This window comes from Alligator mississippiensis, chromosome 2, assembly GCF_030867095.1.
Source record: "Alligator mississippiensis isolate rAllMis1 chromosome 2, rAllMis1, whole genome shotgun sequence".
Classification (NCBI taxonomy): Eukaryota; Metazoa; Chordata; order Crocodylia; family Alligatoridae; genus Alligator; species Alligator mississippiensis.
Genome location: NC_081825.1, coordinates 217,196,678 through 217,318,573, shown reverse-complemented (window position 1 = coordinate 217,318,573; position 121,896 = coordinate 217,196,678). Strand labels below are relative to the sequence as shown.

Genomic DNA, 121,896 nt, shown 5'->3' with positions numbered 1-121,896 from the left:
AGGACCGTGCTGATTTTATGAGAAACACTGTGCCAAGGTGACATCTAGAGCTGAACAGGCACAACAAGATACAAAGCAGCAGGAATAGCTTCCCATGTTCACAACAAGCTTATAGAGTAAGGAAATAATAGGCCTACCAACATGAGGCAGGAAAGAGAGACAACCAAGTGTAGAAGGGGCTTGAAAGCAGCAATGAAAGAAGCTGAGGAACCTTGTGTAGCGCTATGGAGAGCTGTGAGCACAATCTGTAGGCATTTTTTTAAAACAAAAAGATTTATTGTACAGTGCAAGCTTCTTTGGACAAAAACTGTGGCCATTTATCAGTGCTAATCATGTGGCTGATGATTAACGAACAGCCCAGCCCCAAGTGAAGCTCACTGTGAGCACTGCCAAGCTGCAGAGCAACATCCCCGACACTGAAGAAGTACAGCAAATAACTAAGCACATTAAGATGTGTTAAAATGTTGCAATGCAGCACCACAATCTCACCTCCCCTGGGTCTCCTAAAAGGGGGAAAAAAATTAAAAACACACCAGGCACTAAGATGCAGCAAAGTTGTTTACAGATGCCTCAGCCATGTGTGAATTGAAGCTTCCCAGCTGTTGAGCCTCTCTAATCCCTCAGTATAAAAATCCCAAAAGGAGAGAGCCTCTCAGCAATGTCACTGCACTTTTCCTTTTTTATGAACTGTAAAAATGCCTCCAAGGCTTTTCCTTCCAGTCACTGCTTCTTCAGAAGAAAATATCCTTTGCTTTGGAAGGAAATGGGATGTCCTGAACAGGAGCTGGTTTAGTACTAGTTCATTGATTAGATTTAATGTCATTTCTTCCACTTCTGCTTCATATCTTTGTTCTTCTTAAATTTCTTCTGTTGCTTTGGTCCTTTTTCCGTTTCTACTTTTCTCTTCTTTGCACTGAGAAACAGGAACAAACACCGGTTAAAGAGACACTGGATTCCTATTCAGCCGGGAATGTTTGTTACCGAAGTGGAGGTTTGCACAGAAACCTTTCTATGCAAAGCCTGAAGCAAAGGGGCTAGGATGAAACCCGCTCTCATTTGTGTCATTTAAAGCAGAATTACAGAATGCACTAACAATACAACCTATATTTTCCAGCATCCTGTGACTCTGGCCCCCAGTTTGAATTGCCATAAAGAGCCCACTCTTTAGAGGGTACATACTATACAGCTTTTTAAAGGCAGGATCCAGAAAGACACCTCAAACTGGGGCACTCAGACTTAATTTTTTAAAAATTGCATGGCTAGGTTTTCAAGTACCTAGCAAGCAATCCAAGCACTCAGGTCAGTCTGGGAATGGATGGGCCAAACATGACCCACCCAATTATTCCAACAGCTTTTGGGACCATTTCCTATTTCCATAGAATGGGCAGGGACTCATTCACAGCTGCCAGTATTTAGAGAAACAATGTGTGTGGGCACAAAAGGCAGAAGACAAATGCAAGAAGGGACAAATAATTAATTCTGCCTGGAGGAATTGAGGCGAGTGGGGAGGAAGGGTGGGGAAAGCTGCATTTATGGAAGTCCCCATCCATAAATCCACAGGGGAAGAGATCCAGAAGGGGACCGTGTTGAGATGCATGGGAGCTGAAAGGAAGAAAGTGGATGAAAGTCATCATAAAGGGAAACTGATGTTTTCAACTAAGAACTTGATTGAGGGAGTCCCAAGAGTTCCAGAAGGATTAGACTCAGAGACACGAGATTCATTCACTCGTCCTGGGGATGCATTTTTCCTGTGGGAATTTTCATAGGTTCCTACTTGTGTCAAGGGGGAAGACAGACAAAATAGAACAAGGATTTTAATCCTAGCAGAATTACCCACAAAGGGGAAATCAGGGGACAAATTACATGCATGACCAGACTGAAAAACCTGTTGTATTAACTAATTAAAGGGTTGAATTATGAGCCAAGGGACAGTCCTATCTTCCCCACTGCAGAGAGATAAAAAGTGGGGAAAAATGATCTTCAAGCCAGTTATCCTCCCAGATCTTTGCTAGAAACCCACTAAGAGCAACAAGATATGCAATTCCTTTGCTTTTAACTCCTCAGTTTCACTGCATATAATAAGGCCTACGGGAAGGCCTGGATCTGTTGGATTTTTATTTCCCTAACCTTTTCAGGCTGACGATGGATGTGTCTTTTCCAGCTTTAGTCAGCACCTCATCCCATTCTTCATCATCACCTCGGATTACATATCTGAACAAGGGAGATAAAAAACAATCAAAAATGACCTATTCAAAGGAGAGGAAATACAGTTAATCACACTTCTGTCAGACAACAGCTACCCTGCAAACAAAGCCAAAGCTTGTGTTAGCATTCAAACAGAGATGCATTCAGACACAGTGCAAGCGAGCAAGAGCTGGTTCAAAGCAGGATGAGCATGGGCAACAAGGCACAGTCTGCCATGGCCGTGTCAGTCATTTGAATGCAAATTAGGTCAGCAGTAATCAAAAATTCCCACCACCCAAAACCCTTCAGTGACAAATGTAGTTCTTTTATCTCCCCTTAAAATGGACGTTATCACCCAACTGCTCCAATATGGTAGCCTCGTCACAAAGGCTGGTAGCTGAAAGGGCAGCAGGCACAGATATACTTATCCCCTTCCAGCATCTGGTCAAGGCTACAATGACCCTTGCAAGTCTCCTGTGTGCATTTCACCATGCTCCACCTTCAACCTTTCTAAGGATACAGAAAGTCAGTCTCCTTGGCTTTCAATCTGGCAACAACCAGATCAATATTCTCTATTCTGAAAGAGTACAACGGCACAGACAAAACATAAGAGGAGAGTCCAACATGGTACAGCCTTTCTGCCAGTGGCAACGTGTAGGGGGTGCTGAGAGCGCCAGTACACCCCGATTGGCTGTGTTTGCCAGTTAGGTGATGGGCGGGCAGGGGCAGGCAGGAGCACCAGTGCCAGCTGGGAAGTGGTGCTCCTGGAAGCCCCCCCCCCATCAATGAGATTGGCCACAGGGGAACCCCCGCCCCAGCTGCTGACTGCTTGCTGGGGGGGCATGTGCCCCACCGACTGAAATGGCACCAGTCGCCCATGCTTTCTGCACTATTTCAAGAAAACCCAATGGCTTCAATGTTTCTATTGATCACAGAGGCAAATTCTGTTTGATTCAGGCTCGTGTACTGTCCCCCTCATCATAGTATCCAAGTAACTCAGATATAACAGGCAGCTTAACTAAGCAAAGTAACTGCAGAGCAAAAATTGGAGTAGCTGCTCTTTCTTGCCAGGCGCTTCTAGAGTCTCAGTGTAGAACAGTCTCTACTAGTAAGGCCAAGTGACACCGGATAAAGCCATTACATTTCAAATAACTTTGTCTCCTCCACAAGAGTTCTGTAACTGGCCTTCAAAAATATCCAATAAGGATATTCAATAGGAAAGTGGGCTAAGGATATCCAATAGGAAGTAATTTAGCAAATACACATGCCCATGCGTCACATGGAAACAAAGTAGCCAGAGCATTTTAAAATGTTTTACTTCTCTTAGATTTGGTAGAGGTTGCCAAAGCAGACATTACTATGCCAATATTATCAAAAGCCTTTTTTGTTTTGGCAGAATGGAGGAAAGAGCAGGGAGGAAAGCAAAGCAGTTCATGGAGTGCCTGTTAAAGCTCCAGCAGATGTTTCTTCATCCTGAGTAACCTGCTGCTTCAGCAGTTCAGTAACCTCTGAGTTGACTAGCTCTGCAATGATCTAAGAGTGTCCATGTTGAACTGACACCTTCAACAGGAAATTTCAAGCAACTTGAGGTATGACCCAACAGTTAACCAGCACAAATCAGACAAATAACAACTGAGCTTGTTAGACAAGAATGCTCTCATTCTAGTGTCTGCTTTGAAATAAGAGACTAGTTGAGCAGGAGATGGGAGCCTTAAGTTGGTTCGAGTAGCACTAGGACCATTTCTATAGTTTAAGGAAAGCTAATGATTGCTCTTTGAAGCATGGGAAGCCTCCAGGAATTAAGAATGGCCCGAAGGCAGAGATAGCTCAAGGCATTATCTGTACTACACAACATTCTGAGGAAGCCCAAACCAAGATCGAGGCGAGACACGCAGCAAGAGCAGTCTACCCTGAAGAGGTTATTATCTAAACAGAAGGAACCAGTAAGTAAAAAACAAAGAGAATGAGGATGGCTCAAGTTTACACAAGCAGAACTTGGACCAGCAAATAAATAACACAAAACTGAAGATTGAAACCAGCACATTCATTCTTATGACACACTGCTCAAAGATGGTTAATGCCAGCGAGCAGACATTTTACTACTGAAACCAACATTTATAATTGCAATTTGGCTAGAGTATAAAATAAACCAGTTGCCAGCAGAGCCAATAAAGACTAAGAATGGTTGGTGATTAACAGTCTCAGGAAACAGAAATTGCTAGCTGCATTTATTAGATATTGCAGAATAAGTCTGTTCACAATGACTTCATTCACTTGGGCTCCAAGGTGCACAAGGCTCAAGTTTCAGCCTGACAATACGGCTCAGACATCCGCTATGCTGAGTACAACCTATTGAATATTCCCACCCCAAACCCCCATTCACTGCACAGATGTGCTGCTCCTAGACAGTGTGTTCAAACCAGATGCCTGAAAACATTTGCTGTGCAAGTCACGTGGAAAAATTCTTACTGTGAAAGGTCCATTTCCTTCAGCTTCCCCATTTCTTGTTTGTGTTTTTCCTGAAATTCCCGCGCTGCTTCTTCCTGCAAGCAACACATCCCAGAGAAATGTTAACTTTTAAGCAGAGCAGTAGCAAAACATCACACGACATGTCTACTAGGTCAGAAATTACAATGCCTTATTCTTTTTCTATCCCCCAAAGGCAGTTCGCCTTACAAAGAAGCCTTCCACACTTTGAACTGGGTGTGAAAGACATCTGCACTTTTAATATAAATATTAAAGATGACTGTGGGAGGATCTTTACACTACATTAGCACAATATTAATGCACTGTTAAAGCTTGCAAAGTTCCATAATTACCATAAAAGAACAAAATAGGACACACAGGACTTCCTACACAAGCACAGACACCATTCAAACAGCTCTTAAGTTAGAGAAAAACCCGTTGGAGGGGTTTGACACACATATTTGAAGTTTTAATGGTAGGATCAACATTACCAAGTCATCGTTTAAAGACTTCAGAGTTGGCTCCATTACAATGTCCTTCGTTGCTGCCATCTGCTCCTCTACAGCTTTCTCCTGGATAGTGCTGTACATCTGAAAATAAAGGAGTAAATTAGCATGCGACAGGCTTATTGCTGTTTTATCAGCTAGGTGCTTTAAAAGCAAATTAAAAATATGTTGGCTACCCCAGTGAAACTTCTGCAGCCCTTAGACTGCAGAAACCATGAAGGTCAGAGACCCATCTCCTGGCAAAGAAAGTAAAGACATCTTAATGACTCATTCAGGAGTTATTGCTTGCATATAAAAAGGAGTTCTTCACTGACACAACCCCAGGCAAGTCATTTACTTTTACAGGTAAAAACCTACAGATTTCCTTTCTTTTATATTATTTCTATCTAGTCACCAAAATACGATTCCATGCTGGGCAAAACATCTGAACAGTGGGTGACTTGTAATTAAAGATAAAGAAGTTCTGCCTATGAAGTCATCAGAGGCTAACTTTGAGAACTAGGAGAGAACAGACTGGTTACAGGACTGGAATGAACAGGGGAGTCTTATTTCTGTGTCAGTCTGTTCTTTACCTCATAATAGCATGAGACAAATTCACAGCCATCTGAGAAGTGATCTGTGAAATGAGCACTAAAAAGTCAGGTTCCTTGTAGCACCATCCACCACAACTAGCACCCTCACTCAGTCTCACCAGCAATGCCAGGGAGACTGAAGGCCTGAACCAAAGCCTTTCTATTGGCTGCAAGTCTGCCCCTATGTGACCCTCTCTGGAGAGGGCCATTCTAAGGCAAGGTGCAACACTAACACAGCGGAGAAGAAGCCTGTATAACTTGCTGCAATTAAAGGACACTAGAGAACGCACCCCTCTGGTCAGCACCATTCATCATTATAAGCCATCCAAACTGTATGAAAGATCTATACAGCTAACACCACTGCTAGTCACCTCCTTTTTTCACCAAGACATTTCTGCTGCTTACAGACATAACCCCCCCTTCCCCCCCCCCCCAAACCAGCACTTTACTTTAAACTTGGGGTACCCCTGTGCTAAGTCCAGTGCATGCCCAAAAGAGGCACTGCATTAGTTAGACTTGGCTCACCCAATGTCTGTATAGATCTGGTGCTTCAGTAGGGCTTTCTTTGCACTTTTATCTGCTAGTTTATTGAATCAGCTAGTAGATAAAGCACCAAAAAGCCCTTCTGAAGCGTGCAATCTAGACAGATACCGTGGAGCCAGATTGAAATAATGCAGTGCTTTTTCTGGTAAAATGTGTTTTGTTTTTTTCTGTCTGTCAGCAGCCTCCATTCACAAAGAGCCTATACATTCCTCAAGGGAGACTGAGGTTACAGAATACTGAGCTAGATTCTTAACACTGCAAAGCTTAGGCCTAGAACTGAGTCTGACAACTCCATAAGCCAAAGCTGGACGAAGATGCAATTACCTGGACCACTTTGCGGATAATCCTGTTGAAGAGACCCATCAGTTGACTGCTGGGTAGTTCTAGCTCCTTTTCCAGCTGGTCCAAAGATTTGTGTTGTAGACCAATCCCTAGGAGAAGGGCCTACATGGCAAGATTTTTTAAATGCAATATGTATATGTACATGTATGTACACACACACACACACACACACACACTCTGCCCCACCCCTCTACAAAGCATACAGGTTTGAGTTTTGTTCAAAACTATTACGACTCTGCCAAACTGCTCTACCTTTGATAGTCAGAGCTCACTACTGAAAACAGAAATGCTTCCTGATGCAAGAGGCTTTGGCTACTGTTTGCATAGTACTAGATGGGCACATGATGTTCTGCAGAACATGCAAGAGAAGAGGATCTGAATTACTAGATGCAGAAACAAATATGAAGCATGAGAAGACAGCACAGACAAGGGAAAACACAGAAGGGAATACTGAGGAGGCAAATCATCTGAAACTGTAGGTCTTAGAACTGGAGATTTGACAGATGTGGTGCATGAAATGGGAGATTATTTCAAATAAAAGACAGCATAAAAGTAGAATAGGAGGCAAGATGATCAGCTCCCAGTTACAACACTACATTGAAGTGGGAAATTGAAGCCATAAGCAGGGGCTGAATCTTTAAGAGATACTCAGTAGATGGAAAAATACGAAAGGGCTAGGAAAAGAAGGAGGGGGTAATTAAAGGCAGGTGGTCCATACCGATTGTACAGCAGAGAGAGAGATGTCTCCTAGCTGGTTAAGAAAGTACATCCTGGAGATAGTGGGAATCATGTCCATGATGAGGTGATAGTCCACCATGTTTCGAGAGTACATCTCTAACCGCTTGAGGTCATATGGAATGAAGACGGTGTCTAGTTCAGCACGGCCGATGACTGAGCAAGCCAAAAAGAATAGGAAAATTGCATTCTGTAGTTCTTCAGGATTCTGGCAATTAACAGCTCACTTTTAACATGTGCCAGCAGCTGCCCCACACAATTGCTTCCCAAATGAATTTATAAATAAAAAATGCCAGGATTAAAACTGTAACTAATTAATTTGGGGTTTCAAATCTCTCCATGGAACAAGAATTCCTTTACCAAGACTCACACCCATAGATACAATCAAATGGGTCAAGGGAGTCTGGCATTTTCCTAACCCTAGTAAAAGGGTTAAAGAACGAGAGCCAGCAGAAGAAAGCCTGAAATGGCTCTTCCTACACTGCACCAGTCCTGCTGGCAGAAATTTTTGTTATCCAGTGCTGGCAGCCTGGCACCTTTCACCCACTATTTAGGGAAAGTCACAAAAAACAAACTGAAACAGAGCAATTACTGAGCTCTCAAGAGGTTTCTTTGGAGCTCGCTACATTCAAGAAACAGCAGTGTGCTTTCAATAGATTTTAAGATCAAAGGAGATTATTATACTAATCTAGTCTGACTTCCTGTATAAAACAGGTCACGGCTACATCAAAACAAATAACTCACGCTTCAACTACAGCCTCTTTTTTAGATAGGCATCCCATTCTGATTTACAAATTCCAAGTGGCAGGGTTCCCACCATAGCCTAAGGTAAGCTGTTCTGGTTGTTTAGGACCTGCACTGCTGAGAGGAAGCGTCTTCATCCCACAGTTTGAATGTGTCCAGCTTCAGCTTCCAGCCCTGGATCTTGCTATGTTTGTCTCTGCTACATTAGAGAGCTCTTTTGTATCTGATTTCCAAAAACTCTGATTAAACAGAACCTCTGAACTAAGCAAGGACAAAGTTTTCACTTGGGAACACAAGCCTATTTTTGGATATAGGAGGCAAACACTATTCACAGTCTACTACCAATTCTGCATCGTGCCTGGAGTTTTAAAGAATCCTGTGATAAGCCATGCAAAGAGTTTAAATCCCCAAAGTCAGCACTAGAAGCCTGAGCACTCACGGGGTTGCAACAGCTGCTTGATATTCTTGTTCTGTAGAATGTTCAATGCTAACGAAGGGGAAAAAGTGCTGAATTGATATGAGAGCAGAGACAGGAACCGCCTCCTGAAATCTGCAGAAGACAAGACAATAATGGTTACTCCACTGCTGTTACAAAGGGGACACTGAGGCTTCCTCTTGCCCGACTACAACCAGTCCAGTTACCTTTCCAGAAAGCAGAGAGCCAGTGCTCCTGCTCACTCTCCTCTTCACTCAGGGTCTTCAGCATGATACACGAGTGCTCACCAGTCAGGTCATTCTAGGAACATAGACAGATTCTCATCACCCCTATCACCACCCTCTGCTTTATGCATTCAACTGGTAAGGACAAAGACAGATAGTGAAACAGGAAACATGTTTGGGTTCTTTTTACCTAGGGTAAAATCCAAAAGTCTCTCTTACTCAGTCTTTTGTGTTGACTTTTAATACAGCTTGTGTCAATGACTACTGTTACTGAATTGTCAACCTATCAGCTTTAGGCATTTGATCAACTCCACAAAGGGGTGAAGCACTGTTATTACTGATGAGCTACCTAATTAAACCAATAGTCCTTGAAATCCTAGCTATACTAAAGGAAAACAAATGGAAGATGCTGCAGTGACACTCAAAGCACAACTGCTAGACAAGCAGCTTGACTGGGGGGAACAGCCTGCTGCAGAATCCAGGGTTCTCAGGCCCCAGCGAACATGGCAATTGGCAGTAGGAGGGAGAGTAAGGGCCGACAGCTCCGGCAGCTCTCTGGCCACTTTGCCCATCCACACCTTCCTGACTGCTAGCCCCTGCCGCATACCCTATGCTGAAGTATGTGGCATGCAACAACAGCTCCAGTTTTAGCATGCAGACAGCCAGAGCCCACAGTTCGGGTAGGAGTTGTTGCTGTGCGCTCCAGGAACTGTTGCTACAGCTTCGTGTTGCAATCCAGATCCAGCCCACAAGGGGCCCCCACAGTCCAGATCCAGCCTGGGTCAAAAAGGGACCTTGAAACTGGATTAGATCATTTGCATTCCACGACACCAGTTACACATACTGACCTAAGCACTTGCAGCTAAGGCCCACGGTTTTTGAATCTAAACATACTAGAACACACTAATGATCATCACTACAACTCTTCTGATCCCTAAGACAGGCTAGTCCTGTTACTGGAAACTATAAACCCAATGAACAACAAACTCCTGACATCCTCAAAAAAACAAACAAACAAAAAACTTATTGCCCAAGTCAGATCCCATCAAGAGTTAACAAAGCCTTCCACTGACTTGAACAGGAGATGGATCAGGTTCCTGAAACAGTACGATACTTACTGGAGTCTGCCTTAGATAAACCGGTACAAATCCAGCACGCTTCCAAAATCTGGGGGAAAGAAAATAAGAAAAATGTAGCAGAAACTACATAACCATAATGTTATGGTTGAAATTGTGAGATTTGGTGATTAGCAGATGCCACTGACTGCCAAGTAGATTAAAAAGGCCCTAAAATATCATAGTGACTTGTAACAATGACCACTGACAGACAGGATACACCTACGACTCTCAGACATACTGAGATGATAACCAAACAAAAAGATTAGGTCATAAGAAGATGTACACAATGTGTATGTCAGGAATAACTGGTGCATGTGGTAGTAAGAGGATGGCCTGCCACAGGCCATACTTTCAGGACCTTATAAAAATAGATTTTGATGAGCAAAAGCACGGACTTCTGAAGGATTCCCTCAGGAAAGCCCTAAAGGCTCCTGCTTTATTTCAGAGGGTCCATCTTTCATTAGCACAACTTCAGGATCCCTTGGCTCAATGACATCTAGGCCTCAGTGCATCAGCAACAGCACCTGCTGGACCAGAGAGAATCCCAAATTGATCTGCACAAGATCCTGCCCTGTTCTCCCTTTGAGTTGCTCTGCTCTCTCCTGACCAGAGCCTGTGATTGACTGCACCATATAATTTGAGCGTAACCAGATGAGTGAAAGCGAGACCTGCTGAGACCAACCAGATGGTGTTCTGGACTAGGGAGTTAAACCAGCCCCCACAGCAACACCTGTCATGGGAACCTGCCTCCCTAAAGCATAGGATGACAACTTGCAGCTACATTGGAAATGGTGAATTTCAACAGGAAGCTAGGTTTCCGTTGCTTTTCAATAACCCATTTCTTTTCCTTCCCCTATTTGTCCTGTTTAAAGCAGGAATAATCACAAAAAGCAGCAGCCAAGTTAAAGATAGAAGAGACATTAACAAATACCTTGACTTTAAAAAGGGAACATACCTAAGTTTTTACCAAAATTCAAGAATATTTTGTGCATGTGAACAGTCAGGTGTGATTTGACTGATTAAATATTTTTCATTCTCTTTCATACACCCAAGCAGTAGCTGCCAAACTGTGTATGGATTTACATGGGAACTAAACAAGCCACAGCTAAGCACCTTGAGCTTCCTGGACCCATGCGTTACACCATACACATCAAACGGGACACTCCTGGCATGAAGAGCTCTCCAGATCCTTTATACCAGCGTTTCTCAACCTGTGGGTCACGACCCAAAAGTGGGTTGCAAGAATATATGAAAGGGTCACGAACAAACTTTAAAACAATGGATCAACGAACTTTAAAAATGGATTCTCTTTCAAAAGGAGAAGAGTATGGGAAACTGTGGCTTTTCCCTTGCAGGCTGGTAAGGTTCCAGCCTGCAAGGGGCTGCTGGGAGCCACCCCTGCCCTATACACTACACTGGGGGGCTGGGGTGAGGGGCACTGGGTTGGGACTAGCCATTGATGTTTACAAGTGGGTCCTGGTACAAAAAATGTTGAGAGCCACTGGTTTATACAGTAAGCGTGGACCATCCTGATAGCTGTGCCATTCAAGGAGCACACTTGGATAGTTTGTTCCTGGGCTAGCAATGGAAGGGCTGTCTATTATTCTGGACAGAGCCCACCTGAATTGCAAGGAGAGTGCACATGAGTGGGAACTTGCAACTGCTGCCAGATTTATCAAAGATAAACAAGAAGAATTTATGAAAGAATAATGGAAGCCTGAATAGAGAAGAGAGATTAGGACCAAAGCGAAACAAACACATTCATTTGTAGCAACTCCCTCAATCTCTATTTAGTAGAGTAGACCATGGTGGATAAAAATGAACAATTTTTAAGCAAAATTAAAAAAAAAAAAATTTAAATCAGATTTAATTGTTCTTTTGTATTTTTTTAAGATGCTTTTAAAAATAAACATATATAATTTTACTTTAACATATTTTAAAGCTCAAAGATATCATCATGGAATATGGATTATAACTTCTAATTATATCCTATTTGAGACAATATATTCATGTAACCTTTTCAGAAGTTTTATAAATAGGTCAAACAGGCTGTGGACTATATTAGGGGCCCAATCTTATGGGGTTCCCAGAGGCTCCTCTATAGATTAGTAAAGATTAAAGAAAACCACTCTACCCAATGGGACTCAGTGCTCAGTCTAGAAGATCCCATTAAGCATCTCTGTGATACTTAGTTTCAGTGTCTCCAGAGATCATAGACACAAGGTTCTTTGGGTAGATGCGATATCTTATATTAGACCAACTAAACAGTTGGAAAAATTGTTCTCTGTAGGCTTTCAGGCACAAAACACCCATCTTCAGGCACAGGGAGAGTTTGTTTTATGAATGAAGGATATCTAACAACAAGAATGTACTTTTTGTAGAAAACAATGATTAAACCACAGCTTCCTGACCAGCGATTTAAATCAATGTGATTTAAATCAAATCCACCCTGGAGTAGACAAACATGGTTAAAACTTACTTGAGCAGCCGTGGTGTCAAACCATAGGATACTCCTAGATAATCCAGGTTCTCAGCTTGTCTCTCACTCAGTTTGAGAAGTAAAGGAGGCAAATCTTTCCGAGGGGTCAAAACCTCTTCTAACAAACTAACTGCCTGGGGGAGAAGAGCAGACGAGTTAATAGAAAAAGGTTCTTTTTCACTGTGATCTGCAGGCTTATTCACAAGTAAGGGGACATATATTTTTATATTTACATTAAATGTTCACTTACACACACCCCCACACACTTATGTGCAAAGCTGCATGAGACCAACACTAAGTTTCAGCCATACATCCTAAGGCAAATTTAATAGCCTAATACAACAGGAAAACACCAGACATGTAGAGCTTCATACCTCACTGCTTATGGTGGCAATTTCTTTGGGTTTTGGAGTAACTTTTTCTTCCAGACAAGGGAATTTACCCTCATAATACATTTGCAACAAGCTCAGAGCTCTGCTGCCATAACCCATCTGTGAAGAAGGAAGGAAGTTTATGAACAGTGAAGCAGCAATATACAATTCTTAAAATTGAAAAAAAAAAAAATCACCACCACCACCACACCTTCCTTCTGAGAAGGACCAAAGCAATTTCTGAGAAGGACCAAAGCAATTTACAGATTTCTATAATGGTATCACACAGCCACAATACAAGTGCTATACAAGCTACATGACAGTTTGTAGGAAGGAGAGTGACACTACAGAAGAGACTCAGGGCTCTGTCCTACAGCTAACATGTTAGTGACCTCGCTGAAATCACCATACAAAAGCAATGCCCACCAGACCAATTCACCTACACTTGCTGCAGCACCTGACCTTTCCTTAGTGTCTCCCACCCAAATACTGATCCGGCTCCCTTCTGCTCATCGTGCAAGAGCAGCTGAGATGGTATAAGTTGCCAGCAATGATAAATCACATCACCAGACGCTGCATACATTACCCCTTGATAATCAGGATGGACTGCAATACGAACAACACGCCCACCAGAAAGGCTCCCAAAGTCTGGATCCTGGAACTACGTACAAGACACACACCGATTAAAGAACATAGTTAAGCATTCTCCATATGAAACATTATATATTATCCTGAAGAAAAGCAAACACCCAAAATTATTTACCTGCTCTGAGACAGTCCACGGAATAAGGTCTCCAGAAGCCTTCTTCCCCCTAGACAGACTGTTCAGGATAGATTGGCGAGAGATCTCTCCCTCCAGACACACCTGCCAGGAAAAGAAGAGGCTGGGAACAGAGAAAACTTTTTGATCTTGTACTATCACCACCCACAGCAGAGGTAGATAGAAAAGACCTATTCGGCCATATAACCTATCATCCATCTTTTATACTGTGGTAGCTACTAAAAGTCCATTTAAAAGTCTCATGCACATCAGAGCTGCATTTGTTCAATGCTGTACAACCATTAAGTACTACAAATAACAGAATCTGGTCCCAAAAGAACTGCTTCCTACAAAAACAATCATCTTAAGCAGATAAGCATAGGAGAATGGTCTAATAACAATTTTGGGATGTTCCAGCCCTGTAACTGTCTGCAGCAGTAAGCAGGAGCAACCACAACTTGCTACCTATTTTTTCCCCTCAGCAGGCCTTGTAACAAAAAGGGGGTTCCTTAGAAAACAAGCTCAGCGAGAAAGGTGTCCTTGTGTAGCTGCACAGCACCTAGGACAAAAGGGTCCTGGTTAAGACCTGTTGGATTAATGTAACACCTGGGTGCATGTGCAGAACGGTAATCTTATACATCATGGTTAAACATCCTGTCACCTGTTCCTTAACAAGCAGCTTTATAACTTCATTTCATACATTCAGCTTTGTCACCTACCTGAACAATGGCAAGTACTTCTGGCAGAGAATTCTGGGTAGGTGGAACAGGGGGTAAAAGGCAAAACAGATGATGGGCAGGAGCATCTGAAAGCATCTGGAGGTCATTGGGGGAATTCTGGAGCAACATAAACAACAAGTTATAGAATCAATTCTTACTTTGAGGAGAGTTTCAAAGTTCTTCCATCACGACTATGTTCAATTCTAAGTTATCAGTCCTCTAAATCCTGCCTCTCTCCTGTGATTCAGTTTTAGTTAAGCATATGCAATTGGAACACATCAATGGCAATCAAGACAATTCAAGGATGTTATTCCCAGACTACAGGCAGTCCTCCACTTACAACGATTCGCACTTAAAACCTTTATAAATTGACACCCTGTTTCAACTTCACAACGCCAGTTTCGACTTGCAACGCTTGATCCAATGCAATGCCATGCCAGCGAACAAGTTTGTTGTGTTGCTCATCTCCCTGGAGAACATCTGTCCAAACTTCCTTGCACATTTTCTTTAAGAAAGCAGACAAGACTCCAGAAAAACCTGCAGCCAAGACTCCTGAGAAGACTCCAGCCAAGAGCCCTTCAAGAAGACCAAAGTCACCTCAAAGAAGTCTTTTTAAATCAATATGATTGCTATTTACAATATAAATATATTAATGTAGCTATATTACTCATCTATAATCGATCAAGTACAAAATTCTGGGGTATTTTTGGTGAAAACAGGGTATCCGGCCTTGGTTCAGGAACCAATCCCTCATTTATAAAATTGTTTCTTACGAGAAAATTGGTTCCAAGTTGCAACGTTTCGACTTAAGACACAGTTTTCAGGAACCAATTGTGCCGTAAGTCCGAGGACTGCCTGTACATTATTTTGCATGCTTTCTCCCCAGTATATATAAAAAAACCATTAAGAAACGCTGTGCATAATACTGTTTTGCTATGATACTTTGACTTTGGAAAACAAATCAACTACTAATGAGTACCGAATTCAACACCTCCCCCTCAAATTGTAACATCTTTTGTGGGTTACCACTATGACTCTCAACATTAACAGAAAGCTGTTCAAAAATCCAGTTCTTATTTACCGCAATAACACCTACTGAAAAGAGCTCATCAGCTACATCCAATTTGGCCATCAAGCTCTGTGCAAGGGTAATGACCATATCTAACATTATACTAAGTATGGGGAGTGAACCCAGGATCGCCTGCAAGAAATAAACCTCAGGCCTTGACACGTCCAAGTTAGAATTCATAGAAGGCTCTAGAGTAGGGCTGAATAGCTCAAGCAGCGGCCCCGAGCCCACAGCCCTAGCACTGCATCTAGACTTCCTAGATACAGAGTCAGGCCAACAGCTCAGACACCTTCTAAACCCAAAATACTGCTTAATTTGCAATTGCAGGCAGAAGAGAGGAGACAGTGGACCTGGGCTTGCTTTAATCTAGAAGCTGCACAGACTTAATTAGTCTTGGAGATTTCACAACCAGGAAGGCTTACTCCAGAACCTTATGTTTTTATGGGCAAAGAATGAATGTAAGCTGTAAGAGGACAGAACAAAAACAGTACTGTAAAAAGCAGAAAGCAGGGAATGGAGATAACTTTTTCGTACCTTAACAACCTATGGTAACAGCATACTCAAGACAACTAGACCTTTCTAAAAACCACAGAGATTTCGACAGTGCTGACCAACATGGCAACAATACTACCTTGTAATGTGAAGCTACGTAGAGGGCCATCAGCCTCTGAAGAAAAATTTCTGATGCCTTGTGGTAACAGAAGAGTGTGTCTCTATTTACATAATATCTATGTATACTGGTCAAGAAAGGAAACAGCCAGAGATTTTTTTATGGATTTATCAGAGCCTGCAAGCAATTCTCCCTATGCTTTTACAATATGAGCTAAGTGCCCTCATATGCTGTCAGCATCTTCCCAGCAGGAAGGGCAGATGCCTTATTCTTTAGGTTTAAGCCTCCTTGTGCTCACTAAACCCACACAGCACAGTCAGCACTAAGTGAGAACTTCAATTTTTGGTTAAATGTATGAAAAAAGTTAAAGTAGTTAAATGCATGCTCCTCTCTACTTAGAGAATACTGACTAAAAGAATGGCATTATGGTTAATAGAAAAAAGCCTTCCACTCACTACAATGAACTTTTTCATCAGGTCTCTATCACCTAGACTAGGGTATGGTTAGCTCTTATTCTGGTATAAAAAGGAGAGAGAGTCAACTGTGCCACACACCAGTACAAAGAAGCTGAAGTATAAACTGCACTGGGGGGAAACAAGAATCCAGAGGGACCCAACCTCTCAGCAACAGTCTGGTCAGCCACTGTTAACCTCTTGCTCACCCTGCCATAATTAGGAATGAACCATTTAATAACAAAGGGCATTGGTTTCAGCAAGGATACAGGTCACAGGTTTCAGGTAATGGACAGCCAGAAATGATCCTGGTGATATTGAGACAATCCAAACATAGCAAGTCATTGAGCCATTTTTCCACAGGGTCTCCAGGGGCATATCTGATTGACTCATGCAGCGAGACCTCATGCAATGTACGAGCTGCAAAGAGAGATTTAAAAGACAAAAAACAAGCAGTTTTGAAGTTGAAGTGATGGCTGATAAAGGAATCAGACACAATCAAGACCCTTCAATGCCTGGAGCTGGAAGAGATCAGAAGCAACACCTGCTCAGGAAAAAAAAAAAAGAAAAGAAAAGAAGAGGAAAAGAAACCATGACAGTCTCTGCAGAGACAACCAAACACTTTTTTCTCAAAAGGAAGCTGCTTAGCCTACTTCCACATTAGATTTAATAGGGGTGGAGTGTAGCTGCAGCCACGACTGCGCAGGAAATATGCAGGCAGCAAGGTGTTTTGGTGAGGTTAGCCCAAAGGCCCAGTTACAGAACAAGTCTCTTGCTATTCCCCACCCTCTCCCAGCCTGTAACTGCAAAAGTTCAAATATACAGGCAGGGAGTAATCTTTTACAAGATGTATTAATAGAAGAGGTGCTGGTATTTTGAGTTAAATATCGGTCCTCAGAGATGTCAGCCTTGCATGGTACCTGAGGCAAGTTTAGTTGTAGCTGTTGATTTGTTCTCTGCTGTCATGCTGACTTGGGCTTGTGCACTCTGCTGCCGCAGCTGCTGAATCAGCTTCAGGGATAATGATCGACCAGTGCCTTCATACCTAAGCAATTACATCAACAAGCAGCAGGTGAGAGGAGTGCGAACCAAACCCCCAGCTACAACCCTCCTGCCTCACTCCCTCCCCTCCGAACTGTGGGGGGAAAGGCTCCAATCCAAAAACTAATGGCATTATCTCTGTTCTGGTGTTATTACTACGTTTCTTGTGGCCTTGCTCTACCCATGAGATGCACACAAAGGCACCAAAATGCAGTAACAAGGGGGAGGAAAGCCCAGGCAAGACCTTTTATGCTGTTATATACCTACTAACCAACTGCCTGTCAAGAATGACATGGGAGGTGGAGGGGAGAGCGCCCCGTGTCCGTGTCCCATCCCCACCTCCCACAGTCCAGGCCCACTCCCCTCTTCCCTCCTGCTGCTTGTGGTCCAGGCCTGCTCCCCGCTTCCCCGTGGCAGCGGCGCGGGGGGGGGGGGGGGGGGGGGAAGAGTGCCCAAGGGTGGGGAGAAGTCAGCTTGCTGTGGTGGTGGGGGGGAAGCAGCAGGCCCAGGCTGACGCAGCGGTGGTGGTATGAAAGGAGAGAGGGAGGCCCACTCCTCCCCCTCCCACACCATGTCAGGCTGGGCCCGCTGCTTCCCGCCCTGCCATGGCAGGCCAGGTTCTCCCCACCTCGGGCCCACTCCACTCCTCCTCCCCACCCCATCCGCTCCTCCCCACCCCTGGGCCCACTCTTTGCCTCCCGATGCTGCGGTGCACCCGCTGCTTCCCCCCACCGCTGCCACATCAGCCAGGCAGGCAGTGATGACGGAAGGCGGGAGGGGCAGGCCGAGGCTAGTGCCGGTGGCCTCGCAACCCCTGCAGCATCTCGACCCCGCTCTCCCCTTGCGCTGCTGCCACCTCCAAGGAGCAAGGGGGGGATGGGGAAGGGCAAGGCCAACTCTGGTGGCCTTGCCCCACCCCATCATTGCTGCCTGCAGGGAGCAGGACTGCTGGCCCTGCCGGTTGCTGCTGGCACCGCCTCCGTCCCGTGTCCCTGCCATCGTGGCAGCGCTCCGCTGTGCTGCCACCTCCTGTCCCAACACTGTATTTGCACTCTGATTGGTTGTTTCAGTCAGCTGACCAGAGTGCAAATAAAGCATGACAGACAGACAGACAGACAGTTGTATAATGTTAGAGTACTGATGATTGCTCAAGGACTTTCCTTTATGCCCGCACAAACCACCTCACCCACTACTGAAGGGCAGACATTGGCAGAGCAAGAGAGCAGCTTTTCTACAGCAGTGCCCGTAGCTCAGCAGGAAGGGAGGGTACAGTGCCCAGAAGAAAGAGAGGGGGACTTCTGGCAGGCAGACGGTAATAGCCTGTGCTGGAAAGGTCAGTCCTCCCCTACAGCAAAGGAAGACTGCAGTTCTCCACCAGCAGCATATATGCCCTCCCTTGAAAAAGGTTTCAGCATTTCTCTTATATATGCTCCTTGAGCAAGGACAGGACAGAGCATTTCCGCATGCCAGACACAGACAATATATGCAAGTCCATACCAATAAATGATACATGAAAGAGAATTAAAGTGACAGTTTCAAAAGGGGCCATCAGGCATAAGAAGGAGTTACACAAGCAGGTAACGACAAGGAGTCTCCCCATGAATCTCTTACCCATTAATCGTGGAAGCCATGAAAATGAGGTAAGGGCCCAGCAGGTTTTTTACCAGAGGGAGGGGGATGGCAGCAGCTTCATCAATCACCACGAGTTCAGCCTGGCCCAGTTTCACGGCATCAGCAGGGTGTATGTACTGCAAGGAGCGAAGCAGCATTTTACTGAAGGTAATCGCTGACCCAGCAGCTGTCTGGGAACTGAGGCAACTCCAAAAAGATAGAGAGTTGCAGCCCTACATGAGCAGTTATCTTCCAAAGTCCCTGTCTTTGTTTAAAGGGAAATGGAGTACAAACACTGTCAGAGAGTGGCTGAGAAGGTTTCATCGAAGTAAATCAAGTGCATGCCTGACTACATCAGATTAATTTTCCTTTATTTTTCTTGACTGCTATAAATCCGTTCTCCTTCATGACCTTTATCTGGACATTTGTGCCCAAGAGAAAGAAAAACGACATGCAAGACCCAGCTAAGGGTCCTCAACAGACAGGACCTCCATAGAAACTGGCAAATTTCTTTTGTGGAAGCTACTGATCAGGAAAACACTAGTCTAAAGGTAAAAATTCCTTGTACGGACAGTGATGAGTAATACTGTTACGCTTTAGGTAGAACGAACACACTTAAGATTAAAACGCTGGTACTGTAGCATAATGCCCAAGGCCACAAGCAAGAAACAAAGACGGGAGACTAATTACCTGGATGGTCTGTCTGTGTTCCTTGAACACATTCACTCTGACAACTGCTTTGTTAAACTCGGGGTTCAAAGACTGAATAATTTCATAGTCCAAATGTTCCTGAAAAAGACATAACATGAACTGCCATGAGGCAACAGAACAACAAGTCAGCAAAGCGGGGTGGGAGAGGCCAGGGAAGTGTTGCATTCCCCCTCCATGCACACCTTGCCCATTCATATTTATAAACCTTTCCAATTCAGAATCTGTCACAAATCATGAGCCTGTGTATAAATCTGTAATGAAGATCTCAGTCTGAAACAGAGGGCCCACAATTGGAAAGCTTGTGGTAAAATCAGGATCTATTTTCACACACCAAGAAATCTAATTTCTGAGATTTACAAATGTTAAATGTAAAACATCAGGTCACAGTGATACCCTACAGATCTCTACAGAGTATAATAAAAGATTCTTAGGAACAAACATCCCAAAGCTAAAAAGCATCACCTCTAGATAGCCACGTAATACCCAAATTACAGATCCAATTCTAAATCTCTACTGAAAAGTGATGCTATTCTTGCAATAAATAATCTGCCCTCCTCACCTGGTACCGCAGTGCATCAAAGCCTTTAAACACAAACTCAAACAGTGTGTGAAGGTTATCTGGACTAGGAGACGTGACAAAGATATTAGAGTACCTGGAAAGGAAAGCAAACATGGCTTTAAACCCCTCCATAGGAAGAAACATGAATAGCTTCCTATATACCATACATAGCATGTTAAACATTGCAGGATATATGGTCTTTATAGAGAAAGTATATCTAAAATTATATAAAATGTATTATACCAAGAACAGTTTATGAAAGGCAGATTTGCAAGTGTGATAGAAAGCAACAATTAAGTTGACCCACCCCTCTAATTAAAGACAAGACACTTCTACTGTAGACACTACTATACCACAACATTCAGCACCCCAAACTTATTTTCACATTCAACAATCACTAGCCCCAAGTTGCCTACAAGCAGTAATCCTACAAAGAAGTTTTCCTGTGGAATTTCCCTTGAAGGCCCTCCCACGACATCCTATATGTACCAGCCCAAAAATGTTAACTGGAACTTTGAGCCCTCCGTTTTCTGGACACAATATCAAATAATAGGTATACTGTCTTCCTACTTGAATTTGGATTCTGCAAACATGTAGGCTGTGCACACACTTCAAATGACCTGGGATAATTCTCCCAAATGTGTTCTCCTGGTAGAAAAACATACCTGAAGACACCTGAATAGACATTTGAATGCTGAACCCCAGAGAACATGCAGTGTTGTGCAGCCAAGGGGCCCAGTGCACACATCTCAACATGCTCTGCAGACTCCCCCAGTCCAGCCAGAGACAGAACAGCAGCAATGCAAAGGGCAGCCCTGATCAGCAAAGCATCCTGGGATGCTGGAAGACTATGCTGTATCTTCTCTCAGAAAAGTATACAGACATTCACTCTCTCAGGAGAAACTCTCATAGGAGTCATTTAACCCTGGTTCCTTCCACGTTATTTGTCTCCCAGAATGGCCGTTTTCGTTTTTGGAGAAAAACCCTGAACATCCATACACTCATGGTTTCTCCTGGGAGAGGTCTGACAGCCTGGAGCCAGGACAGCTCCCGTCCATTCCCCAAAGCTGACCCCTGTGCCCCTGCCAGCCTGGGACTGGCACCTAGGGGAGCCTGGAGCTCCCCTTGGCTGCTGCAGGGGGGCACAACAGGGCAGGAGCAATCCTGGACTAGGCTACACCTGTTGGGCTCAATTTGCTGCCAATACAGGTACATGTGTAGATGTGTACCTAGGAACAGTTTAATATACTTGAATTTACTGTACATCAAATTCAGGCACATTAACTGCATGTGTACATGCACCCACTGTTATCCTCAGCTAATACTGGCCATTGGATCTACTACAGGATGACCATATTTACTCGATTCCAAGATGAGCACTCTCTTTCCCCCCACAACATAGGGGAGATAATGCCTCGTCTTAGAATCAAGTATGGGACTACTCCGGACAGGAACTGTGGGGAACACTGGTGTCCCTACCTAATATGGGTGCAGGGGGAGCCCCAGAGCTGCTCTTGATCCACTCTTACCCTGCACTGCATGGAGCAGCTCTGCAGGTGACTCAGCTCAGGCAGGGATAGCAACAGCAGTGTGCAAGCTCCTCCTTTCAGTGCCTGCTCCTAGCCACAGGGAAAGACAAGGGGATTCCCTGCAGGATGGACCTGGAGCTCCACTTGAACCTAGATCAGTTGGGGATAGCAGCACAAGGGAGTGGAAAAGGGTGGGGGGCAGGTGCCAGGGTAGGAAGCAGGAACGCAGGCGTGGGAGAGCAAGGGGAGGCATGGTATGGTCAAGCCACTTGCTCCCCTGCCATTGCTTTCCTGTCCCAGCACTGGGGGGAGTGGGGAAGGAGTATGAATTTAAGACAATCCTTCAGTAATTAGATTTAGAGTTTTTAATTTTCCATGTACAGAATCCAAGGTCATCTTAGCTTCAAAGTCATCTTGGATTTGGGTAAATGTGGTAATTGCTAAATTCTTGTTACTTACTCAATTTTTTTTTAATATGAAGTTATTCTACATTTTAAAGATTTAGCATTTTCTGTTACACTATGACATTACAAAAATTCGGAAGTCAGCATAAACATGCATCAAAATAAATAAAAAGCCTCCACAGGAAGAGGGACATAGGACTGGAAGGGACTAAACACCATAAACCCTTCACAGCCTCCTTACAGTTGACAGTTACAAATAAAGCCTGGAAAGCTAGAAGCGAAACTCACCCAAAGGCCACAGCTCCACCTATAGCCAATCCCAAGGCAGCAGATTTACCACGCCCCCGGGCAGCAGTTAAGGCCACAGTGCTCCTCAGGGTCTTCTCAGAAATGGCTTCAATAAATTTCAAAACTGCTTTTGCCTGTGGAACCAGAAGCACACACAGAAGTTGGGTCTATCACAGTATTAAAGCCATGTGCAGAATCATTTTATTGCTAGTGGCCTACTCCTTTTTTGGATGTAGGAAAGTAAGGAATGAGTGGCAGAGGCTGAAAACAGCCAAACAACTTAGTTTTGCTGCCTGACACTGAGCTTACCAGAACCCTGGGCAGGGCCAGGGCAGGACAGAGTACAATAACAATGGTGATATTGGATACTACTACAAGACCTTTTACTACATAACTTCAAGAAATTTTGCAGAGGAAGATTTTCAAAGGAATAAATGACAATTAGATACATAACTCCTATGCATGTGCCCAACACCACCATGAGGTAGTGTGACATTTGACCCATTGTACAGATGCTGTTGTACAGAGCCACGGCAAGGTTTAGGGAGTAACAGAGCAGGTCATACAACCGCAAAGACATACAGCAGGGCAAGAGGAAGAGTTGCAAGTCCCAGGCTCAATTCTACCCACTAATGCTCACTTCCTGACAAAAGCCGTGAAAAGGACATGCCAAGGAAGTAGTCCACATAAGCTACTTTCTGTTTAGATGGGCCAAAGAAGTGCCCTGTTTTAACTCAACAAGCCTATGAAATGAGTATGCAGAGCTACTTCTCAGAGTCAACCATCTGCACCGAGAGCTCTGCATAACAAAGGGAGCAGAAAGGCTTTGGCATTAGAACAAAGCCTTGCTCAAACAAGCCTTGGTAACCTGGACCTGTCATCTGAATTATTGTATGTGGGTCTTGCATTTAGCAAGTCCTCTTTTTCCATCCTATAAGGAAGATCAGTCAGTCAAACTTCTGTCTGAATTGCCAAGCTACTGGAACACCTAACGCTTAAAGGGCACTGAGCCATTCCCTCCATGTCAGTCCTTCATGTGGACTTGCTCGCACAAATTTCCTGCCTCTCGCCATCTAATTCTTCCTTCCATTAATAAAATCACTTGAAATGGCTTCCCAGGGCTCTCAAGTCAGGCAGCCCAAGACAGACCTTATCTCCTGTTGGAGGCAGCAGTGGTGCACAGGCTTTTAAAAATCACCAGTGAATGATGTGCATCTGTCACCACAGCACCCCCAATTTAACTACGTGCTCACCTGATCCAGAGTTTTACAGCTCTCGACCAGCACGCCAACAGGTTGGGTATCCTGCAAGTTGTCCTTCAACTCCCTCAGCTCCAGCTCCTGAGGGCTGAGGCTATCCTCCTGAGAGAAAGAGATATTATCACAATAAGATTAATAAGGACCTAGTCAACATACTTGCGCCTTCTCCAGGCATCATGCATTTCTCTGCCAGGTAAAGAAAACTGAAAGGAAGTGCTATTGCAAACTGAATCAATGGCACAGGATTCAGATTTGTATACGATAAATACAAATTTGGGTCTTCCATCTGTCAAAATAAGGGACAAATAAGGGATGGGGAGCCTGTCACCTCTGTACTTAGAACATTTTCCATCCTCACTTCTAGGTTACAGAAAACTAATACTAATGTATTAACCTGGAAGGTGATATTATGGCCATATCTGCGTCATGGAAGCATATTTTTTAAAGACATCTTTAGACTACTGAAAGAAAAATAAACTACAGATTACAGGAAAGTAAAACTGCAAGTAAGGCATACCTACCAAGGCACGTAAAGAATCATGCTGACACCGCATTTTAGACCAACCCAGACCACTACGTATTATTGCAGTCTGGAGGGCACACCAAACAATAGACAGTTTGCCCCTAGACACAACTGGGTTAGTGCAAGAGGTTGTAAATCCTTAGCATTCTACTTTACTCAGAATACAAAATACTGCCACCCACTTCACAAATACTAGTCAAGCCAGACGATACCTCATGAAGTGATAAACACTGCATATTTGAGAGAGGAAAACTGAAATAAGGATAGAGGTGAAGCAATCTGCCAGGCATCAGGAATGGGATTCAGGGTCCTGATTTTCCAGCCCCTGCTCTAATCCAAAAGTCAGACATTTAGCATTATCTGATCATACTCTGAAACTGTTTCACAAGAAATCTGAATAATGAAAGGACAACTAATGGTGTTAGAGGTACACTGATATATTGTGCCATATCATATTGGCACCAATAAGAGCAAAAATTGACATTATTGGCAATTGGCTTTTTTTTGGCCGATGTGCCCGATAATGTCACTGATGTCATATGCCATGTGCATGTGCGCAGATGCAGTATGCATGTGGACAGAAATGCATCTTGGGAGCTTGGAAAGCAGTGTCTCGCTGGTAAGTCTATGGGGGGGGAGGGGGGAAGGCATGTTGCGGGGGAAGGGGCATGGGGGCACAGATTGAGGACCCCATGCTGAGGGACAGAATGGGGAAGAGGCAGGACCTGAGGCAGGAGCAGGAGCTGCCCAGCCGGGGTGAGGTGGGTCATAGTATGGAGCTGCAAGTGGCTTGTCCAGGAGTCGGCTCCCGCACCCCTGGGAGAGGCATGGGGGGCATGTGCCCCCTGGATTTGTGTGCAGGGCAAAGGCGAGCTGCCCGCTGTGGGCTTGGGGCCAAGGGCTGCCCCGGTCTCTTCCTGGCACAGGGGCTCAGCTGGAGCTGCAATCAGGGCAGGCAGCGGTGACAGTGCTGGGACAGGGGCTATAGCCCACCCCATAGCTCCCTCACCAGTGCTGCCGCTGCCCACCCCACTCCCGCCTGCAGCCCCAGCCCCCCACATCAGGAAGAGGCCGGCGCAGTCCCAGGCCCCAAGCCTACAGCAGGCAGCCTGTCCTCACCCTATGCACAAATCCAGGGGGCATATGCCCCACATGCCCGAGATGCTCCCTCCCCCCCACACACTGCTTTGTCCCGTGCCCTGCCCCGGCAACATCTGCCCCTGCCTCCCTCACCGCAGGGGCCTTGATCTGTTCCCCCCCCACACCACTTCCCCCACTCCAGTCTTACCAGCTGGATGCTGCTCTCTAAGCTCCTGGGCTGCATCTCAGCTATCAGATCGGTATTGGCCGATATGGCTGGTTAATAAATCAGCCATTGGTATCAGACAAAAAAGTCTTTATCAGTGCTCCTCTAAATGGTGTACACCTAATCTTCAAAGGTGCTTGTGCAAAGAAAGTGACTGCTGCTAGCTGATGCACACAAAAACATTTCACCCTGTATAGCATGAGGGTAACTTAATTATCCTGACTCCCTTCATTTCATGCATATATATGGTACTGGGGAAATGGATTCAGTACTAATCAATCATCTACTGCTTACTACTCAAATAGGAAACAAAATAGGCAATCATATTGCACAGAGTTCCCCTACTGCCAATAACTATTTGCCTAGCATTCAAGCACAGGTCCTTACAAGAGTTACTGCCTTGCTTGAGGAAGGCACGTTTCCCACGATCTAGGATAGAGCATCCAACTCGGGAGATCTCTTCCTGGCTACACCTTGTAATGTTTACTGTTCAGAACATATGCTACCATTTCTGTCTTGCAGGCAAGTTGCTATTAAATCTTAATTTCTCTTGGGTGCCCGTCTACATACACAATTACTGTGGCACTTCTTTAGGAAACTGCATATTATCTTTCTCTCCCCCTGTTAAAGAAACTTATCACACCTCTGAGCTATTGAGGTCAACAACTCCACAAAACAGTAAATCTTGCTATTGATGCAGCAAGCCCAATTATAAAAGCAAGTCAAACCATTATATTAGGCTGCAATATGCAAGGAAATTCAAAGCTAAAACTCTCAGCCCCCTCCTGCTCCACCTCCCATGATTAGATACTGCAATTCAAAGGATGTAGGAATCACCCACTGTTGAGACATCTGCACGGTCAACAATACTCAATTACAGAGGCAGAGGCACTGTTTTCAGTGACATAATCACCTCTTTCTGTAGCTACATTTTCTTGTTCCCACTGAAGTTGAGATTTTTCAAAGCTGAGTGCATTTGCATACACAATTCACACTAAGCCTTAAATAGGAAATGCATCTATATTTCCTGGTTGTTTCTGAATATCTCAGACACCACACCCATTTCAATATGTGCCTTCAATCCTTTAATCTCCAACTCACAGCATAACTTCAGGTGCACTGAAGGCAGAACCACTGCTTGGAACAAAAATGGTTAGACGGTTGGGTAGAGAACGAAAATGGTTAGAGGGCTGAGGAACATGACTTGTGCGGAGAAGCTGAGGGAACTGGGCTTATTTAGTCTAGAGAAGAGAAGATTGAGGGAGGATTTAATAACAAAGAGGATGGAGCTTAGTGGTGGCAGATGACAAAACAAGGAGCAACTGTCTCAAGTTGCAGCAAGGGAAATTTATATTAGATATTAGGAAAAACTTCCTCACTGGGAGGGTAGTGAAGCACTCAAACAGGTTACCCAGAGAGGTTGTGGACTCTCCATCCTTGGAGGTTCTTAAGACCCAACTAGACAAAGCCTTGGCTGGGATGATCTAGTTGGGGTTGGTCCTGCTCTGAGCAGGGTTTGGACTAGATGACCTCCTCAGGTCCCTTCAAGCCCTAATTTTCTATGATTGCAACAGCACAACTACTGGTGTAAGTAAGAGCATGACCAACTTAATAGAATTGGCAAGCAGGCAAGATAAAGTAAAGCTATTTCCAAACATGGAAAAGGAACCAAGAGACAAAAAGTCAAGCCAGTTATGCTGGACACTCATTTATACAGAGCACAGGGCAGTGACATTGTCACTGAGGCAATGCTGGCCCTGCAAACTTCACTGTTAAAGATAAAGAACAAGAGAAGCAATTCCTGCAGCTTGGCATATTCGCCAGCATTATGGTATCACTTAATCCCATGGATCAAACTTCTTGGAACCCAACCAACAACTCACTTGAGGTGTCAACAGCAATGTCCATACTTAAAGTGCTGTCCATTTCACAGGATCCCAAGAACTGCAGATTATACAGAGATGCATTATTCATCAGTGAAATGCAGCAAGGGCATAGCAGCAATACTGGACTGCCCTGTTTAAGACAGACACTAAGCAAAAACATCCAGCATGCTGCCATGAACTCTGGTCAGCAGAATACAGTTATACTATCCAGGAGTATTTCAGTCTGTGAACTAACCCATCATGCTTTTGAAAAGCACACCAAAAGATGCTTAGCTGTCAGAACGAATCCACAGTTCTTCAGACTGAAAGCACTAACAGCAGCACAATACTTCCTATAGTGGTTTTTCCAGTGCACGATTTTTTCAAAGAGCAGCCCACCCAGCGGAATTACTTGCATCACCTCCTACAGAATCCAAATGGGTAACTCTTGCCAGATACAAACAGCTGAATCCAAGAGACCACCATTTGAATTTGGCTTCTTCTCTCTTAATGCTCATCTTTATCCAACTTTAAGAACAGCAAACATTCTTTCCCAAGAACAGGTGCAAATAGGCAAGATGCACTTACTTGAGATTGTGGTGGCACAGGCATTATGTTTGCTATGTGACTAGAGACCGGCAGGATATTGAGCTGATCATCAATTACTATGCAGTTCTTGCAAGAAGCCAGAGACAGAAGGAACCTGCACAATCAAACAAAGCCAATTCAGTAACAGCACTGATGACACCAAAGCACGAGGATAACTTACATATCCTGACTCCCTTCCAGATGGAATAGCACTGGGGGTGGGGAATGAAGGGGAGAAATGCTTGTTCCCAGTTTTACAGCTTGGCTCTGTCCCAGGGTCATTGACTCAGCATACATATACTTAGTATCGCTAAGCTGTTCTATGAAGCAGATATATCCACATTCTATGATTCCTCCAAAGAGAGGTCTCCTCTCCTTCAAGCTGCAACTACCAAATTATAAACTGATTTCCAAAAAGCCTCACAGTGATTTCTGATCATTAATTTCAAAATGCCTACTTACATTTGACAAGCCTTGAAGCCAAGAGGGCCTTTTTTTGGTTTTTATGCACCCACCACTGAAGAGTCTAGCTACAGCTGGTCCTTTGTTCTGCTTCACCCACTAGACTACACAACCACCATTTTCTGGCTACATTCTTCCCATGGAGAAAGCCAGTATGTACCATAAGAGCAACGAAGTTCACACAGCCCAGAAGAAGTCTGCATTACAAGGAACTGATCTGATGCCACAACAGGGAGCTGAATGCCGGAAGTTTCATGATCTGAGCCATTAACATCCAATTCTTATCAACCCAACATTAGTCTGGGGAAACATCACTCTAATATTTGTACATCTACAGGGTCCTTCAACCAATGACTTCAAAACACTTCAGAAGCATTTACCCAAGTGACTTCACAATGCCCCACATACAGCATGCATGAGTTTTATCTACATGATTTCTCCACCACAAAAACTAGCCAGTTTTACTACAGTACGTAACATCTTGCCAAGGCTGTGCAGAAACATGATTCAAATGTGTTAATATTTTAGCAGAACACACGGCACCAAGCTTAAGTCAAACATTATTGGAAGCCTTTCTTCCACATACAGACTCATCAGTGAAGGTTTTCAAACTGTTAGTAACCCACCTCTCATTAAACCTTCCTACTACATCCTGGTGTGCCTCTGTTCTGTAGCGGGAATGTACATCCTGAAAAAGCAAAGCAAAGAGCATATTTAAAGCCTCTCAAGGCTTCCTTCTCAATGTGAAGGCATTGCAGCACATTCAAACCTTGCAGCATAGTTGGCATGAATATTATTCACAGGGACCACTGACTCTCCCTCAGTTCCCTTCTCCTGTCTGCGCCATCCCTTCCTGTACTCGAGACCCAGAACTAGAGGTGCACTAATATATTGGTCCAAATTGAATAGGTACCTATAACAGGAAAATGGACACTATCGGCAACTGACTTTTTTTAGCCAGTGTAGCCAATAACGTCACCGATAAATGCTGTGTGTATGCGTGCAGCCACGGCTCCTGCCACCGCATACACCCCTGGGAGAGGCATGGGGGGCACATGCCCCCCGAATCCGTGTGTGGAGCAAGGGTGGGCTGCCTGCTGTGGCCTCAGGGCCAGGGGCTACACTGGCCTCTTCCTGGTAGGGAGATTGGGTCAGGGCAGGCAGTGACACTGGGAAAGGGGTCTATGGGGTGGGCTATAGCCACCCCAAAATTCACCATAGGACCCCCCCACCCCCAGTAACCCTCTCTCCCACCCCTGCTGCCCTGAGCACAGCCCCGGCCCAGCCCCACTGTGGGAAGAGGCCAGCGCAGCCCCGGCCCTGAGCCTGCAGTTGACAGCCCACCCTAGCCCTACACACAAATACAGGGGTCACGTGCCCCACCATGCCTTCCTGTGCATGTGCACAGCAGCAGGAGCCAACACTCCCCCGGCCGCCCCCACAGTTTTATCCTGTGTTCCACCCTGCCCAGGCTGGGCAGCATCTGCCCCCATCCATGCTCCAGCCCCACTCCCTCCATCACCTGGGGGGGGGGAGGGACCTTGATCTGCCCCTCACACCCTTTCCCTCCCTGCACAGACTTACCAGTCAGATGCTGGTCTCCAAGCTGCCAGGCTATATATTATTGGCTATCAGACTGATATCGGCAGATATGGCTGGTTAATAAATCAGCCATTGATAACAGCCAAAAAAAAAAAAAAATATTTATTGGTGCACCCCTACCTAAAACTTTCCCTTGCAGCAATGCAAACTCTCCATATTCTATGTATTCCTTTTAAAACTCAATAACCATTTACTCTTCCCAGCACACCAGCCCTAGCCAACTTATAGCACAAGTTATATAACACTGAGGTCAGAAAAAAAAAGGGTTACTGAATTTTTTTTTAGTAAGAAACCTTTATTATTTAGAAGGAATTCAAATTCATAGTTGAACAGAACTGCTTAATGGTAAATGCACATGTAATGGCATAAAAATAAAAATACAGAAAAGCACGTTGTGGGAGAGAAGGCTTATATGAAGATCCCAACACATTACATAAGCTTAAGAGAAATGCACTGGATCCCAGCTGTTTGAGGAAAAAAGAAGGTTCCATTAACATAAGCCAGACATACTGAATCAAACATACCATGGTCATTGTATAAAGCTGCTTCAGTGAGTTCATAGTTCTCAGGAGAATTGCCACTATTCCACCCCCTTCCACTGTTTCAACTGTTCTAGCCAGCAGGTTTGGAGTTAAGGCCTCAAAATCCTAGGAGTAGAAGATAGCAATAAGCAGAATTTCTGGGTCACTGCAACTCTGTGAAACCAACTGGCATCTACTACCAGGAACAGAATCGCTTAAAACAGTTAATTCTCAAAGACAAACTTTATGCAACATTCACATTATTCTGCTTTCAAACAGAATTTTATCAGCAAGTCCACTTCTTGCATAGCTGTATGTAGGTAACACTTACAGCCATCCTCAATGAAGTGCATGTAAATTAGAAATATTTCTCTTTAGGCGTTTAAAGTACTGGAAGGGTAGCACCTGGTCCACTGGAATAAGAACTGTATTCTTGGGAAGTCTCCTTGTTATTTTAAAAGGTAAAAAAATTAATTTGTTACCTGGAGTACACACATGCCAAAAGTGTTGCCAAGAATTTTGTGGGTTTCGTTGTAATAGCAGTAGCGAATGTTTGTAGCTGCTACAAACAACTCAAAAGGGTCATCATCTTTTAGGTTTAAAGTTCCACTTTTAATCTTCTTCTGTAGTTGTCGCATTCTCTTCTTACGATGGCTGGAAGAAACCAAGATAGGAATATTTGGAAATAATAATGCAAAGACAGCTGAGGACCTGGTGTTCAGATCTGGGTTCAACTTATATGGAGGTTATGAATTCAGGCTCAAATATAAATCAAGGAAAAAGTCTGGATTACACATGCTCCCATTGTTAATGTGTCCTATGAAATACCATCTCCAAGCAGCAGAAAAAAAACAAACAAAAAAACCCCATTCAGATCTGAGTTTGTTCAGGAAAAATACGTTCCCTTCTGATTTTGAACCAGTACTGAGCACATGGATTCAGATTCAAATACTGAAATCTTAGACAGCTCGGTAAGCCCAGAAATTTCTGCCATTAGGGCCTGCTCTCTATTGAGGTCTGTTCATTAGCAAAGCCATAAATAAGTAAGGAAATGCAGGGAGATATGGAGCCTGGCCTAAGACCATGGAGTCAGTGTTAAAGCCGCTGCTGGAAATCAGGAGCCCCTGGTTCCCAAAGCTGCGTTCTGGCTGCATTATTCATGTTAAAATGGATGATTCCATTATACTGAATCTTCTGCAGTCTAGGATTTAATCTAGTTTCGCTAAAAAAAATTAAGGCACAGCATGACCAGCATACAACTGGGAAAAAGTTTATAGACCTGAGACCATCCAGTGCAGTTTGCCTCCCACCAAACAGTAAAGAACAGTATTTGGTTCACCTGCTAAAGCCCAGCTCCTTTTTGTAACACCACAAGACTGAGGGTCTGGCTTTTACAGTTGCTTTAGATAACATGTGATGGAGTATAACCACCTGCCAAAACAAAGACACATTAACAGGTTGTATTTACAGGAGATGATTAGGAGCGAGTGAGAAAAAATATGCTCCCTTTGGTTCTGAATTCAAACATCCTGAAACATTTTTAGATCTCAGATGAAAAATATCAGATTTTAGAATTACATTACACTGAACACATTACACTAAACTGCAGTGCGATGCAGCTGCACAAACGGCCAATGCAGTTTTGGGCTGAATCAACAGAAGCATTAGATGCAAAACAAGGAAGGCGACAGCACCTCTCTACTTGGCACTGGTTAGGCCTCATCTGGAGTAGTGTGCACAGTTCTGGGCTCTACGCTTTAAAAAGAACATGGAGGAATTAAAAGAGGGTCCAGAGGTGGGCAAGAGACAATCATGGACTTGGAAGGCAAGGGCTTGGCAAGGCTGAAGGAGCTAGGCGTGTTCAGCTTGCAGAAAAGGTACTTAAGAGGGGGCATGATAGCAGTCTTCAAATACTTGAAGGGTTGCCATCAAGAAGAGGGAAAGCACTTTTTCTCTCTTTTTCTCTGCTGCACAGAGGAGGACACAGACCAACTGCTTGAGGTTGCAGTAAAGTAAGTTTAGATTGGATATCCGGAAAAACTTCTTCACTGTTAGAACAGTGAGGCAGTGGAACAGACCACCCAGGGAAGCTGTGGATTCTCCATCACTGGAGGTGTTCAAGAAGAGGTTGGACAGGCATGGTCAGGGATGATCTAGACATACCCATGCCTATTTTCTACCAGAGGTATTTCTCAAGCTTCTGGGCTTTGCTTGTTGCTCCTGCTCCTGTTCCTCCCCACCACCTCGCCTTTTTTCTGCCATGTGTGTCAGGGTGTTTTTAAGCCCCATCAGAGACATTGGGTGTTGGCTACAATAAGGCTGGGGACTTCAGCTGGGGTGCACCAATTCTCCTGCTGGGACCACAGCCAGATAGACAGTCTTGCCCCTCCACTCAGGGTCAGACCAATTGCCATATTTAGGGTCAGGAAGAAATTTTACCCCATGGTCAAACTGGTATGGACTGTGGGGGTTTTTGCCTTCCTCTGTAGTGGGAGGCATGACCCTCTACCCAGGACCTCCTCAGCGTGTACTGACAAAATTTTATAGAAGCAGGACACTGGCTGCCATGGTTCCCCTGCTTTACCTGTGGCAGGTTAGGGTGTTAGGTCTATGTTGTGTCAGGGTTGAAGGTAGTCTTATGTAGAGTTTAGATGATGGTTTGGATAGGGATGATCCTGCCTCAGGGAGGGGGTTGGACTAGATGACCTCTGGAGGCCCCCTCCAGCCCTACCTCTCTATGACTTAACACACACGCTACAAAGGCAGAGAGGGTAAGAGGGTTACATGTGACAGTTGGGTAAAGCAGTACAATTTAGTTTAGAGCAGGCCTTCAAGTGGGCACTGTCCATTAAAAAGGCAGCCTTTTAAACAAAGATAGCTTCCCCCAGTCTTTTAAAAACTGAAAATACTTCAGAGGCAGCACCATTCAATATGGGAGAGAACATCTGCATTTCCATACAATCCTTGATGATTTTTTATAAAGGCATATAGGAAATGAAGTTTCTCCATTTCATGCTTCAAATTACTCCAGTCAAAGTCTACCATGGTGACCAGAGCCAGGTGACTAAGCAGTATCTGACTTAAGTCCCACGATGACAATTTGTAGGGGAAGCTGCAGGTCTTTTACGGTTAATTCCATTTAAAAAATGCATACACAATTAGGATTAAATAAAAAAATGTTCTTGCTAGCTTTGGAAGGGAATAGGTCTTTTTCCCCCTTTAAAAAAGTTTCCAATTTGTCCATCTGACTGTCTCATTGTTTGCACACTTTTAAAAAATAGCAAATAATACTTTGCTTAAGCCCTCTAAATCAGTGTTGACACTGTCCTATGTTTCGACATCATACTGTCTTAACATGAACATTACGTTTAGTAATCCTCTATACTTTGTGCAAATATTAGGTGCAAAGTTTCATATTTTGCGCACTGGCATCTAAGTTTTGCTGCAAATATAACAACTTACTGGATCATTTCTGCAATCCTCAGCTCTACTGGTCTCAAATATATTCTCTTCCTAACAAAGCTAGCAATGTTATATTTTCAGGTACAAACAACATTAAAGCAAGAAGGCCACTGAAAAAAAATTGTTCCTGGGCTTATATAGTTACCTGATCCTTCCCATGGTCTCCGACCAAAACAAAGAGTGTCCTGTGTCGTTCAGCAACTCCATTTTCAATTAGCACACGGATGCGATTGTCAACCCTCTTGCGCTGCATGGCTAGTAAAAATGGCTGAAAAGTTTTTAAAGAAGTCAGTTAACGCCAGACTTGTACGAGCACATTTCAGTTCAGGATGTACTTTATTTTAACAGACAACTCTATGCACATTAGCTGTCAAAAGCTTTTAAGATGTTCAAGATCTTTACATCAGGAATTGTTAGCCTCTCTCAGTGTAACGCTACCTCATAAGGGTAGATTTGTTTTTAAGGAAGCAATGTGACAATTTCTCAGAATGAGTGTTACCTCCAAAATTAATTTACAGAAGCTTACTGTTTATCAACAAGCCTATTATAACAACTCAGAGCCAGGTATACAATGAAAAGGCATAGACAACTAATAAATACCTAGCTGATCAAAATGCTGTCTTACAGGTAACATTTATTATCTTTAAATACCAAGACAGCAGTTTCTTTCTTCCAAATACGCAACTCTAAGCTGAATGATTCTATCTGTATTGTTCAAGAAATACTACATAAGTCATGAAACTTTCTTATTATTCATTTATTTTATGGTAATCCAAATCATGGACCAAGACTCAGTTGCATCTGGTGGTATATAAATGAAAACCAAAACAACAGCCTCTGCCCCCAAAGAGCTTTCAACCTAACACAGCACAAAACATGACCTGACAAAAATAAGTGAATGCAAAGAAACAATGAGAACATAACACCAGCAGATTCTCCCTATGCCTGGAAAAGGGCGTTTGTACCCAAAAGCTTGCAAAGAACAATTTTCCAGCAATTTAGTTGGTCTAGTAAAAGATATCACTTCTACCCAAAGAAATTTGTCTGCCTAAGAAACAATGAGATAATTTTAACTGGCGAGTAGAGAGTGGCTTCTGACTATAAGCAACCTAACTAGTCACTGCCAGGGCAAAGGAATGTTTGAGATGGTTTTGAAGGTTCTCAAGAGCGTAGCTGCCCAAATACTCCATTTACTCTTTTCAACTTTCCAAAAAGTTATTTCAGGTTTCAATACTTTACAGTCTACCAAGATGTAAAGCACGTAAAGCCTGGTGTTGCCAGCTGCTACCAGGGTGCAGCCCTTGTTATCAGTACTAGGCTTAGCAGTACTTTTAGAAGGTATGTCCAAGACCAGCTAGAATAACTATCAGTCTAATGTCACAGTTGCTTCATGCCTGAACAGCAGTCGCACACACAACTCAGGACCGACTGCTATTGAGATCTATAGGACACCACACCTCCATTCCAAGCCGCCAGACCTCTCTGTGCTCAAGGCACAGCTTCAATAAAAAGCAGACAAGGCTCTTTAGATAGACGGGCTCTCTTTTATTAGACTTGCTAAATGTAGTTGGCCTAATCAAAGAGATCCCACCTAGCCAAAGAACCCTGTCTGCTTTTGACTGAAGCTGTTCAAGTAACACTACAGAACCCAGGCAACTTTATTATTATTAACTTATTTTATGGGAATCCAAATCATGGACCAAGGCTCCAAGGGAACAACTTAAGTCAAAAGCAGACAAGGATCTTTGAGTAGATACAATACCCACATTTAGTCGGTCTAATAAAAGATACCACCCCTACCCAAAGAACCTTGTCTGCCTGTATGCTCAGAACAGCACGGCTACAACCTACAGCCTTCAGTGAAAAGCAGCACTGAGTGAGAGTCAATGAAGACACAATTGCTCTGCTAGGGTTTGCCGCCGGCCCCAGGCTTCCAGCCCCGTGCTAGATGCTGCTATATCCAAGCAGCGGAGGGACAGAGCAGGCACCTGCTTAAAACGAGACAGGGTGGCACAAAAAAGCAGACCGAAACCCCGCTCTGGCCGGAGCAGAAATCTCCCTCCGCGCCCCCTACCCCTCCTTACCCAGCCCGGCGGCCCAGGACACAGCGCGCCCACGTGGGCCTCCCAGCAGCCACGTGGCCTGCGCGCCCCGGGGAAGGACCCTTCCGGGGAAGGACCCTTCCGGGGCTCCCCCTGCCGATCGCCTGCCCGAGGATCCGTGGCGGGGACGTTCCGGCAGCGGGCGCCGAGCGATGGCGGAGCACCTCCCGAGCGGGTCCGTGCGGCAGGACCGTTCCGCTTCGCGCTGCCTGCGCAGGGCTGCCGCAAGGGCGGGGGCGGCGGCGCAGGCGGGACCCAGCCTGCCGGCGGGGGCTTCTCTCGGGGTCCTCGCGGCCCCACCCAGGGCTCGAGCGGGGGGCGGGGCAGGGAGGGGGTGGATACCTGAGCGTGCTGGGTCCTGCTGCCCGCCGCATTGCGGGGTGCTAGAGAATGAGGCGGGAAGAGACCTCGGGGCAGGACCAGCCCGACTCCGTCATCCCAGCCAAGGCTCCCACGATGGAGATTCCACCACCTCTCTGGGGAACCTGCGCCCCTGTTTTAATACCCTCCCCATGAGAGAGTTTGTCCTAATATCTAGTAACCTTCCCTTGCTGCAACTTGAGACCCTTGCTCCTTGTTCTGTCATCTGCCACCACTGAGAACAGTCTAGCTCCATCCTCTTCATAACCCTCCTCCAGGTAGTGGAAGATTGGTTGGTCACTGAGGTCGCACCCACGGAGTTCATGGGGCAACTAATGCAAAACTGGGCAGGAGTGGAGGTGAAAGAGGGGTGCTCCAAAGGGGGCACCTGGCAGAGCACACCAGCCAGCACCCACTACCCCCTCCCCCCCATGCTTCTTGGTGAGTCTGAGGACCCTGTGGACACTGCCTCATGAAACCACCAGGAGCCATGGGCAGAAGAGTGACAGGAACATGGCCCCGCAGCCAGACACTGGCCCTGTTGTTCTGCAAAGTGAGCATGGACCGAGGCCCAGAGAAACTGTAAGGCCCTCTTAAAAAGGGAGACCACTGAGACTGGACCAAGAAAATGGGAAAGGGAGCGAAGTCACAAAGGCTCCACTGTCGACATGTAGGGGGTGCACCCCCTGAAAAAAGGTGCCGCCAACACTGCCGCTCACCCCCTCTTGCTACCAACGGCGCCTGCGGGCAGTCCCTGATCACTGCCAATGCTGCCAACGGCGTCTGCTCGCCACTGCCCCCGCCACCAACAGCACTACCGCCATGCTCCTGCTGCTGAGTGCTGCTGGTGCCTGCAGGAGCTTGCCGTGCCCCCCGGGCCTCTGGGGACACGCGGTGTTCTTGAGCTGGAAGGGGACACTGAGCAGAGCACACCAAGCAGTACCCACTGCCTCCCCCAAATAAGTCAAGGAAGCCTATGGATGCCGACCAGTGAAACTCAGTGTGGAGATGCAAGCAGAGGAGTGACAGGAAGCCATCCCTAGAGTCACCGGGGATCCCTCCCTGGCAGAGACAGACCTTTCTGTTGTGTTCAAGGGAGCATGGGCCAATGCCCACCAGGAAAAACTATAAGCCTCCCTCAAAAAGGGAGGTCATTAAGAATGTAGCTACTAATTGCTTGGGACAAATCATAAAAGAGGGAAGGGAGTCAGGTCACAGATTAACAACAAGGCAGCCAGAAGGGGACATGGAGCAGAGTGCATCAGCCAGCACCCACTGCCCCCTTGACTGACTCAAGGAAGTCTGTGGATGCTGACCAGTGAGACTGCCTGGAGATGTGAGCAGGAGTGGCAGGAAGACAGCCCCTCATTCACTAGGGATCCCTTCCTGTCAGAAACAGGCCTGTTCGATGTGCCAAAAGATAGGTTAGGCTACTCAAGGAATATTATGAGCTTCCCTTAACAAGGGGGAGTCCTGGAGATACATCAACTAATTCTGGGAAACAAATGGAAAACAGGAAAGGGAGCAAGGTCAGAGGTTAACAAGGAAGCCAGAAGGGGACACCAAACAAAGTGCACTGGCCAGTGCCCACTGCTTCACCTCCTCCCCCTGGGTGAGTTGAAAGAGCTTGTGGATGCTGACCAGTGAAATGACTTGGAGACATTAATGGTAAGTGACAGAAAGACTGCCCCGGTCACTGGAGATCCCCCACTGCCAGTGACATGATACTGGGCTAGATGGACCATTGATCTGACCCAGTATGGTACTTCCTTCTTATGTTTGTTCAACAGGGAGGCTGCACACAGTGACATTCAGCAAGCCCCCTGCACCACCTGGGGGTGCAGGGGTGGGGAAATCAGATTATTGGCTTTTGCCCTGCTGGTGAGCAGCTTGCTCTGCCCCGACAAAATATTACTCTTCATGGTAGAGCTGTAGCTTCCAAGTGGGGGAAGAGGCATCAATAAAAGGTGCTGTGAAAGAACAGCCCTCCTCTCACTCCTCTGATATGCTGTCTAAAAAGATCAGTTAAAAGGGATTCCTTTTTATGGGAGCTGTTGAACTTACTGACATAGTATCTGACTGTTAATGACTACTTTTTGACCAGTGAAATGTGGGTGCATAGTGGCACTCAACATTTTGGCACAGGGCCAGTCTGTGAGCAGGATTGGGCCGCATGCTACTTGATAATGCTGGGATCAGGGCCCCAGGGCCCTGCACTGTTCCCTCCCAGAACCTGTGCACCCAAGCTAGCAGCCAGGGTCTCAGCTCACAGGGCTCTACATATACCTACATGGAGCAGCACAGGCTGGATGATTCAGCACCAGGGACCAGATCTGGTCCACATGATAGCTCATATAACCTAAAGTAAGGCAGTCTATTAAGAAAAGGAAGAGACTAATTGTTCAACTCTATTGTGAACACCTGTGGAGTCAACCCTTATCGCATAGTGAGGGTGTTCAGTACTCATAGTTAATTCTCTTGAACTCTTCTAGGTCTTTAAAAAAAGGCAGGGAACAGCAGACTTTATTATCCTGATATCAAAGTAGACAGGTGGTTAGATGTGTTAGTGTACAGTTGCATAGAAGGCAGGGAAAAGTAGGCATCTTAGAGACTAGGTTCAGAGAGGTATGAACAAGCAGACTTTCCCAACCAGTTACTAGGCTTTATGGTAATTTAGGTCAGGAGGTGGCAAACTTTTTTAGTGGCAGGCTGAAATAATAAGGCAGCTTGGGGCTTCTGAACCCCCTGCTCCTGCTTCTTCCCAGGGCCAGATTGCTACCACCATTCTGCTGCAGGCAACAGAAACTGGAGAACCAAGGCCCCCTCTACATGTTACATGCATTACACAATTAACACATGCAAATCAACTATGGTGCCTGAAAATGGTCCAACCAGCTATAAAGTTATTACTTATTACACATTTTCAAGCAGTAACTTTATAGCTGGTTTCTATCCAGCTTTAATTTTGACATGTAGCCTGTGGCTGGGAGCCCCATCAGAGCTCCCAGCTGGGGGGACTAAGTGAACCCACAGCCTGGGAGCTCCATCAGCTGAAAGGGCTCCCAGCTACAGGGATGTGTGGTGCCCCTCTGTGGCTGGTAGATCACAGCAGCAGGAACTTATTTCTTGCCCATGCAGCCCATGATTGGGCTCCCCCTGCACCTGCAATAAGGCATGATGGGATCAGATTCACAATTTCACAGTCATGCCTCCTGCCGTACAATGTGTGGCATGGAAGGAGGTGCGATTGTATGGATCACACAGATCCCATCAGGCCTTTGCACATGTAGAGGGACCAAGAATAGCAAGGGAATTAGTATGCCACCACTAGTTAGTAACATTTAAGCAAAACAGTATTCACATTACTATTTGCCATCCTTGGGCTAAAATCATATTCCAGGAACCATCTTATAAACCAGTAGTAGGCAATTTTTTTTTTGGTGATGAGCTGGAATGATCCATCTTGGGTCCGAGACAGGCTGGCACGAGGACTTGAACATTGTTACTGCTTCTCCCTACCACCTACTTGGCCACAGTGTAGACAGAAGCAGCTGCTGCTGCCTGTCCCCACAACCATCTACCCTCACTCCAATACTGGCATGGCCCTGGTCCCACTCCAGAGCCTGGGGAACAGAGCACATGCTTGCTCCAGCCCTAGCCCACCTGGTAACAGCTGTTGCAGTGGTGGCAGCTGTGGATGGGTCCCAGAACTCAGGTCAGAGCTGCTAGCACTGCTATCAGGCTGGGCTGGAACAACCAGGCTGAAACGGGGCTGGTGCAGTGGGAGGGAGACAGGGACAGGTAGCAATGGAAGGGGATTGGGCTGCCTGACCCCCTGATCACCTACCTCCATACCACTAACTTCCTCCACTGCAGCATTTGACAGGGGGGATGAATTTAAGACAACCTCTCAATAGTTAGATTCTATACATGGAAAATTATACCAAAGTTACGTTTCCCATATATAGATTCTAATAATTGGGGGGGAGGGGCAGGGGGGAGTTGTCTTGGATTCAGGTAAATTCAGTAATTAAATTCCAAAATACTAACTCTGCTGTTCTACCCTACTAGGATGGATAACCAAAACCTGCTTACAGAGGACCCCCCCCCCCCACACAGTTTTGCAGATAACTGTACATTTTTTTTTATTTTGGCTTCAACTTTAGGTCACCGTTTCCTAAAAAACCTGAGCCTAAGTATCAACATGTGGCAAATCATATAAAAAAAAAAAAAGTTTACAGCCCCAAATTCAACCAACAGCCCTATATTTAGATGAGATATAAAACCTGCCTCAGTTCCTTATCTGCATCATAGCTCAAAAAGTGCCACTTTGTATATACACAGTGCCTTACCAAAGAAGTGTTATGTCGCCCCATTTTACAAGCTTAACTAGAGTTCATTTTCTTCTGTTCAAGGGTGGAATCAGGGAACGCTAATGAGAGCTTGCTTGCATTGCCAATGAAGGATCAATGAGAAACAGAGACTGGTTCCAGATGCTTGAAAAGGTATTAGGACACCTGTATGAGAGCACATGGGAATCAGGGCATGGAATTCCAGTTCACCCAACTTAGAAAGATCTTGGGAGTTGGTACCAGTTCCCTCTGGAAAAGGACACAGTGTCGAGTAGGATGGGTTCAGCCAGAATTGGAAGATGGTGCTGGAGTGTCAGTGCTGGTTCCTTAGCAAGTTTCAGCAATATCTGCTTGTTTGGTCTGGGAGGGAAGCAGGTCTCATCATCAAGCCCTAAGGTGGGAACCTCCTTCCTGAACCAGCCTTAGCTCTTCAAGTTCATTCAGACTTGAAGCTGGATAAACTAAACTCCAAATGTTTTTATTTGCTTCAAGAGCTAATGACTGTCTGCTTGTAGAAAGAAAGTCACATCCAGCTCCAGATTTTCTTGAGTCACACTATCCCCTATTCCTATCATACTTCAGGAAGACACAGTGGTAAACATCACTGACATGACTGTCCTAGAACTGAAGACCTGAAATCTGACACTGCAACTCAATCTAACAATCATCAGTTTCTTAAAATGCTCAAAACCACAGAACAAATGAATGGATTAATGGCCAAGAAATTTTTTTTAGACAGATCTTCTTGCCCATCAGTTTTGATATCTATGGCCACCATTTTTAAAATGTATTAATCTACATACTTTAGGTATCAATGCAATTTAGTACCTGTACATCTTGTGACCAGCCGTTTCCCTGAAGCCCGTAAACAGTATACATACCATTTAATGACTGCAATTATAAACTCGCATATAACCTTATTTTGGTAATTTTCTTGAAGTTTGAGACTGTTGTTCTCAGATCATAAGAAACTGTGTAAACCAAACTTTTAAATACAAGTGGCAACATTGATACTATTTCCAAGTCTTTTGTTCTAAACAAATCCTGAATTCCACTGCCCCCCCTTCCATTACTGAACACACTATACCTAGTAATTTCAGGAGGACATCAGGATTCTGCATTCTCAGTATCGACATTCCCTTTGTGTAATTGGATTTTGTACTACTAGGGGAAAAAACAACCACATTTGGATAGGCTGAATATTACATTTTAAACTTGACTGCAGGAAGCCCAAGTCATTTATCCACTGAAAGTTACTGGCTGATTCAGTCACTTCCATATGCAACCTTAAGGTGCATATAGAGCTTTAACACACACCAAATGAACGCAGTTGCATGATATCTGTCAGTCCCCTTAAAATAGCTTCACTATCCTAACAGGTCAAGCTTGCCTGGCAGTAAAAAAAGAACAAAACCACAACAAAACAATGCCCCCTCCCCCACACAATCTCATGGCTGGAAATCTGGAAGTACTCCAGCCTCCCTCCTTATGTGGCTTTGCTAGTCCTAATAATTGTGATCATTGAAACCTTTCAACTCTGTCAAATGCTGTTATGAAATTTACTGAAGATGTGAAGCAAAATGCAGAGCTCGCTCACCATCTCCACATATTCTGCACTCCCAGATGTCAATAAATCTGTGCTGGCATAAACAAGGTAGAATTTAAACTTTGGAAAATATGTAAGACTGGGTAGGTTATTGAATTATGAAATTGCAAAAGACATTGACAATCTTCTCAGTAAAACTAAACTTATATTATTTAAGCTCTGTTGTTTAATAACATCCTAGCTGTCATGTTTTTTTATGCAAAAATTTTAAGTGAAACATTACTGAAGCCATGATAGGAAAAAAAAAATTATTAAATTGAACTAACTCAGGTTACCAGTTCTAGGAACAGACTGCAACAAGCACTGGTATATTCTAAATCCTGTTATTTTAGCAAATCTTGATGTCAAATTCAAACCTGTAATACCAACTTTTGTCTGTATTTAACTCATTCCTGGCTTTCAGTATTTCCAAGAAATCTAAATTTCTTGAATAATGATGCAATTTACAACCATGCTAATATCATTCCACAGGAAAGGATTTATTTAAATCCAAATTCCACGAGCAATGTTAGGTATTTTAGCCCCAAATACTTGGATTGTAACATAACATGATCCTTAGATAAAGGACTGTAGTAAAAGTTGCTAATAGAAAGCCTATAGAGTTCTGTGAGCAGATGAACTGAATTACTGTGACAAGATCAACAGATTGCAGAAAAATAAGACAGTCCTTTACAATGTATGGGAGAGGTGTACATAGAAGAGAAGGACATAAAGCACATTCCTTTTAACAGAGCTGAAGAATTATAAAGATGTAAATGTAGGTATCTTAGGCCATTCAGTAAAATGAACCAAACCCGAAAGTTTGTTTTATAAACTCACTGCAACTTAGTATCTGTACAATCTTAAATTTCTTTTACATTCAAGTTTCTGCACATCTTGAGAAACTTTTAAGTTCCTTGTTAATTTGGCAATTAATTTTCAAAACAAGTTCATTACAATTTGGTGACAGTCTAGTGGGATCAAACTAGTAAATTCTCACAAAATAAATTCATCCCTTCTTCCAGCTTATACTGTAGAAACTGGCCACAGTGGTGGAGCTGGGCTTATTATAGCCATCTAGAAACCCTGCTTGATTTTAAAACTTCCAGTCAGGTAGTTACCCTTGAAAGTTAAATGATGCTTAAAAAAAAAAAAAAAAAAAGTAACTAACACTAAACTGGTCACTCAATTTACATTCAAACCAATACAGGTTGGGTTGGATGTATGAACCTAGATTCTTGAGGAAAACTTCATGTAAGGAAATCAGTTTCTGTTTACTGTAAGGTCTACGCCCACTAGTCTCCCCCAAAATAGGATTTTTAATTGCCTTATCTATGAAACGCTTTAAGAACCAGGATGCATTCAACTAGTTGCATCTCCTTTCCTAGGACAGCCATTTAAAAAGTGAATTCCTCCCCATTAACAAACCTTGCATTTGGGTGTGGAGGAAGCTGCATTTGTAGCAGCTTGGAAAGGGGGTCAGGGATTGGGAGTACACAGATGTTATGCTGTAATTTGTGTGAGCATAAGCCTGTATATACAACTGAAATGGGGTTAAAGATGGAGTCGTTTTTGCTTCCTAAGTGTCAGGCAGCTTGTAGGGCTACACAAATAAGCTTGTAGGTTCCTGCACAGATAAGTTACAGTATAACAACTGCTACAGACCTCTGGCAGCAGTTCCCTCTGCCCTTCTGAGGCTGCTAGAAATATTTGTGCAGAACTCTTGAAATATTTAATTCTAGAGGCTACAATGGAAGATGGAACATGGTTGTTTTATTTAACTGAATATAACCATGAACCATGGTGTAGCTTCCTAATGAAAATGCAGCAAGAGCGCACAGCTGCAGTGAGGAATAGTTAAATAAGCCTCTGCCACAGAGACACAGATCCACTTCAGCAGTGAAGGTGTAGATGCTGCCTTCCTTCCCTTTTAATGCCAGGCAGGATTGGGTATTTGACACGCCTGCAAGTCCAAATAATACACAGAAAAAGTACCATTTTTCCATTAAGAAATGCATCAAAAGACAATAAAAAAAATCTTATTTCTGTCAAAACATTTTTTTTTTTGTAAAATTGCTATAATCTTTGACCAGTCAAAAATATGCAGTCAATTGACAAATACTTGACTAGTCAATTGAACAGTTTGCCAACCTTAATGCCAGGTCAAAATTTCAGTGCAACGACAGGTTTTCTTATCAATATGATAAAGCAAAAAGACATGCAAAAAAATCCTTTTGGGTCTGCTGAGATGCACCATTTGACGTCTTTTATACTCGGAACACACCTGGAAAGGTACAGGGAGATTTTGAATGGAAAGGGTGTCAGTATTCAACATCCCTGTAAGCTTTTCTTCACAGCCCATTTTGATGAGGCAACTGTAATTTTTGAATCATCAATCACAACCCTGATGTTTATGAGGGAAAGTAACAAGGCCATGAATATATACCAAATACTGCACAGTATTTGTGCTAAAGCAAGTACTAAATGACTGCAGTATCCACCGTTACTGTGCAGTCCCAGTGGCACATGGGTGTTTTTGACCTTGCTGTGCAGTAGCTCGTTGCTACTGCACAGTAGCAACAGCATCACGGTTAGTGCCCACCAACACTACATCGTCTTAGTGACAAGCTATATCACGATAGTTCACTCCTGTAGTGATGTAGCAGCTAATGTAGATGCACCCACTCTGCTCCACTATAGTAACATCCATCAGGAATACAGGGATTTGTTAGTCTTCAGCTACTAATATGTATTACACTTTCACGCAGTTTCCAGCATGGAAGAATGGTTATTTTAATCATTTAAGGCAGGGTTTCTCAAACTGTGGGTTGCAAGCAACTTAAAAGAAGGCTGCAAACTTCTCAGGGGGTATGCACGGCAGCTCAGAGAAGCAGCGCACTGTGACAGCTGCCACATGTGAGCTCCTCGTCCCCTAGTGCTGCCATCCAGCATTTGGGGTCACAGTATCACTAAGTTTGAGAACCCCTGATTGAGGAGATATGAAAAACTGTGGCTGACTAGGAAGGATTTGGACTCACTGAATCCTCAGGCATTAAGATCAGGCAGTGGCTCCAGCCAGGACATCTAAAAGCCTGGGTGACGTGCTACAGACTGTTTTTATCATGTTAATCAGGTCCAGTAGGAAAATAATATCTGGGGTTAAGTAAGGCCTCAAAGACATGTTTAATTCTAAATGAGATAGGAATAGCTCCTCCATTTAACCTGGTGGTAGCACTACTGGTAGAATACACACCTTACTGGCACTGCTTGACAGGCAAAGTAATCAGATTTTCCAATGCAATCAAAACAGAGATGCAGTATTGTGATATTCACCTGCTGTCTCATCATCAGAACTGAGCAGCAGCTAAGGCATTCTGCAATCATGGTATTGAGGTGGGGAGGAAAAAAATCCATGCCCTTAAGGCCTCCCACTTGGCATCCAATAAGACATCCAAGGGCAGGACTGTCCAAGCATTCTCAGCAAGCTACCATTTATTGTGATGTTGTTCCGTGTCCCTTGGGGAGGAAGAAAACATTGGATATGCTTCTAATCTGGTCAGAGATTTAGATGTGGAGTCACATTAAGAACTAACTGCAAAGGCTCCAAATGCTGAAAGGGTTCTAAAATTCCTATGCATGTCTAATCTGAATTTGATCTCATGTTTAAGATGTGTAGCAAACATGAGTTCCAGCTGCCCTTCCTGCAATAAGGCAGGAGAGAATTCTGTCAGCTATGCCAGTATGTAGCCTGTTCTTTTGCTGTGCAGAGCACAAGATCAGTTACTGGATCTAAGCCCAAATTAGATGAAGGCAAATTTTCAGCAAAGGTTTTACCCCACATCTGTTAAAATTAATGGCCAGCCTGTGTCCCCTACATGCTTGCTTTAGTCCTGGACATGATTGTAGCACATTTATATCATGCAGCAGCATCCAGTTGCAGGGCTACACTACCTATGAAGGTCATTTGATACATAAAAGCTCACAAGATAACACCTCAAGTAAGAAGCCTCACAACTACCCATATTTTATTAGTACATTAAAGTTGTTTTGAAAAGAAATGAACTCAATTTTCCAAGTGGAATATTTTGATCCATTCATTGGTTTTCAATTCACTATGCTGAAAAGTCAGTGTGAAACTACTTAGCTATTAAAGAGTCAATTGGTATGCAATAGGAAAAAAAGGGAAATAGCTAATTGCCTAACAAATATTTATAAAATAGATGCAAAGAAGAAAAAAAAAAATCACAAATCCACCCCATTTTCCTATATCTATTCAACATCAAAAAAATGCTCTTTTAGTTGTTCTTCAACTTTTAAAAAAGACGACAGACAACTGGAGCTACCCTGGTAGCATTTTGCTATACAAATCATAGAATAGTGACTTGTCACTAGACTGTAGTTTATACCATTAAATTACTAGGGAAAATTACCAAAACTGCTGTCCCAAGTACTTGTGCTTTAGCAAGGTGATAGATGTTTACTGTTCCCACATCTTATGGTTTCTTGCAATAACGCTATGATGTAATTAATTTATGCCCTTCATACATGGGTCACAGCAAGGTAAAATTCTCATACAAATAAGCTTGGGACCGCATCTTACAATAAACTGAAGTATGATAGAAAAGGGGTTCTGGCAGTTCAGTCATGATACAAGTATAAACCACACTGAGTGAAAGCAAGACTTTCAGTTTGATACAGGAAATCCAGTACCACTACACTACACGATTAAACAACCCCTCTTAAATTTGTGGTTGCTCCTTATTCTGACCTCTTCTTCCAACATAAATTGATTACTTGAACAATATTAAACATGGCACTCTACAGGTTCAATGTGCTACAGAATGTATCAGTAACACCTCCTCTACAGAGGTAGATATTTATGTATTCTCCCCATTTCAGATAGGGAGACAGGCACAGAGATTAGTGACTTCCCCAAGAATGCATCTACATTTTGCAGTAAAACTGAAATACCATTTGTCAAAATCCCAGTCCTCTGCTAAGTCTTCCAAATGATGTTGCCTTGATGAAGAGAAAAGCTGCCACAGATAAGAAAAAAAATTCCCAAGTAACCCAATTAATGTGTATTAAATGAGAGAACCAGAACTATTGGAAAAATTTAGTAGCAAGAAGGCTTACACAAATCTGTAAGTTTTATCAGAAAAAAAGCTTATGAAATGTCCAACCCCAATGTATTAAGTTTACATCAGTCACTGAAAACTAGTGTTCCAGGATACAATTTTTATAAACATGTTTTATTTGTCTTGCTTATACCATTAGATTTGTAACTGCTGGCTGTCATTTCCCTTAAAAGGGGAAATCAATCCAAACACATACTGGTGCTTTTCAAAAGATAGCAATTAAAAGGGCAGCAGCAGCGGGCGTTTGAGATTTCTTAAAACCTTCAAGGCTGCAGGAAAGACGAAAGGACATGTGACCAAAAGTGTTATGATTATCCATTAGCGACTTCCATTGGTACCAGTATCAGTTATTTAGGTGATAATACAGCAAGGTCAAGTATTAGTGACAGACAATGTGCAAGTCATAAGGAATGATATAGTATACCAATCCTTACAAAAGTCATTGCTATCAAAATAAACTTAAAATGTGTCCCAAAAAAAGATATCTAAATACTTCACATCAAATATACAGGTGGTCATCCAGATTATATCCCATATTTGTTGCAAAGATTTTTTGAAATGCCAATCAAAGCTAATTGTTTCTTGGGGTTTTGTTGTTGGTTTGTTTGGTTGGTTTTTGTTGGTTTGTTGTTTTTTTTTTTTTTTTTACAAAGAAACGTTTACACAATTCTATCAGCAGTTACACAAGCAATTTATATATCCTTAGCCAAAGTAAACTGGATCAAGTGGAGAGTGCTGTAGCTAAGGGAGTTTCTTGTTTGTTTAATCAAAAGCTGGTTGTCAGCTTATTTTCTAGTTAGGGATTTCTGCACCATTATGCAAACTGTTCAGTGCTTCAATTTAACAAGAAAAAGATGAAATGCAGTTGCTCAGCCAAACCACACTTCACTTCTTCCATCCGCCTTTCATGGGAAAGTTTAATTTTGCCAACTGCCATCAGAGTAAAATCTTTAGAAATTTTCAGATTTTATCCAAATTTGTTCCATTACTATTGAATTTCAGAAGTGAGTCAGTCTTGCTTTTTCCTGCCACTTCAGTTAACGATGGAAATTTAATCACCCTGAAATTGCCTTTTTGCTTTACTCATAGCAAGGGTGAGGAATCTTAATCTCATGTGCAAGGCTCAAGATGATGCTTAGGACAGAACATGCAGAGTAAACGTTGTTTCTTTCCATATCCAGGTAATATAAAGCTGACAATTGTAGTCCTGTCATGGGTAATGAAAATAGTCCCTTTACAATGAACTTCCTGCAAGGGAGAACAAATAGATAATAACTCTTCTGGTAACATGTATGGTACACTGGCCAGTGTGTTTTTGGCGTTTAATGTAATCCTGTGAATTATTTTAATTCACTTGCTGAGCATTCATTTGAGGCATTCCTCTGTTGGGTCTTGGGGGCCCTCCACGACCTAGAAAATAAAGAGAGCACTTAATTTTAGATCAAACCAAACAGTTTTAGAACTCAAAGGGATCGATTTCAAGAACTTTGTTTGGAATTCATATTAACATTAATGCATGCTAAATATCCACATTAATATTAACGTATGCCTTTTAGTATCAATGCATGTTCAATATTCCTATCCATCCAAAACAGATGCATATGCAACTAATGAATCTTCTAATGTAAATTCTTAGGATGTCTGCCTTGACATTTTTTCATGGCATTACTCAGAACTTTGCTAAATAACTTAGATTCCAATGAAATCCCCCCCCCCCGCCAATCAATTCAATATCCCAGTAACAAATGACAACTGCTAAAGCGTCACTCACCCCCATATTAACAGGAAAATAAATCCAACATTAATTAAACTAAAGTTAAGCTACTTTACTAGCTGTTGGTTAGTATTTTAGAGGAATACCAGGCTTAAAACAATTAAACTAAGATTCCTTCTTATAAATACCAACCAGCCAGCTAGTAACTTTGCTCTCACTTTCCTGTTCATTCACCGCAAGCTACGTTGAAGTCTCAACTGCAATCTGAAAAAAATCGATCAGAATGTACTGCTCATTTAGAGGTATATATTTTTAAAGCTAGTACAGCTATTCCTCGCTTAACGTCGTAGTTACGTTCTTGAAAAATGTGACTAAGCAAAAGGATGTTAAGCGAATCCAATTATATCACAGGCGGTGGCCAAATAAGGTTATAACTGAACAACGTGCAACTTTAAACGAGTATGTTCTCTAATAGATCAGTGACGTAATAATGAAACAACATTAATCAGGGCGATATTAAGTGAGGAGTACCCCACCTTACAACTAGATACTTACTGGCATTTTTCTGAGCCCCAACATTCCTACTTTTATAGCTGTATCTTCCATATGTATGTAAAGTTCTAACTCCGTGACAACCTAATACCATCTCAGTCCCCGCTCCCAAAATAATTTATTAGGCTTCCTTATGACAACACATACAGATATTTGCATAATTAAATTTAAGCAGCAGAAAAAGTAAACAAAACAGTTATTACCCAAAGACTATTGAAAAAAAATTATGAAAACACTGGGAATGCCATTAAAATTCAAAGGCAGAAAAAATAAAAATCAGTTTAAGTTCAATTTCAGTTACTTGATAATAATTTAAGCTCACATATAAACAAGCAACTCCAATGCGTTACTATTTTTTAGCTCAGACCCAAAAGAACCTCACAATGGGCAACTAGAAAGACAGGGACAGAGTCATTAAATAGATTTTTATAGAGGGGAGAAAACATGCATCTCTACTTTTAAAATATTAAGTAATCTATTAATTTTTCCACAGGATCTAGGAATAGAATGACAAGCAGAGTTTATGAAGACCAAAAAAACCAACTCTGCAATAGGCTGCAAATAATGCAAAGTACTTTTATTGAAATTCAAAAAGAAATAGCAACACATACTTTCAGAAGTCTCAGGAAATTTCAAAAGCAGAAAAAGTGCCTGCCTGGTATGTCAAAATTCTAGCAAGTCCTGTCTGCCAAAACTAATACTTCACGTTTACAGCACTAAAACGGTTAAGATAAAGCTTTCCAAAAATATATGTTCAGTGCTTCGTAAAAACAAAGGCAACTGGATAGTTCTGATGAAAAGACATTGGTCTGCCAAAGAATATTCTGTCCAACAGCCAACAAACTAACTCCTTCTAACAAAAGTTTGAGGAAAAGTTTAAATACGTTTTTGAATTGCAGCCTATTAGTTGAACATTATTATTATTTTTAAAAATCCACAACTATCTAGAGGGTGAATTAGAAAATCCAATTCAGCAGAGTTAAGAACACATCAACACTTGAGAATTACCTCGAGGGGCTCCCCGAGGTCCATTCTGTCCAGAGCCACGTTTGAAATTCTGTTGATACCCATCCTAAAGAAAGTGCAGGAAAGTAAATTAAGGTCTCATCAAGGTGAACTCTTTTGTAATTCCTCAGGAAGGTAAATATTTACCAATAAAAATATTAAGTTTGTTAAATATGAAAGAGCATTACAAATAATCCAATCGTATTTTGATGAAGTGATGAGTTTGGGCACCATCAACATATAGCTTTGTACTACTTTTCAGGAAATCCTGGTCTTGTGATGAAGAAAAATCAATTTTTTCAGCACCCAGTGAGAATACCTTCCTATTGCTGCACTGCTCTAAAGGCTTGCCTCTGGGTAAATAAACTAATCTGGCAATTTTTTGAAGCTCATGAGGTACAATGGTGGACACACCACCTTTATGTTCAAATCCCAGCGTGAATTTAATACTGTCAGTCTGGAAGGTAAGGGTGAATTTTTGTTTCACTGGTTGCAATTTGTGGCTGAACATTTTTAGTTATCTTTTTGATAACATGTCAAGATAATAGTTCATCTAATGATGCTGAAGACATGATTGACATGCTCTTTGAAGACAGAGAGAGTGAGCACAAAAAAGTGTTTTTATTAAATTAAGCAATCTTTTCAGTCCTAGAATTTCAGTTCAACTTTGGCTTACCCTCTGGTAGTTGGGATAGTCTCGTGGAGTGTTGAACTGGGGCTGTGTGTAACCACTGTTTGGAGTGTTGGAGAATGAAGGGCGATAGCCATCGTAACCTCCTAAGAAATACAATACAAATAGTTAATAAAGGGAAAACGGCTCTTTGAGTACACATAACAAAACCCACTAACAGGATTTATTCAGTATTCAGAATATTTAAAAGTTTCTCAAATCCACAGATATCACAAATATTTGTATTAATAGCAACACAATTATGTGCCTTACATAATCTCATTAAGACATCTGGAGAGGTGGCATTTAATACTTTCTCCAATATTTTTTAGTAAGCATGGCTCAAATCAAATGCAAGCATAAACATTTTTCTCACAACCAGACTAAAAAGGAAAAAAAAAAAAAAATCAAAGAGCTAGTATTCTAGCATTCAAATTGAAAGCTGCAGTGTTGAGCAGGCCTACTATTATTTTTTGTGCACTTGTAAGTCCTCAGGGAAAAACTCTGAACTTCCTACATTTGTAAAATGCCCAGCCCTTTTGGTTTATTACTGAAATATTTAACACTTCATTTGGTATTTTACAAATGTATTATCATGACCAGAAAATGATAAAAGTAGGTATCTTGCAAGATATTATCATTTTAATCAGGGCTGTAAAACTTCCACGTGGCTGGGGGCTGCAAGACTGCCAGGCCCACACTGCGTCCAAACCAGGCAAGTGTTGCACAGGCCTAACCTATTAAATGATATAGGATCTTAGTGCTAAAGACCCTTAGTATCCTGTACTACTGGGCGGCAGGGGGAGAATGATGGAGTCTCAAAAAGTATACTTATTTATTTTATTTACCTCGAAACCCATTGGCCGGTCCCCTGTATCCATTCATTAAGCCTCTAGCACCACGTGATCCACCACGAGACACTCCCCGGCTGTTATAATAAGGCTGACTGTTACGTGGGAATCCAGTATTTTGTTGTGGAGGCTGCTGGTGGTTACCTGCCACTTGATGAGACTGGTCTGGGGAACTGTGGTAGGTGCCAACCACTATAAAGAAACAAAAATGGAAGCATCAACAAGAGCATGTATTTCTCTTGTTCCCCAAAGACTCAAAAGAATACCAATCTAATGCAATGTACACTACTTCAAGTACTATCAAGTAGTTGTTTGCTGCTTATCTATCTAGAGCAAGGGTGGGCAATTATTTCAGGTAGAAGGCTGCTTAACAAGGTTTGGTGAGTTTTCAAGGGCTGCATGGGTAGCCCTACCCCATGGTTGCCGCCTTGGGACCAAAAGTCCAGCCCCTACTAACCCCTAACCTTTACCAAAAGAAGTCCCTCTCCTTGCCCTCCAGAAATACTCCTTTTGGCAGTGTGGTTCCCATCTTAGAACCAGAAAAAAGTCAAATCATATGCTGAAGATCAAAAGCCTAACAGAAAGTATTTTAATTTTATTACAAAAAGTATTTTTGTCATGATTTGTATTTGTGTACTGTATAGAGAGATGATTGCATAGCAACTCAAACATAAATTCTTAGTTTTGTATGTTGTGTGTGGGGGCATGTGTGTGTATGTTGAGGTGAGGGGGCGTGGCTATGTGGAGGGGTAATAGGGTTATGTTTGTGGTGTATGTATGTGGGGGAGCACGGATGCATAGTGTGGGTGTGTGGGGTGCGAGTAGTGTTCTGCATTTTCAGGTTTTATAAAAAAAAAAAAAAAAATCCTGGAACTTTCTGGGGTTTATCTTCCAAACATAAAAACCAGGTTGAAATCTGGATAAAAGGAAGAAAAGGGGGGAAAAAGTTTATATCGGGGAAAATAAAAATACATTCTTGTGGCGGGGAGGGAGCAAGGGAGTAAGGCTGGAACTAGGGAAAGGGTAGAGGGAGTGGTGTGGCACAGCCCATCAGCAGCAAAGCAGGGGTAAGTGTCAGTGGGTGCGGGGCAGGGGGGGCATGGCTCTTGCTGTTACACATACACTGGAAGGGCTGCACCAGGCTCTTCCCAGGGGGTGCATGGGCCTGGATCCGTGTGCAGCACGAGAGCAGGCTGCCACTGCAAGCTGGGGCCCACGGTGGCGCTGGGTTCTTCCTGGTGCATGGCATTGCACCCCACCACGTTCTTCCCTGGATGCGTTCATACTCCTCCCCACTGCTGCAGCACTTGCTGCCAGGCTGCCCTGGTATTTGGGGGGAGGAGGGAGTGGTGCGTAGCCAGATGTGGGGGTGGGAACCCAACCCAGGCACCAGCACATCTCACCCCACCTGGGGTCAGAACTGGGAGCCCTGTGGGCCTGTGCAGAGCAGCTGGGTGCAGCACCCACTCTAGGGAGTGGGGCCAGGCTCTCCCACCTGCTCCCCCAGCAGGGCTCGCAGCTCTCAGCACTGGGGGCAGGGCTGCATCCAGAGCTGCTGGGGTGCAGCTGGGACCCGTCCACCCTAGGAGCAATTCCTGCAGTAGGGTCACAGCTGGGAGCCCAGCACCCCCCAGGCAGTGGCTCCAGCTACCCTCCCCCGGCCCCCACATGGCCACTACCATTTCTCCCTCTCCCTCCCCTGCCAGAAACCTGTGCCTCAGGTAACTGGCACTTTTACTTTACCGCAGCCCTGCATTCTGGTTGACGGGGATGTTACTTTACCCGGTAAAATATTATTGAGTGAACTGAAAACTGGGTGTAAGTCAGTAAAAACCAAATAACTTGGAAAAAAAAAATTAGGCAATTTATTGGTGAAATTTGGTAAAAACTGAAAATGCAGAACACTAGGTGTGAGGGAAGATGGGGGAACCCCCACCCCCCAGTCTCGTCCTCACATGGCACAGCAGCAACAGGCAAAGAGTGCTAGGGGTGCTGGCTCTGGCCAGTGCTGCACATCACGGCGACAATCACCTCTAGTGCTGGTGCTCCCCGCCATCCAGCCCCCACATTTGTGTGGCATCAGAGGGAAGCCCCATGTGCTGTACCCCACTGCCTTCCCCATGCCCTGCTGCGTAGGTCGTACAACTCTGCGGAGAAGGCAGTAGGCTACTGCACATGGTGCTTCCCTCCAGTGCCATGCAAGTGTTGGGGTCGAAATTTTTTTTCTCTGGAAAAATTTCCAATGCAATAAATAGAATCTGATCTGATTTAGCATGTTTATTTGACTTATATTTAGTAAACAAATGTAAAAAAGTACCCCCATGTTAATTTTATGTCCCAATAGTCACAAGTATTTGAACTGAAATATTTGATTAGGAAAAAATTAGATACAGTACACTTAATGTGGTTTAAATGTTATATTCAAACAAATTCAAAGCTTTATGTGGAAAGAAATTATTTTTATTGAATACTTGTAAACATGTAAATACAATACACAATAGCATGTACTTCCCTTACATTGCTTGTTTAAATTTAAGAAAAAAAAATGAAGGCACTGAAAACTATTGACACACTAATTTTAGCACATCCAAAGAAGTGTGCATGATATGCTGTGGTTGTCCCCTCATCTGCTTCAACGGAGTTTAACTCTTTTCCACTGAGGTCATTGCAGCACCTCCAGTTTCACTGTCACTATCCGTAGAATCACCTTCACTACTTATTTCCATTTCTGAATTGGATTGAGGCAAATCTGGTTCAGAACTACTTGAACCACATTCTCTTTCACTAAAGGATAGTTTTACCAGTGAGTCAATGGGCAAGGGCAACTTATTGTCACACTACATCTTCTTCATTAATTGTGCTTCGCACTGATTCTCCAGAAGCAAGAGATTTTGAGAAATAAAAACAAGCTTAGTGGTGCATTCCTTTGTTAGTCTAGTCCTCTTTTCTGTCTTGATTGAGCTGAAAGCCTTCCAGTTCTGTTCACAAGTTGTGTTGGTGGAATGCATAGGATCCATAGAGCAATCCTAGACAACAGTTGGGTGTTATAGTATCCCTTCCACCATGTGAGAGGAGACATTCTCTGCTGCCTGCCAAACGATGTCTTTTCTCCGAAGCTTTTCTTTTGGGCAGTACTCGGTAATGTCTGTCATCATGGCTATGTTGTCAATGTTGGGGACCTCGTTAGCTACTCCCATAATTGTATCAAGAGCAATAGATAATTCATCTTCTGATAAATGTTTTTCTCTGTATTGAAGATCCAAAACATTTGCTGCCAGATGAACTGGATGAGAGCAAAACTCAGATCTCTTAGTAAACATATGTTTTACTTCTTTTTTGGATAGGGATAAGGAAGGCAAAAGCTTAATTAGTTTTTCATTCAGTTGGCTGAATATCTCTGAAATATTTGAGACTTGGTGCATCTCCTTCAAGTTTCTTAATAGCCACTGAAACTGGTAGTAGCAAACTGAATGCTCCTTGAACTCGAACCCAAACACACAGTTGTGGAGAATATGCTTCCGAATGTTCACGGGAATAATCTGGGATACTGTGTCATCTACTGACGCACACTGCAAACAGTTCTTTGTGCACGGCAAACTATGTAAACACTTTGTAGCAGAGCCCCATCTAGTTTCTCTTAGCAATTAAAAGTGCACTTTCCTTCTCCTGCTTCTCTTTCTGTAATTTCTTCAAAGTCTGATTAGCAACATGATTACTGAATACCTTCACAATGGCTTTGCAGTTTGCCAATACTGTCTTCATTGTATTCACACTTACTATGTCCTTTGCCAAAACATTCAACCCATGAGCAAGACAGCCAAATACTATTAAATGAGGATACTTTGCCTTTAATATTTGCCACGCAGTTTTCATGTTACTCACATTATCAGTTATACAAGGGCTGGTACCCTGGAGGGACCTGCACTTTCAATCTCTTCACTCAGTAATTTGAGCTATGCATTCACCTGTATGATGAGAAGATTTGGTAACAATTGCTTTCAGAAATATTGGTTCAGGTGTTGCTAACAATGTTCAATAAAGGATAGCCTTGTATATCAGTCCATCAATCTGACATCAGAGTCAGTGACTGTGCTCGACCAATCCTCTGAATAGCCATTCTTTGAACTCTGTCATACTCTCCAAGAGACAATGGGATAAGCGATAACATGATGGTAACTTATACAATGGACAAATTAGTTTGTAACGTTCCTTCCAGTATTGATTTTCAGTTATGGAAAGAGGTGTACCACTTGCAACTATAGCTTGAGCTAATGTCTCATCTGATTTTTCCTGAACTACTTTTGACATTTTGTCCACAAAGCTTGATAAAAAGCTTGACTGTCTTGAACGGCTACTCATGGTGGATCGCATATCCGGCGACAGTGATCTTCAAAGCAAGGATCCTGCTTCTTCCCCCAGACCTGGAAGCTCAACATTTTCATTTTCCATTTTTTGCAGATCTATTTCACTCAAGTTACCAAGTTCCTGCAACAAAAGGGGGAAAAAATTTTTATTTTAGCTTATTCTAGTCTGGTCTCATCCATCAGAAGAAGTGGCAGGGAGCTTGCCCCCACCCCCCGCCAGAAAAAACACTCTGCTGCTCAACTTGCTGCTCAGTTGCCTTGGAACTGCAGAACTAAAGGGAAGCATAGTCCGATGGCAGAGGCCAGACTAAGCTCACTCTGCTGGGTTGAAATAGATAACTATTTATCTATTACGTAATTTTTTTTTTTTTAAGGTACTGTTAAGCCTAAGGTACTTTGGGGGTGCTTAGTGTAAACAGAAAAGCAGGATACAAATATTTTAAATGGATAAAAAATAACTAAATAAATAATAGTCCAGAGTTGCATTAACAACTTTTAAAATTATAATGTTTTAAAACAATATAGATGGTAGTCTAGACTATGCTAGCCTGCGTGTTGTTTAACGTATTAATTTGTTTACTTACATAGGATTCCTGAAGTAGTCTTTTCTCAGATGATGTTATTCCACCACTTGGTTGTATTAGCTTTCTCTATATGGCTTGTACTTTCAGGACAGTTTCTAAATACTATTAAATATGTCTTCATTCTTGTTGCGTTGTTAGCATACTCCTGCCCGCAATATTTACATCTACCAACTTTTCTTCGTTCCTTCAGTGACTTGAACTTCACTATAATGATGCCACACACTAGTTTTTTTTCTGATTAGGCATTATTATGACTACTTGAAACCAAAAGCACTAAAAAACTAACAGATATTATGTAAACACTTCCAATTTCCCCAATTCAAGAAAAGAAATGAGACACTGCTCTGTGCGTTTGCTGAACTGAATGTGAAACAAAAGTTAATCAGTTTTAGTTTTGGTCATGCGTTCACTTGCGATCTGAGAATAAGAATTTTATAAGAATAAGAAGAAAATACGAATTTTAGCTTTGGTTTTGATTTGACCTGTACAGCCAACTGGGTGAATTCATAACTTGATTTTTGGTTTGGATTATTAGGTGAGTGTATTTACCCTCCTATTTACAAATGAATAAAACATATATGTACTCTCTCCCACACTTCCTAGGGAGAATCACCTGAAAAACATTATTTTCCGGAAAATTTTCCACCCCACATCTCTGCTCTGGTGCCACGCAAGTACAGGGGCTGCACATGCAGGGAAGTAAGAGAGGCAGCCCAGCTGGGCTGTGCCCCTCACACCTATGCGCAGCACTGACTGGAGCTGCACAGTGACTAGGGTGCCTGCTGCTGCCACCAGCCAGGGCTGTGCGCAATGGGGGGAGTTTGTGGCAGGGTCCCCACACCCCTATACCCTGCCCACCAGAGGTATACCAGCAGGCACAGGCTGTGTGCTGCCGCCAGCCCCAGCCCCACACTCCTGCCTAGCTGCAGCTCCCCCTCCACCACTTTCCTACCTGGTGCCAAGAGCAAGCAGGTCCCCTGGTGCCTGCCTGCAGGGGATAGGGCTGCACCAACCAAGCACTGAGACTGTCCCTGTTTACGTCTCCATCTCCTGCAAGCGACGCGTCCCCAGCTGAGTCCAGCCCTGTCCCAAGAGCAGCACTGAGCCTGGTGCTGCTCGCAGGGGATGGGGCTCGGCTCAGCTGAGCCCAGCTGCAACCCGTGAGCGGCACTGGCTGGGTCACATCCAGTGCAACTCAGAGGATGGGGCCACACCAGCTGAGCACCAAGTCCTCCCTCATCCCCTGCAAGCCAGGTGTGAGTGGCACCTGGCTTGCAGGGGATGGAGCCATGCCACCCAAACACTGAGCCTGGCCTGGTCTGCCTTGAACTGTGCTGCCAAACGCCAAGCTCAGTGCCACTCAGAGGGGATGGGCTGGACTCAGCTGGTGCTGCCTCATCTCATGCGAGCGGTGGTGGTGTAGCCCAGAAAGCACTGCTTGTAGGGAATGGGGCCGTGCCAGCTGAGCACTGAGCCCAGCCCCATGCCCGATTCTTTTATGTTCTTTTATGTGGCACCGTGTAGAAATCGAGTTTGATTTTTAAGACCCCAAAATTGAGCTTCAAAACCCAATGTATACGCCGTGAAATACAGTACATGGTAAAGCATGAGTCTTTTGGTTTTGGACCATATCATGCATAGATTGTACTAAGTAGGTGCTAAAGTTCTGTTTAAAAGTCTGTTTATGGAGTACCTGTGCCAAAATTTGCAGGTGTTTCAAAAAAGGTAAAATGCATCATTTCTGGGTGAACTAAGTCTAGAGATACTATGTGCAAATTGCTACAGCTATATTTATCTTAAAATCAGTTTTTTCAAATTTGTTCGTCACTTACATGTGCTCAGGGAGAGCAGAGTCTGATAGAAAGAAAGGGAAGGGAATGCCGGGGAAAGAACTTGAAGAAGGGAGGGCAGCAAAGGTGCTACCTGACCTCCCAGATTTGTTTTGCCTGTTGTAGCAGTGGGAGGTTGACAAATTGAAGACAAACCTCCAAAAATTAGATTCTATGCTTACTAGCCAATTGCTCATCAAGAATGGCGGGCGGCGCGCGCGGGAACAGAGGCCTGCGCCCCTTCCCCCACCTGCCTCGGGCCAGGGCTGGGCTGCTCCCCTCCATGTTGCTTCAGCCCAGGACCAGGACTGCTCCCTGCCTCCCCCCACCACTTCGGGTCAGGGCCTGCAACCACAGCGGCGCGCAGCTACTAGTAACCCCCCTTCCTATTCTCCTACCTCCCCTGTCCCCTGCCCTCCCTCCCAGATGTTGTGGGGTGCTGGTCCCCGATTCCAAGGAGCAGACTGGGGGAAACAAGGCCAGCATGCTCCGGTCCCTGTTGTCCCCCTCTGCCTGCAAGGGGCTTCAGTCATGGCGGCGCACCGCTGTCTGTCCAGTGCACTCTGATTGGCTGCCGAGACAGCCAATCAGAACACGAATAAAGTGTTACAGACAAACAGATTTAGGCTTTTATAATATTAGAATGTATGCATTTATAGAATCCAATTATTGGGGGGTTGTCTTATATTTGAATAAATACAGTATTTGAATGCATGTAAGCAGCCTGTGTTAGGCCCTTAGCAGACATTCATTTAATGGTGCAATGGGACCTGTTCCCTGACCCTAATAAATGTGCTTCCTGCCACATATGCATGGCAGGAAAATCATGTCACCACTACTTGCCAATGCAGGAAGAATCCAGGATCATGATTGTAAGCTTCCCCTGCAGTGGCATGTTAAAAGTCATGTGCCTCGTTAGCCAATTCAGTCTTGGGACTGGCACATACAATCATCTAATTGGGGGTCCCAGCCCCGGGACTGCAGAGCCAGCTGGAGAAACGTGTGGTCCTAGAGAGCTGTCAACTAAACCCCACCATGCAGCTGGCATCAGGCTTCATGGGAGTGGACCCTGCCACACATTCAGTTTAAGATGCAATGGAAATGAGCCATAAAATTATTATACATATTTTACAGAATAAATTTGTGGCTGATTTCACATTTTGTTGGGCCATTAAATTGCCTGAAGGTGTGACTGGGTTACTAATGAAGATGCAAGTACTGTAACATATCTCAGGTGTAGCTATACTGAGTGATGGAGGGATTACAGGAAACGCATTAGTAGAGTGCAACTGCAATATGTAAAGGTCTGGAGAATTCAGACCCCTCTGGATAAGACTGAGCCCCACTACCACACATGCCTATCTATCCTGAGATTCAGTAGACCTCATTTCAGTGCTGAATCCTACAGGCATATAAACAAACATTGCCAGGGACAATCGGAAATGAAGTGGTATATAAGTGACTGCTGGGGGGCAGGGGAAGGGGAAGGGTGGAGGTTGTTCCCAACCAAAATACTGTCATCTTGGCAGCCAAGATGACAGAAGAAGGACCCAGCCAGCCAGCCGGCCTCCTCAGCCAGCCACCATCCGGAGACACTGCCAAAGGGCAACACTAAGCACTGCCCATCTCTAACATTGTCCTTCAGTGGCAATTTGAGGAGGGAAAGGAGGCTCTTTTACTTCTGTTAAGGTTTTTTTTTAATTTAATGTTGGGGGGGGTATGTTTTCACTGGAGGGAGGGAGGGGGGGCAGTGAGGAGGTAGCCATAGCCCCTCTGTAGGAAAGAGGGGTGTTGGGCTTTGCACAGTGAGGGGCTCTGGCATCAGGAGCTCTCCCCATGCTGCCAAGCAGAGAAGCAGCAGCCACAGGAGCAATCCGCAAAGAAACGGTGGTGACTGGATCCTAACATCTGCCCTCCTCTGACCCAAACTGGGTCGTTCTAGTCCACAACCCAAAAGGGTTGTTACACTTGGTCATTAGCATGTAATAAGTTACTTATTGGAGTCTGGTACCTTCTGTTGCTGAATAAAGACACTAGAGGGACCAGCTTACAACACAGTCACATGAATTCTTGATTAGACAGCTTAACAGTACATTGACATGTGTCCCATCACATACTTTTCTATACATCCTTCTTATCAGGCCTTTTCAGCCATGTCCCAACTTCAAACAAACCTCCTCCCACTAATAAGGCAGAGGCATGGACCTTGAATTTGTATTTACTGGTTTGTATGGGTTTAAGCCTGCATTATCACCAGGATACCCTCAGATCCCTGGTCACCTGGGCAGAAAAGGAAGCCCAACATCAACGTACATAGGAAAATAAAGTGTGAATCAAAAATCTCCTTCATATCCAATTCTCCCCTCTTTTTCCACGCAACAATCCTATACACTTCCTTTCCCCACATCCAACCTCCTTATTTCTGGCTGCCAGAAAATATGTGCATGGGTATTGTTTCCTAAAAAAAAATCTTTCAGGACTGTCTATAGTTTAGATTTGTGCTAAATGTAGCTTTCATAATAGATAGATAGAGAAGAGACAGAAGAGAAAAGAGAGAAGAGAAATTAAACTAGCTTAACCTTTTCAATTCAGAACTACTTCAATTTTGTTTCCCCAAAAGGGACCTGCATGTCATTTACTGGCTGGGTTAAGTACTGAATAACAGATCAGTATGGGAATAATCAGATCATGATGCAGACTCACAATGTGTGCACAAAATTTTCATAGAATCTATGAAGCCTGCCTTCCTTCTTTGCGGAAAAGGGAGACCTATTTCTTGAAGAATACCTAACATTTGGATGAAGTAAATCCCTCTCTTTCCAGGAGGATACACCAAAATACAGAACAACGCAAGCAAACACATGAATTTTAAAGCACCTGTGTATTACCAACAATAAATACAATAGAACTAGCATTTCAGTATATTTGCTGCAAAGTTTTAAGGGCACAGCATAGATTGAGAGAAGCGCACGTATTCTTAAAATGCTTTCAGATTCTACCCAATAAGTCACTAAGAGCCATAGACACAAACACTTTTCAGTTTACAGCTTGAACACCCTTGGTAGGTATTTGATATATTATAATCTGCCACTTAACACCTTACTTTGTGTCTAACAGTTTTATCTAAAGTAAGTTTACCTGTCTGGAGCTGTTCTTGCTGTAGCTCTGATTGTTCTACTTGGTGAGGCTGACTGGAGAAACTCTGGTTGTAACTGGCCTGGTACTGATTTTGTTGTTTAAGGGTTTCTGGCTCATTGACGGGAGGAACAGGTGCATTCATATTGAACACCTATAGTGTTAGGGGAACAACAACAACATAAAAAAAAAAAAAATATAGCTGGCTGGTTCAATTCTGCCTTTAAAAAAAAAAAAAAATTCCACACTTCTTACTTACCTTGTGCATATAATAAGACCAGGTACACTTGGGTCTCTCTTTTGCAAATTTGTTTTGTGTGAATTCACTTACATGTGATGACCTTATTTATGCCAGAAATTCGCATTGTGCAAGAAAAATCCGATCTTATGCGAAGTCAGCTGGCAATGAGCTCCCTGCAGGCTGGCAGAGTTCCAGCCTGCAGGGAGCTGGGAGCAAGTGGAAGGAAGGCAATGGGACAGGGGGCATCACGTGCACATACAGTACATGCACGTGGCCCCAAGCAGCCTCGAGGGCAGCTCCAGCAGGTAAGTGGGGGAGAAGAGGGGGATTAAGGTCCCTGCAGGGAGGGAGTGGGGCAGGGCTGGGGCTGCTCTCCAGCCAGGGGGTGCTTGGGGCCCAGGGCAGAGCCTCCATTGGCTCATTAGGGGAGGGGGAGGACCAGCTCCCCGCTGCACACTTCCAAGGGAAAGGGGTGGATGCATGGGTGCCATGGGCCCTGGCCCCGAACCTGGGCCTGGCTCCTCTCCCTGCCTGGTTCCCAGAGCCCAGCACCCCACTGCCCTGGCCACGTGCCTCCCGTGGCACAGTGCTGTGCCACTCAAACAGTGGCAGGCACAGGAGGCATGTCCCCAGGGCAGCGCAGGACAAGCAGATACCCATTCCCTGCTGCCCTGCCTCAGGTGCCTCTCCAGCCCTGTGGGCATGACTTGGCACAACTGGAAACAGCAGGGCTGCGTGGAGAGGCTAGGAGCTCCCTGCTACACTGGGTTATGCCCGCCAGGCTGTGGAGGTTCGGGGGCAAGGAAGCAGGGAGCAGCGGGGCTGAGTAGAGAAGGTGCTCACCCCATGCTACAAGCAGCAGCTTGCGCAGCAGGCACATTGCCAAGTTGGTGCGAAATGAGCATCTTCTCCATGCGGCCCTTCTGTTCCCTGCCCCGGGTGCCTCCACAGCCCAGTGGGCACGACCCAGCGCAGCACGGAGCTTGTAGCTTCTCTGTGCAGCCCCACTGTTGCCAGCCACACTAAGTCGTGCTCACTGGGCTGGAGAGGCACCCAGGGAAGAGAAGCAGGGCAGAGCCAGGAATGGCAAGCACCTGTTGTTCCCTGCCATCTGCTTCCCTCCCCTTGGTGCCTCTCAAGCCTGCCCCGTACTGCCCTGGCAGCACACCCCCTGCACGTGCCGCTGCCTGCAGCGCAGAGCTCGCAGCCTCTTTGCACAGCAGTTATTGTATTGCACGATTACTGGTTGAATTTGTAATGGAGGGGGGGAGGGGGGAAGGGAGGGCAAGAGAGACAGAGTGAGGCTGGTATGTATCCCTATTAATTACATGTAATAATGGATTCGTTTTATGCAAATTCACTTTATGTGAGGTTTTTTTGGAATACAATCCTCACAAAGAGAGAGACCCAAGTGTAACAAGTACGACAAAGCAATTACATAACCAATTCCAGTCATAGTGGCAACCAAAAGAGGTTTTAACCAAGAGCAAGTGGATTCAGTATTAAGTTTTGGTACTTACCGTTTGCATGGATTGGAATGGTGCTGCATTAACATTAATTCCACTGCTATGCAAAGGTTTGCTAGACCCAGTCTGGAATACTTGAGGCTGGGATACAGTGGGAATTGATGAAGATGCTGGTGTCTGGTCTGCACTTAAAGACATTGAAGCCTATCAATGGAAATAAAGTGCATCTTAGCAACTCTTGACTGATACAAAGCATGTGATGTCACATTACCCTGGTACAAATTATAGGTGGGGTCTAAAAAAATGTTTCTACTGATAAACAGATGACTCCTACTTTAACTGAGCTATTACCAATATCTGTAACACACAAGGACAAAAGAGACTGAACAGAATTAAAAGCAAGCTCATCTGACATGCACTAGACAAGGTCAATAACATGTTCTTCCTTCTTCAATGCATACATGTTCATGAGCTAGATTTGTTCTTCCACAAGGTGGTAGACTGACAACAATTACTATTCCTCAGCTAACAGATAACCCAGTTTAATATCAATATCTGACCAAAGATGACTGAAGCTATAAACAGGGTCAAATGAAGAGCCCCTATCATTTGATACCTAAAATTAGTATTTTAAAATTATGAAACTATCTTCAAAAGGGATAAACACTAGCCTTTTCCAGACCTGAAGACTGAGCTAGTACAGGGTTTCCACAGCAAGATGAAATCATACAACTTGCCTGAAGCTGGTCAATTGATTCTTTCTGTGGCCGCTGCTCTGTTGTATGAGAAGGCTGATACATGGGCTGCGATGCTGTGTAGCCCTCACTTGTTGAAGAAACCAAAGGGACCTGCCAGAAAAAAAAAAAGAAAGAAAAAATATAGCGTAAGTTCCTTCAAGTTTCACTAAACACACACAATCAGGCAGAACTTGCGCTTGTGATTAATATCCTGTTAAGAAATCCAATACTGCTGTAATTTATCACATATAAACTTGTACATTTCCCTTGAAAAACGGGTGGGGAAAATTGGGGTGAGCATTATATGCAAGGAAAAGGGCTCTCTACTTGTATGGTAGAAAATATGGTAGAGGGAAGAGGGGACAGGGAGTGGTCTCACTGTTAATTATTGCTGCTCTGAGAGCCATGGCAATTACTGCTACATCCGCAGCCTTCCCCTGTCAATAGAAAAAACTTTCTTTTTAGTTCAACCCTAATCTAGTTTAGACACACCAAAACTGAAGCAGCCAAGACACTTATAAATGTAATAAAAGTCTTAAATGGAAGAACAAAAGATTTCTGATCAACTCCTTACAAACCAAGACTCAACAATTAAAGGAAACAAATCCAACTCAAGATGTAGCAAATATTTACTGAGGATATTCTTACCTGCGTAGCTTCCGGCTGCACAGGAACCTGGGTAGGCTGGGCAAGTCTTGATTCAGCATGAACTGCAAACATAGTGATTTGATTACATAAATTAGTGTTTCAGATAGACCCTACACAGTATTAATAAAGCAGTGTACCACCCTACCAATTAAGTTGCCTGACACCTAATATTTGTTGACACTGTTTTCCTGTTCTTACAACTTTGCCTAACTTTAAACAGTTAGTTGGCTATTTTCCTTGCTGTGCATCTGTCTGAGTCTGAGTTATTTTATAAAACTGAACCTGTTGTTTCAGAGAACAAAGCTAAGGCAAAACCTATCATGTCCGCCCCCCCCAATTTTAAACTTTACAGACAGCAAGACTTGAGGCACTTCTAGTTTACGTTTTGCAAGCCTCCCCCAAGATGCAGTTTTATGATTTACTGTTACAAACCTGGAGGGCAAACTATTTGCGGCATGTCCAAATTTTGTGCTGGATTCATGGGCTGTGCCGATACAATGGCAGGATCAAGAGCCTGATTCTCAAACTCCAGCATGGAGTCCTACAAGAAAAAAAAACAAAATTCAAACTTTTAATACATTTCTGAGTGCCTAAATTATAGATCTGTGAGCAAAGAGATTAGGTCCAAAATTAAGATTGCTAGACTTGTACAAAATATTTAAATTTAATTAAGATATGAAAAATTCCTGCAGCATAACCCCCAAATTACAGATTTTAGCTGACAACTACAAGGCATATGTCACTGAGCAGCTGAATGCTATGCTGCCAAACTAAATGAAGAGCAAAATGCAAGCAGCTAATCTGCACCTTACTATTTGGCTCAGTTAAATATATAACAAGTTTTTCTGCATGTCTTAGTAATTTAAGTAATTTTCTTCATTGTTTCTTAAACTAACTGACATCATGGAGCAACTACACACCTGCATGAAGTTATATGGGCCTTGCATCTGTGCCATGAGATCCTGTACTCGCTGCCTCCTAACAATAGGGTCTGCTTGAGCCACAGAAGCAAGTGTATGGGGTTCAGGAACAGTAGGTGAAGTAGACTGTGTTTGTTGTTGGAGTGAATTTACAACCTAGCAAGAGAAACGAGAATCAACTCAGTTACAGCTACACACAGGCTGAAACAATATCACATAAAAATAAGTAAAATATTGACAGCTTTATTGAAAAAGGACTCGTACATGCTAATAAATAAAGACTCGGTGGAGAGTCATTCTGTATCCTTCTACGATCATGCTAGCAATGGAGCTCCTATTACTTATAGATTGCCTACACTGGTGATTAAACCACACTTTTTGAACATTTCCATTGCTTTTATCAGACAACTATTTACTAAATAATGATATTGTGATAAAAGCTTTAGTAACTTTAAACATTATCCAGTACCTCCATGAGATTATACTACTTTGCTGGCAGAATAAATGCAAGACATTGTTTATATTATTTGTTTGTTGAACAGACTTAGAAGGTTTGTCTACACTTGTGAACTGACTAAAATTCACTAAAATTAGCATTCTTGAATAATTATTCCAGAATCACTTTCTATACAAGCACCTTTGTCTGTGTTTTCTTCCAAAGTTAATTAATTCACTAAATCAGAAATTAACATTCAATTTTGGAATAGCAGTAGCAATCCAAGGAGCAATTCCAGAATAAGCTACTTCAATGAATTTACAAGTGATGAAAAACCCCTTTGATTTGATTTACATCAAGAGATTTCCAGTCTCTGAACAGACACCAAAATATTTTGAGAATGGAACAGAGGTGCAGTTAAGCCATTTAAGTTTCGAGAGTCAAGTTACAACGGTCAACCAGCAGGCTCAAATCTGCTCTGCAGCCAAAACAAACAAAAGCATACAATGAATGTACGCTCCATGTATGCTCATGTATCTCCACCATACATGAAAAGTGACAGGCAGGATTTACCAGAGGTATTCCAGTAAGAAAGGAAAGGAAGAATAAGTAGAAATGGTTGGATGCACTGTGTATCAGGTGTTCAGCAATATGTGGGGTCACAGTATCAAAGCAAGTTGCATTGAGTATATTCATCCTGAAACCAATCAAGTTGGTGGTGGCGGCAAACAACAGAGGCTGGGAAGTCTGGTCTTCAGGACATTTCTAGACTACAGCCTTTGACAAAGGTGCAAAATGCAATAACAAGCCCTTCACAAAAATTCACTGGGGATATATTCTGTTGCCAACCTGTCCAGAACCTGTGTTTAAATGACTTCCAAGAAAATGTTGCCGAAAGAAAAAGAATACACAATCGTACTTGCAATGTAGGTGTATAAGACAAAAAGATGTTTTGTCATTGAATCACGCTTAAAGGAAAGAGGAAATTCAATTCTATGCTAAACGTTAATCTCCGATTCTGTCATTTGGGTTCCTTTTTTCCTACTCAAATCTAATGGTTTAGCTACCCCAAATACCGTATGTACTCAAAACCAAGGCAAGGTTCCCCACCCCCATTCAATATGGGGAGAAAACCCTCATCTTGGATTCAATTATAAGCAAGGGACCTCCCCCTGCCACATATCCCCAACAGCTACTGATCCTTATTGCCACCCTCCCACTCCACCTGCCCTCCACACAGCCTCTACTCTCCTGCCACCCCTATCATCTCCCCTCCACCACCATTTAACTTTTTGTTATAGCTCTGGCTTGGGCCCTACTTTGGACCAATGCAGGGAGCATGTGCTGCTTCTGGACCCAGCCTGGCCACACACTGGCAAAAGCAGCTCTGGCCATGGCTTCACAGCAGCAGCTGCCACTGCTTCAATAGCTACAGCAGGCTGGGGCTGAAGGTAGTAGCATGTGCTCTAAGCTCCCTGCCCCAGCCCAGAGCAGGGACTCTGAGTCAGAGCTACAAGGGAAAAGTAAGTGGTGGCAGGTAACAAGCTGGGGGGGAGTGTTACAATTGGTGGGAAGGTCAGGTGTCAGGGGGCACAGGCATGGGGGAAGGGGTAGTTAGAAGACATAAAACTATGGGGGAGAGGCAGAAGGCAAGGTGCAGGTAGGGAGGCAAGCAGCAGGGGGGTGGGGTTAGGGCACAGCTGGAGGAGCAGCTGCCACAGATTTGTTTCTGTGGGGGGAATGGCACCAAAAAAAAAAAGAAAGAAAAGAAAATGTGACCACATGTATGTCAAGCAGCCATTTAACACTGATTTTCAGTGGAAATAAGGTGACATCTCTCTCCTCCCCTACCCCCAAACACAGCAAACCTTCAGCTGCTACTCCTACACTGTGCACAACCACTGCATGCTTTGCTCTTCCCACTTCCCTCTGTAGGGAATGTAATGTGCAGGGGGAAGAAGGGGAATGGGAGCATGAGACACCCCCCCATCTCTATTTCAGTGCCCACCTCCTAAGACAGCACCCAGAGCCCAAGTCTCATTAACCCCCACATCACTATGCTACAAGGGACTGGCAGAAAGACAAGGCAAATGGACAGGGAGAACAGACAGTTTCCAGTTAGTTGGTAACTGCTTTGTTCACCTCAGTTGATCTAATCAACTTACCTGTTACCTCAGGTAGGAAATCAGGCCACTTTACTCCCTGCCCCCGCCCCCCCCTCCCCCAGGCAAAGGTATGGGGAGACCAAATTTAAAACAACCTTCCAAAAATAGATTCTAGACATGGAAAACTATAAACAAGTTAATAAATGTTCCATGTTCAGAATCTAATTATCTGGCCAGGAGGGTAGGTGGTAGGGGGTTACCTTAAATTCCAAGTCATCTTGGATTCAGGTAAATCTGGTAGTTTGAAAAATAAATAATTTTTTTTTAAAAAGTCACTAACTTTACAAAAAGTTACTACCTGTTTGAAACTAGTAATTCACATAAATTCAGCAACTGCCTAGGCATTTCCAGAACTCAAAATAGCTATTCAGATGTTGCTAAACTTTTAGATACTTCTGCTACAGTAAACAAATATTCCTATCAAATACTTGTTCTGCAACATTTGTGCACAAAACATGAAAAGTGCTTTAATATACTTTAAAGCCAATGACCAAATTCTACCTCCCCTAACAAAGTTATCACCAGTTTTGTGAGGCTGTATTGTCCTCAGGGGGAAACTTAGAACATCAACATTTCTTCGCATCACAAGTAACCCTGGAGCAAAGGGTGGAGGGGAGTATGACACTGATAAATGCAAGAGCATGGCTGTATGTGCTCCCCCAGCTGGGAGCTCCAGTTAGCTGACCAGCATTCCTAGTCTCTGAAGCACACAGGAATATTAAAGGGCTCCAGTGTGCTCCAGAGACTGGGAATACTGGCCACATGTTCAATTAAAGGCATGATAGGAACCAGCCACAAAGTTACACATATGTAATTACACACATGTATAATACCTTTGTGGCTCATTCCTCATTTTATCACGCCCTTAATTGAATAGATGTGTGGCCAGGTCACTATGTCAGGCATCCCAGTTACTGGGATCTCCTTAAAAGGCAAAAAGGAAATATGTATTAAAGCCCAATTCTTATTTGCTGCTAATTCTGTGTAAAATGTAACAAAGACTGTAATGCTGTTTGGTGAGAGGATATTAAACACTGAAACACACTTTGAAGAATTATTCAGAATGCAAATGTGTCTCCTATAACAATATAAAAGCTTTGACAAGAACCAATTTTCTCTATAAACTTAAAAAACTTTGTAGGCAAATTATGCAATTAACAAGTCTAATACATCAAGATTTGGAACAGACTACAGCCAACTGAAGTGATCCAAGAGATAATTTGACAGGTTTTTTCCCCTGCATGAAAAGGAAGTTAGCCAAATATTCAATTTAGAAAGAAAACATCAGTAAGTTCAATGGCAAAGCTGAACAAGCAGCAAAATTCTGTCTCCTTATGCATGCATACTATAAACAGGGGTGTCAAACTCATCTGGTGAGCAGCACCCCAGCATTTGCTTCAGCCAGTCTGTTTCTGCACCATATGTGGCACCTGCTTTAGCTAGATCAGGATGAAAGCCGCACAGTATCCACTCTAGCCAGTTTAGAGCAGGTGCAATTTTCACTGTGAATTGCAGATCAGCTGGAATAGGCACCACAGTCCTGGACTGGCCAGAGTGGACACTGCATCCAGTATGAGGGCGACCCACATACCCATCCCCACCCCCACATGCCAGATCCAGTGCCTGCTCTAGCCAGTCCAGGACCTGTGCCTTGGACAGGTTGGAGCAGGTGCTAGACTTGACATACTGCTTAAGGGAGGTGAGGTAGGGGGGCAGGGAATGGAACAAATAGGACTAGTCCCATGTGGGTATCACATGCAGCGCAGGTTCTACAGCAGACACCTTGTATGGCACATGTCCTGGTCCCCAAACACAGGGCTGAGCTGCTGTGGCATGGGTCAACTCAAGAGCTAGGACCAAATGTGACTGCATGAGTTGAATTTAGCCCACAGACTGTATCTTTGACACATATGCCTCACAATATTAGTTTTGAATTTTGACAGAGATGGACCAACCTACAGCATGCATGCTACGAAGCAGCTACTATGTAGCATGCAAACCCTGGGCACTTGGTAAAGGTAGGTGGCAGAATGGAGGCTGAAAGCAGAGCACAGGGCACAACCGCTGCTGCAAGAAGTAGTGTCAGGCATTATGGTCATCCCTGGCTCTGCAGCCACCATCACAGAATCATAGAAAATTAGGGCTGGAAGGGACCTCAGGAGGTCATCTAGTCGAACCCGCTGCTCAAAGCAGGACCATCCCCAACTAGATCATCCCAGCCAACACTTTCTCTAGCCGGGTCTTAACCTCCAAGGATGAAGAGTCCACAACCACATCCTTTCTATAGTGTTTTACTACCCTTCTAGAGAGAAAGTTGTTTCTAATATCTGTGGATCCTCATTTGCCATGTCAATCTGCAGTAGTTGTGGGGCCAGGGAAGTGTTAGCCTGGCTTTTGGCAATGACACTTCCTCTTGCAGCACCATCCTGCCCCTGCTCTGGTCTGTGTAGCTTCAGTCAGAAGTCCAAGCCTCTCCTACCCTGCCTCCATTCTGGTGCCCCAAAGCACATATTCCATCAGGTATAAAGGGTGGGTCAGGTGGCAAAGATCAGATAGAACTGACAGGGTAACCTTGGACGATCTTTTTGAAACTCAGTGGAGATTGCCTGGGTCAAATGCAACAGATTGCTAACCTTTCACAGAACACAACAAATTACTCAAGCTACTCAAATGTTGTTCCTTGCTCAAAAACTCCACCATATCAATTTATATTACCCTATCACTTTTTTTTTTTTTTTTTTCTTCTTCTTACAATACCATGGTCAGAAGCCTAGTAAGTAGAGACCAAGCCATATAGCTGCAATTAAATTGGTAATTAAATTGCCCAAGATGGAATGGGTGGTTAAACCTTCCAATTCCTACTGAAATAGGATTTAGCAAAAAAACAATGCCATTTAGATAACTGAAATAGCTGCCTGCCTTATCCATGGATATTTTATGTGTGTTATGCTGTATTTTTAAAGCACCTGTTAACCCTGTGGAAGTGCCAGTCAGAGTTCTACGATTTATATTGATCTTATATGAAAAGCAGGAATCCAGCCATTTGGATATGTACAAAATAAAAATTCTCCCCCAAATTATAGCATTTGCCTTTGGGCACACAGTACATTTCCTGAGAATTTACAAATGCATTCATTAGTTTCAATTATTCTTAAAAAGTTGGTTCTTAAAAGCAATGAAGCACCTCAACTAACTCAAACTTTTTTTTGGTCTCCATAAACATTAGACCAGGCATTTTGTTTTTAAGCCACCTAATTTTAGAGAAGTCTTGAAAACATCTTGTGTAACACATAGCCTTTGAAGAGATTTTAGTAATAATGTTCATCTTTTTTCTTTAATTATTTGTAATGTAACTGTCTTCACCAGCAGCTGAACAAGAAGTAACCAGTTATCAACATTAATGGGATATGTATTTGTGAGGGAGGGAAAAACCAAGGTATAGTTTCTTATGGCCACTAATGACACACAAAGAAAAAGAAATATGAAGAAGAATGCCTCTAAGAATATCAGTTTGATATTTCTAATATCTGTGGATAATAGATTAATATGGATCTACAAACTTAATTCATGTATTATATTTATATAGTTATTGCACAACATAAGTACAACTCAGTGTTCTCTGAGTATTCAAGTGTGTTCCAATAAATTAATATCTGGTGTCTTAAAATATAATCTTAAGTCTAAATGACCTGGGTTTATAATGCTCTTCTTAGATGCATTTCTAATACCCTTTACATAATTTTTTTTCTAAATAATTCAACCTAATATTTTAATTATTGTTATAGTACGGGAATAGTGTTTAAGTGCTATGACATGGCAAAATCAGCACTGGCAATGCATACAGAAAATAACTACAGATAGAATGGATGTGAAACTTCTAAGTATTCATTACATTTATTGGTGGCCTTCAAAACCACAAATTTCAGTTAGTCTTCAGATGCAGAATTTGGATGGCTGCTCTCTTGTATTTACCTCAGGGCTTAAATAGCCTAAAGACACAACATGGAAGTAAGGGGAAAAAAATTTAGTCTGGAACTTGCTTCCGAAAGAAGTCAAGATGAACCATGAGATTCGCCACCTTCAGGTACACTGAAATGAACTTGGTTCAATTTTTTTTTTTCAAATGGATTACTCAAGTCACAATTCCAACTCAGGAAACAAGCAGTTATGAAGGAGGAGACAGTATATAACTACATATTTTTCATTCAAGTTCCCATACAATATAACAGTAGATTCCTTACATATGTGAAGGATTAGAACATCTAATAAACCCTATCAGAGAAAGTGCTGTGATAGACATTGGCAAAGATAAACATGTTCTTAACTGTACTTTACAACAACTTCCATGAAGAACTTAAACACTTCTTTTAAGTATTTCCCTTTAAAAAACTGAATAGGAATAGAAATACGTGCAGTAAATGGACACATCTATTTTGGGGCCAAGTGTAACTTGTGGGTCAGCCAAGGAGATATGGTTGAGTTATGTGAAATTTTCTCCTTCCCCTCATAAAACTGCACAATACAACTCAACTCCACAGTGCTGTCAGCATCTGTGTAACAGCATGAAAATTCTACATAGACTCAATCTCAAAATCAATTTTAAAATTTCTTAATATCTCTTCTACTTCTGAAACCCCACTTCTCCAAGCTGCTCCTGAACTGTTAAAATAAACTTCTTCACTGAGGTCTAGCTGCATACTGCAGTCCAATTCAGTGGTTCTCAACCTTTGTAGACTCAAGGCATTCCTCCACAAGTTTTGTAAATTAAGCAACACTCCCTTTCAACAACTATTCTATTTATTACAGTGGGGCCCCCTCCAGAAGGGCTGAGTGGGTGAGTGGAGATAATATAATGGCCAGGCAGGGACTACACCTGATCCTTCAGACCCTGTGCCACACTTCAAAGTATCCTGAGGCATCCCTGGGTACCCTGGTTGAGAATTACTGCTCTAATTTTTAGATGCCCTCTAGCTTCGCACAGAATTTAAGAAAATGTGAATATAGTCAGCAAAAGTTTAAAAACCATTATCTTTGTGTTACAGCCTCTTAAGAGAACGCTGAAAGATCGGAGTCATTTGAAACAGGGATTGCAATTTTACCTGCAACACAAAATCTCTTACCTCAACCGTTTCAACTGTCCACTCATCTACCTGTTCCTTCTCACTACTGCTGAACTGAGTCTCTGCCATGAATTGTCTGTTTACATACTAAAATAAAAATGAGAAAGGGCATAAAAGTAAAGGAAAGTAGCATTAAAGCAAAGAAAGTGACCACAATCTTTCTACTGATTTAATACCTCAGTTGATTCAACTTCAGTTGGTTCAGTGTATTCTTCCACTGGATCAGGTTCTAAGAGGAAGAGAGACCATTTTAGATCCATCAAATTGAGCAAGTTACAGACCTCTTTGGCTTGGGCACTGAGTGGGTGAAAAACTAAAATCAGAAGAGAAAAAGTAGTCCAATACCCAGTATTTTGAATATACCTTCCTTTGATAAATAAATATTTACTTTATCTTTCTGATTTTAGAATTGCAACTTTTTTAAATGTCTTGCTTTAGAGAAGACTAGAAAAGAAAGGATGAGCTGTCTATAAATTTTTAGCCAATATAAACATTCACATAAACTCTGTAAGTCACCATGGATTCCCTCTTCTGTAGCATGTTTTAGTTAGTTTACCTGAAGGATATTCTTCTTACATTTGCCTACCCGATACAGGTTCCATTATGGCTACGCCTTACCCAGCTGCTGCTACAAATTGGCAGTTTAACTGCTGGTACGTAACCAATCACATTATTTCTGCACTTTATATTCATCTTTTACTTATATATCCTGGCTCTCTCAAATGAATGATGTAAGAGCTTAAGCTGTTTCCATATTTATAATTTTTCCTTTGCTCTTATGGATCCTAGAGAATAATGATCACAGCTGACCTAAACCAATTGGAGCTTTATATACTTACCAGCTTCTACTACAGGATCTTCTACTGCAGGTGCAGGAGCTGCCTCCTCCTCCTCACACAATCCATTCTGATGGTTGTGGGTACTATCAAAATAATTAGTTTGAAGAATGCGTTCAACGATATCCTTTAGAGCTTTGTCTGCAAGACAAAAAGAACTCATCAAGAATAGACTGAAGATCACTTTAGTTTTCTTGCTTCCTATACCAAAACCCCATATAATTTATTAGACATAATTAGTGAAACAAGTTCTCTTTAAATCTTCATCAACAACCTGTGCATTATGAAAGAAAAAGATTACTTTAAAAAGTCCAGCTAATTAATTTTGAGTTTTAAAATCATGGAGGATTGAGCAAAATTATTAGCATGGGATTAGTATATTACTCAAATCCACAGGTCCTGACAGCTTAAATCAACTACTTAATGATGACAAACTAAATATGTAACAGAAGCATTTTATAAACCATTTTAAACTTTAACTTCCCTAAAAGTGGTTCAAGACAGATTCAGCTATAAGTGCAAGCATATATGAGACCTGAAATTAAAGTTGTGACTACCTAACGACAACAAAAAATGTCCACTACTTCTAGAGAGGCTGACAAGGCAGTATTACTGGCTAATTGGGCTCCTAAGAGGACGATCAAAGAAGATTGATGATCCATGTATGGTAGCTAAGTGCTGATTTTCATGGTCTGAATCAGCATACATATGTGGAAGTGTTCTGGAATGCATTAGGCTGAAGGGTAATAAAAACATTCCAAGTATGCAGACTTGAGCTAAATAGGGTTATAGTAGTTTGGAAAACCTGACCTACAAATTTCCACCTTTAACTTTTCTAAAAGATTTTTTAACATGCAACGAATCTATTAACCTACAACCTTACCTCTGTATTCAAGTTTGGCACTGTATATTACTCCAGAATAAGGGATATTACGGGTGCGCGGAGCGGGCCATATTCGATTTGGATTCGGCCCGATTTGGGGGACAGCGATTCGACTTGCTGATTCAGATCACTGTCCCAATTCGATTCAGCCGAATCCCAACGTGAAGATTCAAAGCTGATTTGCAGAATCAGTGATTCAGCCACAGACACAGCTTTAAATTTTTTTTCTACATACCTTGAGGTACCAGGCACAGCTCATGAAAGCTGAGATGGTGGGGCAGATGGAGCATCCCACAGGAACACGGGGGACCCCCCCCCCCCCCCCCCCGGGTGTGCTCGGTGACAGACCTGAAAGTGGACTGAAAGTACTTCCAGTCCACTTCCACGTCTGCTGCAGAGCATGTGGGGAACACGCCCCCCCCTGCAATCCACCGCAGGGGGACCTTGGGTGCCCCCCCAGACCCAGGAGGCACCAGTCACCGAGCGGGGGGAGGGGGTCCTTCATGTGCTCCGCGGCAGACCCAGAAATGAACCAGAAGTGCTTCTGGTCCACTTCCGGGTCCACTGCCGAGCATGCTGGGGACCACCCTGCGCTCCTGCGGGACAATCCATCCACCCCACCATCTCAGCGTTAACAAAGTCTGTTACCTTGAGATATTTACAACATATAAAGCTGCGTCTATGTCCAAGTCGTCGAATCTCTCTGAATCGAATCAGAGATTAAAGGGTCTCCTGATTCGATTCAGATTCAGAGATTTGGCCGCAAAACATAACCCAAACTATGCCAAAACAAATCAGCAACCAAAGCTTCACACAGCCCTAACAGATATCATGCAACCAAGCTTAACAGGATATATTAGTTACCAAATTCTGTTCTACCCTGGAGTGATGCCATAGTAACTAAACATTTTAGCATTTGCAGTTCCAGATTATAGTCAGCCAACTTTTTTAAAAAGGGACATTTATAAGAAGATATTCCCCTTCACTGTCCAACATTACTACAGAACAGAATTAAGGCTATTTGGGTATCAACATGGAAAAATCTCACACCTCTCTTTGTATTCAAGTAAGTGTTAAATTCACTTGAATTCCATGGATTTGTAAATTTACCTCATCCCTGTCAATTACTTGTGTGTACTCTTAAGCTTAACTCATTTTTTTTGTTTCTTTGGTTTTTGCTCACTATTAGCATTTTTTTTTTTCATTAAAAATGTCAAAGTATGCCATCCTGTGATATTTCCAGTAATTGGACAATACTTAGAATATTATGCCATTTAAAATTTTAGTTTATGAAAACATTCACTGATACACCAGTTCACAAAACAGCACAATGAAAGAACTAGTTAATGTAAATTCAAAAGGCAACTAAAGTGTAGTGGTTAATCGGGCCCTTAATTTGTTCATTAGTGTAACAGGCAATGTTAGTGAAAACAGGACCAAGGAGCACTATTAGAGCCTGAACTACAAGTCCAAGATTTCTATGCTAAGGCAGTACTGCCTCAGGGCAATGGAGTCAATTCAGTAGTGCCAGGAAGTTTTTAAAGTACTAATGACTACATTATTGTAAGGCCAGAAAAACAATGATCAGGGCCAGCTGGTCCTAGTAATCTTGCAATATACTCTTGACAAGTTTTTATCCTATTGATTTATTACAACCAAGAGATTTGTTGCATACAAGTTAGCTAAAAAGGAATGGTAATAATAATTTGAGATACCTCTGCTGTCATAATGAACCCTGCACATGAATTAAACAACTCCTAACCTGAAATATTCTGTAACCTATAACAAAACTATGGTGAATTATAAACTAATCTCTTCAATTACAACCTTAGTTAAGATTTCAGTTAAAATTAACTGGAAGGAAAATCTGAAAGTATTATTCTGTTGTTCATCCAGAGCAAAGAAAAAACTGGCAGATTTAAATATCTTAAGACTCCTTTGAATGACTTGTGTCAAACTAATTATTTTTCAGAGGCTTGCTGCTCCAGGTACTGAGTGCAAACGTTTGGGAGGATACTATTTTTTTGTGCATACTAGAGGTTTCTTCCTCTTGTGTATGAAAAATGAAAGAATCAAATAAGCAGCTTCAAAATCAGTGCTTTCATGTCCAAAAAGCTCTGAAAGAATGTTTGCATTTCCCAGGCCACTGCAGAAAAGCATAGCATCCAGTTGTTGTCCTTTAAAATACTGTTTCTACTACAACTAGAAATAATTTGTCACCTGGATAGTATTAAAAAGTGCGCATGAACACTAGGAACAATTATCCCAACTGCAATAACACCACATCTATTTGCTATGAAGAAAGTACAGAGAACAAATTTTAACTGTAGGTAAGTAGCAACTGTGGATAAAAGTATCTGCTAAGATTGATTTCCTTGCTATTGCCTTGTTTTATGTACAAAAACACAACTATTCTAAAACTAAGTTTCTTCCCACAACGTTGTTTGTAAAAATACACCGTGAGAGTATCTGCTCCCAACTTTACTCCCAACTCCCTCCACCAGTCCAGGGAGACAGCATGTCACTTGGCTGGGACTTTACTGCTCCAGCCAAGCATGGAGCCCTCTCAATCCTCACAGCATGCTGCAGGCAGTTTGGGCCAGCCAATCAGGGCTGCCTGTGCACTACTGTCATCTGTCACCAGGTAGAATGGGGAGCCTGCAGGGCAGGCTGAGGTAGGTGCACAGGCTCCCCCCTGGCTGAGCAGGAGCTCAGCATTTGAGGGAACCAGGAGGGAATAATAATAATTATACAAAAGCAAAAAAAATCAGGCCACAGTGTGCTCTAAAAAGTCACAATTAATTAAATCTAATTTTAACAGTTGCAAAAGGTAGACCATCCATGAAGCTGTTGCAAAAAACAGACACAAGATGAAGTCATTCCTATAGCCTTTACTAATTTACTACATTCTGTTAAAAACTTTTGTTGTCCAACCCACAGTTCTCTTGAAAGAAAAAAAAAATTGCTGCTCAGCACTATCACTACCAAAATATTGCTGAAGGAACAGAAAGAAGGGACTTGGGTAAATGCTGAGGAAAGTTACATCAGTACCAAATGCAGTATGTGGTAAGTTAATATTTCATTTAATTATTTAGTTACAGCATAACTGAAACTGATCTGGAGAAAAGAACAATTCTGGCTGCTACAACTCTACTGAATGGTATCTGATTGTAACGCAATAGCTATTCATATATTTAGTATGGATTTCTTCTGGTGTTCAAAGCTCTAATCTTTAACAGGCAGTACATACTTACAGGTGGTTCCACAAACAGGTTTTTCCTTGCCTTCCAGTAAGTCCCACAGATGAATGGATGCTTGCTCATATTGTTCATTCAACCTTCAAAGATGTTTATTAATAGAAGCATAAATAAGTTTCTCAGTAAGTATCAAAATTCAGATAACCAGAATAAATTAAATGCTGAATATGGACTGTAGTGAGGTTACTTAATATATCTACCTCATATTCATGTCCCGTTCAGGGTCAACTAGCTTGTAAAAATCATCCAGCATTGTCAGTTCCTCCTCTGTTAGTACTGGCACTCCATTTGATCCTTGTTTCAGGTCACTGCGCACTTCTTCATCACCTAATTTGTCCAAAATAAACTGCAGCTCAAGTACAGTCTTTAAACGTTTCTGTTCAGCTTCTTCTCGCATCAGCTGTTCCCTGCGAGCTGTCTTCTTTATTGTTTTCTGGATCTGCTCATAAGCAAAGGGAAATTTTAAACTATGTAAACCAGAATTTGCACTGGATACAGTTAGATAATCTAGAGTTTTGACATTCTACCCAAAGATATTCTTCATATAGCATATGAAGGAAAAAAAATATTTACCAACATTATCGAATATCCTTACACATCTATTGTGGGATTATAAAATAAGCCCACTTGTATATACAGAATTTAAATCAGACACATCAAAGGCTGGAGCTGAATGGTATAGGAACCATGTTTCAGGAAAAAAGCATCATAGGGATGGGAGCATGTCTGTATACATACTAATGGTATACAGAGCAGGTCTTCTGGTTAGTGATCTGCTGAACAAAGTGAAAACAGCCTTAAATTGGGACTGCCAACTTTGCAGATGATACAGCTGAAGAGTCAACCCCCAACAGCAATCCCTCCTAATTATATCACAGTTTTGGAATGGCTTGGATGCACATCCCTCTGAAAAGCCGCCACAGACACACACACACACACACTTTGTTATCCCTAAAAGCCTGAGATTTAAATTTTGCTGTTTACAAAACAAACAAACAAACACAACATTGGAAGTAATTCCAATTTCAAGGTATCAACCTATTACCATATTTTCTTGTATATGGCATGCCTCCAAAAAAGACATACACTTTTTGTTTTTAGGAAGACAGAATGAAGAAAGCAATATTTTTTCAGAGTTATGGCCACATAGAGCAGAGACAGAGCCTAATCTTCAGATCACTCCCCACTCCCTTTCCTGCTCAGCCAAAAGCTGAAACTATAGCCACTGTTGAAGCCTGAACTCAATGGACAGATATAGGATTTTGAAAAAGAGCTAAGGAAAGTCTGCAGGGCTGTGAGATAAGAGAATAAAAACCAGGAGTAGCTAGAATGCAGTAAAACTGCCAAACAAAGGATAGCTTGCTTAATGGAACATCCAGACCATTGCAAGAGAGATCTTAAATACTTTTGGAGTGAAGAACAGTTAGTTAGAATCAGGTAGATTATAAAGAGCCATGAAATCAAACCGATTAAGCTCCATCAGTGCTTCCTGAATAGAAATGTCATTGAAGCTACAGGACAGTATGTTTAAAACTTTGGGTGGAGCAGGAATCAAACAGGGATATGACCCACACCACTGCACCCCTACCTAAACCTGGCCTTCTGTCATGCAGCTGCTGAAGGGAAGAGAAGTAAAGAAGATGGCAGCAATCTTACAGCATCTCCAGGCTCCAATTCTGGGCAGAAAATCAGCTTCCTCCCTCAAGACACACTGCAATTTTGGAGGGCTAATTTTAGAAAAAAGGGGCACATCTACACATGCCCTTAAGGCACCATTGTTACTGTACACCAAACAGCCCGTACTGCACTGTGCTGGCAGCGCAGTTAGTTTTAGCCCCAACATCACTGTAGCAGCAGCATTATGGTTTTTGCCTGCGGACACATCGCCATAGTGCATTACTACAGCGATGCAGTGTCATGTGTAGACATGCCCAAGGTGAGCGTGTGGTAACACGAGTAAATATGGTGGTTAGGGTCTTCAACATCCAACATTAAGTTCTGCAACAACCACAAAAAAACCCAACCACCCCAAGCCAAATAAGGTAATGGAAGAGCCATTTTTTTTTTTTTCCCCACACCTTAGATTTTTTGTTATAAACTTTTCCCATGCAGACAAGCTCTAAAAATACATAACGACCCTATACCTTAATAGGATGAAAAGTTACTCAAATTTTACTTATAAACTGATTCAGTGAATATTCGCAAATTAGGATGTGATCAAACAGTCCAAACCTCTTGAAAGCTCTAACTTCTTAAAGACATTACATTCTAAGACATGGGAAATTGCAGATGAAATTATATACAAGGAGGCTTTACTTCCCCAACTCAGTTCCTTCATTGCTTAAAGAATTCAACAGAAAGATCAATAAAGAATGCAAATCTCTCAACTTCAATTCCAAATAACTTCTCCTCAGTATCTGTCTTTACATACCCTTAATCTTGGAAAATTCAAGCAGCAAAAAACACTCCTAGAGAAGTAGGAATAAGGATATTTAAGTGATTGTAGAAACATTCCAAATAGTACATCAGCTTACCAGGCCAAATAAAATAATGCAGTAGGCTGTAATCCATATAGTAATTCCACTTCTTTCCAAAATTGAGACATTCCAAACATTCCCAGAAATTGCCTTAGGACTAACTAAATATACCAACATACCTTCAGAAGCTAGAATATCTGTTAATTCATAGTACATCACTACAAGATTCAATTCACTGTGAATTTTTATCTAACTTTTCTTACAGAGTGCTTTCCACATTTGTACAAAAGGTCAACACCCCTCCAATTCTGCATATAAATGGGACCGCAGAAGCAACAGTAGTAAAACAGTGAAACATCCTTCCACCTAAGTAACCACCAAGTGAAGAAAGAAAAGTAAAGACTGGCAACCAGACTCTTGATCGTTGTTACACTGTCACTTATTTAGGAGTCAAATTGGACACAGTCAGCATCTGGAAAGGATCCAAAGTAAAGGTTAACAGCAGAAGAGCTCTTATCCACCACCTGGGGACTACCTGGGGTCCTTATGCACTACCTGGGGTGCAAGTTTCCAAACACTTTGCATTTCCACTTTAGCACTTATGTATGCTCCTGCTGGGTACTGGGCACCAGTATGGGGCCAAAGCACACATGCTAAGTTAGTGGTTTCCAGCCTCAACAGCATCATGAGGACTATTATCGGATGCCTTATGCCAACTCCAGTTGACTGCTTACCAGTCTTTACCATCCCGCCTTCCCTAAAATATCTGGAAACAAGCTGCTACCCTGGCCCTAAGCCTCAAAGCCCAAGATCCGGACCATTCTTTGCACTCCAGCCTAGTAGCCACAAGCCACTAAACCAAGTACAGTGCCTGAAGGCTCAGAACCTTTTCTCCAGTAAGCTCACCCAATCTATAGATAGCATGTCACACCTCCCATCAGTGGAACAGGCAGTCTGCTGCACAAGAACTGAAGCTAAAGAACTTCATCTCCAACACCAGCTTCTGCCACACCAGATGGCAGCTGCCCTGCAGAGCCTGGATTGCTCTTAACCATCTCAGAACGGGAATTGGATGGTATGAGGGTGAACATGCACTCTTAGAGCCTCTCCAATGATGCTGGCTGTAGATGTGGTGCTCAAGTTCAGATGGCTGGCCACATCATCTATGAATGTGCTTACAGCTCATCCTTTGGGCTCATTGAGATTGACCATTCCACCTGTTGCCAGCCTTCTGGCCCTCATGCTTCCAATATATGAGTGCAGCAACGCTCGCTTTATCATGAGCAGTAGGATAAAATAAATAGGGCATCACCTCAAAGTGCAAAAAATCTGAGCAGCATGTAGCAGCTGAAATTTATCTTTATGTTAGCTAACTGCTCCATTACCTAATATTCTTCAAGAAACAAAGGGAAACAAAATACATTTACCCTATACAATTACAATAGCTGAACAATACCCTCATCTTTCCTTACTGCGGAACACTGCTTCAGCAGGGTTACAGACCGGAGGCGTAATGCCCTCAATTCCACTTCCCATGAGTCTATGAATTTTCCCCTCTACCCAAGCAGCACAGTGCATTGTAACAATCATAGACTTCCTTCAAATTTATTAATTTTCACAACGTCTATGTCAAAAACTATGGCCTAAATAACAGTAAAAGCTCTGGAAATATCTGCAGTATGGCATTTGGTTTATCCCATGTCCAAGTGTGGTTCAGTAAAGTGGAGAATTTGGTTACCTGCTTTAAATGGAGAGATACCACACTTATCAGGGTGTTATCTTAGCACTTTGTTGTTCATACAAATAAGTATAAAGAATGTTTTTCATTATTTTTTAAAATTGGCTAATCTTCCAGAAACAAGGAACAGCAACAGGAAGATGGGTCTGAATGAGGTAGAAAAAAAAAAAGAGCATGAACATAAAGACATCTGCTGGGAGACGCAGACAGCAAGGTCCCATTGCTCACGCGGGTTTCTAACCTGCGTACAGGACCTCCACCTGACACAGGAGTTGCATGGTCCCACTAGGGGGAATGCCATATTGGATCTGGTATTGGCAACAGGGGATGACATGATAGGGGACCTCCAGATCGGTAGCCATTTGGGAGACAGTGATCACCTAATAATAGAATTCAACATAAGACGGAGAGTGGGTAAGGTAACTAGTAGGGTGAAAGTGCTAGACTTTCGGAAAGCTGATCTCAATGCACTCAGGCGATTAAGTCAAGGACGCACTGCAGAGTAGGAGTTTTGAAGGGATGGGAGTCCAAGAAGGGTGGCTGTGCCTTAAGGAAACAATCCTTCGGGCACAAAGCAAGACGATCCCCGAGCGAGGCAAAAGAGGGAAAGGGGCCAGGAGGCTTCCATGGCTGACCAGAGAAATCCAGGGCAGCCTAAGGGCCAAAAGGGGAGCACATAAAAAGTGGAAACAAGGTGAGATCACTAAAGATGAATATACCTCCTCTGCTCGTGCTTGTAGGGAGGCAGTTAGACGGGCCAAAGCTACCATGGAGCTGAGGATGGCAACCCAAGTAAAAGACAACAAGAAATTGTTTTTTAGATATATTGGGAATAAAAGGAAGGCCCAGGGAAGAATAGGACCCTTGCTAAACGGGCAGAAACAATTGGTGACAGACAGGGGGGACAAGGCTGAACTCCTCAACGAGTTCTTTGCCTCAGTGTTCCTAAGTGAGGGACACGACAAGTCCCTCACTGGGGTTGTAGAGAGGCAGCAGCAAGGTGCCAGACTGCCATGCGTAGATCCTGAGGTGGTGCAGAGTCACTTGGAAGAACTGGATGCCTTTAAGTCGGCAGGCCCGGATGAGCTCCATCCGAGGGTGCTGAAGGCACTGGCCGACATCATTGCAGAGACACTGGCGGGAATATTCGAACGCTCGTGGCGCACAGGCCAAGTCCCGGAGGACTGGAAAAGGGCTAACGTGGTCCCCATTTTCAAAAAGGGGAGGAAGGAGGACCCGGGCAACTATAGGCCAGTCAGTCTCACCTCCATCCTTGGTAAAGTCTTTGAAAAAATTATCAAGGCTCACATTTGAGAGAGCCCAGCAGGGCAAATTATGCTGAGGGGAAACCAGCACGGGTTTGTGGCGGGCAGATCGTGCCTGACCAATCTAGTCTCTTTCTATGACCAGGTTACAAAACGCCTGGACACAGGAGGAGGGGTGGATGTCGTATACTTAGACTTCAGGAAGGCCTTTGATACGGTATCCCACCCCATACTGGTGAACAAGTTAAGAGGCTGTGACTTGGATGACTACAGTCCGGTGGGTGGCGAATTGGCTAGAGGGTCGCACCCAGAGAGTCATGGTGGATGGGTCGGTCTCGACCTGGAAGGGTGTGGGCAGTGGGGTCCCGCAGGGTTCGGTCCTTGGACCGATACTCTTTAATGTCTTCATCAGTGACTTGGACGAGGGAGTGAAATGTACTCTGAACAAGTTTGCAGATGACACAAAGCTATGGGGAGAAGTGGACACACTGGAGGGCAGGGAACAGCTGCAGGCAGACCTGGACAGGTTGGACAAGTGGGCAGAAAACAACAGGATGCAGTTCAACAAGGAGAAATGCAAAGTGCTGCACCTAGGGAGGAAAAATGTCCAGCACACCTACAGCCTAGGGAATGACGTGCTGGGTGGCACAGAGGTGGAAAGGGATCTTGGAGTCCTAGTGGACTCCAAGATGAACATGAGCCGGCAGTGTGACGAAGCCATCAGAAAAGCCAATGGCACTTTATCGTGCATCAGCAGATGCATGACGAATAGGTCCAAGGAGGTGATACTTCCCCTCTATAGGGCGCTGGTCAGACCGCAGTTGGAGTACTGTGTGCAATTCTGGGCGCCACACTTCAAGAAGGGTGCGGATAACCTGGAGAGGGTCCAGAGAAGGGCAACTCGTATGGTCAAGGGCCTGCAGACCAAGCCCTACGAGGAGAGACTAGAGAAACTGGATCTTTTCAGCCTCCGCAAGAGAAGGTTGAGAGGCGACCTTGTGGCTGCCTTTAAGTTCATCACGGGGGCACAGAAGGGAGTTGGTGAGTATTTATTCACCAAGGCGCCCCCGGGGGTTACAAGAAACAATGGCCACAAGCTAGCAGAGAGCAGATTTAGATTGGACATTAGGAAGAACTTCTTCACAGTTCGAGTGGCCAAGGTCTGGAATGGGCTCCCAAGGGAGGTGGTGCTCTCCCCTACCCTGGGGGTCTTCAAGAGGAGGTTAGATGAGTATCTAGCTGGGGTCATCTAGACCCAGCACTCTTTCCTGCTTATGCAGGGGGTCAGACTCGATGATCTATTGAGGTCCCTTCCGACCCTAACATCTATGAATCTATGAATAAAGGTTCAAATGGGGTTCCACAGGATGTGTAAAACTACAATAAGGCCCCAGCATTGTGAAGGCTCCTTAATGGACATGTGATATGAGGGAATATAGTTTGTGTTTTAATTGAGACTTCCAAGCTGCAGCTGCAGCTAAATAATATATGAAAACATTAATTAATGGTGAGGCTCAATATCTGGAGATGGAGACTATAACCTTGCAAACAGAAGCTTGCAATGGTGAAGCACAGATGGACAAAAGTTCTTCCACTTTGATCTGCGTACCAATTCCATAAATGGCCTTTTTTCTATAACGGTCTCTTCCATCTTTATGGAACAATCACTATCTGCTGATCTTAGCCAGACAACTTCCAAGAAATCAAAAAAGCAGAGATGTGAGGTAGAGAGTAAATCTGACAGATTAGGAAGATCAGCTGATATATAGACAGATTCACTCAGAGCCAATTCTCTGTCCTGTGAATTGTACTGCCCTGATCCTCCCTGTGACCCTGGCTAGCACAGGTATGAAAAGAAACATGAAGACAGCGTCTTGCAAGGACCCTGGTCTAATACTTTAGCATTGAAAACAGGGCTGTGTATTACTAGTAACATGCCTACCTTTGGAAAACGCCACCTGTGCTATTGCTGAAGAATTCTGCTACTCTACAAAGATGACAAAGGTTTCCTGAGTTAATCTGCTAGACTGTTCTAGGTACATGAAAGTAATTGTTGTTATCCTGTGAACAACCTAATTGCTTCCTGACAGAGGAGAAAGCAGGCATAACCCCACTTGTTAATACACTACACAGGCATTTTCTGTCAAGACCTGTAATATCATTCTTTTAAGTGGTAGAAATAGTTTGCAACCTTATTTGATCATATGACATTCTAACACAGAGATACGGAATGAAGACTCTTCCCAGAAGCACATACACTTGTTTAGCTGCATCTACCAATCTGCTCTGAAAGGTTATCTTCACAGAGCGCTGTGCATACATGCTGTCAAACCCATCCTATGCTTTCACAATTGACAAGTCAGAAGACCCTCAATTAATTTCTTTACTCTCCCCCATTTAAGGAATGAAAACGAGCACGAGTCACCCCCAGAATGAAGATGAGATGTGCCCTTCCTGAAAAGACAGGGATTCAGTGCCATGCTTCTCACAAGTAACCTGACTCTGAAGGACTGAATATAGCCAAATGAAAACACCGCAGGCACTGTCACTACTGGCAATGTTATCCTCCTTAAACAGGTCCTGGGAAAGTGTAATCTCAAGAAGAACCTCTTTTTGGAGTCCAAGGAAGTTCTTTTTTAGGCTTGTTCCAGACTGTGCTAACAAATGAAATTTTATCTGGGTATAATTCAAGCAACAAGACCTAGTCGAGATGAACCTCCATAGGGAGAAACAGTCCCTAAAGTGGTGCTCAAGAAACAGAAAAAAATATACTGGATTAAGTTCACATGACAGAAACAATGTGCAGATGGAAAGTTTAGGGTCAGCCATTAAACAGGAAGGTTTCAATGTGCCAAAGTTTGAAAGAAAATAATTTAAACAAATCTAAGTCTGACAACACGACAAAGCTGTCCCTAAAACAACTTTATATATTTTAAATGTGACTTGATGAAATGGAAACAAGGGAGATGATGTTATGCTTAGCCTCACAAGTTAGAAAGTATAGAGATGTGGTCATAACTATTTTGCCCTGTATCCTTGGTTATGGAGGGGCTGGGGGGAGGGGAGGTGGAAGACTCAGGGACATACAGATGGCAGGCCTAGACCAGCTGACATTAGTGAAAAGATTCTAAACTCACATGCACAAACACTCTAAGCAGGATCCTTACAGACAGAAAAATCTTGTATTAATGACATGGCCATTTCAAATCATCTCCAACAGCACTTACTTGCCAGAGTAGATTCTTTTCCCTGTCAACAAAAGAAACCATTCCTAAAAAGAAAGTCAAGGAGATATATATCCAAATTTGAGAGGCCATTTGATCCAGCAGTAGGTATTCCACTGAAATTCAGGAGACAACCCCCATCATGACAATTGTGGACTAATCACTTCACACATACGCCTCTTTCCCTTCTCAGCTGTTTAGATTGCAAGATCTCCGTGGCAATATCAAGCATAAAGTGGCCGTAATCCTTGCAGGATACCAAGAATCTACTGTAATTAATCATCCTCACTAGGTGTCTTGCAGTTTGCCCAAATCTTTCAACATTCTATTTGGCAGTAAAAAATCCTAAAGCAAGAGCAGTTGAACTAGACATCTTTCGTCTTTTCATCAAGTTCTCTTTTAAAACTAAAGTTAAGTGTCAAGACAGACCTGAAATATATTCCATCCATAGGATCTCACCCACACAAGGAGACAAACCTTCCAAAAACGTTCATATTTTGTCTGATTTATGATAGGCCAGGACCATTCAGCCAAACAGCAGCTGTCTGGCTACAGATACAGTAGCTTCATTGGGATTTTCCTTATAGTGTTTTGCCCCTCTAATCTTCTATCACTCTTGTCTCTCTCTCTACTACTACAGAAATACAGCTAACAAATAATTTTACTATAGGCTAGAAATCATGCTGAACAATAGGACACTGATAGTTTTAACAATTCAGTCCAGAAGATATTTTTTGCCTTTTAGGCAAAAATACAAAATTACACACCAGTCTCTGAAATTGGGAATTGTGTATTTACAATAAAGGCAGCCTCTAATGTACTTTCTGTCATCTCTGCCACAGCATTGCTTCCTCAAGCCTCAATTCACCCAAAGACTGCAACAAAAAAAGTCCAATACCAAAATATTTAACTATTTAAAAAAAAGACATAAACCTAATCTTAATTAATGAGCAAGAAAAGGAAGTCAAATTTGTTATTCCAGTGTTCACTGATCTCTGCCAGTCAACTGATTAACAATGCCAAACAAATACAGGATATGCCTATCAGAAGATGAAAAGTTGTTGAGCTTTATACATAGGAAGAGCCCTTATATAGAGCCCTTATATATAGTGAAGGTAACTAGGAACTGGCCAAACAGTCTGGATGACTTGCATTTACATACCCAAGCTGACAGTATTGGAAAGTATATTGAAGCTGTTTAGAACACCGGTTCTCAACCTCAATAGATTCCAGACACCCACTGGAAAATGCCAGCTCTTAGTTTTCACTACTTTTTTTTTTTTTTTTTTTTTGACTACAGCAAAATAAGAGAAATTCTTTTGTTACAGAAAACTCAGAAAAATCACGATGGGTCAGAATGGTTTTGACACTGCAGACTCCTGTTTGAAATCTCTGAATTTATCTTGTGAATTGCATACAGGTGTCTGCATACCTAACAGAGCTAATACAGAATAGCACTCTTAAAAGAATCTTTGAGCACCTCAGGGTGCTGTGGAACTTTGGTTGGAAAAATCACTGCTTTAGAAGCACCAATAAACCTGCAAACTAAATGTGCTGCCAGGTTTTCTAGAGATGAGGGTTTCACCAATACTGACAAGACAACAAATTCTACCTGGGTCACTTCTCTTCCCACACTTTGCCAGTCTTAAGTGCACTGCTATAAAGTTTTTTAAAAACTTCAGTGCTCCAGACTTGTTAATTCTGGACTATCCATTAAGCTTTATTCCATACAGTGTAACTGAAGAGTAACCATATTTAGTGGCTGAAGCACTTGGCAAAGGAAGCAAAAGGTACAAGGTCAGAGGACTGGAATTAAAGTTGTCAATTAAAAAAATTAGCATTCATTTTCCTAAGTTAATGCAAGTATTATCAGCGAGCATAATAAATATAGTACCTTTCACCTATATAGTTATCATTTGAATTAGGACCCCACACTACACTCACATGCAATTAACTATTTCTTTATTGTAGCCTTATCTCACCTGAGAAAATTTCATGTACTTAAGTTCTGTATTGCTCTAAAACAGCAAGAGAGTTCACCCAAAGGTCTGTAAAGCAGGGACTATTACTGATTAAGACATATGGTCTACCAGCTAGCTAGAACTTTAGACCCTACTGCAATATAAAGTAATAAAATGTTTGTGTTCATATACAAGCCTAAGTACACCTATGAATTACCTTCCATTTTTCTTTTCTTTTTCTAATGTTTCGTTTTAAGGGGATCTACTGAAATGATACAGTATGCAGGTCAACACTGTACCATACTCCATTTTCTAAGTTTTGGTCAAGTTCCGCCAAGTGCTCAAAGAATTCAAAGAAAAAAATAGTACGTTAATTCTTGTCTATATACTTTTTGATGTACAGTGGTACGAAAAAGGTACTGAAAAGAGCTGACCATCATCTACAACTACAAATTATTCAGCATATTGTTGCAGTACACCAGAATTAAAAAAAGCTCAATGACTGAAAAGTTTAAGTATGTATTTTCAAGATAACCTACACCTAGCTTATTCTGGTTAGCTCTTTACTTTGTTTAACATACTGCAATTTAAGTCAAATGGCAATGTGCATTAGGTCTTTTCTAGAAAAAGCTATCAAGCATCCTCTGCTGTTAATGAAACAGAACCCATTGTGCAGCAGGAAGTTTAAAGCCTTTAGTGCTTTCTGCTTCAGCTGTTGGCCTGTAATGGATCACATGCCCTTTACTTACATCTTGGCTCAGAGCCATGAAGCTCCTCTGAAGTTCTTTTGCAAATTCCAGATTATTCGTGACTTCTTGGTACTTAGACACAGCATCCTTGACAAAATAAAAGCAACACTTACTACATAACAGATGCATGTTTTCAACTAAAACATTATGCATAAAGCTCCTTTTTTCTTGGAAAATAATCAAAACATTAAACTAGTACTACTAATGAAAAGCAGAAGTAGTACTACTGAAAAATCAAAGTTAAACATTTGAAGAGTCAAATAAAGAGTAGGGGAAACTTCAGTTTTTGTCAACTTTGTCTTAGGAAGTTGTATACAATTTTGAGCTTGCACATGAGCTCAAGATGTGAAAATTAAGCTAATTTTCATACCAGATTTGGGCTGATGAACAGATTAATGCAGCCTAAAAAAAGTATAAATTTATCTTCATAAAAGACTGCACATATTAGCCTACATTCTGCTTTTTCATTCCATATTAATATTTCATTCTTGCAACACCAAAATCAGGCAGATCCCACCCTGACATCTGCATAACTCCGTGAGAATGTACACAAGCTGGGGAAGAAGCTGCCAGGAGGCTGATATCCCTGTGGTGCTAGTGATAATGATGGTACACCCTTGCTAAACAGGGGTTATACTAGAAGTAAGGGTGAAACAGTACATAAAATTATGGCTGTCTTACCCTTAACAGTCCCTAAAGCAAAGGAATTGGAGGCTATTAGAAAAGCCTTTACTGATTAGGTTCCCACATACAGCATTTTCCTTCGCTTTATTTTTTTAAAAACAGATACTTAAAAAAAAAAAAATCTTTAATTGCCTTAGTAGCAAGAAGACCTTTAAAAATCCTGCTCCATCTTCAAAGCAAAAACTTCTCAACAAAGAGTAAGACCTCTACTAAGCTACTGCTGTAATCAAAGATCATGCTCTTCATAAAACTGTTTAACTGCCTCTCCACTCCCAATTTTGATGATCAGTTTTGTCAGTTGTTTCAAATAAACATCTTGCTAGCTTACTTCATAAGTGAAGCTAGCTAACAATTTTCTGATAAAATAAGCTGAATTCTAACAGATTAAAACTATTTTCTTGAAATCTTCCCCCCCCGCAAAAAAACAAACAACAACAAAAATCAGAGCTTTGTGCCAAGCATATGAACTGAAAATTTTGAATGCATGGCTCTCACAATTTGAAACAAAACCTGAATGATACCACAATCGTAATTAAATTTCAGTATCATAGTGTTACACATTTCAGTCAGTTTTCACTGCAATGCATTAGTAATTTACACCCAGCCAAGCCCAATCAAACGTATATCGTATCCTTGCAGCTTTGGCACTTGTTTACTCTGCCATCAATACTAGAGCTGAAGCTCAATTAGAACAATTTCTTTAAGTTTAAAAGAAAGAGTATGAAATGGCTTAAAGAAGAAATTTAATGAAGTTAAAAAAATTACCAATTGATCTTGATTAAGGCGTTCTCCCTTGTTCATTCGTTCCTGGTAATCATCAAGTTTACCCTGGAACAGGAAAAATACTTTAATGTTTTCATAGTACAAATCCTAAAGATTTAAATAACTTAAAACTAAAAATCAATATATATTATTGCTTTCCTGAGTTAGTCCCACTGCATACTTTATATAAAGTTACTCAAGGTGCTTAAAAGGTGAAATTATTTATTTTGTATGAAAAACTCATCTTCTAGTATTAAAAATACACTTCTGTAAGGGATTAATATTTTAATCTCATTTTTTCAGGTGACTACAATATGCATCTTGCAGAACACTGCAGTTCACAGAAAGTTACTTGCAGTGTTGAAGGTGACGGGGGGGGGGGAGGTGGGGCGCCTCAATTCACATCCTTTTTACTGTCACAATGCCTAAAGATAACCTGAAAATTTTCTACTTGTTGTCACATGAAAAAAAAAACTTGGATTTTATATCTTCTAGAAGATTACACAATTACTCAAGTTATGAAGCAAAATCCAGGGCAGGGTAGCACTTCAGAGACTGTCTCACAAATGCACAAACTTTTGCAGAGGAAAGCCTACCTCATTCATAGCATCTGATGAAGTAAGCTGTCGCTTATGAAAGCTGATGACTTTCTGAACAAGTTGAATCTCTAAGATGTCTCCCCTGCCCTACCTTCTCCCTGACTTGAAACTAATACAGCTAACTACTTCCTGATACATAGAAAAATAGATATTTGAGGTTACTTTTTAAATCCCATAATTGGGAATTTTTTTTTTTTTAATTAGAGAAAACCAGGATCCCCGCTGGATCCTCTGTTAAAACGGAGACAGGATAAAGAATTCAGGCTGGTCAAAACTTTGTTTTCCAGAATAGATGTGATCTGAGTTTTTCATGTCAACACAACACAAATAGTTCAGGTTATCCACACTTGCTCATTCCAAGAGTTACTTTGGGAAGTTGACAATCAATACTAGACTCCATTAAGGCAGTGGTGCTCAACCCCCAGCCCATGTAGCAGATCCAGCCTGCGGAGCTGCAGCATCCAATTACACAGCTCCCCACAGGTCTGGACATTTGGCAGTGGGGAACAATGACAACATTAATTGCTGTGCCCCTGCTGCCAAATTTCTGAACCTGTGGGGAGCCCTGGTAGCCAGATAATATGGCCCTGTGCACCAGACCAGGCCAGCACATGGCAAAATCTACCGGGTAGGGTCTGGCCAGTGGACCAACCCCACATTCCAACCCTGTACAGTATCCAGCCCACAGATGGATCCCCATGCCATTCACCCAACATTAACTGCATTAAACAACACAACAGAAACAGGGGAGACCTGGTTTAAGAATCCTAATATTTAAACTGAGAATACATCTAGACATCTACACAAAAGAAGGTAATGGGAGGGTGGGAGGAACATGAAATCCATTTAATTTGCTGCTGACAGAGTTATAGTCCAAGACCTAAAAATCCATTTAATTTACATCATTTATTTAATTTACATGATTTAAAACACTCTTGTCCAACATGCAGCCCACCAAGGCATTTTCTATGGCCTGCAATGGGAAACCCCTTGTCCCTCCCCCAGCAGCTTCATAATGGCTGCTGAAGGGCTTGGGAAGGGACAAGGTTCCCACACGCACCACGTCAGTGTGGCACTGCCTGGCTGGGTCCCTCGCTGGGCCGAGACCCTCCCCAGCTAGAGGTCATGCTGGCTGTGGCTGCTGGACGGCCCTGCCTGCCCACCCGGGCAGCCGCAGCCAGTGCTGCGGGCTTGGTGCAGGCGCGGGATGGAGCCTTCACCTGAGGACTCTGCCACCGGGTGGCGGAGGAGTGGCTCTGCTTGCGGGCCCGGGACACGCCAGTCACCGGTGGGGAGGATACGCATCCGGGAGCGCCCGTGCTCCTGCCCCCGCCCCGACACGAGCCCGTGCCCTGCACTGCCGGAGTGGCCCTGCGCAGGAAGCCAAGCAGCAGCTGCTGGCACTGCTAGCCCGCACCTGCCTCCTTGCCAGCCCTGCTGCCCTGCCCCACAGCAAGGTGGCGCCTGCTCCCCCGGCCAGTATCCCCCCTGGGCGCTGCGGCTCTCTGGGCCCAGCCACCCACGTGCAAGGCCCCAAGTCCTGAGGGGGCCGCTTCTCATGTGCTGCTGGGGACAGGAGGCAGCGTGGGCACACACGGCCACCGGGGCAACGAGGTGGGCAGTGGCAGAACGGAGGGTGCTTTTCCTGCACATCCCAGAGAGATTGTGGCCAGGAGGACAAGGAGGAGCCTGGACTGGGGCTCCCATGCATGGCAGCAGCTCTCCCCGCCCCACTTCTCTCCATGCCCGGCTGCAGCTGTGGCCATGCCCAGCTGAGCCACAAGTCTCTCTCTCAGCCTCTCGGATGCACTGAGGAGCCCCCCCCCTCCCCCCTGCAAGGCAGCAAGCGGTGGAGGCTGCGAAGCGCCACGCAGGTATCTCCTGCTGAGACACATCCCTCCACCTTCGATTAGTTTCCACTCTGGCTGATATCTTTTCCATATTCAACTTGCATTATGCTTCTTTCATTATGCGATAGTGTTTATTTTAGTCAAGTGTTTGGTATTATTTCATTGTTGCTTTTATATTGTTTTTATTTTGGATTTTAAACCACATTTCCAGGCCTATTTCATTGTCACTTCCTGCAACTTCACTGGTGTCAAAGGTCACGTGACATCACTTCCTGATGCAATACCGCTTCCTGTGATGTCTTTGAATATGGCTCGCCAGCCCACTGGGTGATAAAAAGTTCATGATCCGGCCCCACATTCAAAAAGGTTGGACACCCCTGATTTAAAAGTACAACTATTTTAATTCAACTCTATTCCATTCCACAAATCTGAATTTCAACCAACCATTTTATTTGCTTACTATCATTTTACTACACCTTACCTGGTTGGAAATGACATAACAAAGGAAGTTAAAAGAACTGTACCTTTCCCCCAGTAAATAAATAAAAAAAAAAAAAAAATGTTCCTCTACATTCATTTCCCAATAACTAAGAAGAACTTCAATCTCAGTCTTGAATAAGAGCTCATGCAAAACACAACTGCCAGAAACATGCCTGAAAATGACATGAAACTCCAAACTCAAGGTAAGCAAAAATCAAAAGCTCTGATTATATGCATTTCAATAGTAAAATTTTCTGTAATTAAATCGGGAAGTGCTAAGTTGCCTTTATTTAATTCACAAAAAGATGACATGTAAGTACATCCTTAATCATGTAGCAATGTCTATGACACTAACCTCAGCCTGTTAAAAATTACTTTTAAGTTTAGTACTGAAATGCTTCCTTTTCATACTGTTCAGAACACTTACAAAGATTATAAATCAAGTATTCCACTATTCCCTACAAGTACTAAATACAACAATTGATGACATTTAAAAAAAATAGCATTGCATATACAGATAAAACTTGTCCCAATTGGCACATGTAATCTTTATTTGTTTTTCATATGTAACATGAGTTAACCAATAAGGTAGTATTTTAGATCAGTGCTAAGATTTATGCATCTTTATATTTATTTGCATTTATTAGTCCAAAACTGCACTACAGACCAGGAAATAGTTGCAAAGACAGAGTTAGTGCAACAGTGGCCTACCAGTACAGCTGACAAAAATGACCTGTGGGCTGGGTGAAGGCCACTGGGCCAGTCTGTGGGCTAGAACAGGACTGACCCCCTGTGCAGTGTGTGCAGCACTGAGGGTTAGTCCAAAGCACTGCATGGAGCCCATGCCCCACAGCCCGTGCTATATACAGTGCCAGGTACAGCTGACAACACAGGCAGTGCACATCCTGTACCCGCCCTGCTGCATGCACAGAGAGCCCCAAGGCCAGGAATGGTGCTTGTGTCATGCTGAGCTGGACAGATTGTGAGCACTGCATGTAGCAAAAGGGACTGGAACAGGGTGCACACTGCATGTGGTGCCCCACCAATCCAGCTCTGTGCATTGGCACAGCCTGATCCGGACCAACCCTGGACCCAGAGCACAAGGCTGGGCAGCAGGCCACACATGCAGTATGTGCCCTGAACTGACCACCCCTGCACTATGCACTACGCACCCAGCGCTGGGTGCGGCCTGCATACTGAATGCAGCATGTGAGGCTGAGGCCAGCATCTGGGGACAGTCCAGCAACCCATGAGTTGGATCATATGACTCCATGCGCCCATGCACAGAACAGCCACCGAAGCCTACAAGACTAAGGTAAAGGTGTTTAAATTATGAGCAAAGAAATAGACGAGGCTTTTAACACTGTTTCCTTAAGTACTTGGCTTTTGTAAACAATTTGATAGATTACATTTGCTACTTGGCAGCTTTGGCATTTTTAAATAAAGTGTTTTCATTTTTAGATTTTTTTTAGGCCTCTCCTTCCATGGTCCCAGAACCTTTTGACACTTCTTTGGCATGTAAATAGGCAACTTAATGGCCATCAGATCACTAACAGATGTGCTCTTCGAATAGCTCTTCTGAAAAATAGTTCCATTTAATATAGACACATCAAGATGCACCACAACATATATACTATGACAATGAAGATATGATATCCAGATCCCAAACCAAACCCAGGGATTATTAACCTAGTTCAGGGGTTCCCAAATCTTTGTTCATGGAGGGTCATTTAATGGTTGGGATACTGCACTGGTGGCTGCATAAAAGAATTAATATGCAATGCAAACACTTTATGTTCAACACATGGAATGCTGCATGTGTAAAGTATATAAACCAGTACCATTGCTTAATTCAAGTTTAAGTAGTATTTTAACAGCAAGGAAAGTCAGCTGTGTAAATTCATTAGGCAGCCAGCTCATGTAATTAAGCACCGCTCAATATATTGGTATCCTTTAGCAGGGTGGGAGGTGATATTCGTTGCCAGTTTACTATGGCCATTACAAAAGGTATCAGTTATTCTCAACAATGGGTAACATGGCTGCTGCTAAAATTTGTTCATAAAAATCAGTCAATATCATAGGTTTCATAGACATTAGGGTTGGAAGGGACCTTGGAAGATCTTCAAGTCCAGACCCCTGCCCCAGGGGCAGGAAGTCAGCTGGGGTCATAGGATCCCAGCAAGATAAACATCCAAATTTCTCTTGAAGGTATTCAAAGTAGGTGCTTGAACCATCTCTGGCGGCAGTCTATTCCAGACCTTGGGGGCTTGGACAGTAAAGAAGTTGTTCCTTATGTCTAGCCTGAAACGGTCTTGGAGGAGTTTGTGACTGACCTTGTCATCCCTTGGGGTGCTCTGGTGAACAGACATTCCCCCAGATCTTGGTGAGCATCCCTAAGTTTATAGGCAGCCACCAGACTGAGCCTGAGCTTTTCCAGGCTGAAGAGTCCCATAGCTCTCAGCCTCTTATCGTAAGGTCTGTTTTCCTGACCTCTGATCACGCGCGTGGCTCTCTTGTGGACTCTCTCAAGCTTCACCACATCCTTTTTGAATTGTGCAGCCCAAAACTGAATGCAGTTCTCCAGCCACAGCCTCACCAAGGCCGAGTACAAGGGGAGAATGACGTCCTGGGATTTGCTTGAGAGGCATCTATGGATGCAAGCCAGTGTTTTGCTCGCTTTACTAGCCGCAGCATCACATTGATGGCTCATGTTCATCTTGTGGTCAATCATAACCCCCAAGTCTCTTTCATCCATAGTGTTAGCCAGCGTAGCACTGCCGAGCCTATAACCACGCGGAGGGTTTTTCTTCCCAAGGTGGAGAACCTTGCATTTTTCAGTGTTAAACACCATCAGGTTCTCGTCCGCCCATTTTCTGAGCCTGTCAAGGTCAGCCTAGATCACCCTCTTGTCCTCAGGTGTGGACGCTTTACCCCAAAGTTTGGTGTCGCTGGCAAACTTGGCCAGCAATAGAATAGCTATGGGCATGCTGCAGCCACCCTTAAAATACCCCTTTGCAAGCTCCAAGTGACCCCAGGGTCAACACTTTGGGAATCCCCACCTTACTTCATCAACATGGTCCTACCAGACACTAGGAGTCAATGAAAAGAACTCCCAAAATGAGTCACTTAAAACAATACTGGACTTTACAGTGAAAGAGAACTCTTCCCCCCACACAAAAACACATTTGTGCAACCTACTTTCCCCAAGTGCATGATTCAAAACTTTCTACATAAACTCCATTACAGGGATAATACCATACCAAAATACAGCCAGTGAAGGCTAAATGTTCAGTAAAAGCCAATATTTTAAACTGCAATAACTCTTAGTAAACTGTAACTTAAATGTAATCAATTTTGTTCAGCATTAAAAATATTCCATCAGCTTCTAGAATTAGTTTTACAATTCTGTAGCAAGCTAGTTGTAATATACCTAAGACTTTACTGTAAAACTGATTATTGTCCTGAATGATAACTGAAAACTCAGGCCATTCAAATTAATAGCATGAAGTACAGTGACTTGAATACTTGTCCAAAGCACCTCCTCCTGAAATTAGTCATTAAAAAAATAACACCCCCCCCCCCACAAACAAACTGTAATGGCCATAATACCAAACATGTTCTGGTTTCTATGAAGACTGTTCAGTGCTTCAGAACATCTACTTTTGATTTAGAGGGCAGTATGCAAAAAATACTCTAGGTAGAATTACTGTTTGATTTTTTTTTCTTTTTTTAATTTTTTTTACATTCCATGTACCAGCCAACTGTCCTGAAAATCTGAGGTCATATGCTTTGAAATCACGTCGCACAAGTCTTTTATCATTGACATTTCAGACATTTCTTTGATTTTTTGTATTCTGTTACACACAATCTATGATCTCTAGGAACCAACAGTGGAGCTTTGAATGCAAACAACTTTTGAGTCTCCAGTTGAGGTGTGGCCAAGAGTGGAATACTTTAGCTAGAAACATTACAAAAGTAATGAGTCAAACTTTAAAATGTTAGTAGCTATTTTTAACAATATGTGAGTCTCTTCAAATTTGAGAATGTATGTCCAAATAATTTTTCAGTCCTTGGCAGTTTTACTGTTTTTACGATTTCCAATGGAATGCTACAAATTCACAGAAGATGATTTATTTATTCATTAGATTTATATGCTACCCTTCCCAATAAAGGCTCAGGGCAGCTTAAATGGGTATCCTCCCTTCTCTTCCTTTTTACTAGAAATATATTCGAGTTAAACTGAATTTGACAGATGCTTTTCTAATCTTTCATAGTTTTAAAGTATCAGCTGGATCATGACACCACACAGTTTTAAATGGCAATTCCTTTACCTTCCTGTATGTGATACTGTATTAATAGCTTACGTGGTACTCTAAACAGGAATTAGATGGAAGAGTTTAATTAAGTACCTCTGAAATTTTAATCATTTCTCTACAAAATGATGCCAGACCATATTCCATGAAGTTTGCTTAATTCCTCTGAAAAATTGTTTGAAAATAAAACTTGTACCACTATTTCATGTTTTCTTCTGTTTGATTTACCAACTACATCCATCATAAAGAATATCTTAACTATTACCTCCCTAATCCAGCAACAACTACAGCAGGAAAACAACAACGAAAGTCTCTCTGAAGTAATAATAATAATAATAAAAAAAACTTGGTAATACAAAAATCTTGGTAAAACATTCTTAGGTTTAAATGTTTATCCAGTGATAAAATTACTGAAATGCTATGGAACAGGAACACAAAGCATTTTGCTCAAACTTCCCTTAACCAATTCACTTTCTGGAGACCAAACACATAGAAGTCCAACTCAAAGGACTCTCATATTCTGGAAAACTGAGAGCTTGTGAAAAGGATATCAATGTGTAGACTGCTTCATATTTTAATCAAGTGTGATGGCTGGTGCTAGGTAAAAAGTTATACCTGCTTTTATTCCAGCTACCATTTTTATTCTGAGTCGCTCCTTGTCAAAACAACTCATTTTGTTGAAAACCCTGCAAATAAGGCAGGCATCTTTTTCACTTCATAAAAATCTGGCTAGATATTATCTTTGACAGAAAATTAAATCCACAGCTAAGAACTTTCTGAACTCCCAGGAATTTACCACCATTTGCCCAGGTGTTTCCTTTTGGGAACAAAAAGGCACAACAGAATGGTGGTCAAATGGAACACTGGGTGAGATCATCAACAGCATTCATACAAGGGGACTGGGAGACACAGATAGCAGGAAGCAAAGGCATTTTATTTTATCCTTAACAGCCTGCTTTCATTTGAACAGCCATATTTATTTTCCTCTAGTTAGGATTCCAGTTTAGATTTGCCTGGAGTAGATAAAGAAGCCTAGTCAGTAACAATACAGGAGCAAGCCTGACCATCCCTCTAATGAACCATCAGTTTTACATAGATCTCCCTCCCTGTCACCACAAACTGGAAGAAAAATAATCACAATTTAACATTAGTTCCCCTAAAAGCTTTTAGATGGTTACTAAACCAAGGTGAAGACAAAGTTAGATAGCCTTTCCCTCTGCATTGCAGCTGAAAAGCTAATGTGCATTTAGTTACAAGTTAACACACTAAGGACCATAAATACTAAGTAAGCACTCACTTTGTGCTCAGAACTATGGTATATTACAGATTACTATATTACAACAAGCTCAGATACTACCAGAAAAGTAAGCAAGATGGTCCCTCAAACTATTCTGTTAACCAACATCTTCCTAAATACTGTAACACAGCTGCAGTAAAAAAAAAAAAAAAAAAAAAGTTCTGCTTTGCCTGCTGCAGTGTCTGGGAGAAAGGAAATGTTTTCCTATTTTTCTGTACCATCTTTATCCTCAGTCCTCAGGCAGGATAAATATTCTGAACTATAAAAGCAGGAACAAAGACATTTAAGAGGCCAATGAGTAGAAAACTGATATAGTAAATGGCTAATGAGATGGACAATGAGTCTACAGAGATACATATTCTATTTAAACGCTGACAAACTGCTGTGAATATTGCAAGGGATATTTCAAACCTTTGCCTCTTTTCCCATTGTGACACTGATACATATTTTAAATACCTTTAGTTCTCTGGATAACAGAGGCTGCATGTTTTATTTTATTAACCAAGTACACAAAATCATTACAAACATAATCTGATTAATTACAAGATTTTAATGTCATGTTAGATAATGTGACAGGTCCATTACAAAATCTATTGCCATCAACCTGCCAATAACAAAGAATTAAAATAAACCATCCCCAACTTCCTGAGAAAATCAAAGAGGTAATTTTTTTAAAGAAGATTCCTTTTCAGCTAAATTTTTCTACACTTGATATCAAAACTAAGCCTTTTCATCTGAAGTATGTGAAAAAACCTTATGTTCTGATAAATTGACATGTAATGCAACTAACTTGTTTTCTGTCCTTGGTAGATATCTTTCATTGCATAAAGAAAAACTTGGAAATAAAGACCTTACGAACTAAAGTTCCATATTTTTGTACATGTATATTACAAAGTTTGTCATCTAACCTTATCTCCCCATGGTACATGGGGGACTTTTCATGAGAGAAGCAAAAAACATTTAAACAGTACAGACATCCCATACTTAAAAAAAAACAAAAAAAAAAAAACCCCAAAAACTAAAGTCCAAAAGCAAAATTTAATGTGAAATTAAACAATAAAATGTTCTGAAATTGCAAAAATCAATTGGGGATCATCTATTTTGGATCTTGTCCTGCTCAAAAGGAAAGAACTGGTGAAGAATGTGAAGGTGATGGGTAACTTGGGAGGAAGTGATCATGACACAATAGAATTCCAGATCCTGAGACAGGGAAAGTGCAAGGTCAGCAAAATTAGGACACTAGGTTTCAAAAAGGTGGATTACATCCAACTCAAAGAGTTAATAGGTATGGTGTCATGAGATGACAGACTGAAGGAGACAGAGATGCCCAGGAATGCTGGGAGGAATGGGCAAAGCATTAGAAGCCAACAAGAAACTTCCCTACACAATGGAAACACAAGAATAGCAAGAGACCAATGTGGCTGCACAAGGAACTTCTAAAATGTCTCAAATACAAGAGGAAAGCATACAGACAATGGAAGAATAGGCAGGTCACCAAGAAAGTGTACCAGGAAATAGCCAGAACTTGCAGGGACAAAATGGAAGGCAAAGATAAAGAATGAGCTGCACCTGGCTAAAAGGTCAAGGACAATAAGAAGAGATTTTATAAATAATAGCCAGAAAAGAAGGACCAATGAAGCTGTGGGTCCTGTGTTAACAAGTCAAGGAAAACTCCTAACTGAAGTTACAAAGAAGGGAGATCTACTCAACAGCTACTTTGCCTCAGCCCTCACAAAAAAAATTAAGCTGCAACCACACACTTAATAAAGATTATCTGGATAAAAAGGGATTTACTCAATTTGTGATTTCCACAAGAACTGCAAAAAAGGTGGTTTCCATGACCACCACAAAAACTGGTAGCCCCTGCCATTTGTGCAGAATCACCACTGGGGAGCAGAAACAACAGGACAGGACTTAAAAATGATGGCTTCCCAGTGGCTGCTACAGCCTGGCCTTGAAGCCTGCAGGGTGGGAGGGAAGAAACAACAGGACACAGGACAAGAGACAGAGAAGCTGCCAGCATGAAGGTGAGCAGCCAAGACCAGCTGCCACTCCTCCCTCTGCCTTTTGTGAAGCCCTGCCCCTCACTGCTGATCAGTAGGGAGGCAGAGGCGCATAAAAGGCAGCCCTCGGCCAGTAAGTGGCAAGGAGCAGGGCTACATGGAAGGCAGCCCTCAGCCAATCAGCAGTGAGGAGTGGGGTAAGGGGGCAGGTGCTTACCACTAAAAGATCACAAAAATGGTGCCCAGCATCAGAAGCAGCCTACAATTTTTACTTTGCCTCCATGTACTTTAAGTAGATCCCTATGAATAAGGAAAGGGGCAAGAGAGAGTCAGCAGGGCCAGATGAATGTTACCCCAGGCTACTGAAGGAACTGAACTGGCAGAGGAGATCTCAGAGCCCCTGGCAATGATCTTCATGAAGTTGTGGGAGATGGCCAGGTACCAGAGGACTGGAGAATGACCAGCACAGTACCCCTCGTTAAAAAAGGCAAAAAGGAGGACCCAGGAAACTACAGACCAGTTTGCCTTACCCTACCTAGGAAGTTACTAGAGCATAACCTAAGGAAAGCCATTCACAAGCATCTGAAGAAGGAAAGGCTGATCACAAGCAGCCAGCAGGGATTTATGAAAAACAAACTGCATCAAACAAACTTAATCTGCTTCTTTAACTTGGGCGGATGAAGAAACTACAAGCTGGACAGATAACTGGCTCAACAGCTGCAAGTGAAGGATAATTATTAGTGGGTCTGAGACAGAGGCAGGTCTCAAGTGGAGTCCCAGAGATATTTGTCCTGGGCCTGGTTCTGTTCAATATGTTAATTAATGATTTGGATGCTGGCACAGATCCAGCCCACCAGGCCATTCTATCCAGCCCATGGGGCCCCTAAAAAATTTAGAAAATTAAATATCTATTTGCTCCTGGGTGCCTGTCAAAGATGACAAGAGCCAGCAGCAGTAGGACCCAGGGGAAGCTGGCAGCACAACCCAGTACCAAGGCCTACCCAGCCCTGCCCCCACAAACAGAAGCCCCTGCCTAGCAGAGGCTTCTGGCCTGTGACTGTGGGCCTGTTCCTGCTTCCCTGCACCGGAGAGAGAAATGCAGCCTTCAACAGCTTGCCAAAACTTGATAAGTGGCCCTCCACCAGAAATAACTGCCCACCCTGTTGTAATCCATGGACTAGTCTCCCCGGCCTTCTCCCAAATATCTGTTATCTACAGGTCTACACTGTTCTAGGCAGTGTATACGTAAATTCCTTCTTGAATTTAAAATAGTTGGCTTACTCATTCACATTAGCATTACTGGGAATTAACAGACAAGACACTATTGCATCAGTGAGATGGACCTAGATCTTTCCCTTATCTTCCTCATGGATGAATTCATTAATAGGAGGAAATTAATCACAAACACATTAATAACAGCATTAGCTTCCGTGTTAGCAACAAGCCAGTGTTTTAGCAATAGCATGCCAACCCCCACCTGCTCCCGTCCCACCCCTGCAGTCCAAGTTTACCATCACTGGCGAATCAGCTGTTCTGAATTGTTGCTTACCATGCTTTTGGCAGCACGTTTTGGAGGAGGCTGCATTGGGAGAGGGTGAAAGAGCAGCTCTTCACACAGAGCCAGGATGACTGGAACAACAGCAGAGGATCTGCAACCTGCAGGGATGGCTAGGTCACAAGCTGTGGGCTGCCATTAGTAAAAGGTTACCAACCTGATCTACTGTATTCAAAAATATATTTTTTCTATTTTGCACCTTTAGCCTTCTGCCCTTACACCCAAGCCAATTTGATCTCTTTTGTTCTATTATATTCCATTTGACAGTTTGATTGCCAGTACCTTTTTTCAGTGTACAATCATCAACTGTTATTTTCAAGTGGAAAAATATGTTTTTAACAGTTATTGAACAGGGTATATGAGAAGCTTCTGTGCAGAGGTTAGCTGCTATACAGAGGTTTGAATACTCCAAACATTTTCTGGAACATTTTACCTGTTTTGCTTTCAACTAAGACATAAAGGCACATACACATCAACAAAACAGATGATGGATCAATGAAACTTTAAACACAAGATTTTTTCAGTTCTTTTTTTTTGCATCCAATATATAGTTGAAAAAGAGAACATGCAAGCTTTCGTGTGCAAAGTACCCTACTTAAGGTCTGAGGAAAAAGCAATTGTAGCCTAAGCTAAATGTGAGTTAAAACAACTGTTTAACTCCATTATGCAAATGAAGAGTCACTTGAAGAAGGGAAAGAGGGCAGTAAACCTGTGGAGAAAACATTATCAGATATACCTGGAAAACAAGTAAAAGGCGGATGAAATAGATAAAATGGATTATGTAAAAGAATAGGACCATACAAAAAAGAAGAGGGACATCATTATCTGTCCAGTACAGAGAGGTTAGCAGGGGGATCAAGTAATTAGAACGAGCAATAAAACCATATTCTGCGATTTTCAGCATCCACTAAAGTTATGAATCTTAAATTTAAATTTTTTTGCTCCAGAAGTTTACTACCCGTTGCCCTATTGCCAAGTGATTATTTTCTTTCCCATAATGGAGTTAAACAAAAAGCAATTGTTTTAGATGGTATTCAGCTTAGGCTGTAACTGTTTCTTTCCAAGGGCAGCGTGCGCCCCAAAACCTGCCTAACATCAAATAAATAACTGGTCCAAGGAAAGGTATTACTGAACAAACCCTGCTTTTCCCATATTCCCTGGACCAGCAGTTACAGAACCATTCTGAACCTACATATAAGAATGAATTCAAATGAGGAGCTAGTGCTCTGGAATGATTTTTTAACACATGACCCTTAACCATGGGGATTGATGTTAGAGCTTATTTATCCAGGGTAAGTCGATTTAAGAAACAATGGGAGGTCATGAAGCAACTGAAAATGAAGTTACATTTTTCACCACTTTTGAGTCTGTTGCCTGGGACCATGTCTGAAGGCCTTTCAGCAAGCCCAGAATGCAGATGTGCCCTCCATAAGCTGTGTTTCTTATTAGAAAGCTGTTTCAGAAGTTAAATAAGAGCAATGATACCAAGAAACACTGTCTACTTTTTAAGATGGATAAAATTAGTTTAGGAAAGGAGACTATATGGTTTGCCTGTGAAAGCAAAGGACTAAACTTGATCCAGGATGTCCAAAGCCCTGCATTCCTAAAGGAAGAAAGGACTGGGCGCTCACTCTGAAGTTGTTATGCAGAGCTACAATAGAGAGATGTCCAATAAGGTGACTGAGCCTGGACTGGATACTATAAACAAGAACATCTTCACAGAAGCAACCAACTTGAAAACCGATAACAGACTCAGGGCCCTTCTGATGCCATTGAATAAAACAAACAGATCTACTGATGGAGAAAACTACTTGTTTCTCAAAGCTACACAGAGGGTACTCTGTGTAGTGGTGGGAGAAAAGAAGCTGGGAAGCTTGGAGCACCTGAGAAACCTGATGTCTGGCAACAACAGCCAGCAGCAGCACTAAGACAGTGGTTCCCTTCTGCTTCCACAAGATACAACTTACCACAGCATCCTAGTATAGACTGACAAATAGGTTCTTTACGCGTTGTCTATCAAGAAGGAAAGGCAAAGAGAAAAATATTTAAAAAGACCAAGTAGTCTATTCCAATGGAAATTCCTATATTACAATGACGGTCACATAGTAGCAAACGTTGCTAACTAGTATATTTGGATTTGTATCTAAAATTGATAAGTTGTAGTAGTTAACTGAAACATTTTAAAACACTGCAAACCCTGACGGGCACAGTTTGTTTTAGCTTAAATCATTTCCTGACTTTCATAGATTTCATAGACATTAGGGCTGGAAGGGACCTCGGAAGATCATCGAGTCCAGCCCCCTGCCCAAAGGGCAGGAAGTCAGCTGGGGTCATAGGATCCCAGCAAGATAAGCATCCAGTTTCATCTTGAAGGTGTTCAATGTAGGTGCTTGAACCACCTCCGGTGGCAGGCTGTTCCAGACCTTGGGGGCTCAGACAGTAAACAAGTTCTTCCTTATGTCCAGCCTGAAACGATCTTGTAGTAGTTTGTGACCATTCAACCTCGTCATCCCTTGGGGCGCTCTGGTGAACAAACGTTCCCCCAGATACTGGTGGTCACCCCGATAAACTTGTAAGTGGCCATCAGATCACCCCTGAGCCTGCGCTTTTCCAGGCTATAGAGCCCCAGGGCTCTCAGCCTGTCATCATGGGGTCTGCTTCCCTGACCTCTGATCATGCACGTGGCTCTTCTCTGGACTCTCTCAAGCTTCTCCACATCCTTTTTGAATTGTGGAGCCCAAAACTGGACATGACTCTGAACCACCCCTACACCATGTCCCATGCCTTGCAGATAGCATCCAAATCCACTATTACTCCCCCAGCCCCTTACTGGGCCACACTCAGTCTCTGGCCCAAGTAGGCCTCAGGTCCCTTTACGTGGACCTTGGCCCCTCACCGGACCACTCCCCCCAGCCCCTCACTGGACCATACTTTGGCCCATCTCTGAGCCAACTCCAGCCCGTCTCTGGGCCACACACTCACTCCTCCCCCTTACTGGGTCACACACTCACTCTCTGGACCTTTCACTCCTTAGGCCCGAGGTCCCTCCTGGTTGACCTTGGCCCCAAGCCTTGCCCCCCTCTACGAGGTGACCCACATGGCAGGGGGGTTGAGGCTTTCCAGTGCCCCATCCTCACCTTTCACTGGAGTGGCACACATGTAGCATTTCCTGGAGACTGCCCTGCCACGGGCAGCCCCACCACACTAACCTACTCCAGCAGCGTGTAGATTCAGGTCTTACTCAGGACCAGAAGGAACCTCCTCCATCCCCATAGTTCCCATCCTAATCTCCAGATAATTTGGGAGCTGCAGTCTTCAGGCTGAAGGAAGTTGCTCCTCCAGCTCCCCAGATGAAACTGCCGGCCCTGCTCCCAGGGTCTCGGCTTATACTCTGCCTGCCCAGCCCTCCTCCAACCAGGCATCCCCGACTTCTTCCATACAAGATGGGTTAAATAAAATAAGGGTTCACACAGCCTTCTGCACCAATTTAAAAATCACCTCTCATGTAGATCAGAACTAAAACCATTACAATTTATTGAAAAAAAACCCTTTTAAATCCAGGGCTTTGCATATGAAATATTAAAGGTTAACAAAAAAACTGAGATGCATTTTTTCCCCTCAACACTGTATAAAAAAAGGCTTAACATTGTGCTCCTCCCTCAGAAATTTAATCAGAAAAACAACAGAAATAGTTTGTTTTCCTTCAACTTCAGAAAACAAGCCTAGAAAGTCAGCGTCAGAGGGTAAAATAGGCAGGCAGTCTATTGCACGCAGCAGATCAGGGAGGAAACAGGTAGCACAACAGCAGATTCAGCAGGAAGCAGAAAGAAGAGCAGCAGATCTGGCAGGGGGAGAGAATCAGAATGGCACTTGGGGTGGGTGCAGGGATATTCTTTCTACAACATGTGCGTCAAAAAGGTGGACCACTCATTTATATCCAAGTAACTCATAATCAGGCTAAAGAAAAGACTACTTAAATCAGGAGTGTCAAACAGGAACAAGTGATTGGCAAGGGACCAGTCCATGGGCTGGATGAATGGACCATGGGCACTCTCCTCCCCACCCCAACTCCACATGCTGAATCCAGCACCCATAAAGACTGCCTGAGCCAGTGAAGGTATCATATAGGGCTTGCATCCTGTACCAGCCAAAGCAGGCACCACTGTGCACAGCACTGGGGGAAGGGTCCCAGACTGGCCCCAGGCAGATAATGCATGCAGTGCAGGTCCTGGAGTGGATGGCAGCAGCCCTGAGCCGGGGGGGGGGGAGGGGAGAGAGGGGCCCCCCGCAGGCCAGTATGCACTGTCTGTGGTGTGTGGGTCCACTTGAGACCCAGGGCCAGCACAAATGGCTGGATGATTTCACTCCACAGGTCAGATACAGCCTGCATGTTCCATCTTTGGCACCCCTGATTTAAACAAAAAACCTCTTGGATTAAGAAACCTAACACAGAAGAGATCTTCATGAAAGGGGAAAAGCAACTTTTAGCTTTCCTGCTCTCTCAAAATGAGATATCAGAGGAATATAAATTGAACGTGTGTGTGGCCTTGCGTATAAAAAGTTTTTAAAAAGTTCAAACACTTCAGAACAGTATCCAGTTATGAATTTTAAATTAACATTTTTGCTCCAGCAGTTTCCTGCACTTTCCTTCTTCAAGTGACTGTTTGATTTCAAGAAAACACAAAAATATTAATATATAAGCAACCATTTAATAAATGCTTCCAATTCATAATTTCTACCTTAAATTATTTTGAATATACATTTTTACTATGATCCTAAAATTCTACATGATTAGTATTAGTCATGCTATTTCACTTACAACACTTAAAATAAAACTGAAACAAATATCTACTTAAAACTAATCTGTGAAATCTGATTTACCACAAGTGTTTTCTTTAGGACAGGTGTGTCAAATTCACCTTGTGCACCAAGCCAGATCTGGACCATGGCACTCCTTGCAGGCCAGATCTAGCCCCAGGGTACAAGGAAGCAGCAGCTGCAGCTCTGGCTCCAACCCAGGGCACTGCCAGAACAGCTCCAGCATAGCAGCAGTTCCAGGAAGGGACATGGAGCAGGAACTGGCAGACAAGGTGGTAGGGTCACAGAAGTAGTGATAAATGAAGCAGCCAGAGGGCAACTAGGGTGTGTCAGCCCTTGCTTGCCGTCCTGGTATGAACTGCTATGTCCCCTGCAGCCCAACGGCCCTGGGCTCTGCAGCAGGCCACTGCATCCCCAGCCATATCCCCCCTCCCCTCAATTTCTCATGGCCTGCTAGTAGTCTGGTAGGAAGGATATAGTGGGTTTGCAGACCACATCCAGCCTGAAGGCCATAATATTCAACTCCCCTGCTTTAGTAGATTAAGCCACGTTTACCATTTTAGACCTGAATTAGCATTCCTAAAAGGAATGCTAATTCATGTTTTATCCTTAAAAAATATATCACTAAATCATGTTTTATTTCTCCTTTGTTCTTAGCCAATGACCATTCAAAGCTAATTTAGATCAAAAGCTGAAACCTCTTTTGGCAAAAGCATTTTATTTTCAGTGGCTGAAGTTCATGATTCTTAATGTTTTTCATGTACTTCTCTACAGCTTCACCCTTCCTGATCACACATGTACAAAACACTGAGACTACATTCCCAGATATTTAAAAAATTCAAAATCAAGTTGTTTAAAGAATTGTAGTTGAGAAATAGCATGTGATTCCCAACAGGTATGTACAAGTTGGGTTGGACATGAAGCTTGGGTCAGTCTCTGATTTCTGAAGGAACAGTCATCGAATCTTACGTATAGTACCTTATTAGAGAGTCTTTCTGAAGACAGAAACAAGCCTACAGTTACAAAATGTTGTTCAACACAACTAAGACAAAAATCATTTGTATGTTATGAGGTCTGCAGCAGGAAGCCCTTCTTCATGAGCCTTCAGAGCTGTGCAGCTTTTATTGATACGATATGCAGGAGCTTCTGACCCTTCACTCACCTTCATTAATGTGCTTAATGCCAACTTAACAATGAATACAACCTTTCTTTGTGCACTCTGACCACCAAAGAGAAAACAGTCAAATACACTATTGATGCACAGTAAATTCAACAAGTTAAATATCAATTAACATAACTACTGCACAGGTTTCTCTCAAAAAAGGTAGTTTCCATGCCAGGCTACAAAAAGCAATAAGCAACTGAACAAAGGGCAAAATGTTCATAATACCTGTATATTACACATTTCCATGTTATAACACACATGTAAAATTAACAGAAACAAAGAAATTCCTAAGACTGTCTCTCCTTCATTTTTACCTATTTGTATCAGAAAAGAATTGCCTACTTGTGACTTTACATATCCCCCTCAGAAATTATGAAAGAAAAATCAATCTATTACAACTCTTAAGGGACTATGAGATTGCTTTAGAAGTAAAGGTAAGAACCACTGTATTCAGACCGCAGATACCATGTACTTATAAGCTAAGGAACGTAAAAAAAAGCTGAAGATATTATTTGGGTATATTTTCCTTCTCCATCAAGTTCTTAATTTTTTAAACACAAAATTCTGGTCTTGAATGTTCTAAAAAAAATCAGAGAGATAACTTTCGGTTCCCTTCCCCGACTTCCCTGCAATTTGTATTTAAAATTCCATTTGAAGTCTTTTTACTTAACCTAAATTACCTGGGGAATGTCACAAAGGAGTCTGAATGCTTCTCTAGCTGAAAACTAAAAATCTGTTTACACATAAACTGACTTAGTTAAAGCACTTTGAAATACAAGTCTGGTAACATCTTGTGCACAGGCAAGGCCTGAGCAAGATCTAAGCAGGTTTTTATTCCCTGCATTTTTGTGTTAAGTCTCTTAACTCCCTTGCTATTTTTAATAGAGGGGAGGAAAAAAAAAAGAAAATTCACACATATACATAGTAGCAAAACAGAAAATATTTCTTCTACCATTACAACCTAAATATGTTAGGTCCAGCTAAGAAACACCCCCCCCCCAATGTTACTGTGTTCCAAGTCCTGTTTAAAAAAATATAATAGGCACTAAGCCTGTGTTGGGGGAGGGGGGTTACCATGTCACTGCACCCATCACGCCCTGCTGCACCGGGCCTGGCGCATTTCCCCCACACACCCCCAAACGCAGGGCAGAAGAAAACGTGACCAGGGCCCTCTTCTCCGTCTGGAGACCGCAGCTGCTGTTGTCAGCACGCGGGCCCCGGGCACGAGCTGCTTCCCGGCTTTGTACCGCCTGCCCGCTCACACAAAGCAGCTTCCTCAGCGCGTCCAAGCCGCTGCCTCCCCTCCCCCGCCCACCCCACGCCCGCCGCCATGTTAGCTCCAGCCTCCATGTGCTCGGGCTGGGAAGGCGCCGGGAATCCTCCCCTCCCCCGCTTCCTGGCCGGGGTCGCGCTCACCCCCGGGGCCGGGAACACAAGGCGGGGAGCAGACACACCCGGGCCCCCGGGGGGGGGGGCGGGAATCTGGAAGCTTCCAGCGGGGCCGGGTGGGAGGGGAAGGGCTGAGGCACCTTTTTCTTCTCCAGGTTCCGTAGCTTCTTGTCAATGACGCCCAGGATCTGCTTCATGGCCTCGGTCTGCACCGCCGTGATACTGCCGCCCGCCGCAGCCGCCGCCGGGGCGTGAGGCGTGGGTGTGGGGGGGGGTACGGCCGCCGTGGCCGCAGGCGGGGAGGCCTCACTGCCCGGCGCCGCCGCCGCTTTGCCGCTAGCCATCGTGCTGCTGGTCGCTGAGGGCATGTCTGCCGGGGAGGAGGAGGGAGGGAAAGAGAGAGCGCGTGAAGGGGGGAGGGGCGCCGGACGGGCCGCCGGAGGGGACACGCGGGGCGGGGCGGGGCCGGGCCAGACCGGGCGCGCACTCGGCACCTCCCCACCCCCCACCGTGCGTGCGCCCCGGCCGCACCTGCCGGCGCGCGCCCGATGCCCAGCCCCGCCGCCGGGCCCGAGCGCGTGAAGAAGGCGGGCATGTGACCGGCAACCCCCCTCTTCAACACCCCCGTTCCGTTCCGTTCCGTTCCATTCCATTCCGTTCCAACGGTTGTTTGGTTTCGTCCCCCACCCCCGGTCTGTTTCTAGGCCCTCACCAAGTGTCCCGGGGAGGGGGACGCCGCCGTGCGCTGCGCTCTGCCTGCGAGGAATGGCCACCTCAGCCCGCTCCGGCCCCGCCGCGCCTGTGACCGCTGCAACAAGCCACTCAACCAAGCAGGGAGAGAGAGGGAGAAGGAGAGCGGGCGCGAGCGGCGGCGGGGGCCTTGCGGCCGGGGGTGGCCGCGGAGAACGCCTGCGCGCCGAGCAGCGCCATCGCGGGGCCGGCTCAACGCTGCACCCCTCCCCCCCTCCCCGCGGGGGGGTGGGGGGCGGTGAGCTGCTCGCTTCCAGCGCCCGAGGGAGGGGCGGGCCTGGCCGCGGGTTCGAGGCCTGCGGGGGCCGCGGCCGGGTCTTCTCCCAGCTGGAGCCTGGAACTTTAGCCGCAGCGCCGCGACATGGCTTGGGCCAGAAGCGAAAACTGCTCTGAAACGATCACCGCGCCCCCCATCTGTGTGTCACACAGCAACGTACCCGCACACACATGTGCATGCACACATATATACATACACGCACACACACACATATATATATATATACACATCAATGCATGCATGCATGCATGCATATATATATATATATATCTACACGTGTGTGTATACACACATACATACCTGTGTGCATATATATATGCACATGCATATACATCCTTACATATATATACCTGCCCCCTCTCTCAACACTCAGTATACACACCCACAGATATAGCAGTTCAGAGGCACCCTGACGACATGGGAGGGTTGTTCCCCCACTCTATGGTGGCGCCTTTGTTCAAGCCTTTCCTGCTCTTTATAGGAGGATGTCAAGTCAGGAAGGCTGAGGTCTGGTCTAAGCCTGCGTGCCCCAGCCCCTGGCCCCTGTCAGACGGCATATACCGCTGCCACTGTCCATGTCTTTCTCCCCTGATCTGTCTGAGGGTGGTGAACAACTTCACCCAGTTTCTTCCTGGGACTACAGCCTGATTTGGACTTAGCCCAGACACAGGCAGGGAGCGCAGGCAATTGACAGGTCAGCTGTGGAAAGCAAGCTGAGAAATGGTATAGTAAAGACTGCTTTGACCTGAGGGAGGGTGCATGTCCGAAGCCTGGGATCAGGGTCCTAATTTGGGAGGTGTAATGGGATGGTCTGTCACCTTAAGAGAAAGCAGCTAGCCTGACTAATGGGTGGCAGCTGGGGGAGGGTTAATGAGGATGTGGCTCACTGGGAATCAACCCCCAGCAGGCAGAGCTAGAAGCACCAGAGGCAGGAGATTTCTTCGTTGCCAGGAGAACAAGCCTGGGAAGGGGAGGCTGAAGTCACAGCAGACCCATCCCAGGGTCCAGGACAATAAATTTTATTTTTTTCCTTACTGTACTTTTTTTTCTTTTTTTTGGTGAAAACCTATGTGACTGGGGCATGCTGACAGGTGTGACAGGCATCAAAGGCCAGCAGGTTTCAAGACAATGTTACTGAGACTTGCTGTGAGATGCTCAAGGAAGGGACAAAAGTCTGGTTGAAAAGGCCCTGAGGTGGTAACTGTCTGTAGGAGACTTATGTTACATTTTAGGCGTGTCCACATGCAAGCTATGGGCAAGCAGTTTGTTTTCCAGTCTGTGGCAAGATGATTGTTTGTAACTTTTATAAACCTTTCTACAGATTTATCCAAACCTGTGTCAGCTTGAGATTAATTTGCAGTAAGTGTACTTTACATGTTCAGAATATGACACTAGTGTACTTGCCTGCTTGTTAAACTGTTTCACATCAAAGGCACAAGTTGCTAGCAACAGATAGGCTGCCCTGACTACGTGCTAGTTACTAGGTGGAGTTTATGGTGCTTATTTCAACTTTCAAATCCTGTTGCTTATTTCTGCAAATACACTTGGCAGGAAAGAATGCAACAGTTAAATTATAGTAGCAACCAGCACCACTTAGCTATTTCCATTTTCAAAGCAGTCAATAGTATAACTAACTAATCCTCACAATGCTCCCGTGAGGTAGGACATAGGTAGTAGATCTTGGATGAGAACATGAGAATTCCTGAGTCTTGACATGTGCCTGTTCCTCTAGCCTGTCTCAGGATTGCATATAGCTGCTGAAAATGTTAAAACTGGAAATAATCTTTATAGCTATGCCTCCTCAAGAGCAGTCGCATATGTTTCTGGGTTTTAGCTGGTAAACCTAAAACCAACATGAAGTAATTTTCCCCTCACTAAGTTAAGTTTCATATTATATACATTGCCTGTTATAACTGTCTTTCATATTCTTCTGTATCAGGTATTTTCTGCTCTTGGAGGCAAGATCCTGCTAGACTTGCTGGACCAATGGTCTAATTTGATTTGACAAATCCTGCATTAGAGAGACAGGTAGTCTGGCCAGAGACTTATTGCAAGAATATGAGGTGCCATGTGGCTAAACAATAAAGAAATAAGTAAAATTTCTAAAGAAGCGTGGCTAAATCAGTCAAGCATCCTAGTGGAAACACTTGTTTCTGCCATGCAGGAGACCCTGGAGTCAGTTCCTAGCCAATTATGTGACTTGAAATGCTTTGTAGTAACTCACTGGAGTTATTTAAAAAATGACGCTGGTCAGGCTTCAAAAGGAGTAACCTTCAATCCACAAGAATGGAGGCCTAACACAAAGGGAGGAGAATGTTGCCAGTACCAAAAATGAGTAAAAGAAATGCCCCGACTGCTTTCTTATTCCTAGTAGTATGGAAAACTCAACATGCATTAAATAAATTATATCATAACTTTATGGGGGTGCCATACTCACAACTTAATTATTTAAAGAAGTAAATTTCTAGCCTTCATAATTATAGAGAAAAGCCTAACAAAGTGTAAAAGCCCAAAAGGAAAAAAAATATTGAAATCCTTTTCCTCTCCAAAGCTTGTGGCTCTTGAAAATTTTAAATTTACAGACCCCTGAGCCCTCTTTAGCTTTGCTTTGCTGAATGCAGATATTGTGCTGCATTCAATTGATTCTTTATAAAAAACCTACTGTATTACTCTTTCAGTTATATGGTGAAAATGTAAAAGTGATGCCACCTTAAGAACTACACAGGCTGTTTAAATAAATATTCCTTTATGGAAAGTTTGAGACACTTAATTAATCTATTCCGTTTTAATATCAAATTATATTTTATAACTTAAGTTTTATAAACATTCTTTTCTAGCTTACTTTGAGACATCCAGAAAAGTGAAAACATGCTGAATTTTACATTTCAGCCTGTTACAAAAGAAATAATAATAAAAAAGGTCCTTCAAACTCTTTGCAAAACAGAGAAGCTGATTCGGAGAGATTTGGCCATAGACTATAATGGGGAATTACTGAAATACCTATAATGTTGTCATTTTTTAGCTGATTCAGATTTAAAAATGCAGGGATAGTAGCTCCTTCTCCGAGCATGAAGCCTGCCAAGTTTCAAGGAGATATGTGCAGGGGTTTCTGGGAAACTGTACCTCAGGCTGCTGACAAGCAAAACTTGTGACGTGTGACTTTGTGTGTGTGTTAAGGCATGCCCTCACTGGCACTGGGGGTCTACATGACATGGTAGTGTGTTCCAGTGAGGTCTTATAGCCTCATCTCAGTTCACCACTTTAAATAACAACAGGTAATAAGCAGTGCACTGCAGCACAGTAGCACTAGCATCTCAGGCAGCCAAACTGTCACAGAGCCTTTCTTTCCTTTCCTGCAGGAGCTTCTTCTCCAGCAGCTGCCAGAGAACTCTCCCTGCCAGCCCCAGCCCTGGGACTTAGATGTGCCCAGGGCCCTGCCTCCTTCTGGTCAACTGACCCGGGACAGGTTTTAGGGGTGTTGGTCTAAGGACATGGTACTGACAGACAAGGATTGTTGGGTCAATCTGGTGTCTTTTAGTAGACTAACCAAGTAGTTAGAGAAATATATCTTAGCAGGTTTTCAGGTTGAAAAACCTTTCATCAGGCTGAGGAAGCGCCTGTAGTTAGTGTGTGTGCCTGTGTGGGAGAGGTAGGCGTGATCACCCCAGCTGCTCCAGATGCCCAAGGTGAAGTGCAAGGCTACCTGCAGCCCTGCCTTGTGCAGCTCCTCCCTCAAGTACTCCCTGCATGCCTCATACAGGGAGGGCACCACCATCCTGCTAAAGGCAGTGCGTGCAAGCACTTGGTGGGATGGGGCCACAAGTGCCATGAGCCGCCTGAACCCTGGCCACTCAACTAAGGAGAAGGGATGGCCATCCAGAGCAAGCATCTCCCCAAAGCTCTGGGTGACCTCGCTCACCTTCGGAATGTGCCCCACTTTGTCTGTGGCTTTCCCCCACTGGTCCAGGGTGGCCTGACTCTGCTTCATGGGGTTGGGGGCTTTGGAGCGAGAGGGGGACTTCTCTTTGGGCACGCTCACATTGGTGCCAGGCTGAGGAGGAACAAGGGCAAGGGGGTGCTGCCTCCTGAGATGCAGCAGCATCGCCGTGGTGATTAAGTGTTTCACCTCCCTACCCTGGCTGATTTGCCTTCGGCAGTGCTGGCAGATAGCATACTTGGGATCATCTGTCACCTCAAAATGATCCCACACTACACTACCCCCCAACTCTGCTTCTGCGTTGAGGGTGAGGATCCTGCATTACACGCCTCCTCAGCAGGCAGAGGCACGAACGCAGGGGAAACTGAGCAACCTGCCCCACAACCTCCTCTGAGGTGCCTTCCTGAGAAGGAGACCTAGGTCTAGAGGACCTTTGAGGGGTGTGGAGCACAAACTCAGATTCCCCCTTGGTCCCCGGAATTTCTTTAGCTAGGGTGCTCAGGTACCCTGGTTCCAGATCCAACTCCTCCTCTGGCAGTGGGAAGCTCATGCTGGGAGATGAAATTGGGGTGGAGACTGTCATTCTTCTGCTGGTGGCTATTTCCGGTGTTAGGGGCGGTGCTGCAGGTACAGTGACAGGTACTGCTCCCACCTCCTTGCTCCCACTGGCAGCAGAAGACTTATGGCTGCCATGAAAGAAGATGTGTCTATGTTTGGGAGGTGGGGAGGAACTTGCAGCTCTAGCTCTCCCCTACCCCTTCTAGCCCCTCTCCCTCCCCTGTCAGAAGACTTGGCACCTGCCTTTCCAGCATGCTTCATAATAATCTTTCCTGTGCTGGAAAATGTGTGTGTGTGTGTGCAGCTGTAATATCTCTTCTTTGATGCATGACTGTCTGACTTCTGTGTTCTGTCTGTCTTCTGTGTTGTGTTTAATAATACCTCTTCTTCTATGATATATGTGTCTGACTTCTGTGTTGTGTTTAGTCTGTATCTGTGTGTGTAACTATATAATATCTCTACTTCTTCACTGTGTATGCGTGTGAGTGTATGTAATGTATGTGCTTTCCTGCACAGTGGTGGATCATGCTGCCAGGGAAAACACAGCTTTCTTTTTAAAAAGTCAGGGGAAAAAACCAAGAACAAATAAGAGGTTTTTGGGGGAAGAAAAAGTTGAAAGAAGTGGATTGAATAGGGATAAGTAGAATTAATAAGCTGTATCCAATCCTTTCCAAGAACAGAAACTAGCAGGAGGCTGACTAGGTGGGAAGCCAAGGCAGTCCAGTACCTTTCATATGCTGTTGTTCAGGCAGAAACCGCTCACAAAAGGCACAGAAAGGCTGCAGACAGAGGCTTATATGCTGTTTCTATGTTCCTCCCCCAGAGCACTGTGATTGGAAGGGGACTCAGGGAAAGATCACAGGCACTGGCAAGCTACAGATGTCGGTCTTCCTCCCCTCCCCCCCCAAACCTTCTCAGTTTCTGTTCCCCTGAAAGACTGCCTTCTGAATCTCCAAATCTTTTTGGAATCAATTAAGAGGGGGGTTTTTTCTCTTGATTCGGTTTGGATTCAGTGATTCTGCCTCTGAATCAGGCCGAATCTTCTCCAAATCGAATTGGCGACTGAAGCTTCACACACCCCTAATACTTCTGTAATTTTACTTGTATGAGGTACCTTATTTTCTTCTATGAGACTGCTTAGTCCATGTGCAAACATTCCCAGCATTAGGGCATTTGTTTAATGGACTTGTGAGGATACAGAATTTGAAGCATTTCTGGTGAAGGCCTCTTCTGAAAGATGACTATAAAATTATTTGGTCTTAATAGGTCAGTTCTAAGTCTATACTGAGGATCATATTCTCTGATTTGTTTTTCACTGATATTTTACTTCTGTTGCCTCTGCAGAGTAACTAAGGCTACTTATGCATTACTACAGAATTGTTTACCATGTTGCAATTAGATGCATGATTGAAAAACTCACTGAATGCAATGGGACTCTATAGTCACTGAGGGCATAATTAGAAGAGAATGGAACTATAACAAGTGTAACATGGGTTTAATTTGGCTGACAGAACCTCTACCACTGGTAATGATAATGAACCCATCCTAATTCTTACTTTGTAGATTGAGTTTTCAGGGCTGATAGTTGGAACCCCCTCCTCCCTATATTTTAACTTGTTAATTGAGCACATAGCATCCAAAGTAATAGACATAGAACTTCCACTGACTTCATAATAGATTTACTTAAATATGTATTTTAACTACACAGAACCCACAATGTCCTCATAAGAGTCTTGTGTGAGTGTGGAGCCACACGTTCAGCAAAAAAAGAAAAAAGAACAACAGCTCTGGTCAAAAAGAGGATCCAGGCAGATGAAGAGAGGTGCTACCTTTACTAGGATTTGCGTTCTTAAAGCAGGACAACCTTTGTACATTTCAGCAGTTGTATTTCTTAAAATTAACTAGACTCTTCTACAAAGTTATAAATGATTTTGTTCTTATTTAGGTTTTCTTTTTCAAACGTTTGCCCAGTCTCAGCTCATGGTTGACTAACTCTTCATAATAAAATTACACTCAAGCAAAATAAACCTTTCTCTTTGAGTAAGAATTTAAAAGCTCAATAGATTTTTTTTGTCTGAATAAACTGAAATTACAAGTTTTGTAACGTGTGTTAAACATTGTGTCTGCAGCAAGATTGATAAAATATTGAAAAGGCTGCCTATTGAGAGAGATCCATTCAAATAGTTCTATGCTTGACAAACTAGTTGAAGAATTAGAAGTCTGAATTTGAGAGGCTTATAAACTCTGTACATTGATGTCAAATTAGCATTTTACACAATCACTAGAACACATACTAAGCTGATTTAAAAACTAGATAACTATTAGATTTTTACCTACATTATTGCTAAGGGAGAATCTTCATCCAATTTTTTTTTTATTGGCATCCCACAGGGGCTGATTCCTGACCCCATGAAGAAAACAAAATCGATTAAGATTTGCAGATTGGAGGAATGATAATAAGGAGGGTGGGAGACACTGGCTTACATGGGAGGCAGAAACAATTGACATGCATTTTACTGCACAAAATGGAGTCGTTCACCTGGGGACATAAAACCAGGTACGTTAAACTTGCAGGATAAGGGGCTCTATCCTGGAAAGTAGTTAGAAAGGGCTTGGTGTAGTCCTAAACAACCAAATGAAGATGAGTTCCCAATGTGATGCTGCAGTGAAAAGGGTTAATGTGGTACTTGGATAAACAAACCAGTCAGTATTACCATAACTAGTGAAACTTATTGAATATTGTGTCCAGTTCTGGTGTCCACCCTTTCAGAAGAGTATGAACAATTAGAAACATCTTAGACCTACCTACTTTGTTTCTACATGGCTATGCATTTTGTATGTTAAAATGCACATTGCATGTTTGCACATAGGTAACTGTGTAGTTAAAAGGATACTTTAACTTCTGTTAGATGTGTGACTTAATACTTCATTATGTTCTATTTTAAAACAGTTGTCATACACTATCAATAAAGCATGTGTTTATAGATTAAGAGTTGCTGACAGATCTCAGAAAGTAGCTCTCATTGGGGAATCAACATTGGATGGGCGTATTTGTAGTGGAGTTTTGCAGGCACCAGTACTAAGCCTTGACACTATCAATATTTTCATTAGTGATTTGGAAATAAATATAAAATAGTTGTTACTAAACTTTAGAAATTACACAAATGTGGATGGAATAGTAAATAACAGTGGAGATGATTGAACCTGTGTAATCTGTGTTCTTATGTAAGCATGGCCCATTTGAACAAAATGCCTTTTAATTCAGCCTTTTAATATGCAAACTATTATACACCTAGAAACAAGCCATACCTACAGAATGGGGAATTGTGTCCTGGAAAGCAGTGGCTCTGAAAAGGATGAAGAAGTCAAACTGGACAAATGACTTAACATGGACATTGAGTGCAAGGCACAGCAATCTTTAAATATAGAAATGGGAGAGTAGAGATTAAGAGTAGGAAGGTGAATTTTCCTTTGTGTATGGTGAGTCCTATACTGAACTGCTGCATGTCATTTTGGAGTCTGCATTTTCACACAAAAAATATTGAAAAATTTGGAAGGGTGCAGAAAGATGTCTCAGAGGGAAGTGAAAATGCCTTACAGAAAGAGTGACTTCCAGAGTTTAGTCTGTATGATTCAGCCACTCTTAGATCATGGTTTGTGGGCTGCTGGTGGTCTGCGAGGCCTCGTTAAGTTGTTTACAGTAGGTCCACAGATCAACTTGGGCCCCTTGGTTTTACAAGTTTGGTGATAAGGGTACCTGGTGTCCTGCAAGGTTTTTGAGGATTGATAGTGGTCTAATGATCTTCAAAACCTGGAAACCACAGTGGTCACCAACTGGTTGATCACGATCGACCAGTCGATTGGGGGGCCTCTGACAATCAATGTCAGTCTTGGGGGAGGCTAGCCTCCCCAGACTGAAATCTACTGTCAGAGACTCTGCGATTGGGAGTGGCAGGACACACATGGGGAGTAGTTGGGATGGAGTCCGGGAGGTAGAAGCAGCAGGACTCGTGAGCCGTGCCCTCAGCCATGGGGCCCAGCCGGGTGCGCGGGACAATCCCCCTCCACACTCCCTGCCACTGGGTGAGTGGGGCCCAGGCCGGGCTGGGGGAGGGTCCAAGCCCAGGTGGCTCATCCAGGCATGCAGGGGGGCTCCTGCTGCTGCACACAACCTGGCAGAGGCCCTGGGGGGCACGTGCCTCCTGATCTATGCATGGGGCAAGGCAGCTGCCCCTACACACTGGGCTCTTCACTTGGAGCCCCGCTGCAGCTGGCTTGGAAGTGGCCTGACGCCATGTACGTCCCACCGCTGGGCAGGCAGGGGACGAGGCTCAGCCCAGTGGCAGGAGGCATGTGGTGTCGAGCCACTCCCGGGCCAGCTGCAGCAGGGTTCAGGGCGCAAATTCCAGCCCACAGCAGAAGCCGCCTCTGCTGTACACAAATCAGGGGGCACATGCCCCCACCCCCCAAACACCGGGCAGTGCAGGTGGCTGCAGCATCTGTGAGAGAGGGAGCAAAGCTGAAGTAGGGGCAGGCCCTGCATGGGCGGGGTGCACGACAGAGCCAGAAGCAGCTCATCTGGGGGGCCTGGGCAGGGGGGCACGCAGCCTGGGATGGCATGGACATGTGCCCCCAGAGCTGCACGTCAGCTGGACTGGATGCTGCTGTGGGCTGGGGCTGGGGCAGTGTTGTGCTCTTTCTGGGGGGCTCGTCTGAGCTGTGCTGCAAGCCTAGGCCTGTTTGTGCTGTAGGCCCCAGCTGCACTGCGTGCCAAACAAAAGACACAACTGCCAGGCATTGCCACTGTCCCACTGCTGTTTATTGCTCTGAGCTGAAGGTGGCCGGTGTCAGCCATGTAGCGACAAGGATGGAGGTGGGATTGGAGTAGGGAAGCTGCCCAGGAGTGGCAGCTCGGGCTGGACAGAGTGGCACTGGGAATGGAACTGGGAGAGGAGAGGGGCTGCAGGCACCTGAAAATTTGCTGTAGCCCACCCAACCAAACTGGCCCGAGCTGCTGCTCCCAGGGGCAGCTGA

At 43.3% G+C, this 121,896-nt stretch overlaps 2 protein-coding genes across 5 annotated transcripts; both read right to left on the bottom strand.

The window, feature by feature from the left end:
• Positions 1-254: 254 nt before the first annotated feature.
• Positions 255-36,259, bottom strand: NAT10 (N-acetyltransferase 10). 2 transcript variants are annotated; one of them, XM_006259970.4, is made up of 29 exons: positions 36,146-36,259; positions 34,207-34,329; positions 31,939-32,030; positions 31,082-31,253; positions 30,603-30,725; positions 29,103-29,164; positions 28,015-28,129; positions 23,727-23,834; positions 22,474-22,607; positions 20,253-20,346; positions 19,673-19,771; positions 18,983-19,119; positions 17,251-17,375; positions 16,600-16,750; positions 15,900-15,996; positions 14,200-14,316; positions 13,484-13,585; positions 13,307-13,381; positions 12,724-12,840; positions 12,350-12,483; positions 9,871-9,919; positions 8,735-8,828; positions 8,532-8,642; positions 7,332-7,504; positions 6,596-6,715; positions 5,142-5,240; positions 4,654-4,727; positions 2,128-2,211; positions 255-913 (listed from the first exon to the last, which is right to left on the bottom strand). In XM_006259970.4, the coding sequence occupies exons 2-29, from the start codon at positions 34,312-34,314 to the stop codon at positions 820-822; spliced, it is 3,060 nt and encodes a 1,019-aa protein (XP_006260032.1). In that variant the 5' UTR covers positions 34,315-34,329; positions 36,146-36,259; the 3' UTR covers positions 255-819. The 2 variants fall into 2 exon arrangements, with proteins under 2 accessions (XP_006260032.1, XP_059578739.1); XM_059722756.1 differs by lacking the exon at positions 36,146-36,259 and adding an exon at positions 36,050-36,069.
• An 11,434-nt stretch (positions 36,260-47,693) lies between these two features.
• CAPRIN1 (cell cycle associated protein 1) lies at positions 47,694-112,260 on the bottom strand. 3 transcript variants are annotated; one of them, XM_006259975.4, is made up of 19 exons: positions 112,053-112,253; positions 111,481-111,710; positions 91,875-91,937; positions 90,426-90,512; positions 79,212-79,450; positions 79,009-79,091; positions 74,875-75,012; positions 74,212-74,264; positions 74,036-74,122; positions 66,315-66,470; positions 65,827-65,935; positions 65,395-65,456; positions 64,747-64,857; positions 64,064-64,213; positions 62,306-62,456; positions 52,388-52,582; positions 51,546-51,646; positions 50,873-50,936; positions 47,694-49,008 (listed from the first exon to the last, which is right to left on the bottom strand). In XM_006259975.4, exons 2-19 carry the CDS (start codon positions 111,706-111,708, stop codon positions 48,944-48,946), a joined length of 2,142 nt encoding a protein of 713 aa, XP_006260037.2. In that variant the 5' UTR covers positions 111,709-111,710; positions 112,053-112,253; the 3' UTR covers positions 47,694-48,943. The 3 variants fall into 3 exon arrangements, with proteins under 3 accessions (XP_006260037.2, XP_059578737.1, XP_059578738.1); XM_059722754.1 differs by lacking the exon at positions 74,036-74,122 and having other exon boundaries at positions 112,053-112,254; XM_059722755.1 differs by lacking the exons at positions 47,694-49,008; positions 50,873-50,936; positions 51,546-51,646; positions 52,388-52,582 and adding an exon at positions 54,793-56,875 and having other exon boundaries at positions 112,053-112,260.
• Positions 112,261-121,896: the final 9,636 nt, after the last annotated feature.

Excerpts from the sequence above, each read along its gene's own strand:
- CAPRIN1 (XM_006259975.4), bottom strand. The coding sequence starts at position 111,708 with ATGCCCTCAGCGACCAGCAGCACGATGGCTAGCGGCAAAGCGGCGGCG. Across the intron at positions 79,092-79,211 it reads GAACGGGACATGAATATGAG|GTTGAATGAACAATATGAGC; the intron begins GTAGATATATTA and ends ACATCTTTGAAG. Across the intron at positions 74,123-74,211 it reads CTGAAGTTGAATCAACTGAG|TATGTAAACAGACAATTCAT; the intron begins GTATTAAATCAG and ends TTTTTATTTTAG.
- NAT10 (XM_006259970.4), bottom strand. The coding sequence starts at position 34,314 with ATGCAGCGCAAGAGGGTTGACAATCGCATCCGTGTGCTAATTGAAAAT. Across the intron at positions 8,643-8,734 it reads GCTCTCTGCTTTCTGGAAAG|ATTTCAGGAGGCGGTTCCTG; the intron begins GTAACTGGACTG and ends TGTCTTCTGCAG. Across the intron at positions 2,212-4,653 it reads AAGGAAATGGACCTTTCACA|ATATGTAATCCGAGGTGATG; the intron begins GTAAGAATTTTT and ends TCCCTTGTTCAG.